The sequence below is a fragment of the Epinephelus fuscoguttatus genome, linkage group LG10, assembly GCF_011397635.1.
Source record: "Epinephelus fuscoguttatus linkage group LG10, E.fuscoguttatus.final_Chr_v1".
NCBI lineage: Eukaryota > Metazoa > Chordata > Actinopteri > Perciformes > Serranidae > Epinephelus > Epinephelus fuscoguttatus.
The window spans coordinates 20,466,652-20,610,830 of NC_064761.1; positions in this window are offsets into that span (position 1 = coordinate 20,466,652).

Below are 144,179 nucleotides of genomic sequence, written 5' to 3' on the forward strand. Positions count from 1 at the left end.
CTGGACGTACAGACATAAAAAAGATATCGATCATGTTGTCTCAATATGAAAATGATAGAGAAAGGGCATAATTCCTTTAATATAAGAAAGGATGATCTTGCTTTTCCTATTCTTTTTTGGATGGCTTTGTCACAATCAGACTCAAGTTATGTAACAGTACTTTAAAACAATATTGACTGGGGTGAATGAAAATTTGGGTTTCTTTGACCCATCCACCATCCCTCCAACCTGCCCAACACAGACTGACTGAATATTGCCCTGGATGGGTTTATGTTGGAATAAGTTGAAAGCCTCTTTTGCTGTGCCTTTGGTGTCTGTATCTCACACTGAGAGGGACCTCAGTGGAGAGGAACCTGGGAATGACAACAGGGTGTACAGAGTAGTTGTTCACGCCAATGGGCGAAATGTGGTGACCTGGGGATGCACGAGTATACATGGTTGCAGCTACTGCAAATTTGTGCTTGTTTGGTATTGATGCAGTCTAGCCCTAATTTGTGGTCTGCAATTTTGTATATTTGATGCTCCAAATCAACGGAAGCCCAGATGTCTCACAAGATGATGCCGCTATCCTGTTGGTAAAGCTCATCTGTAATTACTTAATACAGGAGAATGACTGGCTTTTTCTTCATAAAGTGCTCTTCAGCTGGTGTTTCATAAAGACTGTATTCTTTGAAACACTGCTGATCATGTTTGATGTCAGAATTACATAAGTTGGGTCATTTATGCATTATTGCCCAAACTATTAAAGATGAGATGTTGTTGCTCCTTGTTGTAGCCCAGCTATGCAAAGCAGTGCAATTTGTTTAAATTTTGCATGCCATCATATCACAAACGAAGCTGTCAGAATAGCAATTTGAAATCCAAAAGATGTAATGCAAGTTTGCGACTGTGGAAAAGTCACAGAAGTGTTTAGAAAGCAAGTGCAAGTGAGACAGCACTTGCAATGTGATTTAGAGGAAGGGAAGAACAGGAAATGTGATAAAGACGAGGAGGTGTGAGGGGAAGCAGACACAAGAAGAGTTTTAGGTCTAACTAGTAATCAAAAAACTTGTAAATTAGGGCAAGTGGGAGGAAGGTGAGGGGGATAATGAATGAGAAATATGTAGAGGAATAGGATGGAGGGGTTAGCAGCAGAGCAGCAAGGGATAAAACAAAGAGACAAAGCAGGAAACAACAAAGGAGAGTGTGGCAAAGAGATTGTGTGGAAGAGAGAGCGGGAGGAAATGAGACACTGATGGAGACAGACAGGAGGGAGGGCTGTTGGGAGACGCTGAGGCAGTATGCCAATATGATGTCTTCATCTCTCTGTTAACGTCATGTCAAGCGTATGGCAGCAGATGACCAGGACAGGCAGGGGGCAGGTGAGAAGCCTCACACAGGGAGTATCAATCTCCGCCTCTGCCCCCTCCTTTACTTCTTTAGGACTGACTTGCTGTTTTCACCTTTGTCATCCTGCAACCTGCTCTTGCACCTTAAACAGGACATTTTACACTCTGTGCATCAAGCTATGTGACTTTGAGAACTACGTGAAGAAAGATATTTGTGATCATAAGCACAAGATGCATTTTTTGATGATGTCATGACAAAGATAGTTACCTGTTATTTATCTGCACATAATGCTGCAACATAGTCTTGTTTAGTACTGCAGAACAGTATAAACAACTTAACAAAATTCAACACTACGTCAACACTTGTCAGATATTGACGTGCTCATGGACTTTCCATATCCACAAACAATGTGCAAAGTCCCCTGGGTGCGTTGATTGTTGATGTTCTGGTACACTGTGTCAAGTTCTTACATGAATTGGTGGTGGCAGTAGCTCAGTCCATAGGGACTTGGGTTGGGAGCCGGAGGGTCGCCTGTTCGAGTCCCCGTCCAGACTAAAAATATGGAGCGTGGACTGGTGGCTGGAGAGGTGCCTGTTCACCTCTTGGGCACTGCCGAGGTGCCCTTGAGCAAGGTACCGAACCCCCCAACCGCTCGGGGCACCTCACCAAGAGGCAGCCCCCTCACTGTGACATCTCTGCATAGGTCCTGTTTGTGCGTGTGTGTCTTTCGGACCTGTGTGTAATTGACAAGCAAGAGTGAAAACATTGAATTTCTCCTCAGGGGGATTAATAAAGGAAATAAACTTAAACATCGTCTTCTTTCAAGATATACTTCTGTTTTCACAGGAAATTTAATGTTTACACAAAGTCTCTTTCAAAATAAATGTACTACATTGGTACAGCAATGCAGACTGGGTTTTTTTTCCCTTCACCTCCAAACAGACGTGGTTGGGTTTAGGCAATGAAAGCATGTGGCTGGGTTTAGGAAAAAAGAACAGGGTTTGGCTTTATAATCTTATGGGACACAAACACCACTCTCTCAGGTGAAAGTCCGTGTTTGTTGGACCTGTCCGCCACCACTCCCACCCATCCCAGTTGGACTTTCACTGCCGTAACTTTCATTCTTGTCCCACCCCGTTTCCCCCTGATGCCGCCAAGTGCCACGCATCACGCTGACGTTAAAGGATGGCTTTTTTCATGAGTGTCTGACACTGCAAGTTCGGAGTGAGACCGAGTTGATTTAGAAGTTACATTCTTTAAAAACAAAAAGGTTTAAAGTAACTGTGTTTGTAACATGAGAAAACTGGGATTTGCTCAGATCTCCGAAATATTTTGAGGGCCTGTATTTCCCATCCACCACCCCTCCCACTCGCCCCAGTTGGGCTTTCGCCGCCTTAACCTTCGTCCCTGTCCTGCTGCATCTCCCCCTGACGCCGTTAGGCGCAGTTAAACTATGACAGCATTGAGCTGCGTATCATGCCAACGTTAAAGGACGTCCTTTTTCGTCGGTTTCCGACGCCACAAGTCACTGCACAAGCGCTGGATTTCGACAACTTCGGAGTGAGACGGGTAGTAGCTTCATGATCAAAACATTGCATCATCCTGTGATTTATAATAAAGTACAGTCATCAGTCATTTAGACTGCATTTCAAAGTGTTCTGTACTGTACGCCTGTGGTCTCCAACTAGTGGCTCAGGGTCCAAAATTGGGTCACGGATCTATTCTGAATGGACCACAAAGGGACTTGCGAATGTGTCAAGTTTGTAAAACTTAATTTTTACATACAGTGAATTCTGGCACAGAACTTTTATTCTGAAGTGCCATTTCCTTCTGTAGATGGAGTAACTAATGGACAGCTATGACGCTTAATGTATTAAACTGTCTGGATGTTAATATAAGGACAGAGGAGAAATCTGGATCCTGGGGCTGGACCAGGTGAGAACCTGAATAAGAAATTCAAGGGTTGCATCAGGTCACACTGAAGTTTCGCTTCATATATCATTGACATGATAGAATTTGGGTAATTCATGCAATCTGAAATAGTTTACTCTTCTCCGTCAGCCCAATGGACCTCTTTTCCTCAACACATGATACAGACTGTTCACTTTAAATATCTGACTTTGGTGGAACATTTTGCTCCATCAGTAAAGTTAGTTATTACAAGAATTCACGAGTGATCAGCTATGAAACTCAAATAATCCAGGGACCTGTAGCCAGCATCCCTCTATTCACTTTGATTTTTAAAGCCCGCTGCAGAATTTGTTGTACCTGTAACACTCCTACAAACAGAATAAATTGGATACAAATATATTTTTTATACATGCCCAGGGACGTTTGCGTGAATTTGCCTGCTTGCAGTTGCTGATATGGAGAGAAGGGGAGAAGAAAGCCTTAATGTCAGTGGTGACAGCGGATCCCTAGGGCAGCAAATGATAGAGATTGACTGCCCCTGAACTTAAATGGAGGTGTGTGTGCTCAAGACTGACAATGTGTGAAGCATCATAGTACGCTCGTGAACCCCGTGGTTGTTTGTGTGTGTGTGAGTGTATGAGCACACCATAAATTCTTTTCTTTCCACATGTCAAACACAACACCTGAGGGCAACACAGAGGATGGATGGAAGAACAGAATAGGGGTGGGATTTGGGGGAGAGGGGGAGTGGGGGGGGGGCTTGGGTTGAAAGCTCATTAACCAAAGACTATAATGAGGCGGTTTCACTTTTGCACACTTGTGCCTATTATCTCTCAACTCATTAGACACTGAGGCATGGAGCTGGAGATGCCCCATCCAAAAGTAAAGCAGAGCGTTAGCAGGTATGGTCTGAGCCAGCCAGGTTCATGTGAGGTTGCTCTGACAGAGGACAGTATGAAATCAAATTACCAAGCACGTATAAAATGTGAGGTTGCAGAGCGCATATTAAAAGGGCAGGGGTATTAAATGCATTGAATGCAGTGAGAATTTGTCTCGGTGACACTGGTGCAACAACACATTGACAACTAGTTGTTAGTACATTGTGGTGTACCTGGTGGCAAGCAGTCACAAAGTCTATCTCCCAAGTGTAAAGTAGCATGTTTGGTTTCCTACAAATTGTCGCTGTATGTTTAGTTCTGTAGGAAGGTGTCCTTAAAGGTAAAGTTTACCTTAAAACATGATTTTTTTGGTAATCCACTGCTTTTGAAGAGAGGTGTGTGGATAAATGAAAATTAGTGTGCCTTTTCTGATCCGACCCTTCAGTGGCAGGACATAAATTTTTAGTGCCTGTCAATGTCTACAAAAAATGTTATAAATAAATAAATAAATAAATAAATAAATAAATAAATAAATACAAATAGTTACATCCCCTGACCTTAACAAAGGTTGGGGAGCCTCTGTTGATACAGTTAGAAAAAAATATGGTTATGGTTGTTGATCAATCAACGATGGTCATGGTTAAAAGAATACAACCTTTTTGCACTGTGCAAAAATTACATAGCTATTGTGACGTTATTCTTTGGTTTGTGGACTGCCGTTTCGAGATTGGCGCTGTGGATGACTGAAGGATGGATCCAACTGAGAAGCCGAGGACACTTTTGGCAAAAAAAACACTCAAAGTGGCCTGCCCCTAATTATGCACAACTATAAAAGCCTTAATAAAATGTAAACAGGATGGTTATATAAACAAATTAAAAAATGTATAAAAGTTATACAATTCACCCCCCACAAAATTGTCATGAAAGAGGAAATTAGCTATATCTACTTAAATTAGACCTGTTTGTGCCATCTAGTGGTAGTAAGAGCACAATACACTAATCCATGTAAAAACAATATGGCGGTCATGTCTGCCAGGTCAGTCTGCAGCTTATCCCGACACAAAAGTGGTCAAGGTCCAAAACCTGATCACATTTTATGGTTGAAACTTGTTAATTTATTATTAGAAATGTTTGTAGGTTGGTATGGTAACAAATTTGACCAATTTTAGTGACAGTAACAAGCTAAGACAGGCAGTACTTGTTTGGGACTATACTCATTGGGACTGTATTGTCATCTCATTTGAGGACATTGCGGCTTAATCATTGTTGACAAAGTTTAATTTTTGTTACTCATCAGGTCCTACTGATCCCAAATAGCTGGGAGAAATTAAAAATGCATACTAAACAAAAGTTCAGGTCTCATTTTTATTTCTGCTGTTTTAACATGGGGGTCTGTAGGGATTGATTGGCTTCTAGAGCCAGCCTCTAGTGGCCGTTCAAAGAACTGCAGTTTTTGGCACTTCTGTGTTGGCTTCAATCTTCAGCCTGGAGGTTGGTGCTGTTTTTTTTTTTTTTTGGTTAACCTGTCTATCCACCTAGATCTCCTCACTCTCTGAACTTTGTGACTAACAACATAACAGTACTTCCTCCTCTCAATTGCAAAGAGTCTTGCTGGACTTTGAGGTTCTATTTCGAGAGGTCTTTGTCACTTGAACATACAATATGCGTACAAATGTCATTTTAGGGCATTTGCTTAAACAAATTCTTCAGAGACAGTTTATTTTACTCAAGAACTCATTTTAATTCATTTTAATCTAAGAATCTCTGCTCCCAAAATAGCCAATTTAGTCACAGAAAAACTAAAAGCATGGAGTTTGCAGCACTGACCATCAGTAACCTTTCAAACACAACCCTCAAAGCTGCAACAACATGTATGTTTTGCTGCAATCACTACTTAATCAAAATGCCAATATCAGGATTAAATTTCTTTTTATATTGTTGATGTTTAAAAGACAGTTGAGCAGCTGACTTCTTGACCAAAAAAAGCCACAAGTCAGAGCCGGACACACTAACAATGGCTAAACTTCTCCACCACCTTGAGACATATATCTCCAAGGAGTGTGCAGTTTACTGACAGGTCAGCCACACACCCTGAGCGACGATTAAGTATCTTGTCAGATAGTCAGCCCAGGGGACCTCAAGGGCAGCTGGCCAGACCTTGGCAACTAAAACTGCATCAGCTGTTGAACACAAAGAAAGAGGAAAAGGCCTATTTCAACTTCATACTTAAGTGAACACAGTGGGAACAACTGTTCTTTTATTAATAATGGATAAAATTACCACATGTATGTGAAAGTAGTTGCTCATAGTGACAAACTCACAAATACTTATCTCTGGACTCTGCAACTCTGTGGAGCTTTTGAGCTCATTGTTTTGGTTTTATGGCACATAACTTAACCAGAGGTGCCCCCAGAATTTTTTTATATGGATGACCAGATGGGGCCATGCAATAGGGGGGTATCAGGGTGGCCATGGCCCCCCCCTTGAGGGCGCCACTGAACTGTTTGGGCTCACTGTTATTACTCATCAGATTCCTTTTCACCCGAGGCAGGCAGTAACCGTACTGCAGATGACCGGCACCAAATGACACACAGACAAGTTTAGTTAGAAGCTGGAAACTATATCGGACCATTTAACAACTAAAGAGCTGAATTTGTCTTGGAGGAGTTGGTGGAGAGCCAAATGGAGATAAAAGGAATTAAGCTGCACTTAAATTGGTCAGTTGCACAAACAGGGCTTAAAGTGTATGCTTGTCTTACTCTTTGTCTGCTTTGTGTTTAAATGAATCACTGTTTGCTAACATGTTTACCAAATCAGTGTTGTGTTCACAGCGTGTTGTGCTGCTCCGAAGTTGCTAGAAAACCCATCGATGCACATTTAAGGCACATTAGCCCACCCAACAGCTAATAGTTATTAGCTGTCAAGCAAAACTGTGTTCCAGCATTACTGAATTCACAGGACTTCTCCGTTACTGTCCTCAAAATTAACATCTCTATTGCTCATTATCACATATGCCTCAAACACAAAAATTGCCCTGTGGCAGAAATCCCAGGTCACCACTATCGCTAACGGTTCGGCATATTTTGTAAGGCTATAATGTCAACCATTGCATTTATCATGCACACAACACTGTGAAGCCACCGTGTGAGAAAACTGTTCTGAGCCACTGTTAACTCAGCAGGGAGCAGGAGCGATACAAGCCTTGGCCCAAAGGAGCCTGTCAATTACATGTTTGCCTTAAAACCATGGTTCTAGTCTCGGCAGTGTCTGGGGGGCAACGATGAGAATGATGGGCTTTTTTCATTTACACAAAGCCCTAAGCAGCTGCAGTAACACTGTGACGTTAGTGTGTATAGGCTGTGGACATTTGTGCGATCAATCTGCTGCAATAGAACATTTACCTCAGAATAAGGACAGGAAAAACTCAAGTTGCAGCTTTCATCAAGAAAAACGAACCCATGTTATTCAAACACACGTCATCTAGTGTCACACGTGTCCTATGGATGAGTATTTTTGCTCTGAAGTGTGTGTTTGCACGTATATGTGTAGAATGAATATTGCTTCACATCTATGCGGTGACAGCAATTATAGTACATCCCACTATACATACTGATGTGATCACACCCCCCACTCATTGTAACATGCAACATACATGTATGCAGCACACGCTACATATAGTGGAGAAATGGGAGATATTATATTTGTGTGTGCCAATGCTAATATTAGCATGCTGGCTGAGCGATACAGATGCCCTAAAGGAAGTGCTACTTCTCACTCTCCAAGCCTCTTCTACAAAAAGATGGCAGGGATATGAACGCCTCGCTCGAGTACACATTTGCATAGTGATCCTAATAATCTGATTTTCCTCTGGCTGCTATTGTGTTCCCTTTTATAAAAGCGGTTATAAAATCCAAACGTTTATTCCAGCAGTCCCTTGGGCCAGGTTTAGTCATCTCAGGATTCTAACAGACCCACTTAAACCTATAGCATGTGTTTTGTTTCTTCCAGAAGCTCTTTAAAGTACTGTATTAAGGCAACAGGGGGAGGTGTGACAGAGAGGCAGTTTTCATCTATATTTCAATCTATCTCTCTATCCATGTCTCTCTCAGCTGTTTTTTCTGTTTGTCACAAAAGGGACATTTTATATATTATTGGGCATTGCTGTCTTAACTACTTTCACAAAGACAGTGCAAATTAAATAAACTATAATGGCTGCAGTTATGATATATTCTGTATGCATTTCATTTCACCTCAGTAGTTCCAATTTGAGTCGAGCTGCAAGAATAATTAAATGATGCTGGTGTAAATGACAGTATCAAGTGATGTGTTATGGTATCCATTGGCAACCAGACTGTAGGGCGCTCTGCTTTGAAGTGTGTGGCTATAGTAACGAGGTGGATGGAGATATCAAAAATAAAGTGACACATCAAAGAAAAGATGCATGCACAGCATTGTGAGTTATTGTTGTACGCGCTCACACACACACAAACACAAACTTTTTTCATTGTTGAGAAAAATAGATAACACACACTCCCTACCATACCTAAAATCACACACTTATTCTTTTTATTTCTCACACTCTCTCACTTATATAAAATAAGTAGTGTGCTGCCCAGAATTGTACATATGAATATATCATTTATAGTTGTGTTTTTGGTGGCATTAAAATGTACTGAATTCAAAATGACCAAAACAAAATCAGAAATAAAGTTTCTGTGCTTCTTTTTCTTTTTTTTTTTGCTAATGAAGTAATGATGTGAAAAACTTCAATTAGAAGGCTTGTCCGGATGAATAAATACTGTTGGCTTGGCACAGCCAATGTGCAATTACGTAGTTGCACAGTAAAAGTGGGCAGTCGTGGACATTTTTTCTACACAGAAGTTTTGTTGTCATGAGTCATAAACAGCTAAGAAATATCAGTTATATCTGGCAAATTGTAGACAGTTTGTGAATATTTATTTTAGTTATTAAAGGATAACTTTGGCATTTTTCAACTTGGTCTCTGTTTCCCTATGTAAATTGACCAAAGAGACTAATGTGAACAACAATTTTTGAAATTGCTCCAGTATTGAGGGAGCCTGCAGTGGTTGGCAGCCGTGCAACAGGTTGTAATGGAGGCACATGGGGCAATTAAACATCCACACTGTAAGTCCATTAAAAGGGTTTGGGTTTTTTTGCCACAGAGCAGCTCTTTTGTGTCTTAACACTATCCCTGCCATTGCCACAATTTTTTGTCATTCATGACAGAACGCTATCCTGCCATTGATGAGATATTCCAGCAATCCGTGTTTTCACTGTCATAACATCAAGGGGGCTGTTACACATCTTGTGAAATAGAACAGCACTGCCGTGTCCAAAAACAAATAAACAAGTAGATGGGCTGGAAACCTGAGGAAGATGTTGCAGCTTGTAAACTGCACGAAAATGCCGGCGTTAATGGAAAAGTTTACAGTTGTGCAAGCTTTGGAGGTGGACTCAAACTCTGACAATTTCTGTTTTGATCAACAGCCTGAATATGACTCGTTTGCTTCTTCGTCCGAATCATATTCAGACTGTTGATCAAAACAGTCTGAATATGATTCGGACGAAGAAGCAAACCAGTTTGGTGGGTCGAAACGGGATCTCCACGATGGTGACAGTGACGCACAGACAAGACAACCACAGAGGAGGGAGACAACAGTATTGACACTAAACGTGACACCTTTGTCTGCTATACTTAAAAGAGAATATTATTTTCATTAAACAAAAAACGTACATGTGAAACTGATTTTGGACTTGAAAATGACTGTCTTTGACAAAAATGCATTTTTCTCAGCTTTTTGTCCAAAATGTTTTTGTTTTTTTGGGGGGGGGGGGCACGAATTGCACAAATTCAAGTGAAGTGTCTAATTATATAGAATAATATAGCTTTTTGTGTTTAAAAACATCACTTCTGTAGTTTCGTGTACATAGTTTTTACATATTCATAGAACAAATTATTCTGTGGATCTTGAGAGATTAGTGAATATGATCAAAAATTTCTGACGGTGGCTGGCAACTTAAAAATTAATTCTAGGGCGTGGAAAGTGGTAAACATCATCATTGAATGTCGATTAAAAGTGTCTATTTTTGACATAGAGCGGCTCAGATTGTTATGATAAGTGTCTAAAGTGTCTCTTTACCTTTCACTTGATCCTGTTTGTTTTTGCCTTGTTAAGCAGAGGTCTCTGTGGAATATCACGAGATATCTTGTTGATATACTTGTTGCAGGGTTCTGGAGAGGGTATATTAACTGCAGTAGTTTACAGTAGACATAGTTTAGTGTCGTCTAAAAAAATATTCAGTGCCATGGATGATTATTTACCTGATTTCAATCATGTGGATGTGAGCTGGAGTATACGAGTGGACAAAGGCAGAGAGGGAAAAAAAGCTGGTAAGGGCAGCTGCTGCAAGGCCATGAAGCTGCAAGCTGTGACCCTCTGCCCACACAGGAAAAAATGTCACAAAGGGTCGTCCGACCTGTGCCGACAAAATGAGGAGTTACACTTCCAGAAGCTGTCATAGTCTTTGTCAGATATGGGCACCCCAAAGTTTTGGTTAGTTGTGCTACAACTACAACAAGTTTATTTTCCTAAAGAAAACTGCTGTTCCAAATGGATTTACCTGCTGCAGACGAGTGCAGGTAGGCTAACGTTAGTAGCTAAGGTGATAATGTTTACGTGGCATAGTATTACACGTGAAAGCACGACAGGATAACAGCAAAAACAATCAATCAATAAACAATAAGAAGGCACAAAATATCAACTGATTCAGCACTGATTATAACAAATCTATATGTTCACCCATTTTCACCAGCTGACATTCCAGTGATATCAACAAGCTGACACTGTCTATGCACAGTGTGTGTGCATCGTGGAAAAATATATTCATGCTTCAGTGTTATACAACCTATAATATATTGTGAATATATTTCATGCCTACATATACCCTTCCTATACATCAAGGAGATACCTACTGGCTATGAATGACGACAGTAATGTTAGTTATTGTACAAGCTCCTATACACAGCCTTTTCTAATAAGATGATCATCTATTATTCATACAACAGGGAAATTTGTGGTGTTACAGCAGCAAAGGGGATAGTGTAATAACAAGAAGCATCGGTGAGATGTAATGAATATGTAAAAGAGTAAAATAAAAACCTTTGTTGCCTTTTTATTCTCTCTCTCTCCTTGCCCACACTTGATGTGTGTACTTCGTCACAAATAAATGCAGCGGTGATCGAGTTCATAGGCCTGAAACACATAGTCAGTCAGGTAAATAATGATCCTTGATAGTGACAATCTTTTACACAACACGAAATACATTTTCTATAGTCTGCTCCAGTTATTATACTCTCTCCTCATCTCACTCATGTTTCCACTGTTGTTTTCCTGCAACGAGTGACATCTGGTGATATTTCAGAAAGAGACTTCTGCTTAAGGAGGCAATAACAAACAGACTGGATCAAGTGAAAGGTAAAGAGATGCTTCAGACACTTATAATAACAATCTGAGCCGCTCTGGGGCAAAAATAACCAGTTTTGATGGACATACAGTGATGATGTTTAATTGCCCCATGTGCTTCCATTACAGCTCATTCAGCAGCTGCCAGCCTGGGAGCTGGTGGCTCCCTTAATTCTGGAATAATTTCAAAATTTGTGGTTCACATCAGTTTCTTTGATCAGTTGACACAGGGAAACAGGATCTAGGTTGAACAATGCTGAAGTTCTCCTTTAATGTACGGTCTGCAGGGTATAGGGGGAAAAGGCAGAAATAGAACATAATATTAATAACTATGTTTTCATTAGTTTATAATCACCTGAACCTAAGAATCATTGTGTTTTCATTACCTTAGAATGAGCCCTTTATATCTACATACGGAGTGGGTCCACTTGTTGGGGTTCTACAGCAGCCCAGAATGGACAAACAGAACAATGACTTTTAATCCTACTCACTGCTCCTTTAATAATAAAATATACCTCATATTTTTTGCAACACGTCATTTGGGTTTGGCTAGAACTTGCCCAGCCCTTAATTTCTCCTGCCACACACGTGCACAAACAGTGTCTCTAACCACATTGTACAAATTTCAAACAGTCCAAGGTCACCCAATTGGCTGCATCTCAACACTGTGGCACTCCTTTGCCATTCAGATCAGGATTATCTTACGTCTGTCTGTGTGCACGTCCACCCATGAGCATGCACGTGTCCTCTTGTTCCAAACCTGAATAGAGCAGTGTGGCTGAGCCGAGGTTTCCCCCACTTGGGCCTATTGGTTTCAGGTTAAGGCAGGGAGAGCGCTCAATTAAGAATGGCAGATTATCGATTAGGAGGGGAAGCTAAACCGTCACACAGGCACAGGGGAGGTGTGTGGGTGTGTGTGTGAGGAGATGATGCACATCCTACATACATAAACTCACACCTGCAGACAGTTTCCCAGCAAAGTCCTCCAACATTTGTGAATAACAACTCTGTTGTTGCTACAATTTCTAAATCTGTAGAGTTCTATTTCTTAAGTATTATTAATATTTAGTTTATATTGTTGAATAGATACAGGATACATAGAGTTCTTTATCACAGAATTTTTATTTTTCAGAGGATGCAGTTTGGATGCATGTATTCCATCTATTTACATTCATTACTATAATACTCAGTATTCACTGCAAACACTGATTTGAGAGCTGACCTCTGTGCATAGCACTCCACATTATATCTCAAATCACCACCTAAAAGCTTAATGCCTAAAGGCCTTATGTCTAACCTTACAGTTATGTGCAACACATTCTCACTCTGACCTGTCACATACTGATGTTTGCTCATGGACTTTCCACGTCCACATACAACGAGCAAGGTACCCTGGGTGTGTTGGTTGTTGACGTTCTGGGAGACGGTGTCAAGTTCTGCCTGATACATGCATTGTCTTCTTTCAAGATATACATCTGTTTTCACAGGTTTACAGCTATCCATCCATCCATCCATTTTCACAACCACGTATCCTCTTGAGGGTCGTGGGGGGGCTGGAGCCTATCCTAGATGACACTGGGCGAGAGGCAGGGTACACCCTGGAGCGGTCACCAGACTATCACAGGGCTGACACATAGAGACAGACAACCATTCACACTCACATTCACACCTACAGCCAATTTAGAGTCACCAATTAACCTGCATGTCTTTGGACTGTGGGAGGAAGCCGGAGTACCCAGAGAAAACCCACGCTGACACGGGGAGAATATGCAAACTCCGCACAGAAGGGCTTCCTGCGGGGATCAAACCAAGGACCCTCTTGCTGTGGCGCACAATGTACAACACTGTAAACTGACTTTTTTTCCTTTGACAACAAACACAAGTGGTTGGGTTTAGAATCTGGGGTGGAAGTCATGTTTGTTGGACCCATCCATCACCCCTACCGCCCACCCTCGTCGCCTTAACTTCCATTCTTGTCCCACTGCATTTCCTCCTGATGCCGCCGGGCACAGTTAAACACAGATACCGTGTATCATGGCGACGTTAAAGGACGCCATTTTCGTTGGCTTCTGCCCAAGTGTTGGATTTCAGCAACTTCGGAGTGTGACCGGGCTCTTATATGAGGCCATCGTAGTGCTTGTCCTCAGAACTTTGTTGTGATTTGTGTGAAAATTCATACAGCAGCGATGCCTCCTTTTGGCTAATATTAAACTGACAATATTAAAGTCTACATGTGAAACCAATCATGTACTGTAGTTTATCTCTGAATAGTCTCAATGCATTCTCTTTCAAACACAACCACATTCCTTTCTTTATATTTCCCTGGACCCTAACATAATGGGAGATTCACATACAGTATCCTCCCCGCATTAGTACATCATCTGCACCACCTATCAACATCAAGTAATGGTCACCCTTCAGAGGAAGCAGCAACAGTAGCTGTATCAGAGTCAGAGGTTCTTAGGCGAGCATTTGACACACACTGCTTCACTGTCCTCACCAGGGGGTGGGGTTGGGTTGCAAACAAGTGTTAGGACTGCACTGACAGGCCTGTCTTTACACACCAGCTTCTGCATGGTTGCAGCTGTGGCACATGAAAGCACTGCTAGTGTAGGTAGATGGAGGGCAGGAAGGATAGATTTTTTGTACTGTAAATTTGTGTGATAATCAAGTAATGAAAATAATCCTTAAAAATATGTTGCTGTCCTAAAGTTGTGTATTTGGCGCTCATCAGAGGGTGACAGGGTGTGTGTGTGTACGAGAGCTCTGCTCAGACATACATACACGCACAAGCACACACATTCCTGTGTATGCATATGCATGGCACCACCTGGCTGTGTATGTGTGTGTGTGTTCTGTGTGTGCATCACAGTCGTGTAGCACCATTCTTCTGAACAACACATATGCCAGTGTGTTCAGTCCAGTGGCCAGAGTGGCAGCTCCGAGGTTTGGGCTTAGCAGCGGGCATCGTGCCCTTCATGGTCGTGACAGATGGAGCCAGTGGAGACGCGAGGCTATTACAGAGGACAGGGAGGGAGGGCTGGGGAGAATGGAGGGAGTGGAAATGAGTTAGGGAGAGGGAGAAACTGGAGTAAGAGGAAAAGTGGAAAAAGAGTATGATTGAAAAGCAGAGGGAAAGATTGAGACGAGGTGGAGGGCAAATTAGTGCAGGATTGAGAGGGAGAGGAAGAGCTAAAGGAGACAAGAAGCCGAAACAACGGATAAGGGAATAATGAGAGGGGAAATAGTCAAGTAAAAAGAAGCAGGAGTCAGAGTGGGAGGGAGTGAGAGAGCTGCTGTAGGAAAGATGGCTTTTTTCAAAGAAAAAAATGACCCACAGGGGCCCCGGTCTCATGAGGTGCATGTTGTATTAGCAAGTTGAATCCTGGACATTCACACGTACTTGTTTGTAGCACCGTCCACCTCTGCTCTGAGCCGATTAGTCTGCAGAAATGCTTTGCCTCCAGTCTGCCTCCCACTGCCAAGCAAATGGAATGACTGAGAAATAATTACTTTCTGCTTAGTCTAATAAGCAAAAAAGGAATACAGATGGAGGCAGAGGGAGAGGCAGGTAATGTGGGCCTTGAGTCAAGGACACAGACAGACACGCAGGCCAATAAATCTGGATCTGAGAGCGTTCGGACCAATCAAATCCTATTATGAACAATAGCCAGTTGGGCCCATTACCAAGATGGCATATCGTTATGACGGCTGCCCATTAAGAACAAATTGGAAAAAATTGCCAGCTCACTGTAAATGACGAACAGTAGCAGTGCAACTAGTAAAGAAAATAAAACCCCAGTCAAGAAAGTTCTGGAGACAACCTGCTTTGAAATGTAAACTGAAAAAAATGTTCTGAGGATTAAGTTGTGATTAGTCTTGTCTTTTTAGTGTAAGAACAAAACGCTCTTTTATAAATAAGAAAAAAGGAGGAAGGGTATTCTTAACTTATCAGATAGCTGCAAAGTGTAGGGTCAGTATGTTGTGTTTTGAGGCTCTTTATTTCAATAAAAAGACATTTCTCACCAGACGTTAGGCATTTCACCTGGATTTTAAGTCCTCGCACATCATTGTGTGTCCTGCTTTTTCAGAATATGTCACCAAAAAAGGAAAAGGATGGGAAAAATGAAAAGAAAATAGAAATTGTTATTGACAATATCAATCATGCACTTACTCAGTATTAAATTAATGTTTACTTTACACTCACATATGGCTCTTGATAAGCCAATGCAGAAGTGCCAAAACCTGCAGTTCATCATTCGGCCACTTGAGGCTGGCTCCAAAACAGTCAGTCCTCATAGACCACCATGTTAAAATGGCAGACTTTATAGCAGAAATAAACATGTTTACATCCTGTTCCAAAAAACAGTTTTGGTCTCTTAAGCAAATTTCAACATTCAATAAAACTATAAGGGGGACGATTTTTTTTATATAACTCACCTGTTTACATTTTATGACGGCCCAAAGTTACGCAAATTATCTGTGCAGGGCCGCTTTAGTGACATACTGTCTACAAGGTGTTGCCTCAGTCTATAGCCCTCTTTAAACAGGAATTGTGCAGATTTGCAGGAAAGCCCAATCAGTCTTCTTTCAGCATTGGCAGTATAAAAACAAAATCGGGGAGTGTGGCAAAATGCCGCCTAATCAAGCGTAGCGTTAGTTCTGGCAGGCCACGACATCAAGCTCTAAATTAGCCGTTAACGACAAGCAAGCAATCCTCAATCAGCTGATGGCTCAGCTGACTGCCCCTTTGCTCCTATTGGAAAATTGCATTCAGAGCGCGCTATTTAAACAGCTCTAGCCTGGCCCCCTTTTGCTGCTTCCTCTGCCGGTAATCGCACAAGACAAACTCACGCATGAAGAAGAGATCTCTACTCGTGGTTGTACTCATCCTGCTGCTCCTGATGTCGCTGACCTCCGTCCACGATGAGGATCCGTGGCAATTTGACTGCATCATGAGGCAGAGGAAGCCATCTGCGACGACGAGAGGCCTCCTTCTCGCCGTCGAAGCTCTCGCCTGACAGGCAAAGCCACAAATATTCCAGTGATTGATGACTGGCCGATTCCAAGGCTTTTAGAGTTTCTGTTTTGCAACGACATTACCGCTCCAGTCGGAGCGTCGCACCAGGAATTGTTCACTCTATTCATGGGCTGCGCTGGGTTCCAGTCTCCACCTGCTGATCACCTTCCTTCCTCCGCTCCTCGGAAAGCTCCAGCAAAGCGCAAACAAAGCTCCGGAAACCCAGCAGACGCACCGACTCCAGCCGCTGCTCCGCTGCCCAAAAGAGCTAGAGCCCCGGCCTCAGCTGTCGGCTCCGCGGCTCCGGCAAACGACGCCATCCTGTCAGCGCTGTCATCCATCCAGTCATCTCTTTCAAATATGAACTCCAGAATCCAGACCTTAGAGGCCCGCGCCGCTCCATCGTCCAGCTCTTCTTCCCAGGCCGCCGTGTTTACATCCCAGGACCAGGCTGCTTCTTCCTCGGCTGCGGGACCATCGTCACGGACCGATGACGTCACTCCGGCACCCCTCGACGGCATCACAATTCCCCGTAGATCTCTGGGAAGTGCAGTCCCAATCTCCACCGATGTCCTATTCTACCCTCCTGCTGCTGCCATCTCCTCCAATCTAAGAAGCCAGATCCTCGCAGGTAACGACGTTAATCTTGTTAAAATCCTGCTGTGCTCAGATGTCAGCGATAGGCGTGTAGTAGACTGTGGTGACGTGTCTGTGATGCTAAAAGATAGTGATCCTAGACTTTCAAAGACTCTGACACTAGCAGAATTCACTGTAGCTTTTGGCGTGTTCAGCGATGTAATCTGTGAAGTCCATCCATCCCGCAGAGCTGAACTGGACACTTATCTTGCCATTATTGCCGATCTTGCCATGACATACGGTGGAACGCTGTTCTATGAATACCATAAATCATTCTCTGCAAAGGCTGCCATGTTCATTCAAAGGTTTAATCAAAGACTGGACTGGTCCGTGGTTGACCTGGCTTTAATTAGCAGGCACTGCACTGGCCGACAAGCTCTTTCCTGCTCCATTTGTGGCTCTTTCTCACACTCCTCCAATATGTGCCCTAAATGCGTGGCTGTAGTCCATCCGCCGGCGGGCTTAAAATCTGAGCCTAAGCTATTGTGGGGACGGGCATCCAAAGTCAGTGTGCCCCAGACGAACCCGCCTTTCGAGGTCGGAAAAGAAAAAATAAAACCTTCAACCCCAGTCAACGTGCCTGAGCTGGGAAAGGCTTTAAGGAAGCATCCAAACCGCTGCTTTGTCAATTATTTGATCACTGGACTGATCCAAGGTTTTATGGCTGGTCTGATTTGGTTGCCTAAGGTGTCATATGCGTGTAATAATCTGCAATCTGCTTTGAAAGAGCCTGAGACAGTAGATACTTTACTGGAGAAAGAAGTCAGGAAGGGTTTCATGATCGGACCTTTCGATAAATCACCCTTTCCTCTAACGCGCATTAACCCCATTGGTGTTGCTACCCGTAAATATTCTGGTAAAAAGCATTTAATTATCGATTTATCTGCTCCTCACCATGACGAAGCCCAAAGCATTAACAGTCTCATTCCGCTGCCGCCGTTCTCACTGTTTTATGCCTCTATCGACAATGCCATTAAGCTCATTAAACAAGCAGGTTGGGGCGCGTGGTTATCAAAAGCTGACATCACTGACGCATTTAAAGTTATGCCTTTACACCCTTCTCAGTGGCATCTGTTTGGCGCTAAATGGAGAGAAAAAATGTATTTTTCAGTTAGACTCACCTTCGGGTGCCGCAGCAGCCCAAAAATATTCGATACATTGTCAGAGGCTCTTTGCTGGATTCTGTTAAATAACTGCAAGCTGCCGTTTGTGCTTCACCTGTTAGACGATTTTCTTCTTGTAGATTACCCTTATGCCAAGCCAGATCATGCTATCACCATGCTTAAAGATACTTTCAAAAATCTAGGAGTCCCCCTATCTGAGGAAAAAACTTCAGGTCCACTCCAAGTCATTGAATTTCTGGGCATTAAATTAGATAGCAATCTCATGAAAGCGTCCCTGCCACTCGAAAAATTAAACCGCATCAGAGAAATTATGAAGGAGCAATGTTCAAAAACCATCTCAAAAAGAGATTTGCTCTCCCTGCTGGGTCATCTCAATTTCGCCATGCGCGTTATTCCTCAGGGCCGCTCTTTCATATCCAGGCTTCTCGACCTCTCAAAAACTGTCGAAAATCTACACGACATGGTTAATTTGGATGAAGGGTGCAGATCAGAGCTCCGGTTCTGGTCTTTGCTGCTCCAGGAATGGAACGGCATTTCTTTTTTCTATAACGATAATCCAGAATCTTCTGTGGCCATTAGGTTATTCACCGACGCAGCTCCTTCCGTTGGTTTTGGGGGGTTCTTTAATAACCAGTGGTTCGCTGATGTGTGGCCAAAAGAACTGTCATCTTTACCAGCCAATGTTCTTTCTTCTGCATTAATGGAAATATACCCTATTGTTATAGCATGTCTTATTTGGGGGAAGCACTGGTCCAGGAAGCAAATCCTCTTTTTCTGCGACAACGAAGCAGCTGTCCATATTATTAACAAAGGGCGTTCCTCCATACCATTCATTAACAGATTCGTAAGACGACTTACTTGGGCATCTGTGCTGGGGAATTTCATTATTCGAGCAGTCCATATTCCAGGATTAGATAATAAGATTGCTGATGCATTATCTCGATTTTTCTCTCGAAATTCCTTTCTGCCAAACGGTGCTAGATTGACCCTGCAGTCATACATGCTGTCAGCGGCTCATTATATGCGTTCTGGATTAGCGAAATCCACATTAAAACTGTATGACTCTGCATGGTCCTATTTCACCTCATTTTGTTCCACTTTCTCAGTTGCTATTTTGCCTGTAAATATTCCCACCGTATGTGCCTTCCTGGTTCACTGCTTTGAGTCCCGCAAAATGCAGCCGTCCTCCATCAAAGGCCTTCTAGCAGGTGTGCAGTTCCACCTGCGCTGTTTGGATCCATCCACCAACAGCCTGCTAGGAAATCCATCCATTCAACTCCTGCTAACGGCTTTAAAAGAGAGAAACCACAAGGCAATGATATTCGTCTCCCTTTCACTCCACCATTATTGCACAAATTAATCACACACTTGAGGGTTGGGTGCTTCGATCCATATACAGACTTACTTTTAGAAACTGTCTTCCTCACAGCTTTTTACGGCTTTTTAAGATGCGGAGAGTTCACCACACGCACACGATCTTTTGATCCTTCGCATGACCTCACTATAGCCGATGTAACAGTTAACAGCCACTACCTTTGTCTATACTTGAAACATTCCAAAACCGATAGAGACAGGAAAGGAACTTCTGTTGTAATTGCTCAAACTAATTCTGCTTTCTGTCCATTTTCTTCCATGGTCCGCTACTTGAGAAGCCGTGCTCAAGCCAGCCAGCAAGAGCCGCTGTTTGCCACAGAGGCAGGGGAGCCCATGTCACGTGCTTGGTTCACCGCTCGTCTCCGCCTCCTCTGCCAGTCCAGCGGACTCCCACCAGAACGCTACACAGCTCATTCGTTCCGCATAGGAGCAGCTACAACAGCAGCAATGATAGCGCCTGTGTCCACCTTAAAAGCCATGGGCAGATGGTCGTCATCTGCCTACGAATGTTATTTGCGCCCTGAGTTTCGAGCCATCCTAGATGCTCAAAAAGCAATGAGTGCTCTGTAAACGCTGGCTATCATAATAAAGATATAGACCGTGGTATGACTATTTTATCTCTCCACATTTCCATTAAGTTGAAGGTTTCGATTATTTAGATTTAATTTCTAAATTTCTAATATTATACATTTATCTCCTACTCAGATAGCCTCTCTTGGCTCCTTCTTGTAGCAAGAAGGGCCCGGGAGTTTTTGTTGGTATGGTTGTTTTGGGGGGGGTTTCTTTGCTGCTGCGCCCCCTGCTCCAGCCGTTCATGATGGCTCATGAAGGGCAGGAAGGTGTGCTCTTCCTGCCTCAGGCTTTCTACGCAAGCGCGTGGAAAAGCAGGGGGTCCCAGAACAGAACCATACCGCCAAATGTAATATAACTTGTGCAAGTAAAGAAAGATTATTTTTGACAAAGTGGTCCTGACTGAAATCAAGCGTAGCGTTAGTTCTGGCAGGCCACGACGTCAAGCTCTAAATTAGCCGTTAACGACAAGCAAGCAATCCTCAATCAGCTGATGGCTCAGCTGACTGCCCCTTGCTCCTATTGGAAAATTGCATTCAGAGCGCTATTTAAACAGCTCTAGCCTGGCCCCCTTTTGCTGCTTCCTCTGCCGGTAATCGCAACCCACCTCCACCCCAGCTCCTCCTGTCATGCTCTTTTCTCTGCTCTATCTGGGTTTGATTCACTGCTGCGCTCCCTGCTATAGCCATTCATGATGGCTCATGAAGGGCAGGAAGGTGTGCTCTTCCTGCCTCAGGCTTTCCACGCAAGCGCGTGGAAGAGCAGGGGGTCCCAGATCCTCCTGCTATGTGGGTCCGAACTTTATTGTATTCAGTTGCTTGCTCTGCTCTGTCTGGGGTTTCTTTGCTGCTGCGCCCCCTGCTCCAGCCGTTCATGATGGCTCATGAAGGGCAGGAAGGTGTGCTCTTCCTGCCTCAGGCTTTCTACGCAAGCGCGTGGAAAAGCAGGGGGTCCCAGAACAGAACCATACCGCCAAATGTAATATAACTTGTGCAAGTAAAGAAAGATTATTTTTGACAAAGTGGTTCTGACTGAACCTGCTTTTGTTTATACAGAATGCGCCTTTTTCGGGGCAATAGGGGGTGTGAGCAAGTAACAAAACGTGTAGCTGAGCGTGTGACGTAAACAGTGACGTGGGAGGGAAGCCGCGGCTAGTCAGTCCTTCAGCAATTCTCTCATAAGTCGGCCCGTTCTTCACCGTCCCCGTCATCTGACGGTTAATGGCCTCTTCATTTGTGAGGGCAAGGAGGGCACGCAATTCCTTGTCTCCCCAGTTGCTCATCTTTACAGTGTCTGTCAGGTTTGTGTTTCCCTCTTGCTACTAGCTGCTCGCTAATTCCTGCTATCAGCTGTTTCCTGTTTATCCACCGCCAGTGGCTCACACGTGTGGCGTCATCAGCAGCTCCTCCCACAAGTCTTCAACAGCCCCTCCCGTTGCGGAAGGCCGTCTCGGTCTGTTTAAACTAGAAGGGTTCCGTCAATATGACTACAAGGCGGAAAATTGGGCAACTCGCCAATCCAACTCTGTGTGTCTAAACGCTCGCAGCTTGCCGGTAAAACGGCCCAACATTCGCGGAAAATCTGGCAGTGTAAAAGGGGCTTATGTGTCAGAGCCACCCTCTTGTCTAAATATGGTAGCATGTTCTCATCCCAAGTTGTCCTGTATCACTGTGCCCTGTGAAATTAATGTGATGTGATATTTTGGTCATATTGTCCAACCCTGAAATTTCACAGATTGAATAAAATACATTATGTCACAATAGTATCAGTAAAGGCTGTGGAGCAATGGATGCAGTACAGCTGCATTGGACATTAGCCTCTGTGAAAACCAGTACATACAGACACAAACACACACACACACACACACACACACACACACACACACACACACACACACACACACACACTCTCTCTCTCTCTCTCTCTCTCTCTCTCTCTCTCTCTCTTACAACCACATCAGGGTGCCTTCGGATATCTCCACTGTTCTTTTCTCTGCCCTTGTTTGCTCACCAAAACCCTCAAGCTATCTTGCTTCTGTGGCCTTTGTCTTTTCTTTACAAATGCAGCATGCACAACCTCTTCCTCTCCCCTCACTGCTTCCAACCAGATCAGTGTTTCGGTGCCATGACCTATTTACCCTCAGTGACTCTCAGCCCCACTAACAGATCACCTACTCAGGGTGGAAAGCCACTGAACCCTTTTGCCCCACGCTTTGGTTCTCACCCAGCATTTCAGATGGGATTAATGTCACAGTCAAAGCGACGGCCACAATATCCAAACCAGAAAAGCAATATAACACAACAGCAGGTGGTCATTTTAAATCTTAAAACCTCACTTTTGGGAATCATCCACCATGCTGTCAGTCATATGACCCACATGTCCCTTTGCCAGGAAGTCCATTCAGTTTGCCTGACTCCTCCAGTGCAGGGTTATTGAGCACCAGCTGCCACAACATTAAACACCTTTCCTGACATTTTGCCTCAGATACAATCAATTACATTTTATGTTTACAAAGTCACATATTGCACCATGGAGAACCTTTTAACCCCCACGGTATTGAGGCTACTGACCCTCCCAGCCTCTGAATATCCTATTAAAGAGAAAGAAAGAACCAATGTGCAGTTAGGGAGAAAATGTATTACAAAAGCAGCAGGATGGATGTAGGCTTTGGTGAAGCATTTTATCTCATTGTACAATAGCCTGTATTCAGCACTGACATAGATGGCAATCAGGGTGAACTCGTATATTCAGTCAGGCTGACATTTAGGCCTTTTAAACTTCGAAAGAATACGAACTCACTGATTTCATGCAGTTTTAATGTAGCAAAAAATATCAGTAACGATCAGTAACTACCATTAAAGTCAATACAAACAAAATTGAACATCCTGTTTTACTGTAATTAGTATTGTTGGTAATCATACTAGGAATGGACGATATTGATCGAACTGCAGTTGAAACTGACTGAGCATGCATGGGTAATGCAGCACACGGTGTGGAGGCTTCTAAATTTGGCAAGCTTCCAAAGTAACTATTTGGTCTAAAGCTTGGATTTCCTAATGATTTTGACATAAACTCTGACTTAAACCTTAAGTGGAACTATTGGAGTAAATATCAACCATGATGAATGACAAGGCGAAAAAGACACTGACTGCCGACGTGCCCTCCGACCCGAGATTGAGCAAGTTCAAGACACAGGGAAAAAGCTCTCTACCAAACAATATAAACCTGGATCATGAAGACAGATCAGAAGAAAGCTCACTGGAAAACCCTCCTTTAGCAGAGGTAAATCACCACGTGTTGGCTTCCATGGATACCAGGCTCAGAAAGCTGGACATATTGGACGAGCTGAGGCAGGACTTGCAGCAATCAAAACAAACATCTGAGTGCATATGGACGACGCTGGACGAATGTAAAAGGAAAACAGACACACTGGAAACCACAGTCGCCAAATTAGAAACTAAAACCGAAACAAAAACTTCAAATGGCCTGATGAAAGAAAAAATGTTGGAGATGATGATATCCATGGGGGATAATCTCATTCTCTCCGGGCTAACCGAAACAACGGGTGAGGACACAAACACAAAGTTGAGACAGTTTCTCATCAAGGAGCTACAGATGGACGCGGAGATTGTGAAGAAAGTCAAGTTTGACTGTGTGCACAGAATCCAGCGCAGCCGAGAGAGCCAAGGAAGGTGCGCTGAAAGTTTGTGCGCTCCAAAGATAAAGCTCTTGTTGAACGTTTCAGCAAACAAACTGGTGGGTAAGCCATATGGACTGAATGACCAGTCCCCACCAGAAATTGTGGCAAGAAGGAGAAAACTGATCCCCAAACTGAAAGAGTATCATGAAAAGAAAGATGCGGTAAGACACTTTCTGGATAAACTTTACATAAACGGCAGAATGTTCAAGGACAAAGAAACACCTTGGCTGTTTGATTCCAGGGGTGGACGATACTAGACTTTCTAAATTCGATATAATACTAATGTTTTTTGTTACGATTTTAACAGTATTGATACCAGTGTTATGACCAATACCAATACAGATTCTTACCTTAAATGGGTATGTGATTCTTCTTAATAATGGCCACTAAAAAAAACATAAAGGACGTTAATAAGTTTCTAAGAGGTTACACCTTAGCATAGTTAGTTATTTCGTAATCACGTCCATTTTATATGGTGTTACTGGGCCGACTGGACTGACTTTTCATAGCTAATGATAGCAGTAAATATTCTAGTTATTTATCATAAACACAACACCTTGAGACATTAAGTATTGCCTTACATTATATTGTACTTTTTGCAGTGCTGCATAAAGATGAGTTTCTGTTTTTCTGTTGTTTTTTATTGATGTAATGACAATGAAATTACAAGCATGCTGTATGTGGTCTGCCCCCTTGCCAGAAATAATGATACCAAAACCCACATGAAATGAATAGATGTGTAATTCTGGCGATAATGAAATAATGCTTCTCCCCTCAAGAATGACCTTCAAAAAGGGCCCCATTACGCTTAACTGCTGGGACATTTCCATATCCTTTCTGGGTATGTCAACATGTCAGCCACAGTGCAAGGCTTCCTGTCAGTGCGGCATAATGACTCTTTTATCTGTTCATCTTTTCATTTATTTATGACGATGACAGTGTACTGGCACATGCTCAGCATGCTCGGGAAATCGTGAGGGGACTAATTAGTTGCCGTTTTCGTAGGGGGTTGAGACCATTACACAGCCTCCAGTTTGGTTTAAATTCAGGTAATGACTATCAGAGTGTGTGTGCGGCACTGGTGAGGGCCGAGTGCTGCCACCCGTCTGCCAGGCACTGCTGTGATGGGGGCATGTTTAAAACCTGGCATACCAGCCCCGTCACCTGGCACCCTGGTCCCTCACCGGCCTCAAGGTCATCAAGCTTGGCATGCTGCGTCGAAAAAGCTGGAGGGGAGAGTGTGAGAGGCATCCCTGAACAGTCGTGATGGGCTGCCATGTTGTAGCAGGGGTCCCTCCTCGCCTGCAGCGATCTAAATCCTCCCGTTTATACACACACACACACACACACAGACACACACACGCAGCTTTAACATCCTCTTTGAACAGGCTGACGTCACTAGCTTTCCAAGGATCTGATAGCCATTGAAATAAGTGGCGTAATGGGATTTGATGGACATTGATTATGAATTTCCCTATTTATGTCTTTGTCAGGCACAACTCTGTTATCAGACATTGCTATTTGGAAGAGATTAGAAGGAGGGCATCAACTGGTTCAGATTTAAAGCTCAGTTTAGTTTGTCTGGCATTCACATCTACATACTGTTAATAAAGTGGATACATGCACTAACCCCCGCAACCATCACCTCCACATCAACTCCATCTCAAATCTTTCATCTCTATTTAACTTTCCTTTTTTGTCTGAGGTTTTGTCATAATTGCATTTAAAGAGTCTTGAGGGTTCATTCAGGTTCACTCAGCTCTGCATGTGGGGAAAGATCTGAGATCTGTTTGGCATCTGTGTGCACGCATGTATCTGATATTACAGAAAGAAAAAAAAAAGCTTAGGGTGAGCTGCCGTGATCCTGGATGCCATTCATATCTGAGATCTCATATCATTCTGATCATTAAGAGGTCTTTGAAATCTGCACTCAGAAAAAAAAAAAAGAGGCGAGTATTGTGATGGGCTGTCATTAACTGCTGCGATTTAAAGACATGCAGTTGACAGTCTTGAAGATGGCAGCATTATAATGACTTCCTACATGGTGTCGTTCTTTGATCATCTTCACATGAAGGTGTGAGGGACTTCAACTTAAAGTGATGTTTCATTTTTAATAGATCACTTTCATTTCCACCACATAGGCCACTGCACCGACTCACAATTTATGCCGCTGAGCTCTTACATCAATATTCATAATTGCAGGGAAAGAAGTCCAAGAGAGAAAAGGATTTTATGATACCACAATAATATAATTCTAATGTGCTTATGATGTTCCCTTGTGTCATAAGACTCCAGTGGTACACCAATATACGGTAATGACTTATATTTTATTATATCTCCTGATGATTTTTGTTGTAATGTGTTTATGATGTGCATATGTAACAAGATACTACAGACATGGCTACTGGAAAAAAAATAAGTTGTGCTGCTAAACTCTTACCTTAAGCGTGCATTACTTGTGTTTCATTATTTATTTATTATTTATTTATTTTTTGGGCAGTGAAACAAGCTGAAAACACAATATTAATATGTTTTCACCACATCAAATGTCAGTGTACACATCCATCAGATGTTTCTGGACATCTGACAAAAGTCCAATACTCTTCAACAGCTACTGAGGGAAATTGCTGTTAATTGCTCCACGCTCTATGGTTTGGTGCCGAGCAGCTAGATTACAATCAATATGGGGTTTTTTTTTGCTATAAAACCAAATTGATCCAAAGTCATTGAAATCCAGCGCTCCAGCAGTGACTTGCGGCGTCAGACACTGACGAAAAAAGCTGTCCTTTAACGTTGGCATGATACATGGCTGGTCAGCATTATAGTTTAATGGCACCCGGTGGCGTCATGGGGAAACACAGCAGGAAAAGAATGAAAGTTAAGGTGACCAAAGTCCAAGTGGGGTGGACGGAAGGGGTGGGGATGGGTCCAACAAACACAGACTTTCACCCAGGAGGGGTGTTTAGGCGAGGTTTTCCGAAACCTAACCACGCGCTTTTGTTGTCTAAACCCAACCACATGCATTTGTTGTTGAAGAAAAAAAAAAAAAAGTCAATTTGCTGAGTTGTGCCGACGTAGGGCATTTATTTTGAAAGAGACTGTATGTAAACTGTAAATTTCCTGTGAAAACACAAGTGTATTTTGAAAGAAGAAAATGCATGTAACAGGCAGAGCTTGAGCTTGGTGTCCCAGAACGTCAGCAACCAACGCACCCACGGTACCTTTCACGTCGTGTCTGGACCTGGAACGTCTGTGACCAAACATCGATATGTTTTGGCTGAAGTTTACTAAACTGTTTTCTGGTGCATTACTGTTGTTGAACATCACACACACACACACACACACACACAAGCATAATCGTCTACTATAGAAACCTGTACATTGCTCTGCTCCAACAACTATGGAAAAGGAAACTATTTCCTATTTTAGCAGGTTTTCCTGCATTTAAAAACCTGCATATTGATGCTCTTTTGGGTGGAAAAGGGGTTATACTAAGGGCCCATCCCAGTAACTTCCCTTAATCCTACCCCTTGGCCCTACCCCTAGATTTGTGCGTTCCCGTGAGGGGTAGGGGTGTCCCAATTCCTTTTTGTGCGTAGGGGTAGGGGCCATAACAAGGGGTAGTGGGTATGAAACTAGCCCTTCGGAGCGAGGGATTTCAGATGCTGACTTGCCAGCAAGGGGTAGATGTCGCCATGGCTAACACCGAGCAAGAGACGGGAAAAAAAGTTCCATACACGTACGTATAATTTCGCAAATAAACATGGAACTTTTGTAAAAACATTTTAGAATAACTGTATTTGTGTAGAGAACAGTGTAACATTTTTTTTATTGCTATTCATGATGCCTAGATTGGAGTTGACAGAAAGCTAGCCAGCTAGCTAATGTTATCGTTGTCAGGTTGCTTGTTAGCTAGCTAGCTAGCGCACACTATCTGGCATCTGTCATGTCCCCTGTTCTGCAAAATTATCGGAATTTTCACATTACAATAACCAGCTAGTATAACTATGCTGCCTCGTAATGTTAGCTGGTAAGCTAGCTAACTAGCAAGCAGAAGTCCCCTGTCCTACATATCTTAATACTCTAATGGTACGTTAGTAGCAAGCATAATAGCAGCTAACATTACCGTTACGTTGTAGATGCCAGTTGGAATTGTAGATGGATCGTGGCTTCCTGTTTAAAATGGTTACGTATGTGTGAACGTAACCGACGCGGTGACGGAGTGAGTGGTGTCCCAATTCCTAGGGAAAGATTTCAACTCCTACCCCTTGTTGCTTCATTTCGAAGGCCAAGGGGTAGTGGGCAAGGGCTAGGGGTAGTGGACAAGGGGGGGGTATTGGGATTGGGCCTAAGTCTCTTATTATTTTAACTCAAACCATGATCTTTTCCTAAACCTAACCAAGTAATTGTCTTGCCTAAGCCTAATCAAGTAGTTTATATGCGTAACTACACCTATATCACAACAACAAATTTAAAACTGCAACTGTTAGTACATTGCCTGTTGCTGGTACTCTCCAATGGGCACATGATGTCATTTTGGAAGTCACTGGCAAACAACCTATTCTGTTGTTTAGGTGGGAGGAGGTGTTGCAATAAACAACTGGCTGCTGCTACAGGTTGATGAGAGTGATGAGAGTTAACCATTACTGTTGGCTTTAAAACCTCCAAATAATGAGCTTAAGGATGCTTGAATGAGCCATAGAGCTGAGGGGAACTGCTTAGGGTGGTAATTCTCTGTGGGCTCGTCACTGTGGGTGACACATTTTAGATTACCCAGTCACATATTCCACTGTTAATATACAAATATTGATTAGTGCAGATTTAACATTGTAAAAACAAAATGATTTGGTGAAAATGAATCTACCACTGAATTCTAAACTGTGATTTTCCTAAAAATCTGATGAATAATTGTGTCAAGACTGTTTCCAGCACATATTTTGGGTGTAGAAACACAGGGACATTGTGTGACTTGTTAGTGGGCTTTGTTTCAGCCAGACACATGCGAGGCCAACAGGACCTCACAGGGGGGACAGTCTGATGAAATAAACAATAGATAAAAGAGGGAAATAAGAGACCTAGAGCCAGAGAATAAAGTGAAAAGATTCACTTTTTTTTCTTATCAAGTGTGAAATTAGTGGTCCTTGAAGACTTCGGATTGATTTGATCGGAAGGGGTTAATTTGCTTCAATTATCTGGTGATTGTAGGATCTACTTGCAATTAGAAGTTAATGCCAGCTGGAAGAATAAAGCAAGATGACTTTGCAGAAGGGAATTTGCTTGCGTTGAACCTCTGAAATAGCAATTTGTTCCTCATATATCTGAGCTGTATGGTTCTGTGTTTTGTTTAACCACCGCCGTGTGTCTCTTGTCTCAGCGTTTAATGGAAATTTCATTTTCTTCTCATTTTCCATGTCAGAAGATTAAAAACATAATGGTCATGTTGTTGTCAGCTGGGAGATGTCCAAAAGCCCAAAGTGTATGAAATAATAAAAAGAAAACATTACCGAGAAATTGCAATAAACAATAATTCAGCCTTCCTGTTTATCTTTGTTTTTTTCTTCTCTCCTTTCAGAAGCAATCTTCATGTTTATCGGGTTGGAATTAAATCCTTCCTCGAAATCGCAATAGATGTTATGTTTGCTCGACTCTTTAATTTATTGTTTTGGTGGTGATGGAGACTTGAACGATTAAACGTCTGAAGGAGCCTACATTCCTAAACACAGAGTCAGTGAGGTAGAAAAGAGAATAATAAAAGATGGTTAAATTATTGATTGGGACATGACAGGAGTACTGCCCCTGTGGGTACACTTCATCTATATTTTCCATACAATTTAACCCACTGCTGCCAGGACGTGCCTATACATAAGCAGTCTCTGAATGATGTTCGGCTCTCTGTCATTCACACATGCACATGCAGTCCATCCCCCACACTGCAATGCATTATTGAAGACTGGCCGTCATTGTGTTCCTTCCGACAAAGGACGCCTATATATTTTGTCACCATTCCTCTTGTTGTAAAATCACCATTGCCCCTCTTGCAATGCAAATGCTACAGAACTGAACTAAATCACTAGTGTTATCTGGACCTGGATGAAACAGAAGTCTCTGTTCTAAGTAAAGCACAAGCTGGGCTGATACCTCTATCACTGCTGGCGAGTGTAAAGGCAAAGGGACAAAGCAGTTCTGTCAGGTCCAAGGAGGCTTTCAGTGAGTCGTCCAGCTCGTCCGCATGTATTCCCTCCATTAGCTGCACTGCCAGCTGAACCAGAATAAGAAGGCAAATCCCAGCAGTAATCAGTCAACAACAAAGGGGATGCTATATTGTTTGGAGCTGTGTGATGCTGGGGCCTCTGTGCTAGCTTTGTGGATTGTGGGTATGAGGTTGTCCCCCCAGGTGCCTTCTCCAGCCAGGTTTTGCCTTGTGCTCATGTTTTGAAATATTGGACAGGCTCCTGGATTTTTTTTATGTCTCCACAGGCATATATGCAGAGCTTAGCACCATGTAATGCCTTTCAATCCATCAAAAGCAGGAAGGGGGGCTTTTTGCACACGCTCCGTGTTTGTTTTTACAACAGTGGCCATTGTAAAAATCCCTCCATCGTGCATTAGTAGCACAACACCCACTGTGTGCTTTACAGTGGAGACTATTCATTAGACTAACCCAACTAAAACCCTTGCTTTTTAAATGACGGTTGCCAGAACACACCTGATGCTAGATAAGAGACAAATTCATTCACATTTGTCAGTCTGATTATATTTCTCTTTCAAACAAAGCATAGCATACAGTAAAATATGTATCACATGGTCTCAGAAATAAGACCATAAGTATACACATTCGTATGTTGCCACCACTGTTGCATTGTTGAACTCTTGTTATTTGTTGGCACAGGTTTACTTTCTTGTTGTTTGCAGTGCCCAAGATCTCCCTGCTCTATGTGTAAAAATGTTCTTATTTTCTTCTCCCTCAAATATTTTTTTCTTTTCTTCTGACCATATTCAAACCCAATATTTAGAAAAGCAGTGAAGAGGTAACTTTTTCTTCGTCAAGTGGCACATTTGATTAAACACGAAGTACTGTCAAAAAAACTAAATGAATAAAAAAATACTGCCTCAAGGTTGTCTGCCTCCTCAAACTGTTCAAGTTGCACTTATACTTCTTTTCATATCTGTCTACATTCATATGTAGCCATGACAGTTGACAATGCTTCAAATCTGGATATTGCTGCAAAACAGCTATGAATTCTAAAACCTGGATGTTTCACACACATTTCAACCCTGTAGCACAAAAGATCTATACAATCAAGATGGCCATCCAAGATTAGTGTAACCACTTCCGTATTTGACCAGATAATAACCTGATTTTTTTCCCCAGAACATCACAGTGAAGTTGACCTTTGATCTTTTGGACATAAAATGTCAACACTTCATTATTTTATCCTGTTAGATTTTTGTAAAATTTCATGATAATTAGCATATGAATTCTTGAGTTATGGGAAAAAACATGTTTTGTTAGGTCACAGAGACCTTGACCTTTATCACTGACCATCCAATTCTTATCAGTCTTATCAGTTATGAGTCCAAGTGGACGTTTGTGCCAAAATTGAAGAAATTCTCTCCAGGCCTTCTTGGGATATTGCAACGTTCCAGTGACCTTGACCTTTGACCGCAAAAGTCTAATCACAAGTGATATCCCCCGAAGCTGAGAAATGAAGCCAATGCACAAGTGCCAAAAACTACAGTTCATCCACTTGAGGCTGGCTCCAAAACAGTCAATTCCCACATACCACCATGTTAAAACCTTACAGCAGAAATACACATTTAGAGTCTCATACAAAAAATGGCTTTGATCTCTATAGCTTGTTTCAACATTTTGCTGTATTGGGAGTTGAATTTTTTTTATATATCACATCCATTAACATTTTATGAAGACCCAAAGTTACACATATTTAAATGCAGGGCCACTTGAGTGACAGGCTGTCTTTAAGGATCCACCCCTTGACCTCCACCCTCTTGTCCAAATATGGTCACTTTTGGTTTCAAGAAAACAAAATGGCGATGTCAAAATATACACAAAAAATCGAGGCTTCAGAACAGGAGTCCACAAGCCAATAGGTGATGTCACAATAGCTACATCCATTATTTATACAGTCTGTGGTTCATCATTGAGTCCAAGTGGATGTTGGAATACCTGGTTCAACAGACTGACACAGATGCAAGGTCACAGTGACCTTGGCCTACAACCATCAAAATCTAACTGCTTCATTATTGATTCCAAGTAGACGTTTGTGTCACATTTGAAGAAATTTCCTCAAGACATTTTTGAGATGTGAGAATGGTATGGACAGACATACAACCAGAGTACATAATGCCAATGAAAAAAAAACTTGTATGCTATGAGACAGAGCTATGGTCTCTGAGACCCTCAATAGGAGTAATGTGTCACTTTATGTATCCAACATCTGAAACATGCCATTAGTTAAAAAATAGGTAGGTTTTTCTGAGCTGTTAAGGAGGGCCTGGGGTCTCCTGGACCCCAAAAAGAACATTGGGGTAAATCTAAAAAATCTTTTAAATGCTGCCTGCTGTGTAGCCACTTTAAATATGTGGCATATCACTGTGTTGAAAAGAGGTCTGGGACATCTGTTTTTATTGCATTGCAGTTTTTTTCCTTTGAGCTTTTTGCAATTTTTTTTTTCAGTCAGGATCAAATCCACCAATATAGGGCATTGTGGTGGCACAGCAGTAAGGGACCTGTGCTGTGTGGCCATCCCCAGTTTATTTCTGGCTACAAATCTTTATTGCGTGTTGTCCCCCTTTTCTCTCGCTCTGTGGTAGCTGTCCGTCTTGACTGTCAGCTGTCATATGGGGGCAAAATAATCTTTGAAAAAAAGGCTATTTTTCTTTTCCAAGAGATTACTTGAGGCTGAAGTGAGCATCCCCAGACTTCAATTTATGATTCAGATGATGAAAATGCATTCTGATGGTGCCATGAAATAATGATGGACTACATTAGCACACTTGGTAATGCACAAAGCTAATATTGCGGTGCTTGTGTTATGTGCTCCCCGAGGGTAAAATATTTAACAGAACCCACCCAGACAGTTACCCTGAGGGGTGGACTGACCTCAATGCACTGATGGAGCAGCCTGTACAGTGCTGTCCACGGTTTTTAACAATTTAACATCTCAACGCGGTACACTTGAGTCAGACAAAAGATCAGAAATGGTGCACATCACAGGTTGCTTGTTCTGGAGATTCACAGATTTAATCTCCACAAGAAGAGACGTGTCCATCAAAGATTGTGTTCTGTCAGAGTCCTTGAGCCAGACATTAAACGCCCTCTTGCCAGCGATAAACTCACTGTCACTGACAAAAACATAAATTACCACATTCATCAAACATGTGAAATGTATTCACAGCTCACTGGTGTAAGCACCTTATCCTTGCGTTAGCAGGATAACTATATTAAAACCCCAGTTAATCCCACACTTATATCAGATGTCTCACTCCATTAAAACATAACACAAATGGTTGGGGTCTTTATTTACTCATTCCCTGCAAAGACCAAGCGCTGTGAAACCGCCGACTGTGTTACAATGATGGCTGTTTCAAGGTTACTTGACTGATAAATTACTGTATATCTCATGCTCAGCGGGGCTATCATCACACCCACTGCTGTCCAGTGCTGCTTCTGTTGACTGTATGTATATGTGTTTGTCTTACACTTCAAAAAAGAGTGCACACATGTAAATACAGGAAAGACAGAGCGTCATAATAAAAAAGTGTCCGCCTGAGCTATAATATGTGTTTTGTGTAGAACCAAGTTCGATGATAATCAAGTTTAATAATGTTTGAATAATTAATGAATTTGGGGAAGCATTAATTAAAATCAGGAATTAAATAGTTGATTAGAGGGCCTGAGGAGGCCACTGGGAGATACCAGGCCTATAAAAGACCAGTAGCCTGAGGATGCCTTAGAAAATACCAGGCCTGTTAGGTTTCAGCAGTTGTTGGTGACTGTCCCGTTCACCCACGATCCTCTGCGATAGCTATGTTGCCAGTATGGAGATTTGTGGATTTCTTTTGTATTCTTATTCCTTAATAAGTTGTGAGTAAAATAAAGGAGTATGGAGAAAGGAAAGGGAAAGAACTGTCCAATTTGTTGAATAATTCTCTTTGATTGCATTTATAACATTTGATTAGTATTACTGCTGTGAGCTTCTGGCTAACTAAGTAAAGTTCACTTTATGCAGGAAAGTAAGAGCTTCTGTGTAATTAAAAGGTTTCTTTAAAGAATCACGTAACCTTTCCTCAATTATATTAAATTACAAAAATGTGTGAAACTAGGCCAGGTCCGTAGATGAAAGCTCTTGTCGGTTGGTCTAGACTTTATGTATATTTATTTGTCAGTTACCCCAGTCAGGATGTGTCTCTCCTATTTGATTTATTCAGATCAAGATTCATCAAGATCATTTTCATACATTTTTCATGAATGAACCCACCCCATCAGTGTATGCATGCATGCACATGTTGATACCATGGACTTCATCTGTGTTTCTCAGTGTTTGCCATTTACATTTCTATTTACATTTCTCATGCAGTACATGCTGCTATAGGTTTTTGTAAATATTCAATGTTCCAGCATCCATAAAATATGTTTCAACACTATCTCACTCTTAAATCAACAGCAGACTGACTGTTTTAAAAGATCCTGCACGCACTGTGGCTTTAGTATTACAGTGACATCATAAACATCTTTGTTAAAAGGTCACAGATACCAAACACAGTGTCAAGGAAATATGTATACAGTTATGCATAAAACATCTTTTTATTTTTACTTGATGTGATGGTGCACTGTATCTTCATGAAGTGGCACAACCAGCAGATGCAGACTGAGCAAACGTCCAAAATATAAGGGCCTCAGTTCAGTTCGGTACACTTTTTTTCCATTTCCACTGTAAAAAGTTGTGGATGGTACCAATGGAACCATTCTGTACTGTTCCCATTTTTGGTCCCCCCTCCTGTTGGGGTACCTAGCACACACATCTGGTGCTAAAAGGTGGAGCTGTGAACACTGCAGTCTGTTGATTTGTCAATAGTGGACGGTCACTCTGTTCAGGACTGAGTTGTGGCTGGTTTTGAGGCTCATGTAACCACTGTTCATACTATGGAGAGTTTTATTAGTAAACTGTAATTATAAAATGAAATGATGTTGGAGTTGGGAAAAAAAATCGAACTTAATTTCCTAGGCCGACTGCTGACAACTTTTAAGGTGGAATGTTCACTTGTTATCTCACTCAATGCATGAATTAGCGGCATGAATCCACCAACACACCTTAAATTTCACTTTAACAACTTATACCATCACTTTAGTTTTTATACAGTATGACACACGCTTTTAGTAATGAGCGGATCTTCAAGTGTTGACATGTATTAATTTCAACTGGGTTATGTGAACTACATTATCCCAATCCTCACATGGAGAAAAAAAAGCATTGTGGATTGCCGTTTCTGTGGGCTCCAGCAACACAACACCTCTGAGCTTGCCTTAGACGGACTAAATCCTCAAACCTGCTATTTGAATCTCATTGAGAGAGACTCTCACTGCAGCCTGTCACATAGCAGTTCAAGGAGGACGCAAATACAGACTAAAAACCAACCCGGATAATACAATCCAGAATACCAGGAAAACAGGCGTGAGCACAGGAATAGCACAGGATGACTCTGGGAACAGGGAAGGACTAACGAGACAGTAAAACCAGACACGACACGTGAGGAGAGAATCTACAAAATAAAACAAGAAGCAGATCAAACATGAATGAATAACATGAAACACAAACAGAAAACAAAGTCCACAGGATTACAGAATATAAACAAACCCAGGTTAAAAATCTCAGTGTCTCCCAGAGTAAATGCTGTTCAGTAGACAGCTTAAGTCCCGTGGGACAATGATGTAGCCCTTAAGGCTGAGAAAGTAGGAAATATGTTGAGGAGCCTACCACATGCACATGAAACAGAACCAAATACAACTGCATGTGTGTGACTGTAACATTGCCAATAATAAGACATCGATTGGTAACTCGTGGTTGTTATTAATCTCGTCTTGCCTCTTCTTTCTCTTCACTAATATGCATAATTACAGCCGTCTTGGGATATATTATCCGGACTTAATTCATTTTTTTACATAATGGTATTTCTTCATGGGAGAGGAGGTTTTAATGGCAGGTGGAACTGCTCTGCTTTGATCAAGGGATGTATATGTGCTTGGGGGAAGGTACAGAGGGTGAGGAGAGTGTGCAGTGCTCATCACCCATTTTAATGCCACCCTAGGTCCAGATTAGACCCTGGGGGATGGTAATGATGTTATGATCATGATTAGTCCTTCATCTCCATGCTACAAGCCATGGTTATTTGCAAATGTAACTATATTTATACATCTTATCATGTACAAAACATTATAATTATCCAAAAAATGCAAGAGTGAAATCTGTTTTTTTTTTTTTTTTTCCATTTGTAAAAAGTTAATATTCAGCAGCACTATAGGTGTGTTCCTTTTATATGCAAATAAAATCAAGAGGTCCATGAAATAAATGTAAATGACCTCAGGACATCAAACACACACACACACAAACACACACAAACCCCCTAAATGCACATGGTTATAGTCGCTAGGCAACAGTAGCTGTTAAGCCAAAGTGCACATATACACTGTAGGCCCGACACCTCAGCACATGACTTGAAGGTTCTGTTCAGTGAAGTATGGGTGATGCTGATGGAGCATGAATTAACATTAGAAATGGAACCAGATTTACATCAGAATGTGCCAAATGGATTCAACCTGTTGAAGAATAGAATCACTAAGTCTGCATTTTGTGTTTTTTGCATGCATATATGTGTGTGTGTGTGTGTGTGTGTGTGTGTGTGTGTGTGTGTGCGCGCGCGCATGGGGCAAGGAAGGAGAGACAGGCACATTACTTCATCGGGTTAGTGATGTCCATCTAAGGTACAGCTACAGCTGTACCAGTAAAAATGTGTGCTGCTGAATTTGAAAGTTATTTGCAATGTAAAATATAGTTGAAAATCATGCTTCATCTGCAGTAAGTATACTTTGTCACATGTTTTGTTTCTCATTTTTAGTTACAGTAATATTTATTTTAATTTAATAATTTTCCTCAAACAGACACTTTGGACGTTCAACCAGCTTTGTTTCGTAACAGCGTGGGCAGTATGCTTAAATGACTAGTGGTAATCGTGCCTTCATCTTACCAGTGCTCAGACCTCCCTGCCCATCTCCCACCTCAAATCCTCTGGCTCAAGGGCTGTTGCTCAAACATCAGACTGTACGACCCACCCCCCCTCTCTCTTTCTCAAACGGTAAAACTAGGCAGTGCTGATAAAATATGAGTCAAGATTCTGGTACTCTATCGCCTTTTTCTCTCTTAGAATGTTTTCAGAAAACAATTTTAGTGCACTGTTTGGCTGTAATACCAGCATTTGTGAACAAGAAGCATGTACATACCATACTGTTTTCTGTATTGTTAAAGGTATGCTGGGAGAGATCATTTGTTACCAGCTGGCTGCCATATTGTTTCTAGGGGTGTAAATCACCAGTTTCATCCCAATATAATTTTATATCAGCTCTTTGGACAACAATATGATATTTGCCAATATTACAAAGTATGCCACGATACGATTTTGTTTGGATGCGATTTAGGGGCCTGTGATCCATATGAAACGATATTATCTGCCCATTTAACACAATCTATCTCAGAGGAAGCTGCCAATCCATTTTTTTATGCCTTTGGACATAAAAGATAAAAACATCACATAGGCTAAATATAGTAAATAATTGTAACCGCATAAGCACAGTGAAGTTTACTTTAAACTGACTCCATTAACACACATAAAACAGCACATGGGATAAGTTAACCTTTTTTTCTAGTCACTCATTATTAGCTTTAGCATGTTTACCCAGCATAAATTAGCCTAGTGGCTAGCGGACTTTTTTTCCTCTTCTCATAGCTTAGCAAATGACATGTAACGTTATTATCTTTCTTACTTTTCTTACTGGTTTAAGTCAATGCATCTCCTGACAGAACAGCTCAGTTGAATTTCAGCCTGCATGCACGTTTTCCCAGCCGAACATTGTTAAAACAGAGAAGCTAATGTTGCTGTAGTGAGAAGTTAGCAGAAAAAGAGATGCCCATCCAGGCAGTTAACTTTACCTTGTGTTTATCTTGTAACAACATTGTTTAACATGTGCTTTGCCACACTGCTGATTTATTTCCAAGGAAATAACAATATCCTCTTCTTCTTTCTCTCAGCTGCTTCCCATCTGCCTGACGCAGTTTGACGGTGACACAGACTTTCAAAATAAAAGCGTATCCTGAAGATGAAAATATGGATCGATGTTTTCACTTTGTATCAATGACATTGGATTATTGATAATTTAATGGGTATACTGATCCAGATCGATGGATCGCTACACCCCTAATTGTTTCCTGTGGAAATAGAGCCAAGCTTGCGTTGTCACCCACCAGCAGTAGCATTTATTGGTCCAGTGAGGCGCAGTGCATTCTGGTAGTTGTAGGTTTTCTACCTTGTGACCAAAGGAATTGCCGCAGCCCTTTTCCTCTGTTTTCTATGGTCATATAGCACCAGTTTCAAAAGTATTTTGTATCTTTCCAGCAGTGAAACACTTTTTCTTAAAAGATATATTTTAGCTGAAACCAAGTGAAAGCAGTTATCTCCATCCATGCTCAGCAGTACAGCTCTGATGGCAGTTGTCAATCACACATCAAAAGGGAGGAGCAAATTCTTTTTTAAACCTCCCTTGAGTATGACATGACGATTCATGAATGCTGAGATCATGAAATAAAGATGAAAAAAAAAAGTTGAAAGAATAGCAGGGAACCACTAAGGACATTTCTTGGTTCATGGCAAGTCCATCAGTTGAACCACCACCATTATAAATGCAAACTTATGGTTCAAGTTTCTTACAGCTCTCTGACAGCTGTCTCAACAGGTCACATGTAAAAATGTACAGTGTGGTGACAACTGACCTTTTGTCTTTGACAGCTAATTTTCCACAGCATATCACATTCTATTTTAATTATTTGTCTTGTGATTTATAATGAAGCGCAGTGCACCGAAATTCTCACGCGAGCCCATTCACATCAGACGCGCATTTCTCCGTGCCGGTCGACAAGCACTTCTGCTCCCAGCTGTTGTCTCCATCACATTTGGGGAAGTTTTTCCATCATGGAGTATCTCTCTCTGTTTGCGTGTGTGTGCCCCAACCCCCACCCCCTATAGCGGGCCCTCTCTCTCTCTCTCTCTCTCTCTCTCTCTCTCTCTCTCTCTCTCTTTCTTGTGTGTGTGTGTGTGTGTGTGTGTGAGAGTGTGTGTGTGTGTGTGTGTGTGTGTGTGTGTGTGTGTTCATCTCTCTCACGCTCTGTTTAGATATCACTGACTAATATGTATATAAACACACACACGTATATACATCGCATTTGTCAAACGGGGTGTTTAATTTTGAAATTTGTTTTATTCTGAAAATTGACCAGATGCTGTTGTTGTTCCTTTGTTTGACTTCCTGCCCGGCTTGACACATTCGCTTGCGGCTAGCGCAGAAAATAGACCAGACAACGAAACGATGGCTCCAGCGCCGGATGCGGAGCTGCGCAGCGCGGCCGGGGTGGATGACACAATTGGTTAACATGGGCACCGAAAGGAAACTGGCTACGCTTCTCGCCGCTTTGAGGCTATTCGCAGCGCTTCCGCGTCTGGTGTGGCCCTGGCGTAACACATCCATGAAGAAAACGACCTACAGTACTTAAGTCATCAAACAAAACCATCTTTTAACAATTTGTTTCGAGTGTTTGTAAAAGCCCACGCACAATTCAAGCAGGATAATGTTTTTAACCAAATAAATCACGTGATCCTTACAATAAGAAATGTGTTAAGAGGTTATAACCCTTGCCTTTTACATTGGCCTCAGTTAAACATTATTTATTCTGATTTATTTTTTCTGCCTGAAGAGTTTCTCTGCCTCTGAGAAATGTGTGTGCAATTAAAACTCCAATCTGCAATGCAGACAGCTGACACAAACCTCATCTTGCAGTCAACAAACAGAGCACTTGTCACTGAGGCTGGATAGAGTTAGGGGTGTTACATTAGCTGATGTTTGCCACTGAGTTGCCAGAGGACAGCGTTGGCATTTTACTTTTCTGCACACCACAGATACTTTCCATTTGTACATTTTATACCTACCATATCAACATCAAATGAAGTGAAGTGAAGTGAAGTGAAGTGAAGTGAAGTAGTTCTGATTATGTGAATAGTGTATGAGCAAACTTTGTCATCAGGAGAAGAAATGGATCATAGATATGGCTGCCAAGCTGCAGATCACCGCCGACCATTGTTCTGACCACAAACAACAAAAGATGTTTAGCAAGAATCAACAACATTTTCAGAATTGAGTGTGCCACGAAAACTGGGTAGGTTAAGCTCATAAAACAATCTTTTCCTTACTATAACCAAGTTGTGCCTAAACATAACTACACATTAACGTCAGTGCTGTTGAAACATTAACTTTCAGCACAGAAAGACAGAAAGAATAGTATCAGTAACATTGTTAACAATGAGAAATACAAAACTGTACTAATAAACCTTCATTAAAGGGACAGTGCACCCAAAAATGAAAATTCAGCCATTATCTACTCACCCATATGCTGAGGGAGGCTCAGGTGAAGTTTTAGAGTCCTCACAACACTTGCGGAGATCCAAGGGGAGAGGGGGTAGCAACACAACTCCACTTAATGGAGGCTTACAGCACCCCAGATTCAAGCTTCAGGACACTTGGATCACTACGGATGAGCAGTATGGAGATATTTTGTGGTTTCAATTATGTGTTTATGGACGTTTGAATCTGGGGCGCTGTAAGCCTCCATTAGGTGGAGTTGTGTTGCTACCCCCTCTCCCCTGGGATCTCCACAAGTGTTGTGAGCACTCTTAAACTTCACCTGAGCCTCCCTCGGCATATGGGTAGATTGAGTAGATAATGGCTGAATTTTCATTTTTGGGTGCACTATCCCTTTAATGAAGGTTCATTAGTACAGTTTTGTATTTCTCATTGTTAACAATGTTACTGATACTATTCTTTCTCACACCTTTAACTCAAACCATTTTGTTGACCCGCCCAAAATATATAATTTATTAATTAAATGAATATGGTAAACATGCAGGTGACTAGTCGACTAATGGCCCTAAATGATGGCTATTAGTCAATTAGGAAAATTTCTAGTCAGGGGCTGCCATAGTTTTCATTCAGTGTGCCTTTTCAGAGAGTGATTAGTGGTTGTGTACCTTTCTTGTTGACACTCTGACAGAATACATGTCTACCCCTGGGTTTTTTGGCAATCTACAGGGAACAGTCTCAGAAACATATAGTGTAGTTTACTTTAATTAATATCGGAATTATTCCATCACTACAGTACATTATTAAGGAAGAAACATTTTCTAAATTAGGTCTGTGAAAGATGAACAACTCCTCTTTTCTCCGTGCTGTTGTATCAATCCTCTAGTCCTGTCCCACTGGGTTTCTGCATTGCTGAGGAGGTTACTTTGAAGGCCTAGTTTTACAAGCTACAAGTTATTTCACTTTGGAAGAGGTTCAAATACAGCAACACGACTGTCAGGAGGAATACAGCTTGTAAAAAATACATCTAGACTATCAAAAGTAAATCCCATGACTGTAAAATGTTTCACTGATTAGGATTTATATGAAAGCGGAGTTTCATTTGAAACAATGTGCATACAAATATTCACCATGTGTAATGATCACAATCCAGCAGCTGCCAGCAAGAAATTAGAATCCCATGCAAGTAAACCCATGTGGGATTAGTATGAGAGTAAGTGCGAGGAATATTAACTTCAATTTGTATGCGATACCATCACAGTGAGATTTCCTGTTAGAAAGAGAATCGAGCTCCAAAGGAGGTTGAAAGACATTTTCTGTTGCAGTCAACAGTGGTTAGACGTTGCAGTTTTGAATGCAGTTAAAAATGTGGCAGGGACAATAACAATAACAATAAATGAGTCCTTTTAATTTGAAAGCATTTCTAGTGCTGTCCCACTGAGAATCAGCACTTAGCTTTTCAAAGCTTTTCATCTGTTTTCAAGCACTGTTCATACATTTTTCTATGAAGAGTAACACACCAAAATGCGTACTCATCTGTCATAATCATGAGCAGTAATTCATGTGTAAAGCAGGATCTATACTTTTGCATCCGGAGGTGGGGTTTCTGTGAAGTGCTGTAAAGTTTAGTTGATTCAAAACACACATTAAACATGGCTTAATAGCAACAATTTCAAACACAAGTAGACAAATCCTCTTCCATATAACATATATATGCAGCATTCACAGACAAAGCATTTGTCTTTTGCTGGACACATTTTCCCCACATACACAACATGCTAATGTTTTTAGCACAAGCCTATGGGATTTTACACTGTATAAATTAGCCTAATGGCTAGAAGACTTTTCCTCTACTCACATGAAACCAGGGACAACAGCAACATTTAACAAAGGTAATGTTACAAAATTCAGCTCCATTACAGCTCACAAGGTTCATTGACAAAACAATTGTCTTACACTAAACATGTTTCCCAACAAATATAACATGTTAACGTTATTAGCACAAGCCTATGGTATTTTACATTGTATAAATTAGCCTAGTGACGAATGGAGATTTCCTCTGCTCATATGAAGCCAGGATAAATCCCAAAGTATAAATCCCCAAAGTATATATCACACACAAGACTTAAAATGCTATTTAGGCTTTATTGTCTTTAGAATGTATTGTTTGTTATTTGTGACATTAAAGTAAATAAAAGCTTCCTTTCCACTGAGGGAAATGGTTTCAGCTTACAAAAATAGACAGGAGGTCTGTGTTACTGCGACGTGTGGTTACATTTCTGGGGAGGTGCATGTCAGGCTACGGCTTAGGGTACGGTGTTGATTCGACACTGAAAAATAAATCCAGTATAACCCATGTATTTGGAAGTGCTGCGGTCACATGACCAGTGCCTTGGTGGGAGCAAAGAAGGAAGTGGTCCCCTTAATGTTAAGTATATAGCATCACTGGTGGGGTGCTAATTTGTAGAATATCATAGAAAACTGTGTGTGCATTTTCCTAGGATATCACACGAACCATTGTATGAGGATACGTTCTCATAAATAATAGCCTAACAATACTGTTAAAATATTGTTGGGTAATGCATTGGCTTGTAAAGTCAGGTTATTTGCATGAAAAATCAAAATATGGAAAAACCACCAGACCAAGTTTTTCTCCACACTGAGGATCCTCAGATGCTCCAATCCTGTTCTTCTCTTTCATCCTCCACTAAGAGATGAGCTAAAGGAGTCTTTTTTCTTTTTTTTTCTTTTTTTTTTTTTGCTGCAGACACACTGGCTTCCCACTCACACAGCCTCCACTGTAATTACTGAGGCTTTTCACAGAGCTGCTTTTGAGCATCATGCGCCAACACCGTATGATCACACCTCACCAAGCTAACTCCCTGGGATATGAGATTGCGGTCACGGCAGCCGCCAACCCAGTGCCTGTTGCTGCCTGTTGTGTTACTTCCTTGGCATGGTGTTCCTGTGCATCAGGAGTTACATGGCACTGACCCTGTAAATACAGCATGACTAAACAGCGAGTAATGAAAGCCCTGTCTGGTGTCTGTACAAACAGCTTATCCCTCAACCTGGGCTTACACTGTAACATGTCGACAACCTCACTTTCCCTCCCTCACTCTCTTTCTACATGTGCCAGAGTGATAGGAATCTCCCCAGGCTCCTTCATCCCCTTCGCTGGCAATCCAGGATTCACATTGTCCGCTTTTGTCTGCTATTCTCTCTAGATATTTAGGTATTCATTGCTACTATTCGTGACTCCGTCGGGCCTTGTAGCCGAGGCCTGCCTCCAGACAGTACCCTAGAGAAGAGACAGAAGAGAAGAAAGGGGGGGTTAGAGAAACAAGCCACAGACGGTACAGGGCTTATCTGCTCTGAACACCCGAGTGTCGGCAGCTCCCCAAATGCTATGAATATCTGTGCCTCTATGTGTGTTTATTAAGCAGCAGGAAATGCTTTTTTTGCAAGGCAGGCAAAGGGAATTGGGTGTGTGTGTGTGTGTGTGTGTGTGTGTGTGTGTGTGTGTGTGTGTGTGTGTGTGTGTGTAGATGCCACATTGTGTACACTTCATTTCAGCATAGATGCAGTTTTCCTCTGCAATACGAGGAAGGTATTAACGTTGTACTGGTGTCACGGAGAGGCTACGGAGCCAAACCGCCTCAGATGAAAAGAGACGGATATCTGTTATTAAAGAGAGCCAACACTGAGGGGACAGCGCATTGCTGATAGATTGTGTGTAATGAAGGATTTATATTTGGCCATTATCACTGAAGCACCTCCCATATTCAAAGTATCAGATGATTACCAGGCAATATCACGTAAATGGCTCCTTGGTAATGGCTCTTAAGTTTTTCACTCTGTCAACAAAACAAGTCATATCTGCCCAATAACAGATAGTGTCTTCACATGGCTGCAAAGCATGATAGGAGATTAAACTCACAAATACGAGATAATTGATATTAGGAGAATCAAAGCCCAGAACAATTTCCTCTGTGTTTGTTAATGTCGTCTTCTAATGTCATTGCTCTGACAGTCACACAAAATGAAGACAAAATGGATAATTTGAAGCTGCCTCCTGGAGTCACCCGGCTTACACGCAAGTAAAGATAGTATCTACTCAAATATTTATGTTTCTGATTCAAACAAAACAGTGGTCGCTTCCCTATTCTGCACGCAGGACGTCTACCTTAGGGGCCGCTTTCACGGATGGAAATGAGATGGGGAGTCAATGAGATGTTTCTGGGGATAAATTATGCAGCAGTATTGGTCTGTATTTCCCAACTCAGGGTCCAGAGTGTCTGGAGTTAAAATCTGCCATCTGATTTCATGCAGGTGGGTGGTTTTCTTGGGTAGACGCACCTACCACCATCTGCATGCTGGTTAGTGTGCATGCATGCGTTTCTCACCACACAGCAATGTATCTGGCTGCCGAGAGGCTGCCAACACGCATTGCTCGGTCTGAGGGTTTTCAGAGTAAAACCTGGCAGGGAGCTGTCATGGGGGAAAAATGACTAAGGAAGAGCAGGACGTGATGATTCTAAGATAAACTAGAAGGAAGCCACAGTGCTTTCTGTTGAGTGCCACTGATTTGAGGAGCTTCAAACCACATAGGAAGTATAAGGGAGCTTTTATACAGCAGCCATCAGCTTATATTATAACTGAATTCAAAGCGAGGACATTCTGGTGATTTAACGGCAGTCGGTTATTTTGTTCCATTTGCTCATACCCAGTTCATCCAGTCTTGAAATTGTGCGCGTTAGTGTAGATAGTTTTGGCCATCATTGAGATTAATGATTATAATCTACTCACCAATTTAAAGGAAAGGAGTGGTCAGACATTTGAAAGCTCGTCGGCAAGGCAAATTTATTTGTAAAGCACCTTTCAAGGGGTGATACGTGATATGACCCCCACTGTCTGAGGTAGATATGTCTCACAGTTGACAGTCCATCTTTCACTTGGCATGTGCACAAATACTTTGCCTCTACACTGAGGGATTACAAACAAAATTTCAGGTGTGCTTCTTCACAACCAGTTTGATCTCCTGACCTTGTTTTTCTGTCTCCTCTGAATATCATTAGAGCAATGTTACCATGTTTCCAGATCTCAGGGATTACTTTGGTGACAACAATTATCCAAGAAGTTCTCCAACACATACAGACACAGACTACATGTTTCTAACCTCTTAATATGACCCACAGGTGATTTTCCTAATAAGCTTCCCTACTGGTGAATGACAGAATAGCTTGTATGACCGTTAACAGTTGCAGTTTTAAATACATGGTTAATGTTGAGAAACAGTTACAGCTGCACCAAAACTACAACTTCAGTCAGGAACACTAAAGTCAGAGAAAGTTTTTTTTCCATTTGAAGTATTACATTTGGCGGTATGGCTCTGGGGCCTCTCTACCTTTCCTCAGGCTTATGCAGAGATCCTCTTTCACGCGCCTACAGAGAAAGTCTAAGGTGGAGAGAGTAAACCTCCCTGCCCTTCCATGCACCTACATGGAAAGCCTACGGCAGAGAGGGCACACCTCTCTGCCCTTCCACATGCAAACAAGGAGAGCCTGAGGCAGAAAGAGAAAACGTCCCTGCCCTTTCATGCGCCTAAGGCAGGGAGAGCAGCAGCAAAGACCCCCGGAAACAGAACAGAGCCAGCATCAGTGACAAACAGAAATGACATTGATGCATCAGACACAACATGAAAAGCAGGAGCTGGGGTGGAGGCTGGTTGCAAAGAGGCTTGCAGAGGAAGCAGCAATAGTAGGCAGACTAGAGCAGTTTAAATAGGGCGCCCTGAATCAGATTTGCCAGTTGGTTGCATAGAAAGGAATCATGTGATCTATCAGCTGACTCCCTTCCATCAATCAGCTGCTCCATCAGTTGATTGGGCTGCTTGAGATCAGCTAATGTAGCTGGGATCTGAGCTGAGCTTGACATCGTGTCTTGCTTGAACTAATGCTATGCTCAATTTCAGGCAACATAACTCCTTGGCTAGGTTTAGAAAAAAGGATATTGTTTGGTTTAAAATAAGTATGTTTGTAACAAAGGTAATGTAATATGAAATATCTCATGTTATGTTATATGACATAAATCAACATACTATGTTACATTGTTAAAATAACTAAGCATTGCCTTTAGTTTCACATTGGACACAAACACCAGTCTCCTAGTGAAAGTCCTGTGTTTGTTGGACCCATCCACCCACACAGACTTTGTCGCTCTTTACACTATCACCTGTCTTCCTCCTATGCTCCTATAATAATTACTACAGCCAACAGATGTCGCCGCCTGTCAAAAAACATAAATATCGTATGTAATTTCTGCTTGTAAAAACAACCTATGTGATTGTATTTAGTTTCCTGCTATCATAACCAATAAGACGAGTGACCGAAACTGTAAATATAAGACACGAGTTATGATTTACTGGAATAACCCAATGAGTAACCCACCCATCATCACTGTTGGTGTGGTTAGAAGTGTGCTCTGTTTCCCCTGTAGTACACCCAAGAGTCATGTGCTGGTGTACTGACACAACCTGCAGTACACTCTTACATCACCGGAGCAATGGGAGATGTTAAACCACTGGAGACCAGCAAAAATAAAAATTTCTGTGAGTTTCTGTTAAGTTGCTCATTTAAGTATCACACACTGCATTGCAGCTCTAAGCCCAAATAATGATCTCCACTGTCTTATCTGATCAACTTTACTATTGATCATATTCACCAAACACCTACACAGCAATTAAGACCTTTTCCCTAACACAGCTGTAATGACAACAAACCAAATCATTGTTCCTCAGAATCTCATCATTGCTCTTCTGTAAATGTGAATTAATTGCAGCCAGCATGACAGAAGCCAGCCTCAGCTGGTGGGAACATGGCGTGTAAATCTCCTTTGTCTGTAAAAATCAAGACGGGAGGTAAGGTGGCAGCCAGGCCCCCGTTGCCAAGTGATTTACCTTGACATCCACCTGTGTCATTATTCCTGCAACAACACCCCAAACGATCTTGACTCATCCCTCTTTCCTGGCATCCATAACTTGTAGCTGGAAATTTCCTCAATCAATCTGTAGGATTACGTTCCTGCATTGTGTGGAAGTGAGAGAGATGAATAACGCACAATGGCATTCTATCACCTGCATGTGTTTTTAAATTAGCTCCTGTGAGATTCATCCCCTTCTAAAATTATAATGACACCTCGCCTTTGACTACACCTGAGCTGGTTCTGCTTATGAATTACACACAAGCCTCTAATGCAGATTGAATTATACAATGTACCTTTGGGATATTGCCCCGTGTCTCTTGGTCTTTTTACATTACTAAGCAGGTTTGTTAATATAATTCGCAAAAGCCTTTGTCACAGGCCCTGCAGTATGATTACACTGACACACAGCCAGCATGTCTCTCTCTTTCATAAAGAGATATTGTTTTGTCTCCCTGTTTACTTTAAAGCATTATAGGGTTTTGGATGGAGGGAGACGCAGAGGCGGGCAGCAGGAGCAGAAGGAGGAGTTTGTTTGGATGAGACCCAAGATGGCGATATCCTATTATGTAGGCTGTCACTTCGGGTAACCCTGGGAGCGTGACAGCCGAAAGCATCCGACACGCTATATGCTTTTACAGCAACAATACGATTCGCCATCATTTCTGAACAGAGGTCAGTAGGTTGATAAAACATTATGATTTTTGTCCCTGTTCACAATGTGTTTTGTTGCTGCAAGTGATTATTTACCTTAACTTTGGATATGACTCCAATTTCCAGTTGATATATAACCCATACTCTTAACATGCCATGATAGTTTTATTTTTGAACAAGCAAATAAAACTGGTGCACTTCATAAGAGTAGCAGATACTAAGAGTAGCACACACATGTGAGCAAGGAACCAATCCCTGTGGTGTTCCACTGGAACATTTTAGTGGAAAAGTAGAAAAGTGTAGGTGTTCCAAGCATCACACAGGTGTAACTTTCTTCTTCTTTCTTTTGAATTTCCAACACTGGAGTGGCACAGCTGGAAAGTATTCTTCGACTGACGAAACATCTACATGAATTGTAAATATTCTACTTGACAGCAAACATTGCTGAAAACATTTAAAAGTTTTAAAATACATAAAGTTAAAGGGTAAGTTCATCCCCAAATCAACCAATGTTTTGGTGTGAGTTCCTGACTGTTGGAGATATCACCCGTAGGGATGTCAGCCTTCTCTTGAATATAATGGAACTAGATGGCACTTAACAGCAATGTCTCATTTTAGAAAGCAGTTTCAGGTAGGAACTATTTATTTTCTCCTTCACTATACTCGCCAACTGTATCACCACCTTCCTTTTATGCGGTGATATGGATTGGAGGTGTGTTTTGGTAGAAAGAAAAAAACAGAACCACTGAAAAACAGCACTACAGGTGAAAGGGAAAAATATGCATTTTTGATTTGGGGGTGAACTGTGCCTTCAAGCTTAGTGTGGCTTGTTAATAAACATCTTAACTGTCAGAATCTCTTCAATTAAAAGGTTAAATATGTATTTTCAAGGCAACAAGAAATATACCTTTGTAACTAAATTGGACAAGATGCACGCTTTTATCTAACTTTTTTTTATGGCATCACATATCTTTGATTCCTGGAAGCCCAGACTAGACAGACCATTCTTTCTAATCAGTGTTTGAAGGAGATGCCATTGCTGCGGGCGCTGTTAACTCCAAGTGGATTATCTTCACTAATGACTAAAAGGCCTGCCTCTTAAGCCATTCCACCTGCAGTCCTCCGACACAAACTCTGTGACTCAGCTCCTTTCTTTCTTCCCTGTCCCCTCCTGTCTCTCATTATTGGAGGACAGGGAATCTTATGTCATCCTTTGGAACTTGGCCAAAAGAATAAAACTGCGTCACCTCTTTAGATGGCTCCTGCAGCACACCCAAACCTGGAGCCAAGAGGAGAAAGAGGTAATGCTACGCATTTTCAGACCAGAGTGTAGTGAACAGATAAATGGTGCTCCCTGTCTGACCTGGCCTGCTCAAACTGACCTCCTGTTGGACCACAGCCACAGAGATGTACTTTGTATTAACAGTAAAGTCAGACTGTGCAGTAAAAAGCACATTGCTGGAATGTTGGTATGTTGCCTTTGCTATTCCCCCAAAGAAGCCGCAAAACGTAGTGTTAATACAACAACAGGTTTAGGACAAACCAGTGGCGGTGCTGACACCATTAAATATTATATGAGCCAATTAAACGTAATCACTGATAGTTATGGTATACTGTATTTTACACTTTAGTCTTGTGTTAGATTTTGTTGTGCAAAGCTGTATTTTCTCAGTGTCAGTTAACCTATGAGCATGGTCTCACTCCAAAGTCATAGAAATCCAACGCTTTGGCAGTGACGTATGGCCTCAGAAACCAATGAAAAAAGGTGTCCTTTAATGTTGGCATGATACATGGCAAGTTGCCATTATAGGTTAACGGCACCCAGCGGTGTCTGTGGGAAACGCGTCAGGACAAGGCCGAAAGTTAAGGTGGCGAAAGTCTGAGTGACGGACAGTCATGTAAGATTCTAAAGCCAAACCCTGTTCTTTTTTCCTAAACCTAACCACTTCCTTTTGTTGCCTAAACACAACCATGTGTGTTTGTTGTTGAAGGAAATTAAACGTCAATTTGTGATGTTGTACCGATGTGGTGCATTCATTTTGAAAGAGACTCTATGTAAACGTTAAATTTCCTGTGAAAACGGAAGTGTATTTTGAAAGAAGAGAACTTGACACGGTGTCCTAGAAGGTCAACAACCAACGCACCCAGGGTACCCAGCACATCCTATGTGAACATGGAAAGTCCATGACCAAAATGTCAACATGTGACGAGGTTGGAGATAAAATGTGTTGAACCTACCATAGGTACACAGTACAGACAGCTAGAAGAAATGCAAACTTGAAGGAGGTAGGAAAAAGAAACAAAAGGAGGGTAAGAAGAAGACATTAAACTGTTTGTTAGTAGCTTTTTCACATCGTTAACACAAAGCACTGACGAGGTGTCTCTTTTGAAGCCAATAAGCAACCTCCACTCTAGGCAGGGGCCTTTGGGTTCATCACAGTGAACTCATTAGAGTACAGATACTTCTGATCTGTTTTGCACACACACACACACACACACACACAAACAAGTACTCACACATAAACATGCACATGCACGTCCACCTCCCTCCATCATCTTTCTCTTCCTGCCCCTTTCTCTTCATTTCCCCTCCTACACTCGCTCCATCTCTCCTTTGCAATTTCCATCTGTTCAAATGAAATATATTTGGCATCCGGAGAATGCCCCTCAGCAATGAGGGACAATATATCTTACAAATATCAGCCGTCCAGCCGTGGTTCATGTAATATTTATAAAGGGAATGTGGCAGTGGGTGATGTCAACAATGTTTACCACGAACAGGTTGAGCATCCCTCCAAAGTGCACCAGCACATGCCAACTTTTTGACAGGCTAGGTGCTCGGCCAATCCGGAGGCTCATTTACATGTTACACAGCGATCACGGCTGACCTGATCACATCTGGCATGCTTGTCCAATTAATTAATCATGTGTAAGTGAGGCCAACCTCAGGCTTTGATTACGGCTGCCATATTGTTTTAAAGAGAAGTTGTGTGTGTGGTGGGGGGTTGGCAGACAAGTGGCCAGATGGACAGTGAGAATTTCTGAAGAAACAACCCTTCAAGTGTTAGCGAGAGGTTTGCACAGTGCTCGCATGTTTTGAAAAATGTGGAAAAAGTTCAGTTTTGGCTCTTGATAAGATATTTTTCTTAAGGTTTTTAAGGTGAAGACAGAATATAAAACAAGGTACAAAACAAAAACAGGAGTAGGATTATTATTATTACAGGTTCAGCTCCTAAAACAAAAAGTGAATGAGATAAAACAGAAAACTATCAACAACATCACAAAAAGGATCTGGGAAGCACCCGTTGTCAAGGTAGGGCTCTTCAGATCAATCTCATAGATCACTCAGTGCTTCAAACAACTAGAGGAAGAGCAATCACAGTCGCTGCCTACTGTGGCTCATCCAGAGTAAGGAGATGAGACAAAGTGTAGCAACGCAGCGGAGAAGAGAAGGGAGTTTCAGCAGTACGGGGCTCTGGCCATCCCTACTTCCCTTGCGGCCTCGTCGGAGACACCCCAACACTGCCCCCGTCATAGCCAATGTACATGGCTGCAATGTCATTCATGGTGGTGTTCATGTTAGTTATGCAAAATAAATATTTTAATTAAAACAAAAAACACTCCTGCCCTATCTCCACTAAGGCAAAAGTGGGCGAGGAGAAAGTCTTAGCTGGTGGCATAAAGCGCTGTGTCCATTCATGAACGCCTTGCTTGGTGTGATGATATCAAAGAGCATACATCATCCAGTATGGCTTTGGTTAACATATCCAACCCCTATTTTGGCCGCCGGATTGGGACCACGCCAAGCATCCACGTCTCTTTCTTTATCCAATCTCAATACAAGAGACAAAAGGAATTTAAGGGTGCTTTCAGACCAAGAGTTGTCTTGCTTTGGTTGGAATCACTGACTTATTTTGTTACAAAGATGCATAATTGTGTAGAGTTGGTTTGTGTTCTCATGGGAAGCAGACCAGATCAAATGCCTGCACGAGAAAGCTGCTCTAGATTGGTCAGAATTTCCATGCGGGAAAAATCCAGGACGTAAACAAAGTGTTGAAGAAGAGTACACTTGCAAGATAAATGTGACACTTTCTAATGTCACAATGGAGGGACAACTACACAGGTTGATTTTAGCGCTGCTCATCGTGGACTATATTGCTGTCATTGTTCATTATAGTCAAACCATACAGTTTGAAAACGAGGCGCGGCTCCAACTAGAAAACAATGTTTTGATGCATTGGATGTGCTGAATGTGCATATTAAGGCAGTACAGGAGGAGGCGCACATTAATAATCCTCCAGGACTGTAACATGCTCATGTTTAACCCAAACAATGCAACTGAAGTTGGTTTGGACTGAGATCAGAATGCATTCCTAAAACAAATGAACCACACCAGAGCTTGTTTGTAACTAGACCAAGGCCACCTCTTCAAGAAGGTCTCAGTCCAGTTGGTTTGGTGTGCACCCGAGTGCGATTGTTGTGTTCACACCTGCCCAAACGAACTGCACTTCGGGGGTAGACAAACTTGAGTTCGATTGAACCGAACCAGACAGGGCAGGTCTGGAAGCACCCTAAGGCACTTTGTCTATTCATGAACACTGTATTCTGTCACGATGATGCTGGAAGACACACATCACTCAATATACTGCAGCTCTGATTAATATAAAACAAATATGCAAGTGTCTGTTTCTCTCTCCCAATCTCAGCGGCCCTCATCAGATGCACTAAACAGCTGTTTGTGTGGTTACAGTGTCATAACCTTCTTTATTACAATTCATCCTGAGGGGGACATGAATGTCTGTACCAGATTATATGCCAGTTTATGCAGTAGCTGAGACATTTTACTCAAAACCAAAAATGTCAACCTCATAATGACATGAGAAAAAAAGTCAGGGGATTATAAAAGTCAGTCGGATTCATCTTCTCCAAACCTCAAGTTCTTTTACTTTCAACCACAGAGATATTCAGGAGGTAAAGATCACTGTTACCCAAACATCTAGGCATATCTCTGAAACGGGAATGGGACATCACTGTTAAAACCCTGCATCTATGACATTAAACACCACACTTTCTACCAGAAAGGCTATGGACAACAGGAGAATACATGTGCATGGTCCACCAGTACAGCAGTGCACTTTCTGCAGCAATAGTACTGACACACATATCTACAGTCTGGGACACTGTAAAAAAAAATTGGGATTGAGCAAATTTGAGGTTAATAAAATGATATACACACACTGAAGTATCGAATGGTAAATTCAAAATAATGATTTTTTCCAAAAAGAGTGAACTCTTCATATTGGCAATTTACACCGCGGAAATGCTAGAAGCAAGGGACTAAACTTTACTCTGTGGGTGCCTCAAGCTGTCTTGAGATCTGTCAATAAGTCTGCATGGAGTTATTGGTCGAATATGAGTAGCTTCTCTGCAAGTGGTTGAAGGTGCCGCAGAGACCTGACTGTTTTTAGAAGGTGTTTTGTTCCAGTAAAAAACTTGATAAAGAAATGGAATCTGCCAGGATGTTAGTGATTTCACAGTGTTAAGTGTAGGTGTTTTTAATTAAGAGGACAATTTCAAGAGATTAGACATCAAAATCTCTAACCACAAGTTAATGTTTGTTGTTTGAAGGTACTTGCACAGCATACTTTACAGTTACTGTGAATGCATACATTTTCAGCAAAGCCAGACCGATTGGGAATTCAACTTCTAACCCTGACAGTGTTATCACCACGCTTAAATCACTGAGCTATAGCTCTGCTTCCGACAATATCCTTTGGACTTTAATACTCATACTTGACACTGTGGTTTTTTTAGGCCTTTGTGACAGGGGCAGTCAAAACATGTCTTCACTGGGCCCAGAGGCACACTAGATTCCCAGTGTGTGTTGTAAGGTCAGCAGTGTTTGCAAGCAAAACATAAAGGCTTGAGGAGAGGCCTGGGGTTTGAGCTGGGGCTTCAGTCCATAGTCCCTGTCCCCCCTCCAGGACCTTTACTTGACCCTTTCTCTGTGTGTCTGTCTGTCATTGTTGTCAGTCTGCTTCTCTGTGCACTGCTTAATGATTTTCTGTCTAACAACAATCAGGGACAGTCCCTCATGCCTGTAATCCCCCTTACTCCCCAATCTATATTTTTTCCCCCCAGTAATGTTCATATAGAGCTAAGTTCATTTACAAGCAGCAATTCAGAAACACTGATATGATACATATTAAATGTAAAATTGTAACAGATCTGTGGTTTGCAGAAATGGACAATGCCAACATGTTCCTCCAGTGACTGGGCTACAACAAAATGCTGATTGAAGTCTTTTCTATTAGTCTGACCACACAAGTGTGTGTGCGGACAAAATCTGATCCTAAGACATTACACTGATATTTGGTTTGTATTTTAATCCTCACACCACAATGTATCATCTTCCCCATGACGATGTGCAAATCTTTCACAAGAAACAACAATTTTTGATGGCCGGTGTCAGTATAAATGGTGATTATTTATTAATTAATTTATTTATTTTTCTGGTGTTTTCACTTAGGACACAGATGGATGAAAATACACGTAATGAGATACAACACTGAAGAAAGAAAGTACGAGTAATGTGCAAAATGTCTACTTTCAAACTGATGTCTGGGCAATTTTTTTACCGCATTCACAACACACAAAAAGGACCAGGTCTCCCTTGAAAAAGAAAGTGTTGGGGCCTGTCCCAATACCCACACTTCCCCTACAAATACCCACTTGCACTTGGTTGTGCGGGTTCACGTTTAGGCTAGTGGTGTCCCAAAACAGAGTTGAGGTAGTGGAAGTGGTTTCCAACACTTAAAATCCGCCCTAGATTCCAAGGGAGCCCCGACCCACACTTACAACAAAGTGGAAGATGAAGTCAACAACTTCGGCAAGTTTTGGAAAACAATTTGTTTCTGTACGATCGGAATGTAGGCTATACAAACAACAGATGGTTGGACTAGCGTAAACTCATCAGCAACTCTGTTGGATACAGCGTCAAAATATTTAAACAAAGCAACTTACTCAGAACTAGAAGACGATGTAGGCGCCTCCTGTTTTCAGCATTTTTTTACAGAGAAGAATAAACATAGCACATGCCACAACACAAGCGCTGGAGCCGGCATTTTCATTGCGTGGCTACTACGCGTGACATATGCTTGCACATTGGCCACGCCGATTTGCATGAAGTGGTGTCCCATTTCTTAGGGAAATATCTCTGCCCTAATATTTCTCACTTCCCTTATCAAGGGTTATCTCGCAAACAAGGGCACTCAATACCAAGTGGAAGATTTAAGGGGTAGAAATGGGACAGTCCCTTGATCTCAACGTGACTTAACTGGTTAAGAACGGGTTAAATTGATTAAATAATTAATAAATTAATAAACAAATAAATAAAAAAAAAATGTAGCCACATTATTTTGCAGATGTTACCACAAAAGATACCAAAAACGTGACATGTCTATGTTTATTAATCACTGGTGATCATGGCACATGTTCTTAAAGAGATACTCTGCCATTTTCAACCACGTCTGTGTCATCGAGGTGGGGAATGTGTGCAGATGGACAGTGTCAAGGCGACATCTAAATCCTAAACTACCAGAGAAAAAAGGTGAACACTGCTTTATTCATTGTTCTGACTGAATTTAATCATCTAGTCTGTTTGTTTTTGAGAGGATGACACCTGTGTGGATAACATGGCTCCTGGTAAAAACTTTCAGGACAATTAACACTGAGGGAAGTCTAACCAGGAGAAGTTTCAGCTGGTTGCAATCCGCAGTCCTCACCACTAGATGACACTAAATCCTACACGCTGCTCCTTAACACTTTACTTTTTTTTGCACTTCAGCAATTTTTGTGTATAACTTTTTACAGTTCTGAACTAAGTTACTGAACCTATTTTGCTCTGGTGTGTGAGTTTTTGTACCACTTACATAGCCTGCCTCCCCTGACATCCCTCTGTCCATCACTCCACAGCCGTCTTTGTGTTTTCTGAATCAGGCATCAATGAGTAGAGAGGCAGAGAGATGAAGGAGGGGTGGGATTGGATAGGGAAGTGTGGGTTGGTAGCTGTGTGTGTGTGTGTGTGTGTGTGTGTGTGTGTGTGTGTGTGAGAGAGAGAGAGAGAGTGGAGGAGGGGAGGGGGGAGGGTGCACCTAAGGGAGCTGTCTGTCACAGCCCTGTCATGTTGATAGACATGTCAATCGTGACTGTGCGGGAGGTGGAGAGAGAGGGTGGGGAACGTAAGAGATGAGAAAAGTGAAATTAAGAAAAATGAAAATGAGACAAGGGGGGAGGTCTGTCATGCTTTTTTGTCTTGTGTAATCACTCAAGACTCTCAACAATATGTGTTACCTCTATTGTAATCACATAGCAACCATGGGCCCTGTCCCTGACGATGGTTAAATTCTTTAACACCATAAACCTGGTGTCAGTTGGCGAGCTGTGAGTCAGCATACTTTTCCATACTTAAAGTAACTATTATGGTAAATACGTATGTGTACAGTGTCAAACAGCCATCAATGTGTTGTACATGAAGTTTTAATGCATTTATAAAAAAATGGGTCCCACTTCCTAATATCGAGCACTCTTCAAGATTAACAGTGTGTTCAAGTTCGACATATGTTTTCCAGAATACCACTTGAGATTGAGTGCAGGCTGTGCAGAGCTGCTGTCCATGGTGCTGAATTAAATGATGAATTCATTCAGAGCTTTGACTTACTTAGTGCTTCTAGGTCAAGTGATGTTCAAAAATATATAAGCTTGCATCATGCAAATTAACATTCCTGTGCGTCCATCCGCAACAAATATGTAATAAAAATTAAAATAATAGAAAATAAAATAGCGGCACAGTGGAGCAGTGGTTAGCACTGTCACCCCACAGCAAGAAGGTTCCTGTTTCAAACTCAGGGTGGGAAGTTTGAACCCAGGGTGGGGGAGCCCTTCTGTGCGGAGTTTGCATGTTCTCCTTCTGTAAGCATGGGCTTCAGGGTACTCCAGCTTCCTCCAACAGTCCAAAGACATGCAGGTTAATTGGTGACTCTAAATTGTCCGTAGGTGTGAATGTGAGTGTGAATGGTTGTCTCTCTCTATGTGTCAGCCCTGTGATAGTCTGGTGACCTGTCCAGGGTGTACCCCGCCTCTCACCCAATGTCAGCTGGGATAGGCTCCAGCCCCACCGCAACCCCTATCAGGGTGAGCCGTTATGGAAAATGAATGAATGAATAAAAAAACAATGAACAAGACTAAGGGCCTTTCCAAAACAGCCCCTACACCGTCTCCTTACCCACTTTCACTCTGTTTCCAACTTCAGGCGAAGGGTACAGCACATTAAGGGCCACCCCAGACCAACTAGTGAGGAGTGACAGTATAAATAAACCCTCCAACTGTAGCCTGCACTGATGCCAACTTAATGACCACGTGCAAAAAGAAACTGCTCTGAACAAATACCCTTACAAACGTAAACTGCTCAAACTAAGATATACATTAAATATTGCCATACAGACATTAACACCTTAAATGCTACATGGTATTTAGGATGAAATATACCCTAAGGCACACCTGTGCAATAATCATGCTGTCTAATCAGCATCTTGATATGCCACACCTGTGAGGTGGGATGGATTATTTCGGCAAAGGAGAAGTGCTCACTAACACAGATTTAGACAGATTTGTGAACAATAATTGAGGGAAATGGTCTTTTGTGTGTATAGAAGATGTTTTAGATCTTTGAGTTCAGCTCATGAAAAATGGGAGCAAAAACAAAAGTGTTGCGTTTATATTTTTGTTCAGTGTATGTGATACAAATACATATTGAACATAAAATTGGAGTAAGTTTTATTTTTCTCCATGGTTACAAAGAACTACAACACTTCCCTTTACTGCCACAAAGAAAGGTTTCTTCCAGAGCATGCTGCTGTATTTCTATCCTTTCATGAATCTACACTTAAATGAATGGTGCTTCCTTTAGCTGTGAAGGTGACTACAAATGCAGTTACAATCCGTGACAGTGTGAGTAAGGAGGCTGCAGTTGGGGAAAATAAAAAGAATACAGTTTTGTTCGTGCTTTTGTGAGGCTGTAGGCAAAGTAGCTCTTTAAACTTGATGCAGACGTCAGTATGCTAACATGCTAACAATATGAATGCTAAGATGCTTATGATAATCATAATGTTGACCATGTTCACCATTTTAGTTTAGTTTGTTAGCACCCTAGCATGATATCACACTAGTATGCTAACATTTGCTAATAAGCATCCAGAGCACCGCTGCGGCTGTCATTAGTTTTGCAGGTATTCATTGAAATTGTGACCCGATGATGTCACTAGATGAAAAGTTAAAGAGCATCAAAGTTTTTACAGTTCAACCTCAGGGGAACACAAATGGCTGAACAAAAATTGAATTGTCGTCCATACAACAGTTTCCCTAAAAACCTACATGTCAACCTCATGGTGGCGCTGGAGGAAGAGTCAGAGTATCACCAAAATCATTTGACGAAGCTTCTGGGGAACATGAATGCCTGTTTTCTGACTTGAGCACTTCTTTGTGGTTGTTGTCTCACAGCAGCATTTCTAAGTGCCTGTAGTTAGCACACTTGTTCTATCTTACTGGATAGTGATGAAGAGGATGAGTCTTTTCACCATGGCCTTTCAGCAAGGTCACTTTACCCCTAAATAAATACTGTATCCAGTCACAATTTTAAGATTCCTGTCTGGAACAGTGTTGAATGTTTGGTGTCTCAGGTAATCATCTTTATTTCCATCCCCACTATTTCCTAAAATTCACATATTCATATTCAATCTCAATTGTTGGAAGCCTTAAGCTTTTATTTTTAGGGGCCATTATTAGATTTCTCATTAAAGTGGATGTATTTTGCAGTGCAGCACATCGTCAACAATGTCCTGTGTCTCTGTGGCACATCAGTCATTGGCCGCCGCCGCTGCTGCCTCCTGGAGAGTGAGCATGAATTTAAAAGCTCTTTCTACTCCTCTAGGCGATAAAACGGCACTATTTGTCTGTGGTGCATTACACCCTGCAACGAAGGCATTTCGTGCCCCATCCTTCTCCCTCTCGTCTCTCGCCATTGCTTCCCCTCCCACTATATTATACTTAAATACATCTCTGTATTTGACACTGGGTATCACAGAGATGATATCGAGTGGGTGCAGCTCCCTCTCTAACACGCCTGTCATGGTCTTCTTAACATATGGTTTCAGACGACATGGGGGAGTAATGTGCAAATGAGCAGCAGGGATCTAAGCACAACCGTCAAATGTTCCTTTTTCTATTCTTGTTCTCTCATCCGTTCTCTTTTCAAAGTAACAACATGTGCCTGCTGTGTTTGTGTGTGACTTTGTTTGGTCTCGATTCAAAGTGTCCCCATTCACCCTCCTCAATTTTCTTGGTCATTAGGTGCACTAAATCAATGTGATGCGTGCCTCCGGTCTGTAATTTGTGTACATATTGTAATTTGAGCAGCCTAAAAACAAGTAGGCATCTCACTCCTTCCTTTGTTTTTGTTATCCTTTTTTTATCCTTCACTCTCCCCTCCATCTCTCTCTTTCTTTTTTATCCCCTCCCCTTTTCCTGTATTCATCAAGTGTTGAAGATTAAAGGAAGAAGCTGCAAAGCTCCGAGGCCTAAATTAGATTCACGCTTCCTTGAAAGAACAGAGAAATTGGTGGGATGGAAACCGAAGGTCAGATTCTATGGTCCTCTACCTCTCTGGACAAAAATAGATTAATAATTAACCCCCTCCGTGCACGTGCACACCTCTCTGTCACACACACACACACACACACGCCTTTTTCCTTGTTTCATCTTTTTCTTGGCTATCATGCCCCTACCCTCTGTCATTCTCTTCTCTCTCATCTTTCAGCACGTCTTCAGTTTTTCTGTCTTCCCTCAGTCTTGTTCCTCTTCTTCAACCTAATCCACTTTCTCTTTACAGTGTGTTTAGAGGAAGAGTTGGGTCACTGATACATTATTAACTTCATTAGGTACATTAGCCGGTCAGCAATATAATTATACCAATTCAGGAAAAAATAATTCACTTGTTATGAAAAAATGGGGCAGACTATAAATCTGGTGCCTCTCTAATGGTCCACTACTGACCACAGAAAATGGACGAAGCCACCATGACATCAGTCATTTGTTTGTAGACTCCTGTTTTTAAGCCCAGAAATTTGGCTGTTGCCATTTTGTTTTTTGGAGCCATAAGTTACTGTATTGGAGCGGTGGAGGAGTGAGGGGTGAATGGAAACAGATAAGATACTGTACATAGAAATCCATCCTCCCCCAACAGTAGGGATGAATTTAGAAGTCAGCCATAGAGACCAAAACTGTTTTAAACATGTTTGTTTCTGCTGTCAGTTTGGATGTCTTAACATGGGGGTCTATGGGGAATTTCACAGCCTGGCTCAGGCTGGCTCGCTTTTGGAGCCAGTCTCAAGTTACCATTCAAGGAACTGCAGTTTTTGGCACTTCTGCATTGGCTTCATTTTTCAGCCCCTGAGGTTTTTTACTTGCTACTGACCTAAATGGACGGTAAAATTTGCCTGAAAAAAAAAAAAAAAAAAAAAAATAGCAATATAATATAGCAAATCAAATAACATTTAAAAAAAAAACACTTTTAGTTTTCTACTTAGGTATGACACTTGATAGTTGTTTTTTCCTAAGCCAAGGGACTTACTTAAGTGTGTTGCACAGAATTCCTGAAAAGGTTTTCTTAGTTAAGTAAAAATGTTAAGACATTTACTGAATTGAAAGATTTTACAGTGATGAAGTACTACAGTTTCCATCTAAACCTGATGATGTCTGTTGTGCAATGACTGAACTAACTTTAATGGATTCCTTAAGTATAAGACCAAGATAAGGAGAAAACCTTAAATTCTTCAGTAAACATTTTAAGGAAACCTGAAAAAGAAGACATGTTTTGTGCATCCATCCATCCATTTTCTAACCACTTATCCTCTTGAGGGTCGCAGGGGGGCTGGAGCCTATCCCAGCTGACACTGGGTGAGAGGCGGGGTACACCCTGGACAGGTCGCCAGAATATCACATGAAGACAGACAACCATTCACACCAACAGACAATTTAGAGTCGCCAATTAACCTGCATGTCTTTGGACTGTGGGAGGAAGCTGGAATACCTGGAGAAAACCCACGCTGACACGGGGAGAACATGCAAACTCCGCACCCGGGATCAAACCAGGAACCCTCTTCCTGTGAGGTGATAGTGCTAACCACTACACCACCGTGCCACCCTATGTTTTGTGCAAATGATTTTATTTAAGAAAGCCTCAACATGGACTTTAAGGAAAATCTGACCTTAAGGTGTTTTGTGCAACCGGCCCCTGCATTCTTAGTTTACTAGGTTCCTCCATCCTTTCCGTGGTGTATGCTGCTGCTGTGACACCCAGTCATACATGGTATAACATGTATATATAATATGGCAGCTGATGAAGACAGCTGATGAGACTCCACTCAAATAAGGCTGCAGGCCCTGATGGTGTCAGCCCCAGGGTGCTCAAAGCTTGTGCCCCCCAGCTATGTAGAGTACTTCAGCATGTCTTCAACATGAGCCTGAGTCTCCAGAGGGTCCCCTTGCTGTGGAAGACATCCTGCCTCGTTCCTATGCCAAAGACGTTGCGTCCCAGTGGCTCCAAGGACTACAGACCCGTGGCACTGACCTCCCACATCATGAAGACCCTGGAGAGAAGCTCCGGCCCATGGTCAAGCCACTTTTGGACCCCCTCCAGTTCGCCTATCAGCCCCGACTTGGAGTTGAGGACGCCATCATCTACCTGCTCAACCGTGTCTACGCCCATTTGGATAAGCCGGCGAGCACTGTGAGGGTCATGTTTTTTGACTTCTCTAGTGCGTTCAACACCATCCGTCCAGCTCTACTGGGTGACAAGCTGACAGCAATGCAGGTGGATGCCCCCCTGCTGTCCTGGATTGTAGACTACTTGACTGGCAGACCACAGTATGTGCGCTTGCAACGCTGTGTGTCAGACAGAGTGGTCAGTAATACCGGGGCCCCGCAGGGGACTGTCCTCTCTCCCTTCCTCTTCACCCTCTACACCACGGACTTCAGCTATTGCACTGACACCTGCCATCTTCAGAAGTTTTCTGATGACTCTGCTATAGTTGGATGTATCAGCAAGGGTGATGAGGATGAGTACAGGGCAGTTGTGGATAACTTTGTCACATGGTATGAGCAGAACCATCTGCAGCTCAACGTGGCAAAGACAAAGGAACTGGCTGTGGATCTGAGGAGGACCAAGACACCGGTGACCCCTGTTTCCATCCAAGGGGTCAGTGTGGACATTGTAGAGGACTATAAGTACCTGGGGGTACACATTGACAATAAACTGGACTGGGTTAAGAACACTAACGCTCTCTACAGGAAGGGCCAGAGCTGTCTCTATTTTCTGAGGCGACTGAGGTCCTTCAACATCTGCCGCACTATGCTCAGGATTTTCTATGAGTCTGTGGTGGCCAGTGCTATCCTCTATGCTGCTGTGTGCTGGGGCAGCAGGCTGAGGGTGGCAGACGCCACCAGACTCAACAAACTGATCCGCAAGGCCAGTGACGTTGTGGGAACAGAGTGTGACTCTCTGATGGTGGTGTCAGAGAGGAGGATGCTGTCTAAGCTACGAACTTTCTTGGACAATGTCTCACACCCACTCCACCATGTGCTGGTCAGGCACAAGAGTACTTTCAGTGGGAGACTCATACCACCAAGATGTACCACTGAGCGCCACAGGAAATCATTCCTGCCTGTGGCCATCAAACTGTACAACTCCTCCCTCTGAGTGGCCCTGAGACTTTTTCACACACTGCAATAATCTAATTTAACTGCAATAACCCCATTCACCCTGACTGTATATATTCTGTTTGTGTAAATAATCTTGTTCAGTTTACAATATTATATTTATTTATGTTTATGTTTGTTTATAATTTCTGTTTATTTAACTATATATTTGTAAATACTATTGTTTAAATTTCTTATATTTTCACGTATCTTTCCTCTCTTGCAAGGAGCACCTGTAACATAAATAATTTCCCCTCGGGGATCAATAAAGTATTTCTGATTCTGATTCTGTATACCCATTAAGACAGCTCCAGGATTTCCATACACCAACTTACCTATCGCCATAGTTATGTGACACAACTTTCACTTCAGCTTTTTGTTTTCTCCAAATACATGGTCGAAAGATGTGACAAGAAACTGAACAAACAGAACATGCAGAGTGTTGCCTCGCCCCCAACCCCACTGAGCTAAGTGCATAATGTGTTTTTGGATGAGCAAGTGATGGGGGATGAGCTGAAGGCAGACAGCTGTTGGCGATGGGAGTAGAGAGAAAATTAGTAGTGAAGATATCAATTAGTGGTAAATGATTTAGGTACAGTTTGTCCGTGAATAAACACTTCAGCTCTTCAAGACCAAAGTAAAGTCCCCGTGTCTTGCTTTTCAACTTCTGGGTCAATTGAAAACGGTTTGCATAAACTTTAAGCCACAAGCAGTAGCACCCCCAGGATGGAGGAGCCCTTCTATGGGGAGTTTGCATTGTCTTGTTGTGTCATCGTGGGATTTCTTGGGGTACTCCGGCTTCCTCCCACAGTCCAAAGACATGCAGGTTAATTGGTGACTCTAGATTGTCCATAGGTGTGAATGTGAGTGTGAATGGTTGTCTGTCTCTATGTGTCAGCCCTGAGATAGTCTGCTGACCTGTCCAGGGTGTACCCTGCCTCTCGCCCAGTGTCAGCTGAGATAGGCGCTCTTGACCCCTAACAGGATAAGTGGTTATGGAAAATGAGTGAATGAGTGAACAAGGATAAGAATGTGCTCGTATAACATTTTCACTTTCATAACAATCCTGTTTTAATGTTATGCATCTGTGTATGTGTTTGGGGTCATCGTTTCTCAAATAAGCTGCTGTCCTTGTTGTTAAAAAGACAAACATGCATCTTTAATTTGAAAGAGTATATTCATTGCAAGAACAAAACATCTATTGGAAATCTACTCAAGTTTAAGAACACCACGCAGAGGCCTCAGACTATTTGATTATTTTTGTGAGAGGGGGGCCAGTGATTGTATCATGGTGGCCGTGGCCCCACCACCCCTTGGCAATCACAGTATACCCACTGCATTAACTACGCTACACCACCGCTTTCATCATATGTAAAAATCACAATGCTCTGTGCTTTGGTGAGTTCAAAGACTCTTGTATGGCTGGGAGAGGAGTGCCTCTGTGATGCAGGCATCTGGGAGTGCAGGACAATCTCTGACGCTGCAACAATTTTGATTTTTTTTGATCATCAGAGCGCATGCTTGCTCTGATTCAACTCCTCTTATGGTCTGAAAAATGAAAAAAGGCTAACTTCAGTTTGCTTTAATGACTGAATATATTTGTTTATGGTTATTTCAATTCAAATGGTTGAAGAGAGTCTGAAATTGACCCAATTCAGATGCACATGAATGATGCACAAGAGTCAGAAGAAAAAGCTTTTGATCGCTGATGGCAGAGTGACAATGTCTTGTTTGGAGATTGCTCAGATTTTTTAGTCTTTTGGATGAAAGTTCACCTGTTCTTCCCTTACTGAGTGTTCTTTTAACAAATTAATGATGCATTTATTGTTCATGGCAGGATGACAAATGTTGAAAACATTTTGATTTCCTTGTAGTCACCACACGTCAATGGGCAAATCCAACTTTGCTTTCTACTACATTGGGCAAGGATTATCAAGGATTATCAATGCTCAGCCTTGTACCTTGTTGAGAATTTTTTAAAATAAAAGCTAGCATTGTACACGTGAATGAAAATGTAACATTTGTACGTTGGCAGATATGCCAGTGAATGGTGTTAAGCCTAATCTGGCTATCACTCATGCACTGAATAAATCATCAGGCAGAGTAAAGTCAGAACAGGAACTGATGGTGTTTGGTGAGGGGAAAAAATATGAATAGTGCATTATTATTATTATTTGGAGCTCACTCTCTGATTTCCCAACCTTTTGAGTTAAAATTCACTGATATCAACTGCTTTTAGCTCGCTGCCTGTATTTTCAATTGTCTGATTGACAAAAAATGACTAAATATTTCAAGATCCCTTCATAAAAATACAAAATAAAAAAAGCCCAAGGTCAAGCTTGGGAGTGTAAGGTATTATGACGGGTTCTGTTTGAGATTTTCATAACTGATCAAGTGGTTATTGCTGCTTTCCACAAAAGCAGTGGATTCACCTTCCCCTCAGAAGGCTGACATTATCAGACATTGTATAAGAAGCTGTTGATGCAAAGCATGTCTGTGAAATGATAACTCTGTTAAATTACACATGGGAACCTGCAATTAGAAATTAAAATTCAAACTCCGTGGGGTGCTAATTTCCATAAAAACTTCATGTGGCGAAGTGCTGTGCTGAGAATTAAGATTCAGAATGCAAAATACTTTATTTACATGCCATTTGTTGTAAATAACATTAAAATAGTGTTTACAGTAAAGTCATTTGTAACATGAAGCACCTCACTGGACAGCAGGGGTTCTATTACTGATGCAAAACAGTATCAATAAACCTTACAGCATTTGGTTGAGATGAGCCAAAGCATTCGTGCAGAACGTCTTAGTGTGAGGTACTCATAGGTGGGTTTTTAAAAATGAATAGGGGTTTATTTAAATAAAAAAAAATGAACAAACTATTTACAAAATTGGCATCAAAGTTCTGGGCCCATAAAAAAAAAAAAAACTTTACATAGATTGAACAGACAAAACTGACCTAACAAACTTAAGATATAAGGTTAATATATGGGTCATCAGACCATTTCTGAAACTAAGGGGTAACAAAGACAAACGCTATCTAAAAAAAAACAAAAAACAAAAAAAAAAACAAGACATTTGTTGATTAACATATTTCAGTAATTAAACATATGACACCAACAAAACTAATGTAGCGTACTCCTAAAAAAATCCCTAAACTGTAACTCCTAATCCCTCCATGATGTGGTGCAATCAAATTCTATGTACAAGAGCTCTGCTTTAAGATAAGTTTACGCTACACAGCTTTCAAAGTGAGATTCAGATTGTTGTACTGTTTTCACTACACAACTTGCTGTCTTGTAATCAGGAGTCTTGACGTCATTATGGTGTTCACATTACATGACCAAATGGTGACAGGGGGTCACACACTTCAAGATCTTTCACTAAAAGGAATCGATGATGAGTGCGTCTGGTCCCCAAACTATGTTTTGTAATGATGTGACACCGGAAATGTGAAACCATGCAGGAAGCAGGACTCTTCATTGTCATTGGCATGCATGTTCACAAAACAGCACGTTCTGTCTCACACAAGCTAAGCCCTCTACTGGAGCCTATGTGTAATACTCATGTAATCACGAAAATTACCGCCATTAGACATCCTTTTTCTCTTCAGTGGACGGTGAGTAGCACACTGTCTTTCCTCATGTATTTGGGGAGGTTCCTATTGGCCGGCTATGTTTATGCTTTACTTAGTGTGTGAATGTGAACTTGTGATTAGAGGACTAGGGTTACGCACGTAACCTTCATTTCCATTCGTCTTTACTATTTAAGTATAAGTATAGAAAGTAAGTATAGAAGTATAGAAGTAAGTATAGAAACTATATAACCCTTGTTTTGTGAATTTCATTGGCAGCGTCTACATGCCCTTGGATGTGGAGCTTGTCTGTTTTTTGCAGAGATTTCTTTGAGTGGGTCTTGGCGAGGAAAGTAGTGGGATCCATGATAATGTGTAAATTCATCAAATTCAGTGCTCCGTATTGCTATTTTCCAAGCTACTGTAGTCATATCCCGTAGAGATGGACTGTACTGCACCTGTTGGTCCCTCCATCTCACTCCCGCCTATGAGACTACTTAGCTGGCAGGAGAGCAGACAGCAGCTTTGGAGAAGGACTGTCAGTTAGCAGCTGTAGTAACCCGAATTCAGCCAGCAGGAACCCCAACTTTCTGCTAAATCTGCAACCTTCTGTTTCTATCATGATACAGGTTAGACTCAGCACTGCCGCTGGCCACCAGCTGGCTATGACTCCTGGCGCTAGGTTAGCAAGTTAGCTCTGGCTGAATTTGAGTTGCTACAGCAAATCTGTCTCGGCCTCTCTGTAGGTGCCAGCCACTCTCCTAACAGAGTGAGACAGAGGGTAAAAGCAGCTAGCTGACAAGCACAGCTAACCCAGTCGGCATTGCTAGAACAGAGTGGCGCTCAACGTTTGACTCCACAATGAGCACACTGCAGTGAGGGGCTTCCCATCAAAGTCTGAATATGTGTCAATTCCTTGATTGTTCCTTCTAGTCCACAAGGGTCCACCATTCAAAAAAATCAAAAGGCTTTAACATTATACTGATCCAAGCTGTGACTATTTTGGGGCTCACGATCAGTCTCTCCTCCATCACGCTGCTGCGGCTGCGGCTCTCTGTTATTTTCAGCTGAGTGTTGCTCTTGTAATCTGATCCTAACTGAGCCTGTTCATCACACTAGTTACACACCAGCACGTATGAATTTTTCTAATGATCCTCTCAGACCCACTTGAATATTACACATAATGAGTGGGACCCAACCAGGACCTGACAGACCATAACAGAAGTTGAAACCAAACCTGTTTGGGTGCTGAGTCAAGTCCTGGGTCCTAGGGTCTGGGTAGACCCGTGAAACCTCTAATAAATACACATGACATCCCATCAGAGCACCTCATTCTGCCTAAGTGAGATGTTATAGACTTATAAAACCAAATTTATGATTCTTAGCCCACATAAAATGACTGTAATATAAACTCCCTGTCTTCAACTGCCTGCCTGACAGTGTGCTGTCAGACTGATCCCCCTCATTGTTTGTTTGGACCTTCAACATACAAAGTTTCAAAAGAGCAGTTTTAATATTTAAAACAGACTGAACTGTGACTACAGGGTCAATCCTTGCAGCATCAACTGTTTCAATAAACAGCAGTTCATTGTGTCAAATTGTCCTTGAGCGAGACATTGAACCCCTGACTGCACAAATAAAAACACACATACACAGACACATAAATCACCGACGTGGAAATAGTGCTGAAAAACACTTTGCTCAAATGTGAAGCCAACAATCGAGAAATGCAGGTGCACAATTAGAACATCACAATGATTTGCAGCAATTATCTTTGATTACCTTTCCCCTTCTCACTGACGAGATGGAGTATCACTAATCACTGTGCAAGATCCAAACTTTTCCAAGTGCCGACAATTACAGTGATTGTATGAGCAAGACGAGGTGCTTACTGGCTCGTTATTTGTCCACTTTTATTTATCCAAGAAGATCAGATATGGAAAGACAATAGCTTTATTTCGATGAGCAAGCTGTTGAAAAAGAAATTTGACCTGGTTAGCGTAAACTGTAAAGTAGACAAGATGTACTGTGTGAAATTTCACTGAACAATATCAGCTGCACTAAGATGCTGTTAGTAGTCTGTTTAGTAGAGTGTGTTATTACTGGGTGCTCTGCAAGAGATGAACAGCTTAAGGTGCAGAGCAGTATCTTTCTGACCTTCGGAAATTCAATAGCTAAGTGTTCATGTTTATATTGCCATTTATTGTGGCCACAACAGCAGCTTTATTCAGTGAAAATGAGCAGTGTGATAGAAGTCAAATTATTGAATGAGCCAATGCCATGGCTCTGGTATTAACTAAAGGAGAATAGATTAGTATCTCTCAAATAAGCATTATTTCCAAACACATAAAAAAACTTTTTTTTCCTGTCAGGTGCAATAAGGTTAGCTGGTATTCGTTCATACAATATCACATTTAAAATCGACTCTCAATTCACTGAAACAGCATGTAGACCAGTGAACATGTACCAACGCAGTTTCCTTTAACAATCCAGGATGAACCCATTAACACTTTCTTGTGTATTTCTCTTCCCCATTTTACCGCTACACCAACCTCAACACTTTAGTTTTTTTTACATACAGATGGCACTGGATAGACCAATATTCCTCATACAGTAAACATAACTGTATTTTTACACTTGCAAATCTTGCCCGAGTCCTGCATAATCACCGTGAGCCCATTTCCAAAGTGTAATTGTTGACACAGCTGATGAAATAGTAACAGGAGTGATTCATCACTGTCGTGGCATCATTACTGCAATAATTTAACTGAACATGGGTCATCAAAACAAGCCCCAGCAAACTAGAAACTATTCATCGTTTCACTGTCACTCTCTTGCCTGCTAATTTAGAGTGAGAGGAGAGTGGCACTAATGTTTTTGTGTGAGCATCATCAGCTTCTGGATAACCATATCTGATTGGCTGCGTGATTAATTGATTAGTGTACTGGGGGAATGGATTGTTTGCATGATTGACTGAGTGATGTGTCACAGGCAGGATCAGTTGTTTAGTGTTATGAGGCATAACATGAAAGCATCAGTAGTCAAATGTCATGCAGGGTCCTGTATAAAAACTACATTTTCAGCTTTTTAAATCAGAAAAGACCTTAAGTATTGACCAGTTGAGGATTCATAAGATGGTTTATTAAAATGAAATGCCATGTTATGGTGACTTTAAAGGTCCAGTGTGTAAGATTTAGAAGGATTAAGATCTCTAGTGGTGAGGATTACAGCTAACTTAAACATCTCCAGGTTAGAATTCCTTCAGCATTCATTGTTCAGGAGGTTTTTACCGTGAGCTGAATTATCTGCAGAGGTCTCGTCCTCTCAAAATCTCAAAATAAACAGACTTGGTGATTCAAACCTGTAAAAACGCAGAGTAAAGCAGTTTCATGTTACAAATCAGTGTTTCCCCTGTGCTGTTTGGCACATAACAGGTGGGCTGCTATCCCAGCACCTGCTAATGTGTGCTCACATTTTATCTCTAAGATCCAGATGTTTAGGAGGTTTTTACTGGGAGCTGAATTTTTCCACAGAGGTGTCATCATCTCCAAAACAGACTGTGTGATTAAAATTGGTAGAATCACCAAATAAAGTGTTTCTCATATAAAAAATCGGGGTTTCTCCAAAACATCCTTTGTGGAAGGGCTTCGAACCACAGTGGCCAACATGAAAACATAAATCTAGAGCTGGTGTTTGGTTTGTCCATTCTGGGCTACTGTAAAAACATGGTTGTGCAACATGGCCACCTCCATAGACAAAGACCCCCTCCCTATGTAGATATAAACAACTTATTATAAGGTAACAAATCCATAACAGTTCCTATTTCCAGGTGATATTCAATTCCAATATATCTTCCTAAATCTTACACACTGGACCTTTAAGTTTTAACAATACTTTCCTGCTTCCGTATTCAAAGTTGTATTCCAGATAGTAGAAAACGTTCCTTAAACTAGGACTATTGTCTCAAACTGCCTGGGAAAAAAATAGGCTATTATTTGTTTTCTCACGGAGAGTTAGCTGAAAATGATACCACTCTCATATCTGTACGGTAAATATCAGTGTTGGGCAGTAGCGTCGCTACAAGTAATGACATCACAAATGTAACCGTGTTTTTCAGTAGTGTGGCAGTAACGTCACTTACATTGTCACTTACTAATCCATAAACTTCTGCTTACTGCTTCGCTCTTGGCTTTTCTTGGCAGGACCTGCCCCACTCTGCCTCTGATTGGCTACAATGCATGTCTTGGCTAATCGCTCATGTGTCTTGGCCATAGTTTGCATTTGTTGATTTGCAGTGGAAACAAGGGCCACAACAAGGGCCAAGAAAAGAGCTAGAGTGACAGAGAACAGAGGAGACAGAGAGTGCCATACTGATGTCACATGTTATTGCAGGACATGTTCATGTTCCCAAAAAAAAAAAGAAAAAGTCATCATTTAGGTCTGTTATTTTTATTGTTTCTATAATTGTCTTTCATTTATTGTGGTTTTATTGACCAAAAAATGTATTTTTGAATTCTGTTTTTGAATGACTGAAAGAGGCCAGATAGCTGACTGAAAGAGGCCAAGACAAAGAAATGCATTAGGTAGGAAGAGGAGAGAGAAAGAGTGAGAGCAATAGGTTGACTGATGATGTCATGTTATAGGAGGACATGTTCAAATGTCAAAAAGTCTTCCAAAAAAGAAGAAAGTGATAATTTAAGTCTGTTTAACTGAACAATGTTTGCCTGCCTATTTGTCATGACATTTTTTCTTATCACTGAGATAACACTGATTTGACATGAAGTAAATAAAGATAAAAGTAGCTTTGCAAGTAGCAAGGTACTTTGCCATTTTCTGGTAGCTCAGCTTGCTACATCTCTCTTGGGGTAGCTTCAGTGTAGTGAAACTTCATTTTAATGTAGAGTAACTGGTAGCTTAGCTCACTACATATTCCAAGTAGCTTACCCAACACTGGTAAATATAAGGCTATAGCTACTAGCAGACACTTGGCTAGGCATCGCATAAAGACTGGAATCAACGGTAAACAACTAGCCTTGCATTGTCCAGAGTGACTAAATACACCTCCAGCATCAGAGTCCACAAATTAAACCATTAATTAGCCAAGAAAAATTGCAGCAATAATTCCAGTAAAACCGCAGCTCTTTGTTTTTACGTATTCATGTTTGTTCTACATCAAGCGAGAGCAGATATGTATGCTGATGATACAATACTGTATTTACCAGCAGCATCTATTGAGGAACTTTGTCTAGTGCTTTGGACAGGGAATTACAATCAGTGCCAGTGTGGGCATGGAGTAATAAGTTAGTTCATAAACAAAAAGTATAGTATTTGGATTATCTTTTAAGACTTAAACCTAAACCACAGTTAAACCTGTCGGTACAGGTACAGGAAGAGGAAACCAAATTCCTTGAGGTGATATTAGACAGCAGACTGAAGTGGTCAAAACAGATAGAAAAAACTGTTGCAGGTCTGGCAGTTATTGAGAGATGTGCTAAATTCTTACCACAGGAATGTATCTCTCACATTGTTCAATCATTAGTTGTTACACATTTACATTACTGTCCAGCAATGTGGTTGAGTGCATCCAATAAAGACCTAGAAAAACTTCAGTTACTCCAGAATAGAGCTGCACGACTTGCCCTGAACTGTAGTAGAAGAGCTAACAGCAACAGAATGTATACAACCTTAGGTTGGCCATTAGTTAAGGACAAGATGGTTATTTCTCTGCTGTTTTATGAGAAATATTTTATTGTATAAAACCCCAGATATCCTTTACCATCAATTTTTTTATAGTAGCAACGACCTTAATATTAATACTAGGCATCCAGCAAGAGGTTGTTTTTTACTTCTGTTTCAAAAACAAATGTAATGCAATGTACTCTAATATTGAGTGAAATTATATGCTGTTTTAGTAGTACTGCAATTACCTTTGAGCTGTAATGTTTTCTGACTATTTTGTGGTTAATCTATTGGTTTGTTTTTGTTTAGTTTAGTTGGTTTATTTGTTTGTTTTCTTAAATTTTGTTTTGTAGTTTTCCTGTTTTTTTGGTTGTATTTTGCTTCTTTTTGCCTTGGATTTTTAATCATATATTAGTATTACTCTATGAAGTAATATTTGCTTATGTGGGCCCCAGGAAGAGTAGTTGCTACCTTAGTGGTGACTAATGGGAACCCAAATGAATAAGTTAATAAATAAAGATATGAGAAATATCGTCTAACTCTCAGTTAGAAAGCATCATAAGTGATCATATGATGTTCTGCATGTGAAGAAACTATATGAGATAGCCTTTATCCTCCACACTATCTCATTCATGGCATTCAGGGATGATTTACAATACATGAGCAGGTTTGACTTTTACCTTCAAAAGGAAACATGGCTTTTGGTGGAAACATGTCTGCAGCTGCAGGGATCAGACCTGCTAACTTTCTGTATCCATCAGAACAGCTTCCACAGCATGTCACCCACTTTTAGTCCGATGCAAAACAAAACAACAACATGTGTGTTTCTCTCTCCCATAATGCCTCCCCCAGATAAGTAAACAACATAGACGCAAACACTCAGCCCACCTCCTTGGACACAGCACCCTGTTGGCTGACTTGCCATTTTCTAGCTACTAAATGTCAAAAGGAATGCTGTGGTTTATGAGCACCTGGATGGCGAACAAAGAAGTAAAAAAAAACCTGGCTGGGAGAGAGGGAGAAGAAGAAGAAGAAAAAAAAAAACATTAAATTAATCCTCTAAAAGCCTTTTAGCAATATTGCCCTCCCACAGCGATCTGGTAGCACACACAGAAACCACTTCCCATCATTTAATTCCAGCTGAAATTTAATTTAGTCCGAGAGCTATTCATTCTGTTAAATGAATGCGCCGCCCACCTCCAAACCACCACCACCCCAACATGCATACATATGCTGCACACACACCTTGTGTTTCGCACATACACACTTCTTCAGATGACTCAGTGGCAACCCTGTGTCCATTTTATTTTTGGACTAATGTATTTAACGCGGCGAATCACAAGTTTTACCAACACCCACCAATAGCAGCCCCTCCACTATCACACAAACACACACACACACACACACACACACACATACAAAACACGACTTTCGTGACAAGGAGTATATGCTGAGTCACTCTGCCTTTTTTCCTAAGTGCACTTCTAGGAAGGCTCTCCACATCTTCCCCGACCGATCCAGTTGCATTCAATGCATCATAACCTTGAGGTGCGTGCTAGTAAGTGTGTGATTGTGTGTGGTGTTGGGAGGCATGATGATGCAGAAAGAGGAATTCTCAGCTGCTACGGTTTGACTTCAAGGTTCTTTCACCTTTACTGTGTCCTTGGCATAAAAACTTCATTCTTTCCTTTTCCAGACGTTCACAATGATACCCACATTCATTATTCTCTCTGTATAGAATATGGGTGCAAAACCAGGGCTTGTGATGTCATTACAAGAAAAAAACATGTGACTCACTGTAACGTCACTGATAAGGAAAAAAAAAAAAAACTTGGCTTGGTTGAAGAGATTTTTTCCAGTCATGCTTTAAATCTGAGCTGCAGCTCTAAAGCAATTGTCCACCCAAAGTGGAAATTATTTCCATCAAGATAAGTCCTTTCTGTAGCCTGTAACACGCAGACTCATACAGATGTGAATGAGCAGCCTGCCATTAAAACTACTACTCATGTGCAGCATACACTGCATAATATGTTAGGCAAACAGGCATTCTCCAACCCAAACAGCCCCTTGATATGAAAAATTATTTGATTGGCTGTAAGCCATATTTCTGCTAAGCACATCTGTGACAGACAGGAGTTTGTAATACTTTAGGAGCCCTGGCCTTTTTATAGACCACCTGGTGAGGAAATCTCCACATCAAACACTTCTCTTGATGCCTCAAGAGGCAGGGGCTTGCAGCTGCCCCCCCAAAACACACACACACACACACACACACACACACACACACACACACATGCGTGCAGACATCCTACCCACCACACCAGCTGATCAAAGCCCCTGTTTGAAGCTCACCCATTTGGAATCCCTGGCAGCTCCAAGACCCAAGATTCTAGTGCATTCTGTTGTACAATATCCTGCACCACCTCACCTCAGATGGTCAGAAGAAGCTGTGCTTACAGACACAGGGTCACACCTCTTCCACACATGTTAAGGAACAAAAGTTTAGGGGCCAATGTGTAACAACTAACATGTTTTTAATATTGTCATACTTTAAGTCAGAAGAAGTTATTTATGCTCTGAAACATAAACAGGACTTGTGATATTTGTCAAGAGATCTGAATGCGAAAAGTAGACTTGACTTGTAATTAATAAAGCTTACAGTATTTATTAACATTACATTCTTCTGTGATGTACAGTGTGCACGTCAGTAAGTCTGCAATGACAACCGTGTCGACTAGAATTTACCTCTGTATATTACTAAATTGCATTTAAAATTAGGTTGTGATAAAGCCATAATCGCCTCCTGGATTATGTTCAGAGACAACATTTCTTTGACTGAATAAAACGTTACATTTATGCTGGATTGCTGAGAAGGGCTGGGGTTGATGGTGGACACACAAGAGGAGGGTATGTGACACCTCAGTCCCAGGATCATGTTGAGACCCCTGTATGTGGTTCGGTTTGGGCAACAAAGGCACTTTGGTTAAGATTATAGAAAGGTCATAATCTTGGTTAAATGTTACTAAAAGAGGGAACAACATGAAAAACAACAGTGTATGTATGTCAGAGCATGTAGAGAATGTCGTCAGCAGTGAATGGTGTATTCCAAGATTGTCTGTTTCGGTGGAGTAACAAATAAAATATGTCATCATTGAACATTTTGCTGATATGTTGGGTATCAGTATTTTTGCAACTTGCTGGGTACATTTATCAACATTTCCTCAGTACACTGATAGAAAACATAATTCACGTGACATTATTTTTGCCCTCAAAAAAGTATTGGCTGTTTCCAATTAGCTGAAAATGAATACATTTCTAGGAGACAGAGCTGGCAATAAAATAATAATAATACAACTTTTTGAAGGCAACAAAAATTGCAATATCTTGGAAAGTAAATATTGTGTTCTCTTGAACTGCGGGGGACATGTCCTGTTTCTCCTGCCATACTTCTGTAGAAAATTTGGTCGACCTAGTGGCTTTCCTTGGTATTGAAAATTTAGTTTGAAAAATTTAATTTCAAACTAAATTTAATCTGGCCCTGATAAATCAATGTTTGGGGAGGTCATTTAAAAAGTTTAGAACTGTTCCCCACACTCCCCTGGACCTCTGTGCCACATTTGGTGCCATTGCACCACTTTATAAGAAAGTGAGTTATGCACTTTTGAATAACTAAGGAAACTAGAACTGAAGTAAAATACCAGATAATACAGTTAGCTGAATTTCATTTTGTGCTTGCTTGTGCTTTTAATGCTTTTCTTTCTCGATAAAACTGTCAAAGGCAATATCTAAAAAAAACATTGTGAGTTCCTCAGTAATGTTTTTTCCTCCTTTTTTTACATCCTGCAGAATAATTTAGGATCCTTTCTAAAACATCACACATTCCTAGAAAAACATAAACTGTGACAGCAGAGCAGCATAGTGAGTGGGCAGACGTACTAAGGGGGAGCCTTCAGCCCCCACACTAGCAAGTGTTCACTTGCTAAAGTGTCTATAAGCAAGGCACTAAATCCTAAACAGCCCCAGGATCGTTGTTCTCTAACGGATTCTGTGTGTGGGGTCAAGCAAAGAAATGTGCCTACAGTGTTGAAATGAAATATTCTGTTTCCATTACATTTTTAACTCTCCTCACCGATGGATAACTGGCTGCTTGTGGGCTGAATCTGGCAGCAGACCGACAACAGGACTGAAGTTGTCACAGCTTTTTACTGTCATGCATTGCTGGTAAACTGCCTGTAAAGGCTTTTGCAATAATTATTTGATTTTCCTTCCTGCCTGAGTTGTTTGACTTGTGATTAATTTCTCTTACACCATAACATTTGTTATTAATACCTAAAAATGTGTCCTGTGTGTTAAGCTAATCTGATATTCTGCATCAAAATGTTATGAATTCTCATGTCTGAACACTAACTGCCTTTGGAGGAAACCTGTCAGATCTGATGCACAGATCTTTCACAGTGTTTATTATGTAACATCGAATCGGTTACGCAGCTGTACTCAGCTCAATGCCGAGATTGAGCCAAGAGTGCCACTTTTTACCCTAGTGCTGAGCTCTGAGGTCTTTGCTAACTGGGTTGGAAAATGCACTAATGGCAAGTGCAAAGAGGAGAGGGCCAACACTGGGCCCAATATCTACGGCTGTTGCAGGAGCTAGAGGTGTGTGTGTGTGTATAAGGCTTACTACTGCTGTCAAGCTTCAGAGGCGCCTTGTCTCCCTTTTCCTCTTTTGACCCCATTACAGTAGATGTCTAACCTTTGCTTTCCATACAGGAGAAGCACTACTTATCACCAAGCTGAACTGTCAGTGACTTGCTTTCACTGTAAAAGTGTTTTTACACCTGAGTTGTTTGGTCCATTTTAACTTAACCCCGGAGCATTTCCGCAAATAGTCTGGTTGGTTTGGGGCGATGTGAAAGCTCATTCAAACTCCGGTGTGGACCAAATGACCGAACCCTGGTCTGCCTGAAAGCGATACAACCCAAACACAGGAAGTGAACCAAAAAACGGTGCATTGTGGGTTGAAGGGGAGTGGAAATTTTTATTGTGCAGTGGGAATCAACATCGAGTCCTTTCCTTCAGTACCATCCTACTTGTCTCATCCTAAGAAACAAATACTTGACAAGTCGATGTCTTATCAGTTGCTCATAGTGTTCACCTTCCTCTAAAATATTTGATTTATTAAGACACCAAATCAAAACCAGAAAACCCAAGCCTGCTTACATTTGGTGTTGTTCCAATATTTCTGAGACCAGGAAATGTCATGTGTTTTCTAAAAGTGTGACAACATAAGACATGTATGTCTACACAGCTACAGATTGATGAGAGGAAAAAAATCCCTCAAAGTGATGGCATGATGTTGCTTTTACCAAGAGGATTTGGATCAGGTAGCAACGATTTGATTTAGATTAGGTCAATGGTTCATTTTAGTTCAGTCAGGAACACTTCAGTCAAAGAAAACTTTTTTTTCAATTTGCAGTATTATATTTGGTGGTATGGCTCCGTTCTGGGGCCTCTCTGTCTTTCCACGGGCCTGCACAGAAAGCCTCTTACACTCACCTATGTGGAAAATCCTAATGCAGAGAGAGCACACCTCTCTGCCCTTCCACGTGCAACCAAGAAAAGCCTGAGGCAGAGACAGCAGCAATGACCCCCCTGGAAACATAACAGAGCAGCATCAGTGACAAACATTAATGGAACTTTTAAGTCAGACACAGCATGAAAAGGAGGAGCTGGGGTGGAGGCGGGTTGCAAAGTGGCTTGCAGCGGAAGCAGCAACAGTAGGCAGGCCAGAGCAGTTTAAATAGGGCGCCCTGAATGAGATTTTTCAACTGGTGGCATAGAAAGGAATCATGTGATCTATCAGCTGACTCCCTTCCATCAATCAGCTGCTCCATCAGTTGACTGGCTGTTGAGATCAGCTGATGTAGCTGGGATGTGAGCTGAGCTTGACATCATGTCCTGCCTGAAATAACGCTATGCTCAATATAAGGGATTAGGTGCAGGGTTCTGATTATAGTTAGTCTAAGGTTTAGGTTGAAATGAGGTATTTATAGGCAAGAGTGATAGGATACTCTGAGTGTGCTCTAAGAATGTCCACTCAAGCATAGTATAATACATCTGCTTTGCATGTATGGAAGTCTTTAATTGCAGAGTTTGGTCAGTGAGGTTCACCACCTGTGCGTTAATCATGGTTGATTCCCTCCAAAGTGCTAGGTGATGCATTAAGAGCCTTTAAGTTTATGGAGTCGTTGGCAATTTAAGCCATGTCTGCACAAATAAATTGCAAATACCTTTTAAAATGCTGTTTACGGGTCATAAGTTTTCCTGTCTCCTTCAGGTGTGGTTGAATGGGTGAGCAATTCTGACATACTTTGCTTGGTCCTCTGTGTTTTCAGGTATTGTGTTTCATTATAGTCAAACACGTTGTTATTGAAATCTCCCCAAGTATACAAATTATCATTTGATGTACAGTCATGAGTTCTACCTTTGAAACAAGACTTTTAGTCCTGGGGTCATGATTTATCTGTAGTGATTGCTTTCTTGAACCTGGAGGCCCAGGAGAGTGCAGGAGATGCCATGGAATAGTTATGATTCCCCTTAGCTTTAGTGACGATAGAGTAAATTAGTCACTCTTGGCCATTTTTTTTAAATTTTCACTACCAAAAACTGTACTTGCTACCCTGACAAAATATTCTCTATAGAAAAGATCAGGTCAGCTACTGTTCTGCTTTTGAAAATTGGTGCAACAAGCATTTACATAATACACCAACAAGAATATGTGCTTATGTGCAACAGAATCACTGTTTTTTTTTTTTTTTTTTTATTCTGTCATGAAAATTAATAAAAAAAAGTGGTTCAGAACTTAAGTGATTAAATTTACTTTCGGCCACGTATCGCTGACATGAGAGAGATCGGGTAGGCTCGCCACCAGACAATCAGAGATCTCCGCCTTCTGATAGTCTGGGGACACTCCTTTCTAAAGTGTGTTTAACACACCGGCGAAAACGGCCGGCAACAAAGCAACGCCTCTTGCATTTTTGAAAAGGACACACCTCCTCGGAAATATGCGCTCCCGCTTTTCTCGTCCGCAAGGAAACAAACACACAGAAAGCTTGAAAATGGATGCCGAGAGATTTAACTCCGTTTTATTAAACGTGTGCTCATCTGTGAAGAAAATATTTTTTCCAGCGGATGTCTTAGTTACAACATTATTGAGCTAACTGGAGTAGTTTCATGTCGTATCCGACAACGGGAGGCTTTTAACAGATGACGTCCTGATGTTACCTTTGCTGCTGCTGTTAGCTGCCCCTGTCAGCTGCAGCCACTGATGCTTTCTAGACATCGTGATTTCCCAAAACTGAATAAATACCACACATAGCAACACAAAACTGCTTTGCTAGCTCAATCATGTCGTAACTAAGATATCCGCTGGAAAAGATATTTTTTTCACGGACCGTTTAATGAGTTATTACCTATTACAGACACTGCTAACAGCTAACAGGGCTAACAGCTAACGGTTAACCCAGCTAAATGTGCACACAGAAATAGTAATGTTTGTTCAATCATCGTGTTTATAGACTTTACAAACATCGGATTAGTCCAAACGATGATATATAGGCTATATATATATATATAGTTAAAAGCTCTGCTGGTTTTCTGCCCGGAAGTATTTGTAAACAACAAGACAATTCCCTCTAACGTTATAGTCCGTCCGGACGGATGAGGCGAGAATGTGTCGCCGCAAACATGACAAACATCCACTGAACTTTGACGGCATGTTCTGCGAGCACAGCTGAGCCATTTTGTACCGCTACACGTGTTTCTAGTGGGACTATGTTTACAAGCACAAGAGTTCAGCGAGCCACCGAAGGACCACCCTGCAGATTTACTATTGGTTCTACAATGTAGTGAGTTTTTTTAAACTCTGAAATTGTATCCGCCCATCTAAACACAAAATCAGGGAGAAAGTCATCAGTCTTTAGTTAAGCGAAGCATCTAAAGACTGACTTGTGAGTCAAGAGACTGGGTAAAAAAAAAAATTCTGAATCCTCAGTGAGGTCAGGACTTTCAGTCTATAGAACAGAAGAGTGCTGCCATGCCCCCAGACTAAAATACATCATCTGACATCAGAGAGAGAGCTTATGGGCCTGTCTTGAAAACCCCCGCTGAATTGTTCACTTCTACAACTACTACAGCAGAGTTTTATGTCGGGTGGATATTGGTGTTTTTTTAATAGGATGTGCCCAGAGGAATTATTCTAAAACATTTGTGTGAGCAAGTGCTTTGGTACTATTATGACTACAGAGCTCCTAATTCTAAGAAAACCCCAAGCACTACAGTACCACAGTGTCATAATACTACAGCTAATATTTCATAGTATATTTTTTTTCAAATGTATGGTGTAAAACTTTGTGTAGTACATGGTTTAAAAGCAGAATTTTATTAAACTTAGTTATGATTCCTTCAGTGGTCATTGTTCAGGAGGTCTTTAGCAGGACCTGAATTATCCGCAGAGGTCTCCTCCTCTCCAAAACAAATGGACCTGGTGATTCTAACTGGTAAAAACGCCAAATAAAGCAGTTTCATGGTACAAATCTGTGTGTGTGTGTGTGTGTGTGTGTTTCCACACTCTCGCTGCAGAGGGGCTGCTAACTATAGCGGCCAATGCCAAAACACGAAAAGCCCTATCTAGAGCCAGTGTTTTTGGTTTGTCCATTCTGGGCTACTGTAGAAACAGCAGTGTGACATGGCGATCTCCATGGACAAGGGCCCGCTCCCTATATAAATAGTTTATTCTAAGGTGACAAAAAAAGTATGACTCTTACCTTTCAGGTTATGACCAGGTAAATGTCATGTCATGCGGGTGCTGTTATATTGCACATAAATGAAGCTCAGCGTAACTTTAATCAGGAAGACTTTCTTTATGCTACATCCATTCACAACCCTCTCTCAACTCCACTCCCACCCTCTCCCTTCAGCCATTCATGTATACTGCCAAACATTAAATCTGTTCTCCTCTCTGCTCCTGTCAGCTGTCATTTTAGGCAAAATCACTGCACCCTCCTCCACCCCATTCACCTCCAGTCGCCTTATCCAGAGCCCAGGACAAACTCATCAAAAGCCCATTCCTCTTCACATCCAGATCCTTGGCTCCCTTTTCATCTCATCTCATCATCACCACCAGTGTCTAGACTCCACAGTGGGGGGTTCCCTGATCTACTATGTTTTTTACCACCTTCCTGGAATATATGACATCAAGATGGGGTCTAAACACCAAAGACTTTTCATATTTCACATACTTATGTGCACGTATGAATAAATATTTCTCTAGATGATTCTCTCCTGATTAAAAAATAAATGCATCCTGTAGTTAAAATGAGGGAAGCCGCGGCTGGTCAGTCCCTCGGCGATTCTCTCGTAAGTCGGCCTGTCCTTCACCGTTCCCGTCATTTGACGGTTAATGGCCTCTTCGTTTGTGAGGGCAAGGAGGGCGTGCAATTCCTTGTCTCCCCAGTTGCTCATCTTTACAGTGTCTTTCAGGTTTGCATTTCCTTCTTGCTACTTTCTGCTCATTCCTGCTATCAGCTGTTTCCGGTTAGTCCACCGCCAGCGGGTTGCACTTGCCTCATCATCAACAGCTCCTCCCACAAGTCATCAACAGCCCCTCCCGTGGCGGAAGAACGCCTTGTTCTTTTTAAACCAAAAAGGTTCCGCCAATACGTCTACCCTATGAGGCGGGCACCTCGGATCAACTTGCCAATCCGGCTCTGTGTGTCTAAAAGCTCGCAGCTTGCCTGCATAATGGCCCAACATTCTAGAGTCTGTGTAGCAGGTAAAAAAAACCCTGCTCCGCCCCTCACATGTTGTGCTGCATCCATGGCCCATGTATTTCAGCCTTCAGGCTCTAATAATAAGGTCATAACCACGAGGTAAATTACAAAGCCCTTTTGAAAATGTTTTAAAACTAAACATCCACACCCTTTGTCACGTCAAATCTAATCAAAAGGTATTTCCCATTTAACATAGTTATTTAGGTTTTGTAGACCTTTTAAATTTCTTATACACTGTTGTTTGATGAAGTATTCTGGGAGCTGTCATTAGTGTAAACTTTGCTTTATGGCACAAATGGGGGATTGCTTTACCAGAAAAATCCCAAAGAGGGTGTTGTTTGTTTCAGTGCAAATGAAGGCAACTGCACATTCTGCTTTGCAACAGGAGCCACCAGAAATACTGGAAATGCGATCGTTACTGCAGTACCAATGTTACGAAACAGCACCCAGCACTTGCGATATTTGTTTACAGTACAGTGATCATAATCTAATGATGATATATGGTGTTGAGAAACAGTACCTGTAACACCTTTAAAATCACTTCACACATAAATTGCTCTTGACTCAATTTAACAGTGTCTGCACATAGTGGCAGCATCACGAGCAGCTTGCCAAGCTGACACTGGTATTTGAGCTCAGCCCATATAGAGTATACTGCCTATTGATTTACCTACTCATCTGCTAACTGCCCCTGTGGTCCCGACAGTCTCTGAACCCAAATGAAGGTCATCCACTCTCTTACTGGCTGACTTGCCACACAGCCAGCCGGTATCGGCCTGGCCCAATGCCTGCCTTGGGGCCTCCAACCCCTCCTCCTTGCTGGGATGAGGCCAGACAGAGGTGTGATGGCTGTGGGCTACTTGCCCCTGTTCCCCCCCACAGTTTGTCAGAGCGTGTCTCCGAAAGGGTCGAAGAGTGTCAACATTTTTGTGACGGCACGGAGGAGTGCAAGACTGTGTGCGAGTTGGTGTGTGTGTATGAGCAAAGTTGGAAAAGAGCACAAGATTGTGTTTTGAGTCATCTTGTTTGATTATAAAGAGCCTCTCACAAAAAAGTGTGCCTGTGTGTCGGAAGGAGCTATTGTTATTCAGCGCCTCTCCCAGCATGGAGAGTAAGGTGATGAGTCTCACAAAAGGTGAAGACTGTGTTCTCAGTTGGAGGTCAGGGTGAAAGTGGTGTTTGTGCGATACATGTTGGCACCTCAGAGACCTGAGTTGTGAAAACAAGCTCTGTTGACTGAGGACCAAGTCAAGTCAATTGTATTTACATCAGAAAGTGGAGCATCTTTCTTACAAAGTGCTTTACTGTGACCAGAGGCCACAGGTGCAGATAAAAACAAAAGATACCTGATATTGCTGCTGTAAATGATACAGCATGCTGTTCACCAGCTGACGCTCAACTTTTGGATGTTCTGAGCTTTGCGCAAGTGAACACACAACACACACACACACACAGCCAGACAGCAGACTAGCACTGGGACTCACACTGAAAACAGCATTATAATTTCCAAAGCAAGGTGGTATGTTGCATGTTGCCACAGGTACAGGTAACAAGATGGGGGAAAAAAACATGGTGTCGAGTTTAAAGGCTTATTATCAGACACAAAGACATTGATGTTTATCCTCCTTTGAGGCCAGATTTCAGAGCTGTGGAAAAGTAAACTGCGGTAATATTCTAGTGTCTGTATTGAAGCTTGATGACAGTACAATTAGTATGATGCTCCACTTTACACACTGGAAGGTATCTACTTGTAGTGTGCGGCTGCATGTAGATAAGTGGGCACTGCTTTTCTGCAAAAGTTAAAACTGGATAAACTGGTCTGCTGTTTTTTATTCATTTCGGAGCCCCCTGTGGCAGCACTCCTGCTGCCCACACTGTGCTTTCATTGAAAAGAATGAGGACACTGCATTTTCTGACACAGTGCAATCGAGCACTTGAACGCAGCCAAATCTGCTCAGACCAGCATGAAAGCTGATTCACTCAGTTGTAAATAAATCGGTTAACAGGTAAGTTGCATGTCTAAAGAGCCTACTGAGATCCTGTTCCTGCTGTGAAGCAATTACACTTTAAATGTAGTTAATGTTGGTATGTGTTGTCACCTTTAAACGAGTTGTAACCGTGTCTTGAAAACACAAATTAGTCATTGCGTGTTCCTTTTCAATTTGTGTCAAATGACCCCTATAGTAAACAAGCCAGGTATGAACACTGTGTCACCACTGTGAAACTTGGAATCTGATGCAGTATAAGATTACAAAATATTTTCCCTGCAACGGCATGTTGAGCATATTGAGCTGTTGGAAACTGAGGGTAAAATGAAACGGCAAATGCCAGAGAGCATCTTACTCGATTTGTATTGACAAGGTTTCAGCCGTAGGCTACTTCAAAGCTTTACTGTATGATGTTTGCGTTGTGAGCAGCAATGGCCTTGGGGTATTCCCTTTGGTGTGAAAGAAGGGATACCACTGGAATGATAACACCCCAACAGCAATATGTAGCCTCTGGGACTTGTCCTTGGAACAGACGATTGACCACATTTGCTTTCTCTGCATACACTAATGGTACACTTACCAGAACTGACCCACAATGGCATGCATTCACAATGAAACAATTGTAACAACACAACCATAAATATGCATGTGGATAAAAAAAAGTAATCATAGATAGATAGATAGATAGATAGATAGAGCTGTGTTAGATGAACAAGTTCATTTTAATTATACAGACTCACTTGACAATCAACACAGGCAACTGAATTGAAGGAAATAGTCTGTTAGCTAGTTAGCAGCCTGTTAGCTAAGCTAGCACACTGTCATATGGTCTCTCCGGAATCAGGCATAAAAGTTCAATTTTTTTTTTATTTTTTATTTTTTAACATACTCGCAGCAAATTCTGGACTGAAATATTGCAGAGGGGATTCCCATAGGAATGAATGAACTTCGATTGCCTCGACTCCGTACACACACATAAGTGGAAACAAGGCGTTGTCTGGTTGGGTGGCTGGCTGCATTGTCCATCTGTAAAAGACACACACACACACACACACACACACACACACACACACACCCCTCAACATTTCATTTCATGATAATAATTGCAAAAGTAAGTTTACATGCTTTATGCAAGTTTTGCAACTTCGTGAAATGATGCCAGCGCTCACCTGGGTTACAAACTCACATATTTTCCCTACATTCATCGCTGTCGCTATTTTTTTTTTTTTTATCTTATTTTTTGTGAACTGCATTGTGAATCTTCACTTCAGTCAGGTGTTAATATTTATCGTATTGATTGCTGGCTCCAAGGCAGTGAACATTTTTTTTTGCCAACTTCTCCACTACTCACACCCCCTCTTGAGTTCTAACAGCTTTGTACCTCTGAGTGACTTTCTCTGAGTTTCACTCTATGGAAACACACCATTTATCTCCAGGCTCTCTTCTCCAAGGCCATTCTTTAAACTGGAGTGTCAGTCTCCCAGGCCTCTCAGAGGAGACCCGGGTGTCCTCAGCCAGCCACTCACGGCTCTGCCACTTTCCTACTCCCTTTCTACTTACCAACTTTGGGAAGATTTGGTTTCAGAAGCCAGATCAAAGAGCCAACATTACCCCATCTGCCATGTTTTTGCCGCTCATTGCTTTCCAGAATCATTGATTCAGGCCTTCCTTGACAGCCAGACTGCTGAGGATTCACATCATCAGCATATACGTCATCTGAGTTATTTTTCATGGCCATAGCACCATATCTTCTTTTAAATCAATGGAACAATGGAATCAAACCATCCCCAAGAAAGAGGGAAAGGGAGGACGAGGGATGAATGGTTAAGTTACTGGCACATAAGTAGATTCTTCTTTATTTTTTCTTATTCCAGGAGTGTTGCCCGTATTAAGCTTTCAAGGCAGTTTGTTTGTTTCACTTCAAATGGAACAAACTGCTACTTCAGAGGAGACATTATGTAGTGTGTGGGTGAGAGGGTTAAGTATTTCAGATGGCGTAACCTACCTTGCATTTGCGATAGTGTATATACACTTACTCGAGAATGGGATCACAGTATGTGTGTTTGCAAATGTGTGTGTGTGTGCGCGAGTCATGAATTTTTAGACTGCCCCTGTGCTGCTCAGGTTTTCCACATTAATTCTTTGGTAGCTCAAACAGGCCAGTCAACTCTCATTTTGCAGAGCGGGCACGTAGGGGAGGGAATGTTCTTTAGTTTAACCTTGTCATAGAGGCCTATGAGATGCCAAAGACAAAAGCCTTGCAGTGCTGGCAGAGGCCACCTCCAATGTTATTGTTTTCTTTGGCAAGACTGCAGTGAAATTGGCCTGACATTACGCCTCAACCTCTTGTGTTCAAACACCTGCCCAAAGGTAAAGGATGTCAAATACAACACAGAGCTTTACTTTATTGAAAAATCACTCAGTGTAGCACAAGATTTCGGCCTGAGCTGTGTGCAATATACTTGTGTTTGTGTACACACACACACACACACACACACACACACACACACACACACACACACTTGTAAAGCACAAGTACTCAACCCACACTATTAAATACTTGAAAGTTGTATGTGATGTAAGATTTATTATTCTCTGCAACAAGTTACTAATAAAAGGGGAAAATAGTAGTTTGACAAAATAGTCTTAACTCAAGGTCCTTTTTCCAAGGTATGTAATGTTCATGATTTGCTGATGGAATCTGCCATCATGAATAAGATTTTACTTTAAATATAGTTATAGTTACTCCAAGACAACTGAGCAAACTCCTTCTGCCGATGGAGAGATGCAGCTGATAAAACAAAAAGCTTGTGTGTGGATCTTGAGTCAAAGGGTGCTGATTTTAACAGTGCACATCTATAAAGTTTGGAGACTCACGAGAGACAGATTTTTAAAAGAACAGGTAAAATCAGTTCAGCAGGAACCAATGTATCCTTACTTCAAAGGAATACTTCACCCATAAAATGACCATTTGTAAATCAATGACTCATCCTCTTTTACGTTGAATTCAGGAAGAAAACTTTTTTCTTCAGCTTTTCTCCCATGTCTCCAGGGTGAATAGAGAATCCAAAAATTTAACAACAGCAAAACTATATTAACACTTTTCCCACCAGAGTATTATTTTTAAGTTGGCACCCACCCCCAGCATTTTGGATCATACTCATTAATCTTTCAAGACCCACAGAATAATTTGTTCTGTGAATATGTGAACAATATATACATGAAAATAAAGAAGATACCTTCTGTTTTTAAAATTAAAAAATTTATTCTATCTTGTTCCATTCCTTTTTTTTAATCAACATTTGAATTTGTGCATTTTAATGAATAAAAAAATAAAACAAACGTTTCGGACAAAAAGCTGAGAAAAATGCAATTTTGTCAAAGACAGACATTTTCAAGTACAAAATCAATTTCACATTTACATTTTTTTCTCATTTCCGTTCATCAGTTTGAATTGTATAAATGAAAATAATAATACAGTAAAGCTTTGAAGTAAAGAGGAACATGTTGGCACGTTCAGTGATCGTTCAGTGTTCTGTTGTCTCCCTCTCCTCTGTGATTGTCTTGTCAGTGTGTCACTGTCACCATCATGGAGATCCTGTTTCATCCCACCAAACTCGTTTGCTTCTTCGCCCAAATCGTATTCAGAATGTTGATCAAAACAGGAATTGTTGAAGTTTGAGTCCATCAACACCTCCACAGGTTGTGCAACCGTAAACTTTTCCATCTGCGCCAGGTTTTTTTGTGCACTTTACAAGCTGCTACATTTCTCTAAACAGTTTCCAGCGGATCTACTAGTTCGTTTGTTTTCGGACAGGGCAGTGCTGACCTATTTCACAAGATGTGTAACAGCGCCCCCTATCTTATAACAATGAAAGCACAGATTACTGGAATATCTCGTCAATGGCAGGGAAGCGTTCTGTCATAAATGACGGAAAATCGTATCAATAGTGTTAAAAAGCCCATTTACAAAATCTCACACAACTCATGCAATATTATCCAAGTCTCATTCTTAACATTACGATTGAAACCATTTCCATACAAACAGTCTCACACACAAAGGAGTAGTATGTCCAGGCACATGCATGGGTTTGAACTCTGGCTTAAAGCCATGTGAATGCCCAGGTGCACAACTCATATGCAAAAATGTTTTAAATTTTAAGGTTTTACAAAAAATGCATTTGTCTGGGAAGTTCTAAGCACAGGGAAGGATAAACAAAACTTAAATTATACTGCATGAGTTGTGTGAGAATTTTTAAATGTTTAAATGTTTTAATACAATTTTACTGTTGTTAAATGAGGACCCCATTAACATCTATTCATGAAGAGTTTTTGCCTTTTTGGATTCTCTGTCACTGTGGAAGCATGTGAACCAAACAAAAATGTCTTCATGAATTCAACATTAACATGGGGTGAGTAACTGATAAACAAATGATCATTTTGCAGGTGAAGTATTCCTTTAAAGCAAGGACATGTTGGCCCCTGCTGAACTTGATTTTACCCGGTCTATAAAAAATCTCAATTTGCAGGTCCTGTTCACGAGTGAGGGTAGAATGGAGCATGAGATGGATCGGCGGGTTGGTGCGGCTTCTGCAGAAATGCAGGCACTGCACCAGTCCATCGTGGTGAAGAGGGAGCTGAGCCGGAAAGCAAAGCTTTTGATTTACTGGTCCATCTATGTCCCAACCACCTATGGTCATGAACTCTGGGTAGTGACTGAAACAATGAGATTGTGGATACAAGCGGTGGAAATGAGTTTCCTTCGTGGGGTGGCTGAGCTCAGCCTTAGAGATAGGGTGAGGAGCTCGGACATCCGGAGGGAGCTCAGAGTAGAGCCGCTGCTCCTTCGTGTCAAAAGGGGTCAGTTGAGGTGGCTCGGGCATCTGTTCAGGATGCTTCCTGGGTGCCTCCTGCTGGAGGTGTTCCGGGCACGTCCCATTGGTAGGAGGCCCCGGGGCAGACCCAGAACACGCTGGAGGGATTACATATCTCATCTGGCCTGGGAACGCCTCGGGGTCCCCCAGGAGGAGCTGGAAAGTGTTGCTGGGGAGAGGGACGTCTGGGGTGCTTTGCTTGGCCTGCTGCCCCTGCGACCCGGTCCCAGATAAGTGGATGAAAATGGATGGATGGATGGATGGATGGATGGATGGATTTGCAGGTGAAGTATTACAAGTACTTTATATTCCTAGTGTGATTGAAGCTGGGCCCAAAAAACATATTTAAGATCCACTCCAACAGTTTATAACATTGGTTTTCTGTTAAAAATCAATCCTAATTCAAGATAACTGATCACATGGGGGTTTGCTCATACTTTGAGAGCTCCCTTCAGATCCACAGAAATCATCGTACATCTGCTTTCACAAATAGGTTGTTAATTTGTGTAACAAGGAAACTGATCTTCATGTGTTAAATTGGTTGGGGCCCCCTCACAATTATTTTATCAAAGCAAAGAGTTCCTGCTGCATTGTGTAATGTCACTTGGATTCTAGCCAGCTACATACACCATGTAGCACACCAGGTGGATTATAATGAGTGAAAGCATTATTCTTCAACTGACCTTTAATTTTCTTTTTTTCCCCTATTTTCTCTGCTTTATTAATTTGACAGAACAGTTGCTTTATTGCTGCAGAAAGGTAGAGATTTGCTGAACTCAAGCAAGATGTAAAGTACTTTGTTGTGTTATATGTTGTGTAAAAACCCTCACGTTTGCTCATTTCGCCACGAGCCCCAGATACAGCCGTGATATAAACTGGGTCCACTATGCTGAATGACACCTGAACAGGGATTTTTTTTCTTATCCGTTCATGAATATATGAATATTAAGTGGTTATGATTAGTGATCAGTAAAGTAGACCTTTAAAATCCCCAGTCCTAATAATTTACCTGACGTCTGATTAAAATATCCACCAAGAGCTATAGGTTAATCATAACTATCATCTACTATATTTCCTGTAATCAGCACTTCAATCCCATAAGGGAAGTTGGACCATCTATGTTAGGTGCATATATATGAGGCAAGATGAAGAAAAATCCCTGAATCTTAGCCGAGACAATTAACATTCTGCAACAGCTCTCTGTCTTTCAGCATTAGCGCCTTTCTCCCACTCTGTACAGGAAACACAAGACTCCTCCTTGTACTAGGCAGGTCTGATTTTAGTCGCAAAAACAACAAAGCAAAATGTAATGAGCATTAGGATTCCAGTGAAAGGAGGAGTGCACTTGAGTCAGTCTTTGAAGAATATAGTATGGGGATGTTGGAGAGCTGGATAAAACAGGGAACACCTGGAACTCAAATAAAGAGCAGATCTGAGGGGACTGAGGAGCATGTTTTTTATAGTGCTTATGAGCACCGGCCCCAGGTGCTCACACTTGCACTGATTGCACAGCTCCGCCCACCAATTACCTGAAGGCAGTCAAACCAAGATGTGAATCACAAGACAGCTCAAGCACGCAAGGAGGCTGTCAGATAGATATTTACTCAAGTTAAACATTTTTAAAGACTACTCCCTTATTTATTCCCTCTCTACATGTATAACCTTTTTTTCCACTAAAATTAGTGCGTCTATGCGTTTTTTTGTTGTTGTTTTTAAAAGGAACCCTGACTAGTTAGACATGTAGGCCTTATATCATCAATATTAGTGTCCGTTATATTAATTTGATATAAACAACATTGTAGAAGTCTTTGTTCTAAAAAAAAAAAAAAGAAAATATAATTTCCCTTGTAGGTCGCCATTGTTGTTTACGTTGCAATGCAGTGTGGGTAGTGACGTCAAATGGTTGCAACCGCTGTTTCTGACAACTGGCAACTGCGCGAAAAATGTCAGCTATTCAGCCGTTTCAATTTGAACCCGAGTGACAAGCTAGCAAGGAGGACAACACAGAAAATATACAGGAAGAACACGAAGACGTAGTAGACGAACAGAGACATGAGGTGCGAGTGGGACAAAACAGCTGGTGTCAGTGCGGAAACTGCATCTCCATGACAACTGAGCAAGAGAGTGTGTGTTGTCAGGAGCTTCAATTTTTGTCAGCAGCTGTTCAAGGTACCGTAAAACGTCATCCAATATCAGTGATCTCAGAGATTAGCATCCACCACTGTCATATGCTTTATATGTTGTGACACACAGTAAAACACACTGACAAGATGCTTACCAGTTTGATCATTGTTGAAGATATCCCGTGCATCACAGCACACGACACGCTGCATCCGACGTATCTTTAACATTATCCGTCTGAGTCTCTGCATCGGACTTACTTGGAGAACACTGTACGCTTACACTTACAGATTGAACGGGTTGAACAGGTGGACTGTCAACTTCCTCCATAACCAGTGGTGTGTCCGATGGTTCACCTTCAGAAGCTACAGCAGCAGGAGCGGGTTCTTTGTGGCACAAGAGAGCATCCAGCGTCTCCTGTTTTTGGCGTTTTTTTGCGCGCATTTCACTCCTCTCCCGAGGGCGTTTAGACTCCTTATGTGAGAAAATTGTCGGCATGGCATTTTATTTAAATCGACGTTTATACCCAGCAGCACCCGTTAGCTCCTTTAGCAGCTCTGGTCGACTAAAGGCCTCAAAATCATCTGGGGAGAAGTGGCGAGAACAGAGCCGCAGGTCTTTAGGAAGTTCTGTTCGTCCACAAGCACTTTCCCACTGCTTTCTCCTCTTCTTATCACTAGGAAACATGTGTAAACTTACATCAGTTCCCTTGTTGTCTTTCGACTGGAAATTGCATCCGAATGCAGCACAATGTGGCATTTTCTCTGGTGACAGCGTCAGGTAGCAGCAGCCATCAGGTAAACAACTCACAGAGCAACCATTCTACGTCATCACCCCGGCATGCATTGCGCGAGTAAAATAATGGCGGCCTCCTGTGGTAAAAATACGTTGTAAATATTGAAGAATTTTAAAGCAATGACAACATTTCCTGTCTTTCTAACAACATATTTTAGTACAATAGAAAAACTGTGGCTTATTGAGCCCTACATATCTAACTAGTCGGGGTTCCTTTTAAATGCAGGGAAACCCGTTTAAAATAGGAAATAGACTGCTTTCTCACTTCCAGCTGTAGACAAGGACAAGTATGTATTTATTTATTTTTTTTCCCATGTGTCACATTCAACATCACAGATAGGCCAGAAAACTCGAAAACAGGTTAGTAAACAGAAGAAAGCAGCATGGAGGCTAGTGAAAAATGTTACACTGGTTACTTTTTTTTTATATATATCTCCTACATACAGCCTTCTAGTTCTTCTTGGATGAAGATATTCTGTGGTGACCCATCATTGCATCACACCGGCATAGGACTAAAATTACATGTCCACCTGTGTGTCATATTCCCTTCGCTGCCAATTGATGCTGATCGGGGCTGGAGTCGATAAATACCCATGATAACTGCAGAGTAATTTGTCATGGGAGTGAGTGACAGTTGTAACCTTTACCATTGAATACAAATGCCAGATGTCAGTAAGCGTTAGTGGGTGTTTTGCACAGTAGGAAAGGGGCTTATTTGTGCAAATTATGGTGTGTAGGTACTGGGAGTTTCTGTGAATGAACATTTGTGTATGTATTATTTGTGGGAATTATTTTTTCCTTGGGTTGAAGTTGAAGGAGGTTAAAGGGGAACTAATGTTTTTTTCAACCTGGGCCCTGTTTTATGATCTACTTTCGTCTAAATAAGTGATAGGATGTTCAATATTTGACATTTTTCCAGTACGAAGCTAGGGCTGACCTGCCTGCAGCCCATGAGCGTGCGTTATATTAAATAATAGGGCACTCAGACAGCGTCAAACAACGTCAAAATACGTCCACTAAAAGTGCATTTTTTTTTAACACAGATAGGCTAGGATTGTTGAGCTCTGTGTCCGTGTATTCCATGTTCGAATAAATATGGTGGTCATCAAATTCAAATGGCTCATCCAGATTCAGTTGGTCAAAATCAGGTCAAAATCGTGTAAGGTCACTCCAGCGGTAACTTCCTGCAACAACTCAAATCCCGCGAGACGTGAGATTTCAGAGCCAGACTTTCACTCTCTGAGTGAGTGTTTTGACTTGCCACAACAAACATATCCGGATTTTTACCCGATTTTGACCAACTGGATCTGGATGTGCCATTTGAATTTGATGACCACCCGTATGTATTTGAAAACGGAGTACACAGATGTACGCGGACATAGAGCTCATTGAAATTGAAAAGCGGACAAGGAGCGATAAGGAGCAGCAACAGGCAGAGGAACATGTCCGAATCCAGCTAAAGGTAAACACAGAAGTTCATTTTTTCACTTTTCGTTATGTTGTCGGATAATTATACTAACAATCCGAGCCTATCTGTGTGAAAAAAATGCACTTTTAGTGGACATATTTTGACATTGTTTGACGCTGTCTGAGTGCCCTATTATTAATATAGCGTCACGGGCTGCAGCCAGGTCAGCCCTACCTTCATACTGGAGAAAAGTCAAATATTGAACATCCTATCACTCATTTAGACAAAAGTAGATCAGAAAATAGGGCCCAGGTTGAAAAAAAACATTAGTTCCGCTTTAAGTTGGGTGGGAGTGGGTCTAAGGAAATGATTATTAGGAAAATATCCCAACACAGTGTGCAGAGTATCGATTGAACTATGAATATATATGACTGTCTTTCCAAGACAAATCGCAGTAAAAAAGCCCACTAGCTGTTGGAATTATGACTCATGTCCTTTTAAGGTCTGAGCTTGAGTCAGGAGATTGTTTGCTTACCCCTTCGTACCTACAGACAGCATTGCTTTTTGTGACCATGACCACAATCATTCCCTAACCTTGACCAAGGTTTTTTTTTCTGTAACTATGATGATGAAGGTAGCCTACCTTTGACAGAGTAGAAATTTTAACCCAAGCCACAGTATTTCTCTCACTGCAAATTTAGAGCACTTGTTAAAATATATCCATAGAAACCTTGCTTATCTCGACAATCCAACACCTTTCCTTTTAGTCCTGTCATGTAACCAGAACTTCCTGGCCGACTATGCTCATCTTTATTGAGGTTCACTTGAGCTCTAAATTAGCTCATTAGCTGCCTAATTGGACAAATTAAAGGTCCAATCAGGAATGCTTTGGCTTTCAGAGGTTCTGTAGGTGCCTTTTAAATCATCTGTCGACTCAGATGGTGAAAGGAGGACAAATTTGCCAAGTGGAGCGAATAATTGCTTCAATTGAGTACAAGGAAAAGCTGGCAAACAAAAGGCCAGTGCATGCAGCTAACAGGCGAGACTGTGCACCCTACCCAGCCATTGACAACCCCCAGGGCTATGATGCAGTGACTTTGTAAGGAAGGTTGGAAGACTGGAGTGTTGCAAAGCTGAAGACAACAGCTTGAGAGATAGATTTTCCTGTTCAGTTCAGTGGTGGTCCATATGACTCAGCTCTCGTCCCTGGAAGACATGAGGGCTATTATAGAGTATTACGCAGCTACTCAACAGACTGATGACATGGTTTTCTTAAATGTGATTTTCTATTTCTTGTAAGTTGGGTTTAGACAGAGTAGTTTTAATAGAATCTTTCAAGAGCAGTGTTGTTTTGATTTTTGCAAACATCTTGCCCCTGTGTAACCTCGTGTGGAAACAGCCAGACAGCGAGAGTTTTAAATTTTAATGGACAAGTCATCAGGAGCCAATGTTGTGAACGGGGTCATGGGTTTGAGGGGGATCTTGCATACTAAACAGGTAAACACCACACAGCACTTTAATATCCTTCATGTTCATTTACCTTTTATTAGGTTTTACAGATTGAAGGACTGAAAAAACTAAAATTATGTATTATTATATAGTTTCCGGTCCCGCTGATCTCCGGTGACACTGATGTTTGATATGGACTAAATCAATGTTCAAATTTTCATTATGATGTTTCAGGTTGGAGGTGTCTGCAGTTGTTGACTGCCATTTTGTTTGACAGTATATGTTCTGAAGGACCAGTATGTAGGATTTAGGGGGATTTATTGGCAGAACTGGAATATGATGTATGTTTTTTTTTAGCGTATAATCCCATGACAATAAGAAGCATTATGCTCTTGTTACCTTAAAATGAGCCATTAATATCTAAATAGGAAGTGAGTCTTTGTCTACAGAAATCGCCCAGAATGGACAAACTATACACTGGCTGTAGATAGGGTCAGTCAGAGTTTTGTTTTTTTGTGTCAGCCCCCATGCACTCCACCCCCACTTTGTAGCAAAAACGCCTAAAATGACATACCCAAATTAAAATGACTGTAGCATCTGAACCACTCTGACTACAAGCATGCATGAGGTCTTGCCAGAAAGCAAACTTTCTTGCAAAGTTTCTTGTGAAAGTATCAGAAACACTCTAGGTGATACAGAGACAGAGTAATGGGCCTCTGAAGTCAGTAAAAAGTTGAAGATAATAACATAAATAAAATAAAATAAAATAAAATAAAATAAAAAATGTGTTTCAGGATGAATAACTGTCTGTGGCTTCATCTGAGCAGGTAAATGGCACTGTGGGGCTGTAGGCACACTATCAATGAACATTTGTTTCAAATTTGAAGAAAATTGCTCAAAGTATGACCATTCTACAGTGTTTTTTCCATGAAAAGATCCACGCGGAGCTCCACATGACAAGAGCGCTCACTCGGCTTCAAAACAGTACGATCAGTGATCAAACAACACTCAGCCAGCTTAAAACATTGTACCTTGTTGAAATCAGGTGTGATTATGATAGCTGATGTTGTTTATGACACAGAAACACCATAAAATATCACCAAATAAAGCCATATGAAACGTGAAAGTTATGATCCCACTTTCTAGACGGTATATCTCAGCCAAAAATAGTGGTAGGAGTGAGACTCTTAACTTTTATAAAACAGCTATGTGCCCACTGATGGCTCCGCATAAGATCAAGAGTAATCCTTTAACTTTTCCTGTCAAAAAACGGCATGACATGACTTGTGACCCCTCATTGCAATTTTGGACTTTGTGTGTTTAGGCTGCTCTGGTGCGAAATACATAATAAGTAAAAGAAAAACGATGTTATTTTTTAAAAGTCGAGAGCTTCCTGAATCCGGCAGTACCAAACATCACATGGTTTGATGACGTAGTGTGCCTGGGAGATATCAGTTAACAGAGGAGGGAAGGAGCGAGGACGTTGGCGTCCTAGCGGAGTTAGAGAGGTTAAAAACCTCTTCATGGAGCCTGGTCTCACTCCAAAGTCATCGAAATCCGTTGCTTGGGCAGTGACTTGTGGTGTCAGACACCAATGAAAGAAGGCGTCTTTTAACATTGGCATGATACATGGCCGTTATACTTAAAGGACCCCCAGCAGCATCAGGGGAAACATGAGGGACAAGCACAAAAGTTAAGGCGAAGAATGTCTGTATGGGGCGGGCAGAAAGGGTGGTGGATAGGTCCAAAACAACACCGGTGTTACCCAAGAGAGACAGGTGTTTGCATCCAGTAAGATTCTAAAGCCAAACCCTTTTTTTTTCCTAAACCCTACCACGTCTATTGCCTAAACTAACCACGTGTTTTTTTTTTGCCTAAACCCAACCATGTGTGTTTGTTGTCGAAGGAAAAAAAAACATCAATTTGCAGTGTTCTGCCGTAGTGTGTTTATTTTGACAGAGACTGTATGTAAACCTTAAATTTCCTGTAAAAATGGAAGCGTATCTTGAGAGAAGACAATGCGTGTAACAGGCAGAACTTGACATGGTGTCCCAGAACGTCAACAACCAATGCACCCTGGGTGCCTTGCACGTCGTATGTGGACGTTGAAAGTCCATGACCAATATGTGACAAGGTCAGAGTGAGAATGTGTTGCTCCACAACAAGAGCATTGGAACACTGATTTGTAACATAAAACTGCTTTTTTTAGTGTTTAACAAGTCCATTTGTTTTAGAGAGGATCAGACCTCGGCAGATAATTTTGTTCCAGGTAAAAAAAAAAAAAAAAAAACCTTGAACGTCTGCATTAGTAATACAGTGAGCACACATTAGCAAGCGCTGGGTGAGTGACCTATCTGCAACATGCCAAACAGCGTAGAAATAAGATTAATTTGCAATGTGAAACTGTTTTATTCAGTGTTTTTACTGGTTTAATCACCTGGCCTGTTTATTGTGGAGAGGAAGAGACCTCTCGGATAATTCCGCCCCTGGTAAAAACCTCCTAAACAATGAATGCTGAAGGAACTCAAGGTGGTGGGAGCTTCAGCTGATGTCTTTAAAGGGAGTATTTCTTGATGCAAAGCTTTTTTTTCTGGTGCAAATAAGCCATTATGTATGGCTGAGCTGAAGTGATATTTCTTGGCAACTGTTCAGCATGCCATAGCTAGAGGCATTCACACCTGAGAGCATTCAGTATGACCAGAGGTTAACTTTCATCTGTCCAACAACAGTCTTCTTTGTTGAAGCCCTGCTCGCAGTAGAGCCTCTGTGATGGTGGGCACACATTTGTTTAATGCTTTTGGACCACATGTAATGGTAGCTTGGTCACAATATCGATCCACAGAGTCAAGTCTATGGGTGGAATGCGTTATTCAGCAGATAATTACATGTCTCTGTTTGGCAACATCCTTCTCTTTGTGAATGGAAGTGTCGTCAGCAATGAATGGAAGTCACTCAAGGCTCACTCAGAGAAGCTACAGCTTTCTTTGTCCATCTGCCGCAAAGTAAACACAATTTCACATCTCCTGATGGAGCATGTGGGGAAAATCCAGGCTAGCTGTGTGCTCTTGGTGACCCTGCGGCAGCCAGCTAGTCCTGAGTGCTGGAGGGGGGGGTTAGGGAACTTGAAGGGGAACGGGGTGGTACTCTGCACCAAAGCTGCAGAACTGTCAGCTAATTTTTCAGGGCTTAATTACTGCAAGCTGCAATTACCAGCCAGCTGTCTACACCCCCTCTCGTGGCAGTGCCACCAAGGAGTCTGCCCACTGACTTCCCATAACCCCCCACTCTCTATCTTACACACACACACACACACACACACACAGAAAGACAGACATACAGGCACAAACTCAACCACCAAAGAACCAGCTGTATGAGTGTGCTTGACCATTTGTCATCCCTTCTGATCCATTACATACCAGTACAAGAGAGTATGTGTAAAACATAAGCATGAATGCCTGTTTTTATCCCACATACAACTGCTGATAGTACAATTCTGAAAATGTCCCTTTTGTTATTACTCTACAGGTCTCACAAGTGCCCATACTGTACAGAAGCAAATTGAAGGATAAAGCTAACAAAGCATTTTTCCTATTGTCAACAATTCCATGAAGCCAACAAAAACAACAATGCATTAGTCTATTTCTCAATATGTTCCATCTTCTCCACTTTCCCTGTGGCGTTAAGCTTCAATTCCATACATCCCTACTGAAGACATCAATCTTTAAGAATTGGTTATGTACACAAAGTTTCATTTTCACAATAGGGCTCAGTGATTTCATTTGTCTTGGCTTATTTTCAGCAGTGTATTACTACACATTTGGTGCCCTGGTGATTTTATCAGCAGGCTATGTATGTGGGATTGAAAAAAAAAAACTGAGTGTCAGGGTGGCTCATTTATATGGTTTTGACAATATAAGGAGCTATAACAGGCTTTTGCCACACAAGCTTGTTCGTAGGATCAGTCCATTGTTGGCTTTGGTCTATTCATGGGATTTGTTGACAATACCCAATAATATAGAATCGCTTTCACCAATCTCTGTCTTCATGTATTTCTCACCCATCTCTTTTGCTTTTCCTCTGTTGCATCAGTAGTGCTCTGTCACTGGGGTGTTCTCACCATGGTTATGACACAATCAGCATCCTTTGATTTGCATTTGTGATAGTGCGCATGGCTTTATAGTGTTGAATCTGTTGTAAACGTGAACTTTAGCAGCATGCTTCTGCCATGCATATACCCCACCAAAAACTACAAAGCGAAACACAAACAAGTATAACAACACAACACTGGCAAACATGGCCTAATATGCACTTGGCACAGCGCAGTTACACAGTAGAAAAAAAACAACATGTTTCTCTCTCCCTTCCTTCCAGTTGGACATGGTGGTGGGGGCTGCTGAGCACACACTAGCGTGACATCCCCGTCTCAAGTGGACAGACACAATTAATCCCAGGGACAGTGGAGACCCGCTGACAGAGCAAGATAAGGTATTGGCCAGTGCACACCGCTCCACCTGACCTGTTGCACATGAGCATAATTTAGCCCTTATGGCATATATAATGTGCTCCTCAGCTGCGACAGACTACATGCCATTCCATACGCTCGGTCTTGCTTGATGTCCTTGCAGGGTCAGTATTTCCAACAAAAGAGCTGTGTTTAATTTCTTGCACAGAGAATTTGGTCAAATCATTTATGGGTTGTAGGATTTTATAGAGATGATGAGTCTGACAATATGACAAAGCAGATGTTCGATTTTTCGCTCAGTTGTCAGTTAATCAAACATGCAATCTTGAGGTGTGAAAAAATGACAATATAAATAGGTCACATCATCTTTAGGCTCTGGAATACCCATTTCTCTTATGTGGATGGGGGGGTGATATCATATGCTAAGGTTTCAAAGACAAATAATGCAAAAATAAAATGCAAAGGGATCACTTTAATTTTACTGTGGTACTCAGCACAGCCAAACCCTTTCTGAAAAGTGCTACCACTCTGAATATCCATTTTGGGGGTGATATTTTTAGAGGTATTGAGCATATATGTCATTCAACATATGCCATTTGATGAAAGCTTTTATCCTGAGTGCCCCATGAGTCCCGTGAGTGCACACATTTTTAGCATGGGTAGTCACAGTGGGAAGCAAACGGCTAAATCTGACAGCGTTAGTGCCATCCTTCACTTAGTGAATTCACAAGCCAAAATTACACATTTCCATAAAGTCCTTAGTGATCTGGTGTCATTGATATTCTCGTCTTGTATGGAACATCACAGGAAAATAACATTTAACATTTTGGGCATTTAGTTGAAACTCAAAACAGATTTCCTTGATAGGTTTGTGTAGTATTTAAGGTGACAGAGTCCTACCAGAAGATACATTTTAATGCCACTCTCATTAATTCCCCAAAAAATTCTGCTCCACTCAGCCATCCACACTGACCAACATGTCTGATGTAACTTGATGACCAGTGTATGTCCTGAATGTCCAGATGTTTCAGATCTCATTACTGACTCTACTCACAGGGCACCCCTCTGCACTGACCAACTACACTGCTCAAAAAGAAAATAAATAAATGAAAACATGGGAACATTTAATGGTCACAGTATAACACCAAGTCAGTAAAACTTAAGGAATATCAATCTGTCCATGTAGGAAGCACAAGTGATTGTGAATCAGGTTCACCAGCTTTGGTGCAAATCAAAGTGACAACAGGTGCAATGGAGAGGCAAATGCAAGACAACCTCCCAAAAAGAGAATGGTTTTACATGCGGTGGCCACAGACAGTTGCTCTCTCCTTATTCATCCTGACTGATTATTCTCCTGTTTTGTGTTCTGCTAGTGCCCTTGTCACAACTGGTCACATGAGGAGGTACCTACAGCCCAGTCAGGTTGCACAAGTAGTCCAGCTCCTCCGGGATGGCACGTGCATATGTGCTATCGCAAGAACGTTTGCTGTGTCTCCCAGTACAGTCTCAAGAGCATGGAAAAGATACCAGAAGATCAGCTGGTGCACGAGGAGAGCTGGACATGGTCATAGAAGGGCATCAACAGCAGCAGCAGGACCACTATCTGCTCCTTTGTTTGAAGAGGAACAGGAGGAGCACTGCCAGAGCCTTACAAAATGACCTCCAGCAGGCTACTGGTGTGTATGTTTCTGACCAGACTGTCAGAAACAGCCTCCATGAGGGTGGCATGAGGGCCTGATGTCCTCTAGTGGGACCTGTGCATACAGCTTGATTGGCATTCACCAGAGAACACCAGAATCAGCAGGTCCGCCATTGCCATCCCGTTCTCTTCACAGATGAGAGCAGTTAACACTGAGCACATGTGACAGGCATGAAAGAGTCTGGAGACACCGTGATGAACGTTATGCTGCCTGTAACATCATCCAGCATGACTGGTTTGGCAGTGGGTCAGTGATGGTCTGGGGAGTCACTCCATGCCGTAGCCAATGGGACCCTGACTGCTGTTAGGTACCGAGATGAAATCCTCAGAGCGATTGTCGGACTTTACGCTGGTGCAGTGGGCCCTGGCCCTCTTGTTCCCCTGACCTAAATCCAATTGAGCACCTATGGGATATTATGTATCGGTGCATCTGACACCACTATCAAGGTGGAATTCACTGATGCCCTGATCCAGGTCTGGAAGGAGATCCCCCAGGATACCATCTGGGCATGCCCAGATTTTGTCGGGAGTGCATACAGACATCGGGGGGCCATACACACTTCTGAGTCACATCATGCATTTTCATTATTCAACTTGAATAATTAATTCATCAAGATCTAATGTGTGTTTTCAGTGTTCTCTTAATTTTTTTAACAGTACAGTAACAGCTGCTAAAATGCCGCAAACAACCACATGGTCCCTCTCTCTGTCTTCTCAGTAAACACTACTATGTTAAAGAATTGCCCAGCCAAGAATTTGAGTTACCTTAAATGTTTTGTCTTTGTTGCCTTATACACATTTCTGTGACTGGATATTGTTGTAAAGTTTTTGATAGGGTCACATTTTCTCTAAGGATTGGAGACTTTTATGATAACATAAAACCCTCACCTTCCGTCTTTCTTTGCAGGAAACAGGTGCTTGGGAGATAGCTGTACTGAGGGAGGAGAGGAAGCAACAGAGGAGAGAGACAAAAAGAGTGTTTTTTATTCATTATGCAAAAACTATTACTCTAAAAAAAAAAAAAGTACATTGTCTTTCAGTGTATCAGTTGGTGTTGTCAAATTATGTTTCGGTTTTAGGGCAAAAGTAACTTATTTGGGACTGGCCTATAGTGTCATTAAACGGGGACAGGAGTCCTGTGGAAATGCTAAAGCAAAGGGCTTTAATTGTAATTTACTGCACACCAAATCAATATCGTCCTAAATGAATCATTAGGACTTAGCTTTTTTGGTATTTAGTGTTTCACATTGTTGCCCCTGGCAGAGCAGCCGTATAGCAGCTCTTAATATTCCACTGGCTGATTAACAATTCAGGAGGCATCAAATTGGATGTAGGGGACACTGAGGTAACAAGGAAAAAGGCCATGTAAGGACGGCAGAACTTTATACTGCATGAATGTCGCATTCTTATCGTGATTTATTTATTTATTTATTTATTTATTTTCAATTTAAACATCTGTCAGTGTGTAATCTCTATCTCTATCAAGGTATCTCTATTTAATTCAGCTTGATCAAACAGTTCCAATGCTAATAGTTTCTAGAAGTTTATCAGTTAATCAAGCTGTATTTTTGTATGATTGGTTCATGCCTCCTTTGCAGGAAATTACAGATCTTATCTGTAATTCACATATCCTGAAAAGCCCGTTTCAGACAAGTCATGAATTCAAACCAAACGTCCACTCATGTACCATTCATTGTCTCTGACCTACATGCTGCCTCTCTTTACGTATTAAAGGCATGCAGAGTCTTCTGACCTTACTAGGAATATACTATAGATAAAACTACTACTTTCACGGTAAGTCCACTGAGACCAAGGCTTCATCTGCACTGGGAGGCTATTAGCTACAGTCTGTAGTAATGTTGACAACACTGCCTTTTATCTCCCAGTGGCAGACGTTGAAGATGAGGGTGTTAAATTGGTCACTTTATTGCTTCAGATGCATCACTTCAAGGTAAAGCGTGTGTGTGTGTGTGTGTGTGTGTGTGTGTCAAGAACTGTTGAAAGGGCAGCAGTAGAGCACTTCTTGTTTTGAATGCCTGTGAAGCTGACAATAAAAAGGAAGTTGAATCATGGGGAATCCAGTTATTGTCTTCAGATCTGCTTTTGTCATGTTGCACACAAAGGCAGCTCTGCAGTGCTAATGTCACGCAGTCTGCATCACCTACTTGATACGTGCCCTCTGATGAAGGTTGAACCTTTGTGTACATAGAGACAACTCATCTTCAGGAAGACAAAAAAAGACCTTCATGTAGCAGAAAACAAAACATTTCTTACGTGTGAGAACCTTATAATTATAGATCAATCTCCACTGTAGCTGTGTTTTTGCTTTTTTCCTGTTAAGTTTGTTCATCTGTCATTTCTAGAAGTATTAAATCAAAAGCGATTTGACTTGCTTTACTTGTTTAATCTTGAAGATACTGGAGCTTCACTAGTTCTGTGGACTGGTGAGGAGTCCCAGACATTTTATCATCTGTGGGTCATTCACACTCCACAGAAAAGAAAACCTTCAACATTTTTTAGACAGCTTTGAACTGCTTCCAGGAAAACTGAAAGTCCAGAAATTGCAAGCCTGTACATTCATAGGACAGCTACATCAAGGTTGCATGAGACGGTGACTAGCTTTCTTCGACTGTGCAACTAGGTTTTTAAGATTTTCAGGAAGCCTGTTTGCACTGTTAAATCAGTTGCTTTGGAGCAGCCCACCAGCACATTCAGGGGATAATTGTGATTATTTAAGTAGCGCTGAGTCCAAAGACTAGAAGTGTAAACATCTCACGAAAGCTTTGAAAGCTTGGGGCAAAACAGCAACTAAATTTGGTGAAACACCAAACCAACAGAGAGGAAAAAAAGCCAAGAAGTGTCTGCAGAATATTTCATTAACACTGCATACTTGTTTTCGAAACCCAGAAACACAGGAAGAGGGAGTCTTATCCATTAAGAAAAAAGAAAACTGGAAGTACAATCCTCTTATATGAAGTAAACCACTGACACATATTTTCATTATCAATGTTACAAATGTCAAAAAACTTTGCTCATTAGATGCAACTGACTGTATTAATAATAACAACCTATAAACGCTTGATGAACTCACACTGTGGCTGTGCTGTGCTCACTGAAACCATCTGTGATGATGCTGTGTCTGAGAGGGCCTTAACTGGGAGCGTTCATGCCACACCTAAATTGGTGATGTTCCAAGTACAGTTACTGTCTTTAAAAATAGAGTACTTGATTATTTTCTTTGTTTTGTTTTATTTGCTCTAACACAGTGTCCTAACCGAATATAATGCAAGCGAGTGTCAGTTTGATTGCACTGTTATTATATATATATATTGGAATGTCCTAAGTGGCTACGAGCCATCCAGTGCTGCCATTTTGAGCTGAACTTTTGTCACCCTGTGTTTTTTTTATTTCAATTCCTGTCACTCACTTTGAAAGCTCTGTGATGGATGAGGAATGGCTGATTCATTCAACTGAAATGCGGAGTTATTAACACAACACCTCCTCATTTCACGAAAAAACCTTAAATAAGATGACAGCAGGCTAGAGGGAGATCACCAGGGAGCTGAAAGCTTCTGGTAAATAACCATTGCAAATAACAACCTACTTGCTGTTGGCAATATTATATGTCATTTCCAGTCTCTGTATGACCAAAGTGAGAGAGGTGTCCGTATACTTGGTGTAAAGTCAAACACGTTCTCGGTGGGTGTTGGCCTCCGCCAAGGTTGTCCCTTGTCACGAATCCTGTTTGTGACCTTCATGGACATGATTTCGAGGCGCAGCCGGGGGTAGGAAGGGGTCCGGTTTAGGGACCCCAGAATTGCATCTCTGCTTTTCGCAGATGATGTGGTTCTGTTGGCTCCATCACACCGTGACCTCCAGCATGCAGTGGGGCATTTTGCAGCCAAGTGTGAAGCAGTTGGGATGAGAGTCAGCACCTCCAAGTCTGAGGCCATAGTTCTCTGTCGGAAACCGGTGGATTGCCCTCTCCGGTTTGGGGAAGAGTTACTGCCTCAAGCGAGGGAGTTCAAGTAACTTGGGGTCTTGTTCAAGAGTGAGGGTAGAATGGAGCGTGAGATGGATCGACAGGTCGGTGTGGCTTCTGCAGTGATGCAGGAGCTGCACCGGTGCGTCGTGGTGAAGAAGGAGCTGAGCCGGAAAGCAAAGCTTTCGATTTACTGGTCCATCTAAGACCCAACCCTCACCTATGGTCATGAGCTCTGGGTAGTGACCGAAAGAATGAGATCGTGGATACAAGCGGTGGAAAAGAGTTTCCTGCGTGGGGTGGCTGGGCTCAGCCTTAGAGATAGGGTAAGGAGCTCGGACATCCGGAGGGAGCCTGGAGTAGAGCCGCTGCTCCATCACATCAAAAGGGGTCATTTGAGGTGGTTCGGGCATCTGATCACTCCTGCTGGAGGTTTCCCGGGCACGTCCCACTGGTAGGAGGCCCCGGGGCAGACCCAGAACACGCTGGAGGGATGACATATCTCGTCTGGCCTGGGAACGCTTTGGGGTCCCCCAGGAGGAGCTGGAAAGCATTGCCAGGGAGAGGGATGTCTGGGGTGCTTTGCTCGGCCTGCTGCCCCCGCGACCCAGCCCCGGATAAGCAGATGAAAATGGATGGATGGATGGCTGTCCAGTGAGTATCACAATATAAAATCTGTCTTTTCTGTTTAAAAAGTACAATGAAATGGAAGTGCGTATTTAACAGATTTAGTGTGGATATAGAGCGCCACTCATTTGCTGTTAGGACGTGGTGTAAAATTCATACAAGGCACGCATTTCCCATCAACAGATTTTTTTTTTAAAGTGTGTGCAGTGCATCTTGCCACATAACAAAGGCAGAGGAGATGCACAGCCAGGACACTGTTGTGTGTTTGTTTCTAGCATGAAAAAATAAGACACAGACACATGAGCTCAACATAACAATTCTGAAGTATTCCTAAAGTAATCCAAAGTATTTAGATTATGTTACTTAGTTTTAGCAATCTAATAGAATACGTTTTAAATTACATTTTAGGGCATGCATCCAGTAATCTGTGGTGGAATACTTTTTGAAAAGTAACCCTACCAACACTGCATATGCATTTCTCTGTCATTATGTTCATAGTTATATCCTTTTATTTTTTGTAATTTTTATGATTATTTTGTTCACTTAAACAATTCCTATTCCTAATCTCTACTCTACTTGTCACCAGTCACTTGACTGTGCTGGGATCGGTCAGTCCGGCTTCTTTCAGCTGCCAACGAGCTGTCAAATGAGCTGGCTGGATTCTGGGTCAGAGTAGCAAGAAAGGCCTGCTGGCCTGCATACTGCATAAAGTGACCTGATGCAGTAGGACAGGGGTGCCCAAACTTTGTTGAATGGGGGCCAGATGAGATAATGTGAAAATACCTGGGGGCCAGCTGCTTCTTGCATCACATGGGTGAAAAAAAAAAAACCCATACAACTTTTGTTTCCATGGGCCCAGGAGGCACTTTTTGGATATGCCTGCCATAGGACATCCTGGTATTTTTGTCATTCTGTATTGGGACATAATAAATCTTTTTCTGGCATACTTAATAGTTTGGTGGTATGGGTATTGAAATGCAAAGACTGCTTTGTATGATAGTGACAGCTTTAATAGTGATCAAATTGCTTCAGTGTGTTTTCGAATATGTTTTCAGTGTTACAGAAATGAGTAAAAGTGAATGGCACTTGAGAAGTTCAGGGGACACTACACTTCAAACTAAAAACCCCAGAGCTCCCATAAGGATATATGTAAAAGGTAGAGAAAGGGGTCCACATAGTCTGGCATAAAGCACATCTGAGTAATTGTTATTCAAGTATAATTTATAATAGACGAGGAACAAAATTTCTTGTGAGCCATGTTTGCACTGGCGTAGCTTAGGTAGTATTTTAGCCACATGCCAAACTTTCAGAAACTAGAGGATCTTGTGAAGATCATGATCATAAATGTATCATCTCAGTCTTTCTCTGATGCACAGATAAAATAAAATCAGCTTAATAAACTGCTCTGAAAGTGGCAGTTGGAGATTCTTCTCATTTTAAATCAGTCTGCAGCACAATTGTGACTCTTATCACTAAAACATTTCTGATTTTAAATTAAACAATATGGATGTTTAACAAGAATCTAAATGGAACCGTTCACACACCTTTGCATCTTTTATGCAGTGAGTCATTTACATTCTCACACTGCTCAATAAAATATTATGTTAACCACAAACATGCACTTTAGCTTGTGGTTAACAATCTCAGTCTTTCAGCATTCATACACACAAATTCCCTTCACTCTAATCAACTAGAAGAAGGGAGTCTTTTTTCCCCTCGTTTGTTAAGCAGCCTTTTTCCTCCTGTGCAGAAATTAGACTGGGCATATTCCAAATCAAGAGTGTGGGCACTCATTAGCGCTGTTCTCATATCTCACAAAAGAGCCCGGCTACAAAGAGGGAATCAAGCTCTATTTAAAGTAATGCCGCCAGGAGTCCATTGCCAGCGATAATGCGCTTTACATCATTTTGTCCTCGCCTTTATCTTGAGCTTCTTAAGGAGTAGGCAACACGCAAAGTCATTAGGGACACGATAACTCCCCATATAATTAGATGGGGAAAGATTGGATGCCTGGTGCACCACGGGGCAGACCCACTTACGACATAATCACTCATCCCACCAATGAGGGGCGTCTTGTATGCTGGCAATTAATTGAGATGATTACAATTAGCCACGACAGAGTGTTTGCTTCTGTCTGTTCTGACCAAAGAGTTGAGTGTAATTTGCCTCTGGTTGAGAATACTGGCTCTGACTCAGTCTCATTACACTAGCTGCACTGGTATTTTTAGATAGGGCTGAACTTGCCCTTAACTAATGGATTCTTGGCTTATGAATCGGCAGATACTTGAAGAGGGGGTTTGATTTGGAAATTAGGGCAAGCGAGAAAGTCCAGGCTCCAGTTCGGATCTAATTCACAACTGATTCTTCTTCTTTTTTTTACCATTATCAAGTCAGAGACTTGCTTTAAATGAACAATTTTTAAGCCATCACCAGATATTCATTTTCATCATGGTATTGTAATTAATGACTTAAATTTCCACTTGAAACATTTACCACCAGGGACTTTTTACTTTCACTTATGTGCACCTTTTATAAAGTCCAACTTGCTTTTCACCTCAAACATTTGCAAGACGTTCCCATGGTGCCCCAGCAGCTCAGTCCTCATTAAAACAATACCTGTTGATAACTCCAGACGGAAAGGCAAAAATATACCTTGAGGGATTGGTTTCTGTGGCAATCTGCAGGTGGTATGTCCAGCCATGTCCACTGTTATATCCATTATTCATGCTCCAATTACTTGTTATGGTAGATCAGATGTGAACCTATATATGTCTGCTCTTTCCAGTAAAGACAGGAAGCAGCTGAAATGACTCCTTGTCTTAAAAGACCTTTCAATTTCGTAGTGTAGCGGGATCTACACTCTTTGGAACTAACTTTTGTTTACTTTCAGTCCATAGTTTTTCATTTAAAATCTGATATGAATTAACTTTAGTTACTCCACTAAAACTGCTACAGTAAGGACAAAAGTTATTGGAAAAGGGGTGACCAAGACAGAAAAATCTAGGGGGCACATCAGTTTAGTTGAAGTTTGTAACTCAACTATTACCATATAACTGAAGATAATAATTTCATTTCTGGTTAGAGATTAAGGCCTCTATGGTAAATTCAGACACCAGCCAACTGGGATGGGCACAAGACTGGAGGTTAATGGCAGATCTGAACCAGCGTCTATGCTTCCCATCTGAGATCACCTCTACTAACCTCAGACCAGACCAACAGCGCTTTGGTCCCCTTCAATGTGCCTTGTCTACATCATTGAGCTCACTGGGAGGATGCTGTGGAGGAGGCTTATGAGTGCAATAAACTTAAGTACATCGAGCTGGCAGCTGATGCATGGCTGAAAAGTGAAGGTTTGCCCAGTTGAAGTGGGCTGAAGAGGCTTTGTAGGCAAGCGAACTACCAGGCTGATTAAAGAAATGGGAATTCAAGGCCAAAGCCAACGTCAGGCCATCAAGTCCTCTCTGGTGCGGTTGAACAGGCAAGCAGGTGACTTTGGATCAAGAGGAGAGATGCCACTTAGGCCCCGAACTACCACTAACAACAGCTGGGTTCAAGGGAGTAAAAGCAGAGGGGGGGCACACCTGGGATGCCAAGTGTTGCCAAAGAGCCCTCTGGAGGTGTTGTGGGTCTATCATCAAAACACCAGTGAAGGAAGGTACCCACTTGATGACTCCATAAACCCCCAACCCCCTTCCCTAGCATGGCTCCAACTGTCTCTCACAATTGCAAGATTGATTGAACTCCACCTTGATTAAAGTTAGGTAAGTAATTCTCTCTTCTCCACTTTGTTCCCTCATCAAAATTAGCGCTGTGGGGAGGTAGTGTATGGCCTGGTCCAGTGGGGGAGAGTTCAGTCCGCACAGACATCTCTTCTTGGCTCTGCTTGCCCTATGCTCCTTCTACTTTTCTATCTACATTTGCTCTCTCCTATTTTTCTATCCATCGAACCTTTACCCTTTGGCTCCCACTCGGAAACCCCCAGGTGGCCCTATTCATCCCATTCATAGTCCAAGTATGTGCATCTAGGGATTGTAGCATCTAGTCCTAAACTGAACTGAACTGATTACAGATTAATGTAGCCCAGAAGGAACCTTTATTACATAATGGATAAACAGCAGTTAGCGGATGATATATTTAAGGGATCCGCACACAGTACACAGGTGTATTCAATTTTTCTGGTTGATTAGACCCCTACTCAGGTTGAAGGTGGGTGGAGCTATGTCGGAATTATGTGAGGAGTCCATTACCAACAAGATTGATAGAGGTTTTAATTTGTCCCACCCGCACAGTACAGAGAAAAGGTTTAATCAGGCACAGTAATTAAAATCACCTGCGTGGGTTTAATGTAGGTGTGCAGAAGCCCAGTATATTCTTTAAAACTTCCACATCACCCCTAGTTGGAATAATTACATATTACTACCAATTAGAAGATTCTGCTTAACGCTTAAGAATGAAAAACTAAATTAAAATATTTTGCTGCCATTTGCCTTTTGTGTAAAGCATCTCAATGCCAAGGCAATTTATTATGCAGTATGAGACATTGCTACGATTTCTGGTGTGTCTCCACAGTGTCTGAGCACTGTCACCCTCTAGCCATCTTAAACTACATATGCAAGAGCCAAGCAAACCAGACGCTTGTACTGCTCCAGAGTGGGTTTTCTTTTTTTTTTCATCCACTTGCAGTTGCAGTCCACCCCAAGGCCAAGCAGGCTGAAAGCGTAAGGACATGTCAGTACTACATTTAGGTTTCCTCCAAGACTCAGTAAGCCCATTCGCCCTAATGGATTCAGGAAGTGGGCGCCTGGCTCAAGATGCAGGGTATTAAGTGCTCTCTCTGTGTCTTTCTATACATGCCCTCACCTTTGTTGCTGGCCCAAGGATGCTCTTACAGTGGGGTGATTTCGAAGTGTCATTCAACCTGAAAGAAGAGAAGGGAAGGGTCATGGACAAGAAAATTATACAAATGGCTATAAGAGGAGAAAGCAATAGAGAATGGCACTGCCCTCGAAGTGTCCTCTTCCATGGCTGTGAGTTCTCTATTGATCTGTTAAAAAAAAATAAATGAAATAAAATTAAATTAAATTTTTAAAAAAAAGGATATTCACAACCCTACGTCATGTTGGCAGCTGAGAGGCAACAGCTGGAAATTGAACTGCAGAATTAAGAAACCGTGCAAGGTCACCCACCTGCAAACTGCATGCTCATGTTTACAAACCTAGGCATCCCATGATTGCTTTACATTAAGGATATTGAGATATGTCCAATTACTTCCTGTACCCACACACGTTAAGAAATACTTCATGGGGTTTGTGGAAAATGCTTACAATAAACACCTTTTTCTGGCATAAAAAATATGTTTGTTACATTAAAGTGTTTTAATCAGTTGACAACTTATTTTTAAGAAGTTGTTCAAAATCAAAGGATTTTTGACATTTTTGATTTGGATGAAATTAAAATAAATTGAAATATCTCAAACAAAATAATTTGACCAATACATATCAACACATTCTCACTCCAACCTCTTCACATATTGACGTTTGGTCATGGACTTTCCACGTCCACATACAACATGCAAGGTACTCTAGATACGTTGGTTGTTGATGTTCTGGGACACCGTGTCAAGTTCTGCCTGTTACATGCATTGTCTTCTTTCAAAATACACTTCTGTTTTCACAGGAAATTTAATGTTTACACAAAGTATATTTCAAAATAAACACACTACGTCAGTACAATACCACAAATTGACTTTTTTTTTTTTCTTTAACAACTAACACCCATGGATGGGTTTAGGCAACAAAAACATGTGGTTAGGTTTAGGAAAAAAAAACAGGGTTTAGCTTTAGAATCTTATGGGACACAAACACAGCTGTCTCGGGTGAAAGTTTGTGTTTCTTGGACCAATCCACCACAACTCCCACCCACCCCAGTCGGACTATCGCCATCTTAACTTTAATCCTTTTCCAGACGCTTTTCACCCTGGCGCCAGCCGAGCAATATTAAACTATACCGGCAACCTACCTTTTTTTGTTGGTTTCTGATGCTGCAAGTCACTGCCCAAAGTTTCGACGATTATGGAGTGAGACTGGGCTCACTTTAAAGTTTTTTGAGGTCAAAGCAAACCATGTTGGTTGTACTAATATAATTGAGTTTGTCAGATCATAAAAAAAGACTCATTGGATTAACGCGTTGAGTTGAAACTTTTTTAAAAAGATGCATGCAATTGTTACCTTAATTTTTAAAAGTTTAACCACTGGGTTATTTTGTAGAGTGCGGAAGTGTCAGGGTTCCAGGATAATTTTCATATGTTTTAAGAAAAACAAATCTGTGGAAAATAAAAACGTTAACCACAGAAAAGATACATCCACAATGTACAAAACAACAAATGTCAAATTCAAAACTGTTCCTGCTGCTGCCACAGTAAAAAAAAAAAAATGCAAAAGAAAATATGAAAAAATCAAGTTCACTTTTATTTAAAAAGTGACATAAATGGAGATCGAAAGGATCAATATGTAAAGAAATGACAACAGCCCCCATGATGTTAACTTGTTAATAAATAAGTCATGTTACTGAGTAGCACTGTAAATTATTACCCAACATTATTTACATAAATTATGGCATTCTTTTGAGTTGCTTGCATGCTCAAACATAAAAAGCATGCTGCCCATACATGAATAATGATAAATAACAAGGGACATACACAAGTATAATAATTTCCAGCACTTTAGAGTAATGGTTATGCAGCATAAATGGAATAAGCCTTTGCTGAATAGATTGCACATCTTCCACCACATTTTCTCATTTGTCAGTCTCTGTAGTCGCCTTTTTACTCGGCTTATTATCATTAACACCTTGCAGTGGCTTTTCCAGCTGTCCAGTTCACATGATATATGGACATGTGACAAACAGCACTAAAATATTATGAAATATGATGTGGTGAAGTGATATTTCTAAATAATATGAGTTGATCAAGACCACACTTGACTGTGAAATAACATCCATTTTGAAAGTTATGACTTGATTAAATGGGTAGTATCAGCGGTTATCAACATCATAGATATGGGTTAGAAGGGTCCTGCTACACCAACAAGTATGTTCAGAATCCCATGAAATGCTCACTGGCATCGGGAGCAATTTTGTTCGAAAGGTTACAGCAGTTGTGTCCCTCAGACAGCCATATTACATAGCCAAATTGGGTGAGCCTTTGGAACTGGACAGCCCTGTCAAACTTATTTGATGTTTGCAAGCCTCAAATGCAGACTTCAAAGGATGATGACCCGCCGGAGAAACAGCACGCAGAGCATAACTGAGCGGTAGAGTGATAATTATGGGTAATTTGTGGATGACTGCATTACCAGAGCTTCTTAACTAGTTACTAATGGTTGATGCTTAAGCTCCTCCCACAGTTAGTAAGACTTCAGTGGCTCATCAGCCAAGCTGATGTTTGAGTGATGATGTATTGTCACAGGCTTTCATCCTGCTCTCCAATTAATGCCACTCAAACTTCATCCTGTTACATTTGTTTGCAGATCCTGTTCTAGTATTGCATACAAACACTCCATATCCCATTGCCTTAGCGCAATCAGATCAGTGGATATAAAACTCTTTGGTGCTCCAGCCAGGCTGCATTTCAGAGGGACTGCAACCCTATTGATCAAAGCGCTCAGACGTGTCCAGGCCCTTTCCCCCAGTGCATCATGGTACTGCTTGTTGAAGCCAAAAGAGCCTAACAACAACAAACATCTCTGCTGCTACTGCCTGTCTCTCTCTGATTAGCTGCCGGGGAGATATTTTTAGAGTATCCCAGCCCCTTTGAAGAGATAGAAAAGCGGAGCCCATCCCCCCCGCCCCATCTCCCACCCCCTTCCAAACTACAGTCCAACATGCTTTGTTCATTTTCGCTTATTCTTGCTGTACTGTCAGCTGACTTTTAATGGTTTCTCACACTATCTGTACGCTTGACTTTCCCTCTCTTATAGACTTCTTTACAGAGCGCACATACAAGCTACTGTATGTAACTAAAATCCACATATAAAGTGGAACATGGTTATATTTACAGTATCCTCATCTTAATTAGAAATTCTTGGGTCACAGTCATGGCAGTGAGCTGTTGGGAGAAACAGAAGCAAAATGTGACATGATGCCCGCAATTATTTTAATAATCAAGGACTGGTGATTAAATATCCATTTTTCAGCTGGTTGACTCATATAAGTGGCAACTCTCCTTTTCTTGGCTGGAAAAAATCCTTTAAGTACTGAATATATCATTTGCAAAGTACATACTATACACTGTAATCACAGACGCATTCATACAGCAGCTATTCATCCAGGGATGTATTTGTTAAGATAAGGCTTGTACTCAGTGGTATTAAGGGGTGGATTTGTGTATTGATTTATCAGTATATACTGAATGTAACATTAAAAGAACATGTACATTGTTACCCTTTTATCTTGTAACAATTATAAATACAATCTAAAGTAAATATGGAGAATATTGATCAGAAAATCAGTATGCAGTTACACAGTGGTTTAGCCCTGTTGCCATGCAATTGGTTAGAGAATGATGGTTACGATATTATAACCCTACTTCAGTTGGTAAGGCATATCCTTCTACTGTACTCTATGGGTAATAGTCCAAACAGGACATGCTTGAATATGTGCAGACACCGCAGTATATAAGAAAGCACAGCTGCTGGCTGTTATCCTACACCTTCTTCAGCAAGCAGCGTATGAGTGACAGGGCCACTGGATAAAGGGCTCCATCAGGAGATGAACTCACAAAGCCATCCCTCAAGGCGTTTGTTTGATAGGGTTGTAGTGCCCCACCGTCGCCACAAAATGGGAAAAGCAGATGCAATTTGGCCTAACTGCCCCCCACATGGGGTGGAAGACAAAAGTATGTAACTGTATAAATCTTGAGCCAAGAGAATTCCTGAAGATCTTGGGAATGACGAAGGGATATGGTCGGAGAGTAGCCTCACTGCAGTCACCAGGAAGCAGCAAGCAACTGGGGTGCACTGACAGGGCGGTTAGTTTGCACACTCTCTAAGCTGCGGTCAACACAAGCAGCAAAGCTGTCTTGAATGACAATGCCTTCAGAGAGGAGGGCTCCAGAGGCTCAAAGCAATCCTTCACCATGGCCTGGAGCAACAGTGACAGATCCCAATGTGGGGAGGAGGCATGCACCACCGAATCTTGTTTCCTGACCCACCCATAAGAACCACTTTAAAAGAAGGTGGGCAAGGAATGGTCTGTCGTCAAAACCTTCATCGCAGGAAGAGATGGCTACTGCATACACTTCCACTTTTCTGAACTGGGTATAAATCTGCTTCACCATCTCGGGGTGAAGCCTTCATTTGTCTGGCAATGGTCCACCCCTAAACATGACACTGACACCCATGTTCTCTGAACCCCACAACTACAGGCTCTCCACCATCCATCCTCATCAGGGCAGTGGATCAAACTGTTGATGTAGGCCACCGTGTTGCTCTTGTCGGTCCTCACCAGCACGTGCATCCCCTATGTCAGGAGTGTGAAAACACTGTTTGGAGCTTCAGGAGGTTGATCTGTTGACTCTCAATCAGAGGCCACATACTACCTACCATTCTCCCCAAGTCGGTCCCTCTCCACCCTGTCAGGGACTCATCAGTGAATACCATGACATAGGAGCTCACGTGTCCCAGCGGTGTTCCATGCAATAGGTGTTGTGGGGACCCCGGTATCCTGTACTGAGGGGGGAATGGTACCAAGTGTGACTTTTGCTTCTTGGCATCTTGTGCTTTCAACCAAGGTCAGTAAATCAACTCTACAGGCGCTGCATGTGCAGTAGCCTCAGCAGTACCACTAGGTGGACAACTGCCATGAACCCCAGTGCCTGCAGTGGGATTGTGATCAAGGAGGAGTGGAAGGCAAACTTCTGCATATCCAGAGCATCACTCATATCTTTGAGTGACCTCCCTTATCTTTATATTGAAGGGAAATCAACAAGCAAGAGATCTAGGTGTTTTGAAAAAGGTGACGTTAGCCTGTACTCTTTACCACCTTTGCGAGGGAGGAAAGACTGCAGTAGATGGCTAATGCTGGCAAGCCACTGATGTAGTTTTTGCATTCTAGTATGGATGCAGATATTTTGTAAATTGAATATCTTGTGGACGGAGGGGGGACAATATCCATTTATATCCGGTCTTAGTAGGACATAGTTGCAAGATTTGAATGAACACAGATACAAAGATGAAGATGATGTTCTACACTGGATGGAGGGTTTTCTGTTGCTTAATGTCACAGTATCTTCAGTTTTTTTCCCATCTCATTTTATGTGGGTGGAAATTTGAATGGAATAGTATTATAAGCACCAAATTTAAAAAGCTTAATTAGAAAGCTTCAGTTTTTCGAATAAGGTCAGTAGTTGATAATTACAGTACAGTAGACTGCTGCATGTGAAAGAGTGACAGCAAACTGCAGAAAACATTGTGTAAATTAAGCTAGTTTTCTGTGGCCAACATTGTGTTGACACAAACCTCCAAGAGGAGTTTAAAAATGGAGAGAGGTGTGAAAAACACAACCTGTCTATCATACCTCCGCCTTAATTGACAGATCAACTCTGAGCGTGCCCACACAATCAGCAGCTGGCCCCGGTGATGCCATTCAAATTAGCTGGATATTAAAGAATCCCTCGGCTGAAACTACATAAATTATACATAATGAAATGCAATTAACATTTTTACTCTGACAATTAAATACATTAAAGAGCCAGGCCTTTGGAAAGAGAGTGGTAGAGGAAAGGAGGTGGGTGGGTAAGGGGGGGCATTGAATGAAACAGCTAGCTACCTTTAACGTTCACCAATACACTCTGTGAGTGTCTGCTCAAATGTTTACAGACCAATTAGCGCTGGTGGACAGCCTCTCAATCAAACCAAATGCCAGGTTTGCATGGAATATTAAGTGGCTTATAATGGAGTGAGAAGTGAATGAATGTTATCTTTTGAGCCTCTTAGAAAATAAGGCCACACAGGCTTGGGGGATAGTAAAAGTTTCATTGTAATGTTCCACTGTATTAAACACAAGTAAATTCAGTTTATTTTAATGGTATAAACTCGATATTTTTTCTGGACAATAATGGCAGAAGTTACACTTGAAAACAAGTGTTTGAAAGGCACATGAATGCTAAGTGGATGCTATCCTAGAGGGTAGAAAAGTGGAACATTGCCAGGACTAATACCCCGTTCATCTAAGGGAATTTGTGTGGCAAAAGTGAATAAGCATTTTTCTCTTGTATATACCAGCTGCTGTTCAGCTGCCTTTAACACCAGATATTTCAGTCCGTTCTCACTCCCAGCTTGTCAAATACCACTGCTTTGTCAGTGATTTTGGCATCAGAGATGGACGCACAAATGCACCTTTCATGGCAGTATTATATGCACCAGGCATATCAGTTTCAGAGGCAGCAGGCAACAACCCAAGAGTGACAGCCACTGTGTGAGTGACAGTGTCCAACATTGTCGCAGAGAGGCACCTGTTCCAGCCGCATGATGCACACCGGTCAGCAACAGTTTATGATGCTGTCGGCAACTACCATGATATAAACAGCGAAATTGTCCATATGTGGATGGGTCCAACATCTTTGGACTTTCACCCAGGAGCGCGCTGTTTGGTTCCTGTGTTAATTTTTAGCCAAACCATTATGGTTTTTTCTAAACCTAACCACATACCTTTGTTACCTAAACCTAACCACGTGCTTTTGTTGCCTAAACCTAAGGAATCAACCTAAAAACACCCATATTGTAAGAACAAAGGTTACAATGTTGTAACCCTAGTTCTATTAGGGTCTCAGTGTGCAATTGCGCACTCTTGATTAGAGAAATATAACCCAAAAAGTTCAGCAGAGGGCGGAGCCTGTGTGAGATAGAACTATACATTTCCTGCGACAATCTAAGTGTATTTTGAAAAAAACACAATGCATGTAACAAGTGTACATTGACCAGCCATCCATCACGGACTGCCGAACAGACGCAGTAGGGGTACCTAGTTCGTCATTAGCGCGTCAGCGGTATTTGATGGGTTGGGATGAGAATGTGTTGGATATTTCCAGTAAAGCTGCCACATACCAATGTGTAACAGTATGAAGGCAAATCACTGCAAGTGTTTCTAAAAGTTATGTGTCCACTGTCTCTAGATAAATCAGGCAAAATAAAACTTGTAGACTACAACAGCTCTGACCTGACCTTGAGCATAATTTGCCCTGTAGCCTCTGGAAAGGCCATGTTTCTTTTTTTTCCCCTTCAGCTGATACTGGACAGGCCGTTCAGGAGCTGATCATTAAAATAAAGCAAGATCATTTATGTAGTCTTCCTCCATATAGGATAAAACTGAGGCCCTAAAAAGAGAACAGGAATGTGGCCTGAGGTGCAGTGGTACAGGAACTACTTTTTCATTCCTCCTTGAAATGAAAGCAAGCCAGCAGTGTGGTCCAACCTGCCAGCAGCCTCTGGCTATCTTCCTCCATCAGGTCAACTACATCTTTCTGATTACATCTGCTAAAAGCTACCAGTTTATTTAGTGTCCACATCAGCAAAGCAGCGATGGTCCAAGATATGGATGCTACAGGAGTCTGTCGCTTATCTTGGCTCCTCAGCGGGAAAAGGAAGGAAGGGAGAAAGGAGGGGTGTAAGTGAGGATCCTGAGGTGCTTTCAGCACCCATTGTGAGGGAATTAGCATTCACTGCGTGGACTTGTAACAAAAGTTCATAATTGAAGTAAAAATATGTTCCATTACTGAGATAATTGGATGAGAGACGAGAAATCAGTTAATTAATATCAAAATCAGATGAGCCCACACTATCATGTTTCTTTCTGCTCATCTAAGGTGATTCAATTACAACAAGAGACACCTTTAACTCTGCCCACCGGCTTTCCCTCATCTGCCACCTGAATAGGTTGCTAATAAAATCCCTGCTGAGCTGTCACAATTATCTCATCACAAGGTAACAAAAAGTGATTTATTTCTATTTTTAGACCTCCTGAGGGTAACCAGTGGGGGTCATGGCAGGAACAATGTGAGAAAAGTGCATTAGACGATCTAACATTTTTACTTAAATCAGAATTGTCTGTAAACTAACAGCCTGTCTTATACAAAAGAGCGACATTGGAGGGCAATGGAACAGATTTGGTAGAGCAAGAATATTAGGGCTGTAGTCTCCTGGTCAACTAGTCGATTATTTGGTCGCTATCTCATCCGACCAAATTCTCATTAGTCAAATAATCGCTGTGTTACTTTCATAAGGAGAAAAGTGCTACATCAGTAGCTTTCCAGGATTAATCCGTTATTTCCTGCAGCGGGGGGACAGGCTAAGTTACCTGTGAAAACCTTTGTTGACAGAAAGTTGGACTCACCCACACACAGCATCGCGGTGACGCAGACCTCCTGTCAGGTTCTGTAAGCTGACACCATTTCCCTCAGTGGAAACAAAGCTTGTATTTACTTGTATTTCACAGGTAAGAAACAATAAATTGTGAAGACAATAAAGCCTCCACTAAAATAGCATTTTAAGCCTTGTGTGTGATTTATCCTTCAGGGATTTATACTTCAGGATTTATCCTGGCTTCATATGAGCAGAGGAAGTCTCTGCTAGTCACTAGGCTAATGTATACCATGTAAAATGCCATAGGCTGGCACTAATAACATTAGCACGTTGAATTTGCTTGGAAAACGTATTTAGTATAAGACAGTTGTTTTGTTGGTGAATGTTGTGAGTTGTAATGCCAAACTGTGTGCTGGTTACCTTTGTTACATGTTGCTGTTGCCCCTGGTTTTATATGAGAAGAGGAAAAGATCGCCAGATGCTAGGCTAGTTTATACAACATAAAATGCCATGGACTTGTGCTAATAACGTTAGCATGTTGTATTGGTGGGGGAAATGTGTCCAGATAAAGACAAGTGTTTGTCTGTCAGTTCTGGGATTTATAGTGAAGCCAATTTGCGTACTTGTGTTTGAAATTGTCTCTATTACGTCATGTTTAATGTGTGTTTTGTATAACCTACAAAAATAAAGTTTGATTTTAACTAAACTTTACAGCACTTAACACAGTCCCCCCCCGCAGAGTGACACAGATGCACCACCACAGATGTAAAAATAATGTGCAGGTTTTTTTTTTTCCTCACGAGTAATCGATTAGGTGAACATTATGTGCTACTTTAGTCGACCAAGATTTTCTTTGGTTGACTACAGCCCTAAAGAATATGTATATTTTAAACCTTAACTGATGTTGATCCTCCATCAAATTCCCAAAAAGTCGCAAAAAACAAGTAAACTCCAAAAATGTCAGTGTATTGCCGCATTACAGGGATTACTAACTGTAATGCAATTACTTAATTTTAGTTATCATTTTCTCTTGCACTACTTAATACAGAAAAAACTGTTTAGGCTACAATAATGCATTACTAAATACTACTGACCCTACTCAACACTGATAATAACAGATTACAACATGTATCGATATAAAAAAGCATGACTGAGATGCTGGGTTTTCTTGTATTGTACAAATTTAAGAGAAAAAATATTTGTTGAATAATAATAATTGGTGAATGAGAGCCAAGACTGTATGCTACAGTGTGAATTCCTCTGCTTCCCATGCAGTAAATAAGTTTAGCGAATCATCCTTCAGCATGAAAGATCCTTTATCAGCATGATAGTTGGCAAAATAAACAGGCCCAGAGCCCATTTCTTTTATACTGTAAGCCACTGAGTTCCCTCAACAGCAAAACGACATACACTGTAATCATTGTGGAAGATGCAGTGTGGTCCAAATCACACATGCATGTTAGCAAAAGCCGCTACAGCTGTATGCAAGCCAGTGTTTGCTAGTTCCTGCACGTCTGATCAGCTGTGAGCGAATGACATTTGTGGGGAATAATGTGACAATCAAAAAAACTACAGTATGTTCGTACAAAATAGTGCATGGTAGAAAAGGTACGTAGTAAAGAACTTAGTATGTAAGGTAGTTTTGAACCCTGTTGTTCACATATTTCTGCCAAAGCTATTTCTTCACACCATAAAATATACTGCAGTGCTACTCAATAGCACATTGATATGGCATTAACTTTTCTCATGCATCCATATTGACTCAGTTTTGTCTTAGCTTATTGATGTCTTTTATAGACTGCATTACATTTTTACTGACTCCATACTTCCTCGCCCTGTTGTTCCACTGTCATTGTTAACTTTCACAGAAACAAAAAAGTCAGCTCTATCTCATAGAGGGGTACTTTCCCTATTATGTGTTCCTGTTTAACATGAGTGGGACTGAACTGTAGGTAAGGAGGTAAATGATAAAAATTGGTTTGCTCGGCATCCATTAATAGACATACTCAAATTTTCTGTTTTGCATATTCTCTGCAGCTTTCTCACTAGCAATGCTCTCTTTGTTCTGCCGCTTCCTCCTCTTATTTCTGAAGTCACAAGGACAGTTTGTTCCCTCGTCCCTGCTCCTTTTTGCTCCTCATCAAAATTGCTGTGCTTTGTATGCTTGAGTATCACTGGGCCCTTGTTGGTGAATATTACAAGCTCTCCACACGATGACTGTCAATCATGCCACCGTTTTTACTGTGTTGAATGTTTCATTAGGTTTCTTGGTGTCTCTTCAAAACTTTTCTTACTTGTGAGTGCATAGAGAGCTGTAGTTACACTGGTTGGTGGTCTGAATGCTTCTAAGGAATAGAAATAACCACATAAATACGCTTTGAAAATTCACATCTGCATGCTGATAAAAACTACTAATCTTTTCAAGTGCTAAATATTTTGCCAGTGTAGGGAAACTGTTTATTTCCATTTACCCTTCTTCGCCGATGTAATTTTTCTTATGTAGAAATATCTGCTCAGATAATTCTTCATATTGTTTATGTCATGTTTCTTTTTATCATCATTGTATTGTTTTGAGGATATCATTTTATTTGTAGTCAATGTAAGAATTAGTAATATGAAAGATTTATACATTTATTTTCTATAAAGATAATAAAAGACATTACAATAACTTCTTTAATATTTAATATTATTTAATTTATTTTAAATGACACACGGGGCTCTAGTTTCCCGGCACGGTGCAGGGTGGCGCATGGTGGCGAACCCCGCGCAGAGCTAGTTTTGAGCAGCGCAACCCGAGGCGCGCTCAGTTTGGTAGTTTGCCAGACCGAGGTGCGCTGAGATGGGTGTGGCAGCGCAGCAGAGGGAGGTGTCGACAGATCCAGCTTTGTGAAGTGACAGTTTCGTGCCAAAAGGCTTCACCGAAGGTGCACTAAAAGCTCGCCAGCTGAAACCAGGTCTACTGTCAGTGCAGGCGGAGCGCAGCCGGTGTAAGTGGAAGTTTGGCTGACCAGCGGACAGTGCGAACACGTCACCAAAACCTCACCGGCAGGTTTCCAGAATATCAGGCACATTAACGATGCAATAAATAGCCAAAAAAACACTATTCAATGCAACTATCTGCAATCAGCACATAAATGTATCTCTATATCGACTGTCCCGTCACATCTGATGTCAGATCAAAGGGGATTGGCACCGTTTGGCACGCGTAATGGAAACCCAACCTGATTTGATTAACACAGCTGCAAACTAATGAGTTCACATCCCTCTCAGCCAACCACAAACAGCCACAGCATCAGATAGGGAGTATATATTCAGCATCTGTCATCTTAGAAAAGTCAAAAGAAAAGAAACAGAGTGAGACTGCGAGAGAGAAAGAGAGAGTGCATGAGCGCACGAGAGAAACACAACACTGATTTACAATTGTGGTGACCTTCCGTATATTGGGACACTGCAAGCTTGGACCTCCCGGACCAAAACATCAGTTTCCTCCTGGGAGAAGTTTGGCCATCTGGCGCTGCTGCTCTCTTCTGCCATGGCGAACTGAGTAAACTCTCATTACGCCTTCGTGCAGCGCATTTAAGGGTGAGGAGAGGTATGAGGGACGGAGGTGGGAAAGAGGAGTAGCTACACAAACTTGCAAAATCCGCCTGGCCATACCCAGTTGGTGAAGTGCAGGTGCACTGCGCCTCCGCCTCGCCCGGTCTGCGAAACTAGAGGCCATGATGTCAAAAATAAATACTGACCAATCTAATGATCAACTTAGCTCTTTAATCTGCTCCGTGAAAATAGCATTGCTGCTGGCCAGTTGAGGAAGCTAATACCATGTTGGTTTCTTTGCCAAGTCCCGCCTTACAGAAGTCCCGAAAAAACAGACAAAAGTCCACACCCCGCCACCCTCCCTTTGGCTTTCTGGCAGAGGAGCAGGGCACAGCCTGGGTCAGAGGGGCTTGCTGAAGGTCAGAGGAGAGCCAGGGCCTGCAGAGCATGTTGGAGAACCACAGACCACAAGAGTCCACAGACCCCTAGATGTGGAGCCTCCAACATGCTCTGCAGGCCTTGGCTCTCGTCTCACCCGCTATGACTGCCCTGGTCAAACCTTCAGCATGCTCTGTGGGCCCTGGCTTGACTCTCAGCCTCCTGGCTCTAACTCACGGCAACACTTTCCAGCTCCTCCTGGGGGACCCCACGGCATTCCCAGGCCAGATGAGATATGTAATCCCTCCAGTGTGTTCTGGGTCTGCCCCAAAGTCATTTTGTTGGTGGGGGTTGATGGTCAAAACAATTTATCCACTGCTTCAACAGAAGCAACAGAGTAGGCTACACTGAGGCCTATGATGTTACCACAAATTTAACCAACTTTGTTGTAACTGGCCTGTAACATGCACGCAGCACATTCTCATGGGTACCCACAATAACAGGTAAACAGTGAGGGCCAGTAAAGAGACAGACAGGGCTGGATGGCCAGTAAAAACTTCATTTTTTAACTTGATTTTTTTCACAGTTTACCGGCCCACCTATGTGGTGGCCCAGCAGGATTTGTTTTGGGTATGCCAGATGGCCTGCACCACTGATTACATGCATGTACCAATGGACTTTGCTGAAACAGAGCTTATATCTCGGTAATCAGCAATCACTTAAAGTGTGGATGAGTAGTAAGGCTGTGGTAATACTAATAATGAAAAAACATAAGGGAGTTTTTTTTAATGTATTGTCATATATTGTCAAGCTAACATACTGATAAATGATTATATGGGCCCATTTGCTGATCCGAATTGTAATTTAAAGGTGCAGTTTTAGTAGTTGCTTCGTAATTTGACAGTCTTTGACTCAAGCTAAAAGCCAACTCGCCCACAACGGACAGCAGTTCAGCAGCAGTGTTTTGTTTTGAAGGTTATTTGCCCAAGATGTCAAAGGAAATCAGATGTTTCCCACATCTCTCTGCCCTCTATGGCCCTCTCTGGTATCCCCTCTCCCTCTCAATACTTCACCCAACCTCCAACCCCACAGAGCTGGAAGGAGGTTTGTTGATGGATGTTGAAGGCTGCTCCGGTCCCACAGCAATTAACTCTTCTCCTGCAAGAAGCAGCCTGTCAGGTTGATGGAATCTCCCCACCGCTGCTGCCTGTCACACAATCCAGGAGGGGCTGCAGACAAATGCTTCATCTATGTGTTTGCTTTACTGTTTTGCCTGCGGTCGAGAGCTAGCACAAGCAAAGAGCTACGAGGTGCATTGCAAGCCATCAAGTGCTCCAGTGTCAGTTTCCAGTCAATGGCTACGCAGTATAGCAGGTCTGTGGGATTAAAGGGAGTCAAAGGAGGGAAGGGTCAAAGAACATACACTTTGCTGCTTGAGTTATGCTTTATCATGGTCAAGTAAGATTATCTGCACTTAGAGGACTGCTCAGCTGACAGTAAGGTTAACTAGTACGCACATCTTTTCATTATAAAGAATTTAATTTAGTTGTAACTTCTTTTCTTATTGCAAAAACATAAATATTGACTTAAATATACAGTACATTCTTGTTTTGCAAGCAGGAGTTCACCAAAGTATGCATAAACATGCAAATTGGAGGAGATGAAGGTTTACAGTTCACTTCAGTTTGGCCTGCAGAGTGGAAAAGGTATGATATCACCACTGTGGGTCAATCTGGTCGGCCAGGGAAAGGGGAACATATCCATCCAGGTGTGAAATCGAGTGGACATTCTGACAGCCTGTGTCAACATCTCCTTTTCCACTTCTGCTCCACTTTCACGTTCTCTCTAAATTTCGAAACCTCATAAAATCAGCATAGCTCCTTAACCAGCCACAGATAAAAACACTGTTCCTTTCCTCTAACATTTCAAACAGCAACGTGCAACCTTCCACTTCAGGGTTGCAGCACTTTTGCCAGTCGTGCCTTCCTCCTGCTTTAGTTGGTCAAGTTCACACCATGGCATGTAACACTCATATTGATGAGATGAAGTATGTAGCCTGAGGCCAAGGTAAGTGGAGGAAGTGTTATCATAGGTGTAAAAAAGCTGATAGTGGATAATAACTACATTTCCTTATATGATAGAACTAAACAATGCAGATAATCATCATGTTTTTGCACAGATCTTGTCCACCACACACTCACTTTAACTGCATGTTTGTTTCTTCTTCTTCCTGACATTGTTGACCCACTTCTCTGATATGACTTTGCTGTGCTATAGCCGCTAACCTCCTCTTAAGAGCCACAACCTCGCACACTACTGCCAAGTGTACTGCATTACATATAGACATAAACATATAGAATATGACCCAAAGCACTTATTGAAAATTTTTTAAGGCATGAACACGCAGGGTCACAGACTACTTCACACTACTGTCAAATATTCCCCTCCTTCGCTATTTCTAACGCAACACTTGAAAGATACAATCTCTAATGCTTGTTTTATGATATACTCATTTTATAAGCAATGCTGGAGTATGGTAAAAATGTTTACTGGGATATCAGGTTGAATGCTACTTGAATGACAATGTCAACATACTGTAGTGAATCCTGCAGCTGCTTTAGGGTTAGCTGTATGGTCGATGACATTTCACCCCTTTCAGCTCAATAATAACAACCTTGTGGTGAGATGACTCACTCCACTGTCTTTACAAGAGTTTATGCGTGACAAGATGTAAAAAGATTTTGGATGTCTTTCCCCATTCCCCACCTTACCCCTTTAACTTCATCTTACCTCCACCCTCATTGCTTTGACTCCTTGTCCCTCCCATCTGCCCCCACATCCAAGGCACAGTACCATCTTAGTTATCTGTAGGTCCTGCGTTCTTGTATTAGCAGGCCCAGAGGGTAGGTAAGCCACTTAACCTGTCATCTCAAATTGTGTGCACAACAGCAGATAGGTGGCTCGGCTCTCCCTTCATGCAGGACAGAGCAAAGCACTCAGACTGCGTAGGAGCAGCAGTTGAGACTGCAGCTGAGTGAGGGCCATGGGGATGTTCAGATGCTTACGGGTCAGATGGGGATGCACAAGTGTGTGTTTGAGATGAGTGGAGGGGAGATAAGACTGATGGTTGGTACCGAAGGGACTATGGTTATTGTAGGTTCTGAGGGTGTGCAGATGTGGAAAATGTCAGTAGATATCTCACAAAGGGATGACATCTCAATTTTCCCTCGGTGTCCCCTGAAATGTGCAGCAGAGTGGAATCTTTTGCAGTTTGATTTGGTTAAGCTAACGCACTATATCTGACGGCTCGGAAAAAAATTATGTTTCACTTAAACAGTAAGTCAAACTCATTTACAACCATGCCCTGCTTCACATATATTCACACACACGACCAGCTTACTGCAACAGTTTGGAGTGTGTCAATCAAAATTGCATATGAAATGCTTTATCACATGATCATAACATAATTTTGACTACCATGAAAGCAGCAATGTGATGGATTGTCTGACTCAATCAAGTGTCAAGTCTGTGAGTTGATGTTCATTCAAATAAATTAACTGAAATCAGTGGTTGCCTGCAGGGGAGGAAAACATATTCAGAAGTCTAAAGCACTATGTTTTGCATGCTTCGAGGGAAACTGTAAAGTATAGATTAAGAAACATTAAAAAGATAGAGAATAAAGATAAGTATATGTGATGTGTTATTAATGGATGGAAACACAAAAAAATGTAATGTGCCTTTAAGAATATGAAATTATGTTTATTCCAGTCGGGAACACGTCAGTCTTGGTGGTATGGCTCTGTTCTGGGGCCTCTCTGCTTTTCCTCAGGCCTCTTCCAAGTGTCCACATTGAAAGCAGCATGGAGAGAGCCTTAAAGGCATAGTTCGACATTTTGGCAAATTCGCCTATTGCCGTAATCCCTATAGTCATACGGGTAGGTACATTACCTTTAATTATCAGTGCCTGTTGTTCTGAGATCGGTGGGGCAGAGCTGCCTACTGCTCAGTGCACTAAATGGAGATGAACGGTACGGCCCCCTTTCTCCATCAAAACTAATCAAATACACCATCAAATGACTCCAAAACGCTCTAGTGGACAACTTGTAGCTTACACATTCACCACGCTATGAAATAATAATGTAATATTAAGAGACAGAGTTGTTTTGAAGCCAAATGCACAGCCGGAACTACATTCCAGACATACAGTACTTGATGGGCGGAGTGATTTCAAACAGCGTATGTTTAGTGCAGTTACTCCCGTCATCAAAACAACAAGTTTGTTGAGAAGAAGCTGACTGCTGATCATGGCGGACTTTCTGGTGGATGACGATGATGATTTCTTTCATATTACGTACTCCTCAAAATAATCACCGGCAGCTCTGCCCCACCGATCTCAGAACAGCAGGCACTGACAATTAAAGGTAATGTACCTACTCATAGGACTATAGGGATTACGGCAATTTTGCCAAAATGTCGAACTATCCCTTTAAGACAGAGAGAACACACCTCTCTGCCCTTCCATGCACCTGCGTGGAAAGCCTCAAGGCAGAGAGAGCACACCTCCCTGCCCTACCACGTGCAAACAAGGAAAGCCTGAGGCAGTGAGAACAAACCTCCCTGCCCTTCCATGTGCCTACATGGAAAGCCTAAGGTGGGGAGAGCAGCAGCAAAAACCCATAGAAACAGAACAGAGCAAGCATCAATGACGAACAGAGATGACATTAAGTCAGACACAGCATGAAAAGGAGGAGCTGGGGTGGAGGTGGGTTGCAAAGCAGCTTGCAGAGGAAGCAGCAACAATAGGCATGCCAGAGCAGTTTAAATAGGGTGCCCTGAATGAGATTTTCCAAATGGTTGCATAGAAAGAAATCATGTGATCTATCAACTGACTCCCATCCATCAATCAGCTGCTCCATCAGTTCATTGGGCTGTTTGAGATCAGCTGATGTAGCTGGGATGTGAGCTGAGCTTGACATCCTGTCCTGCCTGAACTAACGCTATGCTCAATTTTAAGGTAGATTTCAGTGTCAAGTGCAAAATGGTTTCTTTTGCTAGTGTTGATTGACATTACTAGAAAACTGTATTGTTGTGTTACCTTGCCCTGCACTTCCTCTGCAAAACTTACAAATGTATTTCTACAAGGTCATATTGAAGTATCTGTTTTGTTTCACAAGCTGAAGGATTTGTGTTTCTCTTGTCTTTGCACATTTTTACCAAGGCAGCACACTATGAAGTGACTGTGAGTTGACATATAAACTTCATGCATTCTGAATTGCTCACCCACTATAAAACTCTCCTCTTTTACTTACATTTAAAGGAATGAGGACACATGACTTTGGGTTTTGGATCGAAGGAAAGTGAATAAGGAATCCCAGGAACACATTTGACTAAGCATTTTTTAAAGTGCTTTCCATCACCTGGCTTTAAAGAAATGATGTTGTAAGGCTTAGCAGACTTCATCAGTCTGGGACATTTTAATATTTACTGCCTCTTGACAATGGGCTTTTCTTCTTCTTCTTATATTCTTATTCTCATGTCAGGCCCCTGAACCTCTCAATTTCCCTCACTCCCACCGCTGCCTTTCATTCTATGGCTTTACAACTTAACTTGACATATCTATTTATTGATTGGGTCTGCAGCACAGAGCTGTTTGAAGTAGCGTCCTGTCTGACTATCGACTACCCTTCCCCTCCACCCATTCTCTTTCTCCTCCCACTTCAGCTCCACCACATCTGTACTTGACAGGCACACTCACTCTCCTTCCTCCATCCCTCTCTCCTTCCCTTCACTCTGTCAGTCTTATCTGCATGGCAGAGGAAGTGAAAGGGGGTCACTATCCGCCGTCCAATCAGATGAGTAAACGCCGACACTCCTTCACTGTGGTAAAAATCAATAGCCAACAGGTTTTATAATAGACATGATCATCTAAAGCTGAACGCGAGATTAGCAGCATTAAGTAGATGTTGCGTGATACATCCTGCACACACAAAACAAAGAGAAAGATCCCATTATACATTAGAGTAATAACTTCTGTTACACATTTCAAACATACATAAACACTATTTGATGGAAGAATATACCTGCAACCACTGATTCAAATCTCATATACCATCTTGCTTGGTATTTTGGCCATCACCATCTTGTTTTTTTAGGTAAGAAGTGATCATATTTGAACAAGACGATGGAGGCTGAGGATACCTGTTATATTTCACTTTCAAAAACAAGACCCAAAGGCATGACACTGGGCAGGCTGGCTTAAGACACAAAAGGCGAGATTTATAACTGATACCAAAACAAAAACAAACATGCAGGCAACAAAAACTGGGAGAGCAGGATCAGGTAAAGTCAAACTACACATGAAAAAAAAACCCATCAAATCTAAATTGAGAACAAACCAGAATGACGGGAGGAACACAGGCAGTGACAAGGAAGTGACAAACACAGAAGACCTGACAGCTGACAAGAGGGAAAGCACACAGACTAAATACACAAGGTACTGATTAGCTGATGTAACACAGGTGTGAAAGAAAACAGGTGGGGGAAGGACAGAGGCTGTCATTACTCGGGTGACTACACCATTTTGTAGTGCTGTCTGAACGTATAGTGGGAATTATTATACCCTAAGAACCCTCAAAGTATCCCACAATGACTCCTAAAAAGTAGTGTGCAACAGCTGATCATTAACCAAGCACTATATCCCATCATGCTTTGCGCTGAAGGATCAGATGGATTGCATGGGACGGACAGAAAGATGGACAAGAGATTTAATGTCTAGTCGTTGGTCCCCAAAGAGACTAAAATAAATTGCCAATTCATTTTTCTTTAGCACTTAACGTTATTGTACAGAGGAGAGCTAACGCTAGCTAACGTTAGCTGTGATTTGTGCCATGATGGCCTTATGCACAACGTTACACATCATATCCACAAGGTATTACATGAGAAATTGGTAAAACAAACCTCAACATCTCCGATATAAAAGGTAAAATTAATTACATTAGTGGGACAGTTTGCAGTCGTGTTGCTCTCTTTCCTCTTGTCTTTCTGTCAGTGTGACATTATTAATAGGCCTATGTTAAATGTGAGCAGAGCAGCGCATCACAACACATCACAAATGGCCACAAAGTACTCTGTAACGTTATTTATTAATTCGAGGAAAATCCACTCAGTACATTATCATGCATTTATCACAAATATGCATGTCCATGTTTGTTATAGATGGTTCAGCAGCGGATGTTGACATGACACATTTTAATTGTTTGATGGCAATGACGTAATTAATAGCGCAGAGAAGAGAGAAAACTACCAGAGTAATGTATGAAAGTGGGGTTTTTTTTCATCTAGCAAGTGAGCTCACTATTTAGTCCTCTGCATAGAACTCCCTATATAGTGAGAAGGGAGTAGAGAATGAGTTAAAGATTTCAGACACAGTCAAGGACATTACATAAACAGAACATTACACAAGGAGAGAGACTTTAAAAAATAAAACAGGAAACAAACAACAAGAAAAACCCCAAGACCATGACAACACCCATATCCTGTCTGACAGGTCAACATGGTTGTCAATCAAAGGATAGCCACACCCTACATCATACATAACCAGGTGTTAAATGAATGACAGCAGACACACAATTATTTTCACGGATCAGAAACAGTGGTTAACACTATCACCTCACAGCAAGAGGGTTCCTGGTTCGATCCCAGGAGGGAGCCCTCCTGTGCGGAGTTTGCACAGGAGGGTTTCTCTTAGTACTCCGGCTTCCTCCCACAGTCCAAAGACATGCAGGTTAATTGGTGACTTTAAAATTGTCTGTAGGTGTGAATGTGAGTGTGAATGGTTGTCTGTCTCTATGTGTCAGCCCTGTGATAGTCAGGTGATCTATCCAGGGTGTACTCTGCCTCTCGTCCAATGTCAGCTGGGATAGGCTCCAGCCCCCCCGCGACCCTCAAGAGGATAAGCGGTTATGGAAATGGATGGATGGATGGAATTTGTGTTCAACAAAATTGAGTTTACTTATCAAAATGTAACTCACTATTCAAACATCCAAAAGTTTCCACAATTCTTGGTTACTAACATACAAAGTGCATTTACCAGTCTGATAAACATCTTGAAACCTATACTGACTTAAAGATTCTCAGTCATCCAGGTCATGGTAATCCTAAATGCTATGTTGGAGGCAACTAGACTTCTAAAGTTCAGTTCAGAACTGAAGAAGCCTTTAGAAACGTCTTCAAGAAACTCAAGCAAGTCCAGTTGCCTACAATAGAGCACTTAGGACCAACTTAAAGTGCCTAAAGTTGATAAATCAGTTCAGTTCAGCACACAAGTAATTGTAGGGGTAGGTCTTCTGTTTGTTCAAAACAAAATAAACAAATATCACATAGTTAATTTTAATACAGCGTGAAACATTCTGTAAATTATTATCAAGTAAAATAGTGCAGTACATCTCAATAGATTCACTACATTCTATCTTTTTGCGCTAACGCAAGTACACATACGGTGGTAGCGGCAGCTGCCATTGACGTTATACAGCACTATACAACAAAAATAAACATTATATTTGGGTGCTGCGATGTACTTACACTACAGTCCTCTCATGAATTACTCAGGCACATGTGGAAAGAAAATGTAAACACTAGACCAACTTAATCACACAGCAGCAGCAGGTATTACATTTCATACTTCTATACAATCAGATTTATGAACACCTTTCAATTGTTTGGACAGAAATAACATTTTAAACATATTTACCTGCTGGGGTAACAGCAAAGGCCCCACAGTACAACAAGTGAGTCCCAAGAAAGGGAAGCTCTTCACTTCCTGTTTCCTCTTGTAGTACTTCTTTGGAGCCCCTTTCGATTTTGGCATACCCAAAATGGCACAATGCCATCTAATAGCTTTAGTGTAAATACAGTATTTTTTACTACCCCTCTCGTGCATGAATTATCATTACCTCAGTCGATATTTTCTTGTCTTTAGTGTTTTTATTCCTCTTTTGGCATGAAAACAACCCCAAATTTTTTAAACATGCATTTTTAAAGTAGTTTTCACATGTCCACTCAGGTTAATTTAAACTAAAAAAAAATACATATAAACCAATCAAAACAATGATATATATTATGTGAAACTATATAAAATATATTTTAATGCTGTTAAACTAGTGTTCACATTTTCTAACAAATTCTAATACTGTTCAATTATCTTGCAGAAGCCCCCTAACCACCTCCTCCTGGTGAACTATATCATTTTTCCAATGAACATTTTCTGCAAAAGTAACAAAAAATATTGTCAAAATATTGTTTCTGTTAGAAAAACTGTACATTACCTTCTAATAACATGGATCAATTGATTTACAGCCAAAAAAATCACTGCAGATGAAGTTTTTTCCAACAACAAAGTTGCATTAATACCATTAAATGTAGCTGAAATATAGCCAGCGATGTATGATGCCGGGAGCGCATCTATGTTTCCCGGGTTCTATGTTCCCCACTTAACCCTGCAAAAAAGGTTCTATGTTCCTCACTTACACAAAAAAGGTTCTATGTTTCCCAGGTTCTTTTAGTAAGCGGGGAACATAGAACCCTTTTTGGTTGAGCAGGGAACATAGAACCCGGGAAACATAGAACCTTTTTGGGTGGTAAGCGGGGAACATAGAACCCAGGGATGACCCCATGATGCCCAGTTTAGTGGACAGATGATTATTGCAATTCCTCACAACTGTATTATTCCTTAGATGGTACTTCATTTTTACAAATGCTATTTATCTGCCACGGTCTCCTATTATAGAAGACTCGGCCATCTTGGTTTTGAGAGATTTCTGTTGCAGTGACAACACCTGGCCAGTGGGTGGCAGTATATAGCATGAAGCACTAGGGTCCACTCACACAAGAAAATGGCTTTTAAATAGCTGCCCACTGTAGTGACCACTATACGTGAAAGGGCTAGGCTACACATATCCTGTTTTATTGTCTATTTTACCCTCAATGGGTCCATAATTTACAAAATGAACATCACACTGTATTAAAGAAGCCTCAAAGCTAGTGATTAAGAACATAAACGCATAAGCAAAATGTTTATTCAGGTAGTAAATTAAGTGAGAAGTGGGGTCATTTTCTCAGACTTCTATACAAACGGACTTCTTTTGCAATCAGCAGAGTCGCCCTCTGATGGCCATTAGAAAGAATGCAGGTTTGAGGGACTTTCACATAGGCTTCACTTTAAAGACCTGCAGGCTACACTCACTTCTTTTACACAGTCTGTGAAAGAGACAGATATGACATGTTGTTTCTGTGTTTTTAACAAAAAGCTCATGTGGTATATGGAATTAAATTTTAATCTACCTTTAGATGTTTACTACTTTCCTCTCCCTTACAGTCTTTAATATTCAATCTGAAATCACCTCTATCTCCAGTTCCACTGAAAATACCCATCAGCCCACTCTCTATTACCGACAGCATCTGTCTTGAAGCAGCACGTCCAATGCATCTGGGCAGAAGCCCTTTCCTAATTACAAAATGTAATTATGTTGGAAGTCAGCTTTTCTAGAGTTCATGTGCACGCTTATTAAAGGACCATGACTTTCATTTTTCTATATTTCTCAAAACAACCTTCAATTTAATTACTGCCGTGCCACCGTTCTGCTAGTCCTGAACTTCAGATTGTTATCAAACTTTTATTTTTTATTACTTGGCATGACAAATGAGTGGGCTCCGTAAAACTCGTTAAATATAGATTCATATCATGGACAATATTTTCATAATATCACACATGCTCGGTGCGATGATTAAGTATTAGGTTACTTATCAGAATAAGATCTGTTAAAGGTTAGAAGAAAGACCTTGAAGTGTACCTACTGACGCATGTGTCCATGGACCCTGCACTGGTCATATACAGCATCCCATGGTTAACAGTATATTAGCCTACCCTTGGACCATGTTTGCTTTTTCCAGTATTGACATAGTGTCCAGGTGCCTCAAGTCATTTCCCCTTCTGTAGCTACAAGGCTTTAACTCACACCTCAGGGCTTGATAAGGCCTCTTTGCTCCACTGCACTTCATAACAACATATAGACACACAACCCAACCAGTGTGTGTGTGTGTGTGTGTGTGTGTGTGTGTGTGTGTACACCTACTGTACACACAAAGGCCCACTCTAAGCTTATAGCAATCTGTGGGCATTCTTTTAAGCTTCCCTGGCTGCAGTGGAACTACTGATGCTGTACATCAGGTAAAGGAAGAAAGCTTTTTATAGTTGGTGTTTGGCCTTAAGCTGTGCTATGTGCATAAACTTGTCAGAGCTGGAGTGAGGCGCTGTCCCTGAGGCGCCTGCTGTGTCCAGTCTCATGTTCGTATTTAGAAATAAGTTCTACAAAGTTGTTCTGCATGCAATAAAAGCTATTCTTTAGTGGCTATTAACTTATTATGCACTGTGCTCGAGATTGCTGAGAGAAAATGAGGGGTTTTAAAGTGCACCCAGTGTTTGGTCCTTTGTGTAGGACTTTGAAAACAAAAATCAAATTAATTGTGATGTTGTGGTATAAATGTCATAAGTAAAACTACTGAGGCAGTTGGTAGTCTCAACTTCCAACACAAGAGCTATAAACCTAGGAATCAGGAAATAACTCAAACGTAATAAACACAGCAAATGAATAATGATCTTCTAACGGCTGGTCCACATGACTGCCACCTGTGAGCTGCTGCTACATATAGACTCTGGGCTCCGTGGGAGATAGGCAGGAGTGGAGGATGGGTGCTTGAGGATTTTCCACATGTGGAGAATCTAAGCGAGTTAATTATGTAGCATATTCATTCATTCATTTTCCGTAACCATTTATCCCCTTGGGGATCGCAAGGGGGCTGGAGCCTATCCCAGCTGACACTGGGTGAGAGGCGGGGTACACCCTGGACAGGTCACCATACTATCGCAGGGCTGACACATAGAGACAGACAACCATTCATGCTCACATTCACACCTACGGCCAATTTAGAGTCACCAATTAACCTGCATGTCTTTGGATTGTGGGAGGAAGCTGGAGTACCCGGAGAGAACCTGCACACTCTGCACAGACGGGCTCCTGCACCCTGGGTTCCAACCCCCCCCCACCCTGGGTTTGAACCAGGAACTATGAGGCAACAGTGCTAACCACTGTAACACCGTGCCGCCTGTAGCATATTGATACTGACAAAAGTTTAAACATTTAACATTAGTGCACGATGCTAAGCCACAGAGATCTACGCAACCTCAAGCAGATTGCAGGTCATCATGGAGACACAGAAGGAGGGAGTCATAGTGGCACTTAGTAGGGCTAGAGTGCAGTTGACAAGTGTTTGCAATAGTGTTTTTGTCAATAAGAGATTCATATTTTGAAATCCAAGACTCCAAAACCCAAAAATTACCAAAAATCAAGATGTTGACATAAATCCATGTTTATCTAGAAATGAGCAGTTGCGACATCTGACTGACTGTTGTTATGGAGAACATGTTAGCAACCAGTTGTCTATTAACATGTTCAGCAGACATGCAGCAACATTAGCGTTCATTCAGAGTTTTAATTCCGAACACCGGATGAATGTAAGTTCAATAATGCGCCCCTCTTAAAGCTCTTTTTTGGTGTCCACCAGCTCTGGAGTGGAATGTCTCGCTTTTTTGCAGCTAAACACTTACAGGCTAGTTGCTAAACATGGTTAATGGGAGCGGAGAGACATTAATCACTCCTTTTTTTCCCCTCTCTTTTCCTCTTTTCTTCAGGTCTTTTTTGATTTTCCTTTCTGCATCCCTCTTTTTGTTACTCTGACTTTCACTCACTGTCTTTATGATGTCTCATTTAGAGTCTGAGACAAAACCTAAACACCCTCAGGAGGCAGCAGGTCTACTCTTTGAAGACAGAGAGGTGCACCATGGGTAGCCCTCTAAACACTGTAAACACTACATCCTAGACTGACGCGAGGTGCGGTGAGAGCATTCATGATGTATGGCAACGCTGTAACAACATCGCAAGTAATTACCATCTCTTGGAAATTATACCCCCGCCAATATAACAATGTAATTACTGGAAGGTAGCGTGGGCTTTTGTTAACTTAAGTATGGTGCATGACAAAAAGAAAGTTAATGAGTGTTTGTGTGTCTCCTGTCTGATTCCAGTTACTGACCTGAGCTTAAAATGCTGGCACCCACAAAGCAATCAGGAGAGTGTCTAATTGTAATCACTGTTGGCTCATACATTATGATACGTATGTAATTATGTTGACAAGCTACATATAAATTCCACCTCTATGTGAAAAATGACTGTCTAGCTCGATGCTTCACTTCGGCTTGAGCCACTCTGAGCAGCATTAAACAGAAATTTAGGAGTCACCAAGAGATGCTGTCTGCTGTGACAAACATGTCCACTTGAGCATTGCAATACAGCCATTATGAAAAATCTGGTCTAAAGCCATGCTCCACTTTGCCAAATGTAATGTATCCCTTGACATCAGAATCATGCGGCATTACATTTTATAATCATTACATTAGATGCAGTTTGTGCTGGGATCCATGTGCTTATTCCAAAAGCCTGTTTATTTTGGTTAAAATGTGCTCTGTGCATTAAAAAATGAGCCAGAAAAAAGGAGAGCAAACGAGAGTGGGTGTCCAGAGACACAATTGTGGTGCATTAGATTTATCAAGCATGTTTGATGCAGATGAGACTCCCTCCAGACACAGCTGCATCACTTGGGAGTAATGTACGCTGATCTACTCACAGCAGGTTGCTGACAGGGCCACCAAATGTGTATTCTGACAATTTGTGCTTATCTCCCTGCAGACAATTCAGTTTATGAAGTTAATACTTCAGATGTTAATCATTTACTCTCTCCTCTGGAGGGTCCTGCACAGTAAGTGATTTCATTATTAAATGTGGAAGTCCATTAACAATAAATAAAACCTCTATTGAGAGCACATCGGTAACCTCTTTACTTGAGACAGCTTTCACATCAGGGACCCAGGCCTGAGTACACTTGTCCCAAAAATCCAGTTTGTTTGATAAGTGTGTTCACAGTTCATGTATCCTCTGCTACAGCACACAGGTGTGACCATCAACCGACTGTACCAAAACACAGAAGTGGACTGCTACTTAACGTGTCCAAAAGGAGTTTTTAACCAGTGATGAAAACATCTTCATTTAATATTAATGCCTCTGTGTTAGACGGTAGCCCAGCCCACCTCAGACAGACCCAGATCTTGCTTGCTGCTGTCTTTGACCTGCAGTCAGACTACAGCAAGGCAAGGCAAGGCAAGGCAAATTTATTCATATAGCACATTTCATACCCAAAGTGCTTTACAGATTAGCAGGAGACAGCAGCAGCTCCTCCTCTGGCCAGGAGCACAGCTTCGCCTCACTGCTCTGCCAGTCCCCACTGACGACAGTCCCTGGGACAGCAGTGTCCATCTGTGGCGGCCTTTTCTCTAGCAAACATGTCACGTAGAAGATGACGTAAGAGTACTTGGGTATTGGAACACCACTGCTAATGTGAAAGCCAAGTGGTGGGGTAGTGGGGAGGGGGGGCAATCGTACTCGAGCACAGTATGAATCACTCGTTCGTAATATAAAAGCACCTTTACACTGTGTGCCACAGTGAGTCAGATTTGATGGTTGTTGCAGCACAAAAGTAACAGAATATTAAATGTAAATGTGCTAATAACACCACTGACATTAGTTTAAATGACCTTTGTTGGATTATTAATTATTCCAAATTAGGAATCATGATGCTTTGTTTGACATTCTTCATTCATTTCTTCTGTTGTTTAGACAAACCAGCTCAAACTGCCTTACAATAAATGACTGAAATGGAAGCTGCATGTGCTCATCCGTCTGAACCGACACACCATTGGGTTGATGAAGTCCTTGAACCAGCGTATCCCAAATTCCCAAATATTCTGGATTATGGAAGCTACGAGCACCAAAGAATAGTTCATTCAGATTTACCACCATGGGAAACAAGAGAGACAGGAAAAAAAAAAATGTTGACTCCCCCATCTCTGAAGATGGAGCAAGTCACATTTATGTTTCATGTACTGCTAATTGTGCTGTCCCAGAGTGGCCAATAAATGAATAAATAAACAAATAAACACATTTATCTGTGTTCTTTTAAATGTAACAGCTGAGAATATTTCACCTTAAGAAAAAAAATAATTTTACATGTGGCACAATAAACATTTCCAGCTGGTTATCTGCAAACAATTACCATTAGTTATTAATGACTATCTTTGTTTTGGGAGTGTCACCTCAAAGCATGTTAGGAATCATGTTAATTGCACCAGAATATCAATATTAAATTTCCCCCATGACCACTATACAATTTGAAGAAAAATAAAATGCAGTTATCCTGACAAGTTCATGAATAATCTTTCAAAATGGCATTTAATCAAATCTACAGGAGCTCACAGAAGACAACCTTGGCGAAACCAACTGAAGAAACCCACTCAATTCAAACTGCAGTGGAGCATCAATGGTTCTTAGGCCAAGTGGATAAAATTCATTGCATGCCAGCTCTATAAAATGAGCACAATTTGCCAGGTACTTCTGCCAAAACATGGAGGGATTCTATTTTGGCCTTTGTGTCCCATGGTAATGAGAACATTGTTTTGGACAAGTACTAAAAACAGCAGCGCCTCATGCAGCCTTTCACTGGGGCTCTTTGTAACCAGGGAAATTAGCTGACATGTTGGCCTTATTTAAACTGTACTCTCCGGGCCGGCCGTTTAGTATTCCCTGCGTTATCACCATACCAAAGGAGTCGGACACTCCTCTGCAAATGTAAAACATCCTGTTTCAAATGTCAAATTTGAATATTTCCGCCTGTATCTGATGAACAAGCTGCTTTATTGTCTCTGTAATCGTCCACTCAGGAGTTGAGAATTAAATTTTTCCACACTCTACCGCCGCCTGCTCTCACAAAGGTCAGGCTGATAGGATTTTATTTGTTGCACACTGTTCAGATGTGAGTGAAGTATGGTCCTCTTGATCAGTCTCATAATTCTGTTATCGGCACTCGTAAAGGTTGTATCGAAGCTGCTTTAAACCTGCACCTGTTTGTCTTGATAAAGGAGTCATGACTGCCACATCACTTTGGACACTGGAAATGAAGTAAGAATCACGACCAGCTGTAGTAACTTAAAGTTAACAGTAAGTTCTTGACCGACAGATACAGTAGACTTGTTTTGTGAATGTATCATATGCTAAGAAAATTTGAATGGAAGAACAGAAAAAAAAATATTTTGATGGAGATTGCAGGTGGCTGTTTGGATGTTGTTGGACCTGCTTGTGGGAGAAATTAATAACAACTTAATAAGCCTATTTATGTAGTTGGCTAATATCTGTTTGCAGTCTTGCAGGTCCCCTGAAGACGTGTCTGACAACTGTACCCATAGGCTCCTGACCCTCAGGGACCCTTAAAGCCCCAGGTTCACTGTGAGGACATTGTGGTATTATCAGTGATTCCTTAGTTCAGTGGTTTTCAAACTCTTTGTGCCCAAGGCTCACCAAAGGGCAGGCCAAAATCTCAAGGCACACCTGTACTTATATCTGTGCACAATAGCATCTATAACATGTGTTATCTCTGTTATCCCAACATAAATGTTATGATGATTTAGGAATTCATTTTAAACTTTTTAAAAGCACCAATAACGCATCTATTTAAACAGGTAGAGTTTGCCTCCTTATTAGGAATCAGGTGTGCACAACAGACTACTACAGTCAATTGAAAATCCATTCATAACTTTTTGTATAGGCCCAGTTGTATATTGCAATAGTATTGTGTGGTTATCACAAAATCCCACCGCACATCTGGATTCACATCAGGGCACACCAGTGTGCCGCAGTACACCATTTGAGAACCACTGAGTCTTACTTTCAAAATTTGCACAACTGGTTTTCCACTGTAAACAAAAAGACACAGGATGCAGACAAAGACATGGAAACAATTCACACTCTAGATCAGACCACGCAGAGGCATTGGATGGAGGTATATAGTACGCTTCCTTCTGGTTCTCTGCTCTGTTATGATCTCCAGAGGATTTCAAGTGAAGACTACCACACCACAGGAATCCCGCGACCCACAGTATTCCCAAAGAAATGTCAGCCTCTAACAGGGAGCTCCAGGATCTTCAAGAGGTGCACAGTCCCCACACCGCAGTGAAGAGTACCCCTTTAAATACTGAGAAGACCGAAACCATTTAACCATTGTTCCAGCTTCCACTGTCAAATATTATCTATCATTCTGGGATACTGAGAAAGTTACTCAAAACATTAACAATCACTCAGACCACTGAAATTGACTTTGTTTTATGTGCAGCTCAGTCACATCCCGAGATATTGACACAACAAAGGCCTGATGTTTAAAGACATGGTTACACGTAGCCTGAGTGTCAGACTGAAGCTCCCAGAACCTTCAGTCTGACATGGCTTCTATAGAAGGCGATTTACAAGGGGGAGGGAATTTGATTTTTCCCTAACCAATCAATAGAGATCAACGACTCACCCAGAATCTGACGTCATTAGTATCCATGCCTCGGGGGTGCCGAAAACAAGCGAGCATTGCCCGTTTAAAATGTCTCCGTCGTCGTGCACGCCCAGCTGCATCGCCGTTAAATCCAGTTTAGCAGCTTCCTTAATTTGGTCCTCCATTAACACGAGTAGTGGCGAAATACCTCGATAGCATCGTTAATGTGGTCTGTAGGATCTGTAGCGGTCGCCATTGTTGCTATCCTCGACATCAGCGTGGCGCTGATTGGCTAATCGCTAGACCCCCGGCGTTCATTGGTCCGTCCATCGTTTGGACGAGATAAATCGCAAATTCACTGAAGTATGCCAGACCAGTAATGCAAGCCTACTTAGTTGAGTGGGCGGGGTCTATGGTCTGGAACCAGGCTAGGTCACACATGTTATTCATACTAAATGTCAGCAGTGCCTGATGTGAAGGACACACAAAGTTAGCTTGCTTGATAATGTCAGCTAGGTTAAATACATTATTAGTGTAACTGGTACATTTTCCATTCTCTAATGTTCCATGCCTGCCTCCTGACTCGCTGACTGACAGGCAGCATCTCTCATGTGAGGCAGTTTGTATTTTTCAAGGCCAATATCATACAATATCAGCTGTTTAAACACGGCAACAATCAATGTCTCCTGCACACAAACTTTCTGCTACTGGTCGAGGCTGCGACCTCACCCTCCAAAGCTCACAAAAATTGAACTCCACATGATGTGAATTTGTGAATTTGCTTTGCCACCGGAGGCAAATGTTTTATTCGCCCCTGTGCTCACACTGAAAGGAAGAAAGCAGGTGGCAAATATTTGTAAATGTCTATTTCGCTCATGTGTGACCGTGCCCTAACTCTGTACCCAATGCACTGCTTAGAAGATGGCGAGAGTGCAGCAATGCTCCGCTCCTCATAGCATCCTGAGTCACCACACATAAAGTCAGCCAAAATAACTCCCACACCCCACCTATCCTCGCTGCTATACAGGAGGTGGTGAAGAACCCCGCTGACACGGGGCTGGTGTCAGTGCACTATCACTGTAAGACAAAAACAAGAGTCTCTCACACTCGCAGTTCTCTTGCCAGTACAGTGCATGGACCCAGCGAAAGACCTGACACACAGCCACACACAAAATACTAGACCTCCTACACTTGCTCTGAACTTTCTAAACAAGAATTCAGGTGGGAGGAAGCTGCCACTCTCACCCTCAGCACAGGGATGTGGTAGGACATCAGGCAGGGAGAGACGACACATAGAGGGAGAGCCAGTTCTTTAAGAGGACAGGAAACACGGTTGGGGGGGGCAGGTGAAGCAGAAATGATGCCCCTTTAGATAGGAAACTTCTTTGTGAGAGGCTGCCACTGCTGTACCCAATGTCCAGGAGGACATGATATATTTTCCCAGTGCTGCTGTGTCCAGGTGGAGGGGACATGCAAAGATACTTCAGTGAGTGATGCTGATACAGTATGATCAAAAGCAAAGGTACAAAGGTTTGTATGATATTTTAAGAAAATGCACATTCAAGGGTTCATTTGATATCAAACCAATTTGTGCTTTGTCTTTTGTGAGTGTGTGCATACATGAAAATCTAAGTTGTTCTCTTATGTTGTGTTTAGCTGTGAGTAGATTACAGGGATTAATGGTTTAGTTTAGTTTTTCGCCTATTTAACTGATGTGTTTCAATTGATGGGATTCTAGTTTATTGGTAGCCTGTAATATTTTGTCTAAATTGACCCTTCGCTAAGTCCGGCTCCTCAAATGCAGACTGGCCAATCATAGTGTAGCATAGGCCAGCTCTGACAAGGGTTCAACAACTCCACCAGTATACTCCATAGACCATAATGCAATTGTTTTTGTTTTTTTTTAATTCATTCATTTTCTGTAACTGCTAATCCTGTTAGGGGTCTAAAATCGGTTTTTTTTGTTTTGTTTTGCCAAAAAAAATTACTAGTACTTCTTCACAGAGTGCAGTTAGTGACAGTGTGGGCTCGATGCTAGCTCCGACAACTTAACGAACCATCATAAAGGGGCGAGGCTTAGCAAAGGGTCAATTGTACTGTATTCTGCTAGCTACTGTTTCTATGCATTTCACTTCCTATTTCTATTGTTTATGCCCCTGCAGACCTGCCAACCTTGAAGAAAGGTTATGAGTACCACCTTACCAGAGACTCGTGCGTGGTCATGAACATATGTGGACACGGCGACACTTTTTTTTTTTTTTTACCATAAAAGTCAATATGCACATGTGGCAAACAGAAGAAACGAGCGTACGTTTACATATTCATATCTATAGGCCTAAGCCCCACATACGTCCATAGATGCCCAATATTTGTTTTATGGCGCAGATCACGGTCAATTTCATCAATCTGATGGTAGTATTGATCATCTGCTTAAAAAAATACAGTAATATGTCCTGTTGTGACAAAAAGAAAGATTTCAAGTGGGATTCGGGGGGTTCTCCCCCGAGAAAATTTTGAAAGATCACATGGCATTTAGTTTTATTTTCTATATAGCGCCAGATCACAAAGAAGTCACTTAAGGTAACCTTTCCTATAGAACAGGTCTATACCTTGTCCTTTTATGAAACAAACTAAATAGCCTTACGTTATTTATCTTATTTACAGACCGTGTGTCATTTCTGTCTCAACATGGTCGCGCGTTTACAATCCTTCCCTGCTCTCTGTATCGCGCACGGCGGAGTTTGGCCCCGTTGGGCACGCACACACACACACACACACACACACGCACACAAGTGAACACAGTAAAGAGCGTAAAAAAATAAATAAAAAAAGGACTCGGTGGTGGAGTGAGAAATCGAAATCTTTTCGTTCCGCCTACGTGCCTATATTCACCGGGTATGAACTTGAGTGACATCTTGCATAGACAAATACACTGAAACCGGCGAAATGCGCGATCGAGTGTACTTTTAGAGCATCAAATCGTACCAGCGTACTTTGATGTCAAAATGCGTGCCTGGTACGCAAAATGCGTACAGGTTGGCAGGCCTGCCCCTGTATACTTGATGCTTGTTGGTTAGTGAGTGACATTGTCAGTGACAATGTCATTATATGCTGCATGGTTTGAGTGCTTATTATTTCTTGCTAATTGTTTATGGAAAGCTATTACATTCATTAGCCGTTAGCTCTGTATGCAAGCTGTTATATAGATGCGTGTGTCTAGCTTAGGTTTGCCTTTTGCTGTCTGCTAGATTATCCATTCTTAATTGGTCTGTAGTGTTGAGCTTTATTGTCACAGAACCACACACCCACACAACTGTGATGGACCTTTGCATCTGACACTTTAATTTTACATTAGGCTCATTTCAGACACACCATTTTTTGTAACTGCTCTGAACTGCATCTAGATAAACAGTCTAAATTCTAAACCTGGGCTTTGCACTCACTCACCTGAGCACAAAATTGCCTCTTGATCCCGATTGCTGCTACACCCATAGATCCATTATATACACGCTTTCACACAGGTAGGTTAGGTTGAGAAAAAAACGAACATGGTGGTGATGATGTACTTTAAAACTCATCAAAGTTCACTTGGTTTCACAAGGGGGAAAGTCCTGTGTTTGTTTGACCCATCCACTACTCCAACCTATCGCCTTAAATGGAGTTTTGCTCTTAATACTACTGATCACATAATCACAGCCTGCCCATTACATGGTTATATACAAGTTACTGGCTCTTGATTATGTGGGTTACATACAAATTCTGGTGTATTACTTTT